The 144,179-nt window shown below is 40.1% G+C and overlaps 1 protein-coding gene and 1 pseudogene across 1 annotated transcript; one reads left to right on the forward strand and one right to left on the reverse strand.

Moving 5' to 3' along the window:
• Positions 1–12,469: 12,469 nt before the first annotated feature.
• On the reverse strand, positions 12,470–96,271 carry SCN11A (sodium voltage-gated channel alpha subunit 11). The gene is made up of 26 exons (XM_055321283.1): positions 96,005–96,271; positions 92,767–92,885; positions 91,398–91,499; positions 81,815–81,943; positions 80,419–80,525; positions 75,400–75,573; positions 74,581–74,644; positions 69,711–69,852; positions 68,936–69,133; positions 67,947–68,120; positions 65,364–65,493; positions 64,092–64,330; positions 60,488–60,670; positions 59,263–59,631; positions 56,952–57,341; positions 46,354–46,467; positions 45,504–45,618; positions 43,118–43,272; positions 40,012–40,185; positions 35,246–35,347; positions 34,499–34,768; positions 33,773–33,826; positions 30,619–30,760; positions 23,825–23,925; positions 16,686–16,956; positions 12,470–13,745 (listed from the first exon to the last, which is right to left on the reverse strand). Exons 1-26 carry the CDS (start codon positions 96,269–96,271, stop codon positions 12,715–12,717), a joined length of 5,316 nt encoding a protein of 1,771 aa, XP_055177258.1. The 3' UTR covers positions 12,470–12,714.
• Positions 96,272–115,319: 19,048 nt separating this feature from the next.
• LOC129507228 (plasminogen activator inhibitor 1 RNA-binding protein-like) lies at positions 115,320–116,711 on the forward strand (annotated as a pseudogene).
• The last annotated feature ends 27,468 nt before the right edge of the window (positions 116,712–144,179 follow it).

Below are 144,179 nucleotides of genomic sequence, written 5' to 3' on the forward strand. Positions count from 1 at the left end.
AATGGAGTGACTATTTACAGAAGTCTGGATGTAGTTATATTAGTTATCTACTGCTGTGTAACAAATTACCCCAATATTTTGCAGCTTAAGCCAATCCACATTTATGATCTCACAGGGTTTCTGAAGGATGAGAACCTGGGAGTGGCTTAGCTGGGTGGTTCTGGCTCAGGGCATCTCACGAGGCGGCAGCCAAGCTGTTCACAAGGCCTGCAAGCATCTCAACATTGCCTGAGGCTGCAGGGTCCATGGCTGGGCTCACTAAGGGGATTGTCTGTCAGCAAGCCACAGTTCCTTGCTGGCTATTAGACCATGTGGCCACTCCCTAGGGTTGCTGACCTGGTGGACTGCCCCTACCCCCAGAATAAACAACCAAGAGAGTGAAAGCTAGAGGACACCCTAGACAAAAGTCTGCAATCTTCTATAGCCTATTCCCACAAGTGGCATACCATCCCTTCGGCTTATTCCATTGCCCATACAACACAAACCTGGCACAGTGTGGGTGGGGACCACTCAAGGCAAAGAATACCAGAAGTCATAGATCAGTGGGACCACCATGGAGGATGGCTCCCATGGGCATTAAGGATATTGAAGCACTCAGAGCCCAGCAATGGCAAGATGCTTTTTCTATCCCTAGACCTGAAGGGGTAAGAGGGAGCTAGACCTGTGGATGAGGAGCACGTAGCAGGATACAGCCACTGCTGGAAACACAGCCTGGAGCAAGCAGGAAACAGGGGAGATATCCTGACTGCTTCCTATTCCTTCCCCTCAGTCTCCTGCTACTGCCTCCCATGAAGTGAACCCAACTGGAAATCAGGCAGCAAGTGAGTCCAACTGATGCAGCCTGAAAGGATCAAGGAAGCATGACAGAGAATGATCTCAGGTGAGGATATGGATAAATCAATTCTAACCAGCACCCCCAAATGTTCTCTGGCCACCCCAGCTGCCCTGGCTTTTTCCCTGTGACCCTCAATCCTAATTATGTCCTGTGATCCAACAGTTCAAGGGCTACACTAGCCATACCTCTAATCCTCACACTTACTACTTCTACACTGGCCACTCTCAAGGACCCTCCACTACTTAGTGACACCCATTCTGTTTGGTCGGTGCCCAAGTCTTATCATTCTAAATATTTTGAATACCACCTCTGGTCAGAACAGGCAACAAAGGAAATAATTTGAACCAAAGCAGAGAATGATGGACAAGGAGGGTTAAATGAGAGAGTTCTGTCTAGGAAAGGAGGAGCCCCCAGTTCACACATTGTCCCACATTTTTGAAGCAGCCTGAACCCAGAGCAGAATTGGGCTCTTGGGTGCTCCCTGGCTCAAAAGAGCTGCCTTTTAGAACACGGAATGAATCTCTTAGGGCCACCAGCATTTTACCCGTGGTTTGTCATGCAGTGGGAGGCCCCAGTGGTAGGATGGGAGAGCAGACAAAGCCTTTTCTAGACAGAGCCTCTTCCACATCATGTCCGAGCTGTTCCCTGTGTAATGATGGCATATGCAGAATTTAAGGATAGGAATCTTCTAAGGTATCTTGAAGTCAGGCAGAGAAGTTTCCTAAAGTGGAACTCAGAGCTGCTTTGGAAGGGAACAAGAAGGGGAGAGCATTCTAGTGGAGGGGATTAGGGGGAAGGAGATGTGGAGGCAGGAACCACCAGTATCACTCAAAGACCAGCTGAGGGATGGCAGGGCACAAACAGGAAGTAATGAGTGGGCAGATCAGAGGTAAATTTATCATCATGGTCTGCGTAAGAAGACCCAGACCCTGGAGCCGGCCTGAGACATGTAGCCCATGACTGAAGCCAGCTGTGGCACATCTGGGGCCAGCTGATGAGATGTTTGGAATGGCACAGGGAGTTGAATGCCATACAGAAAAGGTGGCCAGGTCACTGTAACCTGGACTGTGCTTTGCATAAATCTCTGCATGTTAATTATAATATATTTACCCTCTAAAAGAACAGAAACCCATCCAGAATCTCTTCCTCTTTTCCAACACTTCTGTTTTTTGGCATTTCTGCTGCTGGCTATTTCCTTCCAGATCTCTAACCTGATGTGTCCTCCTATTCTTGCTCTGCTCATCCAGTGATGGATGACTGTGATGGGGGACTGTGAGAATGACCAGGTGAGCACACACCTCAGAGAACAACCGAGACAGTCCTTCCTTTTAACTCATGTCAAATTAAGCCAACGGAGGGGATGGGCCTTGCTCAAGGTCACATAGCAAGTTGGTGGCAAAGCAGAGGTCAGGACCCTGCTGCACTGTGAGGAAGGGCAGGGAGGTTTTCTCAGCATTGTGTAGATGGAGCGGGAAAGCAGCTGCAGGCCCCAGCGGCTCTGAGAAAAGGCTGCTGTGGGGCTCATCAGAGCATTCTTAAGTATAATTGACTTTTAGGCATTAAATTTTTACCAGAATGAGCTCACAAGGTCTGTAGGGAGAAGGAAAGTGCCTGGCATTTCCTGCCTCTTGGGGCAGTGTCTGGGGTGCAGAAAGCTCATCCTCAGGATGAACTCCATCCTGCAGTATGGAGCCCTCCCCTGAGAGGGAGAAGAGTGAGGCTCTAGGAGAGAATGCAGACCAGGATACAGAGTTCAGTGGCCAACCGATTCTCAACTCTAGGGGAGGAAGAGAGGATGAGAGCTAAGTACCCACCCAACAGCCCTCAAGCAGACATGCTTATGCAAAGGGTGCCTACTACAGAAGTCTCGGAGAAAAGACAGGTAACTCAGTACTGCTCATAGGGAGCATCCCACCCTCCCGTGACCATGCTCACCCACCATTTTCATCCCTAAACCTGTCCCACCATCAATCATGGACCTTAGGTTGGATCACTACCAATCTCAGGGCCACAGTTTTCTTATCCATACACAGTATGGTCAAGATGATATCTGGAAGTTTTTTGAGCATTGTCATTTCTTAATAAGGGAGTTAAGGTTTCCACATATTGATGCAGCCACTCCTTCCCCCCGCCAGGCAGGGTGTCACCTTTGATTGCAGGTGCCAAGGCTTAACAGCCATCCCTGGAACAGCAGCAGCCACTCCCTTTAGGCTTTAGTGCTAAAATAAAGATCCAGAGGCTTATGGAGATTTATTTCCATTTAGATCTGAAAAATTCAAGAGCTGTGTTTTTTTTTTAAAGCAGACTTATTGACGTGTAATTGACATACCATGAATTGCACATTTTTAAAGTGTACAAGTTGATAAACTTTGATATGTATTATTTGCTTATAAAACCATCACCACAATCAAGATTGTGAACATATCTATTATTCCCAAAAGTTTCCTCATGCACCTTTGTCCACCCTTTTACCAACCCTTCCTTCTCCTATCCCCAGGTCACCATTGATTTACTTTCTGTCACCATCGTTCTGTTTACATTTCTTAGAGTTTCATATAAATGGAAACATACAGTGCCTATCTGTTTTTATCCAGTTTATTTCACTTAGAATAATTCTTTCAAGCAAGCATCATTTATGTCCTCACTTGTATAAATAGTTCACTCCTTTGTACCAGGTAATGTAGCCATGGATGGATATGCCCTGATTTATTTATCCATTCACCTGTTAATGGACTTGTTTGCAGTTGTTTGGGGCTATTAAGAATAAAGCAACTATTAATATATGTAAACAAATCTTTGTATGGATATATGCCTTAATTTCTATTGGGTAAATTTCCAAGACTGGAATACCTGGTTGTGTTACAGGCTAATGTTTAACTTCCTGAGAAATAACCAAGCTATTTTTCAAATGCAAAGTGTGTGCACTACTCTCCTCCACTCCTACCAGCAATGTATGACAGTTCCAGTTGCTCTACATCCTCACCAAAACTTGGTGCAGACTTTTCCCCTTCTTTTCTCTCTTTTTTTTCACCATTTCAATAAATGTGAGGTGGTGTCTCACTGAGATTTTATTTTTTTAACTTTATTTATTCATGAGAGACACAGAGAGAGAGAGAGAGAGAGAGAGAGAGAGAGACTAAGAGGCAGAGACACAGGCAGAGGGAGAAGCAGGCTCCATGCAGGAAGCCTGATGTGGGAGTCGGTCCCAGGACTCCAGGATCACACCCTGGACAGAATGGCTGAGCCACCCAGGGATCCCTCACTGAGATTTAAATTTGCATTTGCCTGATGACTGATGATGTTGAGCATCTTTTCATGTACTTTCTTATCAGCTGTCTAAAATAGTTTACCCATTTTTTATTAGATTGTTTTTCTTCTTATTGAATTGTAAGAACCCTTTGTGTATTCTAGATATAAGTCCTTTATATCTTTGGTATATGTTTTTCAAATGCTTTCTCCCAGGCAATGTCTTTTAAGAACAAATGTCTTTAATTCTGAAGTCCAGGAATACTAAATCCAGCAAAACTATTCTTCAGAAATGAAGGAGAGATAAAGGCATTCCCAAATAAAATACAAATCAAAACCACAATGAGATACCACCATGAGATATCTCACACCAGTGAGAATGGGGAAAATTAACAAGACCGGAAACAACAAATGTTGGAAAAGATGTGGAGAAAGGAGAACCTTCTTGCACTGTTGGTGGGAATGTGAACTACTGCAGCCACTCTGGAAAACTGTGTGGAGGTTCCGCAAAGAGTTAAAAATAGATCTGCCCTACGACCCAGCAATTGCACTGTTAGGGATTTACCCCAAAGATACAGATGCAGTGAAACGCCAGGACACCTGCACCCCGATGTTTCTAGCAGCAATGTCCACAATAGCCAAACTGTGGAAGGAGCCTCGGTGTCCATCGAAATATGAATGGATAAAGAAGATGTGGTCTATGTATATAATGGAATATTACTCAGCCATTAGAAACGACAAATACCTACCATTTGCTTTGACGTGGATGGAACTGGAGGGTATTATGCTGAGTGAAATAAGTCAATTGGAGAAAGACAAAGATTATATGGTCTCATTCATTTGGGGAATATAAAAATTAGTGAAAGGGAAAATAGGGAAAGGAGAAAAAATGAGTGAAAATATCAGTGAGGGTGACAAAACATGAGAGACACCCAACTCTGGGAAATGAACAAGGGGTAGTGGAAGGGGAGATGGGAGGGGGTCGGGGTGACTGGGTGATGGGCACTGAGGGGGGCACTTGGCGGGATGAGCACTGGGTTTTATGCTATATGTTGGCAAATTGAACTCCAATAAAATTTTTTTAAAAAAAGGCATTCCCAAACAACCAAAAGCTAGAGGAGTTTATCACTAGACCTGCTATAAGAAATGCTAAATAGAGTTCTCAGGTTGAAATGAAAGGATGCTAAGGGCTAACAGGGAAACATGAAAATATATAACTCACTGGTAAAGGTAAATATATAGTCAAACTCAAAATACTCTAACACTATAATGGTGGTGCATACATCAATTTTATCTCCGGTATAAAAGTTAAAAGTAAGTAGTATTAAAAATAATGTGGCTACAATAATTTGTTAATGGATGCACGACATTAAAAGATGTGAAGTATGACATCAAGATCATGAAATGTGGAGAGAGGGGAACTAAAGGTATAGTTTTTGTACATGATTGAATGTAAGTTTTTTGTTAGTTTTAAACAGACTATTAGAGCTATAAGACGTTTTATGTAAAACTCACGATAATAACCACACACACACACACACACACACACACACAATATCTCCAGTAGATATACAAAAGATAAAAAGAAAGGAATTAAAGCATACCACTATGAAAAATAAATAATTAAGGAAAAAAACAAGAGAGCAGGAAAGGAACTACAAGCAGTTAGAAAACAATGAACAAAATTCTAATGGTAAATCCTTACCTATCAATAATTACTTTAAGTGCAAATGGATTAAATTTTCCAATCCAAAGATGTAAGACCCAACACCATAAAACTCTTAGAAGAAAATCTCTCTGACATTGGCCTTGACAATGATTTTTTGGGTATGACACCAAAAGCACAACAAAGCAAAAATAAACAGGTGGGACTATATCAAACTAAAAACCTTCTGCACATCAAAGAAAACCATCAACAGAAGGAAAAAGCAACGCACGGAATGGAAGAAAATATATGCATAGCATATATCAGATATGGGGTTACTATCCAAAATGTATAATGGACTCATACTACTCAAAGCAATAAATAAATAAATAAATAAATAAATAAATAAATAAATAACCCAATTTAAAAATGCACAAAGGACTGAGTAGATATTTTTCTAAAGAAGATATACGAATAGCCAACAGGTACATTAAAAGGAACTCAATATCACTGATAATCAGGGAACTGCAAATCAAAACTGTAAATATCCCCTCACAACAGTTAGAATGGCTATTATCAAAAAGATAAAACATAATAAGTGTCAATAAAGGTGTGGCATTAAGGGAACCCTTATATACTGTCAGTAAGAATTATAAATTGGTATGGCTATTATGGAAAACAATATGGAAGTTCCTCAAAAAATTAAAAATAGAACTAATCATACAATCCAGCAAACTCATTTCTGGATACATATCCAAAGGAAATGAAATTACTATCTCAAGGAGGTGTCTGCACTTCAATGATCATTGCAGCATTATTCACAACCACCGAGATGTGAAAACAACCTGTGTCCATCAACAGATAAACAGGTCTTAAAAATGTGAGTGGAATATCATTTGGAATAGTAATGGAATATCATGCAGCCATGAAAAAAGAAGTCTTGCCATTTGTGACAACATAGAAGAAACTGGAGGGCATTATGCTAACTGTAATGAGCCAGACACATACTGCATGATCACATTTATATATGAAATCTAAAAAAATGTCGAACTCATAGAACCAGAAAGTAGAAAGGTGATTACCAGGAGGGGTGGGAGTGGGGAGTAAGGGAAACAGATATACTGGTTAAAGGGCACAAACATTCAGTTGTAAGATGAATAAGTTCTGGGAATTGAATGTACAGCAAGGTGATTATAGTTGGGGCACCTGGGTGACTCAGTGGTTGGGCATCTGCCTTTGGCTCGATCCCGGGGTCCTAGGATTGAGTGCCACACTGGGTTCCCCACAAGGATCCTGCTTCTCCCTCTGCCTATGTCTCTGCCTCTCTCTCTCTCTCTCTCTCTCTCTCTCTCCCTGTATCTCATAAATAAATGAATAAAATCTTACTATAGTTAATAATACTATATTGTATACTAGAAATTTGCTAAGAGAGTAGATCTTACATTTTCTCAGCATGCCAAAAAAAAGGAAACGGAGGTGATGGACGTGTGAATTAGCTTGATTGTGGTAATCATTTCACAATGTATACATATATCAAACCATTGTGTTGTACACCTTAAATATATACAATTTTTATACCTCAGTAAAGCTGGGAAAAAATAGAGTATGAGCCATCAGTGTGATTTGGATCTGGAAGTGATTTTAAAATATAAGAAAGAGCTTAAAGGAGGTAAAGGCACTTGAAGGTGCAACAGCTCAGCAGACACAGTGATTTTAGTTTGACTGTACGCTCGTTCTGGGTGGCTGGGGTTGGGAGGCTGGTGGACAGTAAGGAGAACTAAATCGGCAAGGCCACCATACCTCTCCTACCGCTACTATCACATTAGCGCACTTGAAGCCTTCATTAATAACCTTATATAGATCGTCCAAAAAGAGAGGAGAGTCCACTCCTGCCACCTCGGGCACCAGCTGCTAGAAAAGGTAGATTACTGAGTCTGCCTGGAGAAGGAGGAAAAGAATGAGAAAAAGATGGAAACTAGGTCAGAAACTTTAGGGAATCGGGTACATTGACAGAACTTGAGGATGTAGAATTTGCAGAGGGGCACAGCATCTCCATCTCCTCATGTACAGGATGCTTCTACAATGTAAGAACTTCAAAACTATGTTTCATCTCCAGAGGAGAGGAGATGGATGGTGAAAGGTTCACAGACTAACGTGAACAGGGAAACTGCATCTTCTCTTTCAATTGCAGCCGCACTATCCCTTGGTGTCTGGCCAGTGTGGTGCGGTGGTTGGTAGCTTGAGCTCTGCGGCCAGGCTGCTTGGGTTTTGAACTAGTCTCTTACTTCCTCTACATGCCTCAATCTTCTCATCAGAACAATGAAGATTAAAAGTAGTTTATGTCTAATAAAGCTGTGGTGCAGATTAAGCGGGGTATTCTTGGTAAAGTGGCAGCTCAGTCCAGAGTAAGTGCTCAATAAATGTTAGCACCTGTTTTCTCACCGCCTCTATGATTACTCCTTGTGCAGCAAAGGACAGGATTGCCCAGCGAATGACCCCGGAGCTTCTCTCTTGGGTTGCCAGGCAACAAGCTATCTGGGACTGGCAGCTCCCCCTCCTTGAGCAGGAAGAGCCATACAGGATTTCAACTTTCCCAAGGGCACTGAGCACTAGTAGCTGACATTCCAAGACAGCTCCCCAGAACAGCTGGCTTCTGAGCCTGGATTGTTTATAAGGCAAGCTCTCATGCTGGTTCAGTAAAAAGGTAGAAGAGTAGGGAGTGGGGGGTCCTTTCCTGGAACACAACCACACTGTGTCCTGGCTCCTTGCTTGCTTCTTGGTGGAAGGGATGAATAGGTGGAACCATGTAATTCATCTTGTTAGCCGTGGATTTCTCGGGAAGCCTGCTCCATGCCCAAACTGCATGTTGTGATGTTTACCTTCACCTGCCTCCCCACACCCTTCCCTGAATGGTCTCTGCTCCTTATCTTTACTCCCTGAAAGCATGCCCCTAGGACAAGTCTTCTGCCTCCTTCTAGATCTAGGTAGGCTCCATTTCCCCAGGATTTCATCTGCTTCTGGGGTTTCAGATGCCATTCCTGCGCTGAGGACCCCTGCTCCTGTCGTATCTTCAAGTTCCTGGCTGGATACTGTCACTTGGAGCTGGGATCTTAAACCTTTAAAATGTTCCAAACTGAATAAATTTAAAAATTTTCCTCTGTAATAGCCATGAAACTAAATAAACCTTTTCTCTCCTATATTCATTAACTTCATAACTTGTACTACCATCTACCTTCTCACCATGACAAAAATCCTAAGGTTCTCTCTAAACCCTTCCGCCATGGCCAGTTAGTTGACACAAGCATCCCTAGGTCTCACTGCATTGCCCCTGCCTCTCTCCTCACTCAGTGCCTCTTCCGCTCCAGGACCAGTATTCTGCTCTCTTTCCACTGTATTGCATCCTGCACACTCTGTCTGATTAATTTTTCTCCCCCTTTCAAATACCTTTAATCCCTCCCTATTACCTACATATGTTCTAACTCCTCACTGGCACCTAAGGCTCTCCACAAAACAGCCCATTTCTAAAATTCTGTTGGAGCTGCTCCACTAACTACACTCTTGAGTCCCAATTGGTCAGTTGGATAGCCTGTACTTCCTTACGCTTTCTCCACACACTCCTTACACTCTGCTGTCCCGTCCACTTCAAGCACCCTCCTGAACAAGTTCCCCCTGTCATAATCCTGTACGTCTATCAATCTCATCTCGGGTGCCCCATTGTCTCTCATGAAGCCTTCCCAGCCTGCCTACAGTCACACTCTCAGAGCAGAGCGGGTGTCCCTGGTTTACCAAACCTGTTATGTTGCATTGTATTATTCTCACATGAATGCTTGCCTAATACTTTTCCCAATCAATATATATGCTCTTGAGATTAAGGGCCATTGGTTGTAAGCAGTTTATACAAGGTGGTACGGCACCAGCCCTCAGGAACACGTCTGTTGATTGAATTAAGTAGGGGCTGATTTGCCTAGAAATAAGGCTCAGAAGACAAGACGGCTGACTTCTTATGCCGGGTAGGGCTGTTTGCCCTGGACATTCAGCGTGACCCCAGGAGGATGGAGTTCAGACTATCATCTCTGTGTTTTGGGGTATCTTAGATACCCTCAGGGGAGAGGGCTTTCGAGCACCCATCTATGATTTAAATAATTCACCACTCCCTGCCTTGACTTTCCTTCCTTAGCCCTCTGGCTCTTTGAGTGCCAGGCTCACACACAGTTGCTGGGCAGCACCCAGAAAAGAGCATGTTGGGCATTTGCTGCCATCTAGTGAAGCAAATGTGGCTCAGTCTCTTGCTAAAACTAAACAGATCCTGTGCTGTCCCAGAGAGCTGGCTTTAGGAACCCAGCCTTGGTGAAAAGGGACCACCTGGGGATGGACAGACATGTAGGGGAAAGGTAAAGCTTCTGCACAGAACAGATCACACCCAGGCCCCTAAACTGTAATCTAGGATGGGCAAGGCCATATCCTTCTAGAGCCTCCCCTACTTCCAGGCAAAGGGTATCCCTACTGGAATGATGGCCAGCCACCTTATTCAGAAAACTTGGTAAGCATCGAGTGTTTGTAAAACATCCAGTGTTTGTAATCAGAGGCATCTTTTAGGGAAATCATCAGTCATCCACAGTGCCTCAGGTGGAACTGGCCATGACTTTGGAGCTTGTGATTTCTACAAGGCCCTTGCAGCCCAGCAGGGTAGCCCTTGTGGCCCTGTCTCAAGGTTTCCCGGCTCTGGGAGCATCTACTCCCCTTCCCCAGCATGGTACAGAAGCTCTGGCTTCACTAGATGAGTGACCACACACTCATAGAGTTATGGTCATGAGATTATTCATGATAAATGCTCAGCCAGTGCTGAATGCACAGCAACCACTAAGGAAAAATTAGATATTGATAACAATTAGATAATGATAGTATTGCTATTTTACCAATGCTCCAGAGCATAAGGCTGCCTACAAAACCTATACAATTCAAGCCCTGAACATGAATACACACTGAAAATAATCACTGCTTCATTGCACCAGAGCATCCAGTAATGGCCCCTTTCCCTTGGGCAAGGAGGAACAGATCAGAGGCTCAGACCTCAGACCTTTTGCTGCTGATTGCACACGTCAGCCCCTCCTGCTTGTCTGTGGGATAGGTTTGTGGAGGGTTTTCCTCCAGACTCAGTTATCATGATGTAGGTTCTCTACCTTCTAGGGCAACTTGTTACCAAGCCTGATGTCATATTTGGTCTCTGGGCATCTCAAGTTTTTAGGAAGGTCCTGGGCCTTTTGATAGGCCTGAGTTGTTCTCTGGACTGCATTTCACACAGACATTCAAGCAGAACTGACTACAGGGATCATCAAGCTAAGATCGCTGGCTAACCAATATCTTCTCTGGATTCCCTAACCTGGGGTCCAGGTGTGGCTTATAAGGTGCTCTCTCAAGCCAAGGTGGCCACTATATATATATATATATATATTATATATAATATATAATTATTATATATTATAATTATAATTATATTATAATAATATTATATATATATTATATTATATTATTATATATAATAATATTATATATTATAATTATTATAATATTATATATTATTATTAATATATATAATTAATATATATATTAAGACTTTATTTATTTATTTATTTATTTATTTATTTATTTAAGAGAGAGTGAGTGAGTGACAGTAACAAGCCAGGGGAGAGGCAGAGGGAGAGGAGGAAGCAGGCTGTCTGCTGAGCAGGGAGCCCAGTGTAGGGCTTGATCCCAGGACCCCAGAATCATGACATGAGTGGAAGGCAGATGCTTAACTGACTGAGCCACCCAGGTGCCCCAGCCACCGCAGATATTATTTTGTTTATTTATTTTTATTTTTTATGATAGTCACACACAAAGAGAGAGAGAGAGAGAGAGAGAGAGAGGCAGAGACATAGGCAGAGGGAGAAGCAGGCTCCATGCATCGGGAGCCCGACGTGGGATTCGATCCCGGGTCTCCAGGATTGTGCACTGGGCCAAAGGCAGGCGCTAAACTGCTGTGCCACCCAGGGATCCCCACCACAGATATTTTAAGTGAGGCTTTCTTATTGGCTTCAGCCAGTGGTGTGCTGGAGCCAGGTAGAGTCAGCTCACAAGAATTGATTGGGCATCTCTTCCCAACTCCACATTCAGGAGTATCAGGTTGGTAGCCTAAATTCAGTCCTGATGGGAGTATTCACCACAGAAATCAGTACATGTTACAAATCGGGGTGCTTTTTTTTATTTCCTAAAGATCCAATTGTTATACACTTATCAGCATATGACTGGCTCCCATCTTAATTCCAAGCAAAGCACCACTTTTGAGCAGCTACTTAGCCACCAAATGAGATTTTTTTAGTGTACCACCTGAATGAAATGCAAATTGAAAGTCTCATTTATTTATTTTTTTCCAAATGTGCAGAACAGAGATTGTGAAAGACAGGGTGGTAATTGACAGGTCAAGATCATGCTTTTTCATTAGAAATAAACCCCAAATACTAATGTTGGTAAAAAATATCTGCAATAAGCTATTTGTTTATTAGCAGTTTTTGAATTTTTACTCAGCATGCAAAAGAGTTTTATGTGTTTAAGCAACATATTTGCATTGGGGAAAACATGGAACAAAAGTATTGAACAGTGTGCCTAGAAACAATATAGAAAAACATCATCTAAATTTTTAACATGTTTTTGTTTCTTTTTTTTTTTTTTACATGATTTGATTTGTGTTTCAGTCCTAACTTCGATGTGTCCTCTAGTGTTCTCTTTCTTGCTAAAACAGTACCAGTGGTTCATAGTCAGGCAGACTTATCTTCTATCCCTGAAGAATCATTTGAAATAAACATTGAAATATCACTTCTTTTAGGCAGAAAAATATAATGGCTAGTTCAGGGAGTCAACAGCCTGTTCACAAACTGAGCTATGGACCCCTGGAGCTCAGACACCAGAGGCCAGATTGTGAGGCTCTGAGGTAAAAAGTGGAAGTAGGGTCTCAGTCGTAGTGGACCTTGCCCTCGGCCACCCCAGAGCCAGAAAGGTCTCCATTGCAGAGTGTGTGGAGTGGTGAACCAGGCCTATCTTCCAAGGCATACGTGGACATCTTCACCTTATATTTTCGAAAGGCCTTTTGAATAATAGCAGCACACCTTTCCTCTTCCTTCCTCTTGGTGGTGGTGACTATGGGTTCATATAACTTCTTGGAAGGGTTGGCTTCCATGAACTTCTCCTCCATCATGACCTTCATGTTGTCCAGGCCACTGGAGTCACCGAGTACCCTAGTGGTGAATGCGAAGAGAATATCCAAGCAGTGAAGACGATCTCCACTCACCATGGGCAAGTCCATCATGAGAAATTGAAATTTATTTGGCTTTGCCACACGCAAAGGTTCAGGAAGGGCATCAGCAAAGTCAGAAAGGGCAGAATATTTGATGAACTGTGTTGCTTCTGGGTCAAACTTTTCCCAGACTTCATAGAATATCTCAAAGTCATCTTCACCCAAAGGGTCCTCACTTTCTTCTGTGGCTGTGTTGAAGTTCTCTAAAATCACAGCAATGTACATGTTGACAACAATAAGAAAGGAGATGATGATGTAACTGACGAAGTAGGTGATGGCTATGGCAGGGAGGTGGCGGCTGTCTAAATTGGGGTTGCATGAATCCTTTGATTGCAGCATGGGCCTAAGGAGGGCATCCCAGCCTGCTGAGGTGGTGATCTGGAAGAGACAGAGTATGCTGCCAACAAAAGTTTTGAAGTTGAATATGTCATCAATTCCAAACTCCTCATTCACTTTGCAAAAACAGCTCATACCAAAAATGGCATAAATAAACATAACCAGAAAAAGTAGAAGACCGATGTTGAATAGAGAGGGAAGGGACATCATCAGAGCAAAAAGGAGAGTCCTTATTCCTCGTGCTGCCCGAACGAGTCTCAGGATTCGACCAATGCGAGCCAACCGGACAATCCTGAAGAGTGTTGGAGGGAAAGGAATATGCTCCTGGTTCTCCAAGGCAGAAACCATTGTACCTTAGGAGAAGGAGATAGGGTGATTAATTTCCAGCAGGTACCCTGCTTCCAGAGGCAGCTTGTCTCTCCTGCCTTGGAATCTACTAGGACCAACTTTTATCAGTACTTTTTGTAATTCATATACTGCATGAACTAAGAACCTCCTTTACCAATATCAGGAAAAATATCTATCTGTACCTTAACCTGGAAAATAATTTTCAAGCACTGTACAACTTTAATGGGACTTTAGATGAAATAAGATGTCTATAATATTGAAGACACCCAAGGAAAGGGAAGAGAATACAGTTTATGAAAAGCTATTTTATGACTTATCTCATACATTTGAAATACATTATCTATGTTGGGTATTGAAAGTCACTCATGGAGTAACAAATATAATAGTTTTCCATATTTATTGGATATATAGAACAGAAAACAGATAAATTAAGGATGGAGTCCTACAGATTAGAGTAAGGAGAAATTTCTGATACTGATGGTTGGCTTGAGCCTGAGCTGTCAGTGGAAACTGTAGAACTTCTAACCTCAAAGCACCTTAAAAAGGCAGGTTCTTATTTGTATAGAGAATTTGAACACAGCCTACTATAAGGGACAACAGGATAGGGCTGGAGGAAGATGGCAGTGTTGTGACTCTGGGGTGGAGCTGCCATGGAGCTGTCATATTTGACCATATGCTCATCCCAAGGAAGGACTCTTGAGGTCCACTCAAAAAGCTTAAGGGACTAAACTGGAGATACTTTCTATTGTTGTAGACACTCCCCAAAATAGCATCTTGAGCAGAGGTTTTTGCAAACAGTTGAATATTTGACCTAAATGTTATCCTGTTCTATTATTGGCTGTTCGGCAAGGAAGTGATACAAGATTTGAAACAACTCACATTTTGACCTGAATATTATAGAATGGCTGGAACATGCTTGTCTTGTGTAGACATGGCCTTGCTCTTGTTCTGGGGGTTCCTCAAAGAAATTAGGGGTAATGGTCAGCCAAAATTATCTGCTATCCCCTAATGACTAAAGAGAACTTGTTCGTAATATATTTTACCAACTGCCCAATTGTGCCAACAAAGCTGAATGCATATGTTAATTATGCAACCAGTGCTAATGAGATGTGGAATTTATTAAGTTCCAACTTAGTAACAATTAGAGGAGGTCCACCCTTTATGGCCACCTGCTTTACAAATATTTCTTTGACTAATGGAGTTTACAGTAATCTGTCCTTTATCTGAACTCAGTTCTTCTGTATACCATGAGTTTTGGTGTGCAGTTAATTTCTCTATGTTTTTTTTTTTTTGACCCTTTAAGGTAGAGTGAGTCTTAATACTTAAACTGCATGGCTAACTCCTACAGAGAGATTCACTTCAACTCACACTCATTTTGTATTTCTCTGAAAGCTTAAGAAAGAGCTTGGGAAAGTGTAGGGGTTTAGTGTTGGGTGGCAGATCTACTGGCAAAGCCATATAAAATGCTATCCAGATTGGTGAGTAGAATTTGGCTCAAAGTGTGGATGTTCTCATCCACTGGAGCAAAATGTTACGTAGTGCTCTGCTATGTAACTGCAATTGCCTAGCAGTTGTTCAAATGACAGAAGTAAGAGATATTTCCACAATCTGCATGATGGCTGGCACTGCCTAGAAGGAGTTCAGTAAGTAGTGGAATAAATGAGCTGCTCTCTGCATATTGGAGGAAGGGTCCCCTCAAGTTCTCAAAGGGCTGTGTTAGAGTCATTCTACCATCATTTTCTGACCTTATTGTTGCTCTCAGTTTCATCAGGACTTGGGATTGGAATTAAGTGATAAAGATTACTGGTCTATTTCCCTGGAGGCGTGTGGAAGGATCTATTGCTAAACTTTATCTACATAAACTTCATATCTTAGAAACCAGAACAGACTATGAACTGTACCGTTTTCTTGTTCTTGGAAATATCTGCATTGCTGCTGTAGTGATAGGAACCAAAATATTTTGATCTCACATATCTGTTTAACACATTCTTTCTGAAATAGTATAAAAGCTTCCACTGTGAAACCAGTTTTCATTGTCTTCCTTGCTTTTTGAACTATGAGAATAGCCCCTGGGTGGTTGCACACAATTATAAAAAGTCAAATTATCAGTGTAGTTAAAAGCAAACTGCAAAAACCCAGAGAGTAAACTCTTATGGGTAGCTATAAAGAATCTAATTTTAAAGTTGATGTGTATGTGTATTATAAAAAGATATATGTCAACAACCCTTTTTTCCTTTATTCTTTTTTCATAAATCTTATAGTTAATCCTGCCTATGTTAAGAAAAATATACTGATTATAGAATAAGACTGGTTGGTGAATGGGATCCAACAGTTGAGACAAGCATAGTTCATGCTGTGGTTTAAGTTAACATGGGATACAGCATAAAGAGAAAGCACTTCTTGTCTTCATGACATATTCTTGGAAGCCCAATCTAGCCTGGGCCATGGAAATCCTGTATAGGAGGTGAGAGAAGGCCTAGCAATGTCACAGGGGCACACTAATTGTGATATGATATCCACATGGATTTTGAACTAAGGAAAATCGTGGGAACAAAGTACCAAATCCTTAAAACTAAAAGATGCTCATGAGAGCTTATGGTTGCACATGAAAGGTAGAATTTTGACTCAGTTGCCTGGATATACCCAAGAATCTCCACAAATACTTTAAGGTCATCTTAATTTTGTCTATCTCCACTGAATAAATGGATCCACACAATTCTCTAACTCTCTGCTTCAGTCATGTAAACAGTCAAGGGAATGAAAATTGCTCTGTATCTCCTAGCAACTTCCCAGTACAGAATGGCATCAGTATACCTGTCTATTTTTTTTAGAAACCACAGTAAGCCTAATTTGTTCCTTTTTGGATAGTTTGGACATACTTCCAAATGATAAGATTTACTTCTAGCTCTCAGATTAAAGCTTCCCTGGCTTCTGGTATTACTTACTAACAATAGAAAGAACCACGATCACACAATCAAATAAATTCCAGCCAATGGTGAAGTAATATTGCCTCAAAGCAAAGATTTTGATGAGACACTCAATTGTAAAGATGACCACAAAGGCCAGGTTGAGACGATCAAGGATGAATTTTGTGGTATCAAGCTGGTTTTCTGATTCAGCCATCATGCTAAGCATGTTGAGGAAAATGAGGATGATGATAATGACGTCAAAGACTTGGTTTGTGACTAGGTCATACATGAGACCCTGGCATTTATTCTGTGAGGGGAAAAAAAAAGGAACCTTAGACCATTTTGCATTGGAAGAATGAAATCACATAAATTAAAAAAGGCACATACAACAGAATTTGTCCTTTTTTACAATTGAAGAGTTTTCTTGAAAAATGTACACCCTTTTTAAACAAATTCTTGCACTTACATTTTCATTTAAATGTAATTACATGACTCTTTTTAAGTTGCAGGCTTATAGCTTTAATTCCATTTTAAAACAAAAAATGTTTGGAAATGACATAACTTTGATGTGACGTATGATGTTGTTTTGCTGAAATAAAACAGCTCATGTTGGATTTAATAATAAAAAGACCTTTGGTTTCTATATTTCATGTTTCTTTATTTAGGCTTCAGTAATATTAATGCAAAGAATACCTACTCACATAATTATGTTGGAGAAAATGGAATTAACATCCTTAAGCCTCCATTTGTTAATTCAGAATAATCAGACCTTATACGTAACCAAATCTCTGTATTCAAGCAGTTCTTGAATGCCAATTTTCTAAATCTTGTTCACTTGAAACTAAGGCTAGATAAATGGGATTGTAATGCAATAATTACTAAAAACAAAAATAGAAAAGTTGATTATTTCATTTTATTACTGATGGTGAGCTTGCATATTGATTGGTACACAGATGGCCCTACTGCTCACAAAGTAAGTACATGCTAATTGTTCTGGTACAGGTTCTAGCTCAAGTTTGCACACTTAATCTACAAAGTGCATCTAAATTACTCAATTGTCTCACTATATTTTCTGTAATCTAACAGCTGTGTAACCTAGGATTTCTCTTTACTTAGTGGAAAACTATTCTCAAACACAGACTCAGACACTAATATTGTAGGTATTAGGTTTGGATTCTATCAGTGACTAAGCCAGTGATTCTATCACTGATCTAAGCCAGGTTCCTGGGTTCCTATTTTGACTTACATCATTATCAACAGGGCTCACCTAATTTACAAACCTTACAATTTTACCCCAGCAACCAAAATGACTCAGTACTTCTCTTTTGCTTCTATAATAAAGTTCACGTTTATCAACTTGGCAAAAATCCTTCTCTGAATGTGGCCTCAACCTGCATCTCCTGCCCATTCTCACTTTGCACTTTGAGTTCTATTCTCCCACTAAACACACTACCTTGTGCCCTGTACCACTGCTGAAACAGATTTCTCTGCTTGGAATATCTTACTTCCCCAAGGAGCTAATTCCCACTCATTCTTTAGTATTCAACTTGTGCTTTGTCTTTTTTAGGTTAGTAAATTCCCCACTCAGAGATCTCTCACCATTCTGAACACACCCCGCTCATAGCAAGTACAACTTAATTAGGAATTATTCCTTTATAGATGTGTCTCCTCTAACCAACAGTTTATTCATAGTCACATTCCCAATGCTTGGCATATAAAAAATATTCTAAAAATGGTTGTTGAAATTTTAGTGAAGACCAGGTATTCAACATGAACAGCATTTCTCTGATCTATATACTCAACACCAACATTTGTTGGACTGCTGAAAATAGCCTTTGCCATCATTGCCAGTAAGGTTGTAGGACAAAGATATTCTCATGTGGGGTTAAGGAACATATAAACATTGATTCACAAAGAGAGTCACTGAGGATGAAGTGTAGCTTGTGACTACCATCATGCAGAATCCAAGCCAATACAAGATTACAGACTGCTTCTGGAACAGACAGAGTGACATGAAATATGGAAATTACATGCAGGTTCTGGCTAATGGTCTGGAAAACAAACTCTATAAAGACCTGGAGCAACTGAAAAAGATTCAGGTGCCACTCCTGGGGCCTTCATGCTCAAGGTCAACATACTAAGACCACTCTGGCAGTGGCTGCATCACGGGTATGACCCAAAAGTCCACAAAAAAAGTCTATGGGCCTCGTATATTAGAAAATAGTTTATACACCTTTTAAAAATCCAACATCGAGTCACTGGTATTGATTATGAAAAATTCCTCTTCCACTTTTTAAAAACAGGGACAGGACTTATGCATCTCCAGTAAACTGGCATTTCTACCATTCTTTATAGTTCTTCTTTTCAGATTGGATTGGCGATGTAATTTGCACATTTTTCACAAAACACTGGGATACAGTTTATTAGAATTAAGAGACTAATTTAAAGTAACTAAGTTCTTCCACCTTGGCCTTCCCTTTCTTTTGCTAACATGTCTCTCCTCTCCCCAGTAAGAAAGAAGTAAAAGCTTAAATAGCATGGTTTTTTTTCTAAGTAATCTTTCAACAGTAGATCACTGCTGCCTTGATGCCACCCCAGGGACCTCCAAACAAGAAGAGGTTAGTGTCTGGGGCACCTGGGTGGCTCAGTGGTTGAGCATCTGCCTTTGGCTCAGGTCATGATCCCCGGGGTCCTGGGCTCAAGTCCTGCATCAGGCTCCCTGTGGGGAACTTGCTTCTCCTTCTGACTGTGTCTCTGCCTCTCTCTGAGTGTCTCTCATGAATAAATAAATACAATCTTAAAAAAGAATTCCCCAGCTGTTTATTATGTGCTGCAATGTTTGAGAACCATTGTTCTAGACACTATTCTCTTATTTGGGCCCAAAATGAAGAAGTGGGACTACTGGTTAGAAGCCACTGGGAGACAGATCTGAACTCCACATCCCAACTAATTTTCTAATAAGCAGAACTGTCTGAAGAGGAAATGATGCCTTTAGAGATAGTGAGTTTTCAGTCGTGGAGATGTGTTGGGTAAATTTCTGACACCTCTGTTGGGGGATAAGGCAGCTTTGGATGAGCTTTGGGGTAGAAACTGCAGCAGGGCTTAGAGTTGGGTGTGGGATCCGATGCCAAACAAACTATAAATTGTTTTACAATATATGTACATAATAGGTATTTTATATTATATTATCATGTGATCCAAATATACATCCACTAACTTATTTAGAAAACTCATAAACTCCTGAGAATCATTTTTAGAACTCTGGGTATTTGTTATGGTAATCAGGCAAAAGATGATGTTGGTTTGTGATGGTAACAGTGGAGAGAGATGTTAGCATTTAGGTTTAAGAGCTAATATGGAAGTAGATGCAGGAGTCAGAAGGTGTTTGAATGGAGGTGGCTATGGGAAAATGATAGGCTGAGGCTATCATTTCTGATTGGTAGACACATTCAATCAGCCAGAGAACAGAGAATAAGGCATTTTGGAGGGAAAGGATAAGATCGGTCCTGAGTTTAAGGGCATAGTGGGGCATCTGAGGGCCCTGGGCAGGTAAAAGTATGGATTTGGAGCTCAGGTACAGAGCTAGAATCCAGATGTGGAATTCAATGGCATCATTACTGATATGAATTAAAACTATGAGAGTGGACGATATCAGTCAGGGAGAGCAAGAGTGATGAGAACTGAGAGGGTAGGGACAGCACTAGAGAGATACTACATTCAAGTTGGTGTCTTTCAAATTTTATCCGAGAATCATTCAAGCTTTTATCAAAGAATCTGGAGAAGAAACTTGAAAGTCCATTGCATTTGCTGTGTGAGAAATCATCTGGGAAGTCAGAAAGGACTTGGTGAAAAGGTGCTCTCCAGGGAATCACGGTGAATGGTAAGAATAACAGCGAGGATGAGGTGCCTGGGTGGCTTAGTGGTTGAGCGTCTGCCTCTGGCTCAATTCATGATCTGGGGGTCCTGGGATCAAGTCCTGCATCCGGCTCCCCACAGTGAGTCTGCTTCTCCTTCTGCCTATGTCTCTGCCTCTCTCTCTCTGTCTCTCATGAAAAAATAAATAAAATCTTAAAAAAAAAAAAGAATAACAGTGAGGCAGGGTAGGTCTAGGCCTAATGTTTAACTCTAATATTTAGACAAGAGATCAAGAATATAAGTTACCTAATGATATAAAAAAGCATTTGATATCACTTTGGAATGATTCTACATCTCAGTATCATTTTTAAACCAGTAATAACGCCACTCTGTGTGGATGGTTCAGAAAGAATCAAAAATTATTCCAAATCCCTTCTTCTACTGTTGAATTAAAATGCATCACTGCTTAGATTAAAACAGCCAGATTCCCCCTCCCCTGTACAACTGCTATTCATTTGTTCCAAAGGTCAAAAATGGTATTTAGATTTTAGAGATTAAAAAAAGTCTGTGGGGAGATAAAGTTGTAAGTTAAGGGCTAACAGCTGATTTAAAAGTCTTAACTGAAACTCAGGGACATCTGGAAATATGTATTTATCTCATGCAACACCACTTTCTGGAATACAGAAGTTAAGGTAAGTGTGATATATTAACTGAGGAGATGGTACCTGGTTGTTGGAATTGCTCCTTGTGAAGCCCTGACTGGTAAGCTGTAGCTACACAGGGATGTCTATGGCATGACACCTATTCCCAAATGAACCATGTGATGAACATGCCATAAGACATAGTTAAAGCATGGAGGTGGAAGCTTGCCTTGGGTAAAGTAGACCATGCCTATCTGAAGCTCATCACTTGTTAAACTTAGCATGCCCAGTGCAATGGAGAGGCCTCAAAACTGCAGCTTTGTCATTGCAACTCTCTTTGGCTATGTGCTGCCTTGCTCGATTCACATTCTTTTTGAAAGAAATGGGTAAATATGTGGGAAGCTATTGTGTCTCATGATTCTTTTAGTTAATCTCAAATCTAGGACCAACTGGTATTGACAGTGGGTGCACAGCATGCACATGTAAATAAAAATTCTTTTTGTCTTTTTTGTTGGCTCAAGTTCAAATAAGAACCTCTCCAGATATAATTGTATCATTAACCTCTCAGTAAAAAATTCTTCATTGTATAAATTCTAAACACTTTGCCTTAACATTCCCAGGTATTTTTAGTGCAATACAAATATTTAATCCTAATGGAATAGACTCTGCGTGTACCCTAAATCATAGTCTTTCATTCAACTAATAATTACTGAGGATATACTTTAAGCCAGGCTCTATTCTTAGTCATGGGAATAGCAGTAAACTAAACATACCTTTGATAATTTTGGGTCTCATGTTCAAATGAAAATCTCTAAATCCTCTACATGCTTTGGATATCAAGCCCCTCTTCCATACCGCTTTCCTGAATTGAAAACCTTCCAACTCACATGTGAGAGCTATCAATTATTCTTAGCATATTAGCTTATAATCTGATGTGCTCAAATTCCAGCTCCTCAATTAGACTGCAAGCACAAAGCAGCCCTGGAGAACCTGAAAAAGCAAGATTCATTGAGAGCAAGGGTCAGCAAACTATAACCTTTAGGCCAGATCTGGCCCACTACTAGTTTTTGTATAGCCTGTGAACTCAGGATGGGTTTTATGTTTTTTAATGTTTGGGGAAAAAAACTCAAAAGAAAAATAAAATTTTGACATGTGAAAATTAAAGAAATCCAAGTTTTAGTGTTTATAAATCAAGTTGCACTAGAACATAGCCATGCACATTTGTTTTATACTATCTATGGCTGCTTTTTTGTTACATGGCAGAGCTGAATACTGTGGCAGAGATCATGTGGACTGCAAAGCCTGAAATATTTATTATCTGACTCTTTATTTTGTCAACTCCCAATATAGAAATTTTATCATAAGTACTGGTGAAGTGGAAGCCAGTATGCATGACCTAGACGTCACACCAGGAAAGGCTGCAAAAATATATTATAAATACATTTTTAAATGGTCAAGTTTTAGTCAAAACTATAATGAGCTATCACCTCACACCTGTCAGAATGGCTAAAAGCAACAACATAAGAAACAAGAGGTATTGGATGTGGAGAAAAAGGAACCCTAATGCATTGTTGGTGGGAATATAAACTGGTGGGAAACAGTATGGAGTTTCCTCAAAAACTCAAAAATAGAACTACCCTAAGATCCAGCAATCATACTACTATTCACTCAAATAATATAAAAATACTAATTCAAAGGGATTCACCCCAATATTTATAGCAGCATTTTCTATAATAGCCAAATTATATAAACAGTCCAGGTGTCCATTAACTGATGAATTGGGTAAAGAAGATGTGGTATATATACAATGGAATATTACTCAGCTATAAAAAAGAATGAAGCCTTGCCATTTGCAATGACATGGGCGGTGCTAGAGAGAATAATGCTAGGTGACATAAGTCAGAGAAGGACAAATGCCATATGATTTCACTCATATGTGGAATTTAAGAAACAAAACAAATGAACAAAGGGGGATAAAAGAAAGAGAGGCAAACCAAGAGACAGACTCAACTATAGAGAACTGATGGTTCAGAGGGGAGTTGAGCAGAGGGATTAAGGAATGCGCTTGTGATGAGCACTGAGTTATGTATGGAAGTGTTGAGTCACTGTATTATATATATACCTGAAACTAATATAATTCTGTATGTAACTATATTGGAACTTAAATTTTTAAAAAAGATTTAAACTATTAAGTTTACATCATTGCAATGAGTTACACTAAGCACCTATTGTGTGCTCACTAAAAATCAAATGAAAGTTGTTGCTCAAGTTCCTTTTTTTTAAGATTTTATTTATTTATTTATTTATTTATTTATTTATTTATTCATGAGAGACACACACAGAGAGAGAGAGAGAGGCAGAGACACAGGCAGAGGGAGAAACAGGCTCCAGCAGGGACCCTAACGTGGGACTCAATCCTGTGTCTCTAGGATCACGCCCTGGGCTGAAGGCAGCACTAAACCTCTGAGCCACGCAGGCTGTCCTCAAGTTCTTATTATTGAATTTGAATGTCCAATTTTCCTAAGGACTTGAGCTGTACACCACTGTATCTGAGTCTTTGTTGAATTTTTAGATAATGCCTATAAACTTAAAAAAGATAAAGGAGAACAGCACTGCAGACATCTGAGCTCAAGACCACTTAATGGATCTATGTATTTAGAATGAATCAATTGCTCTCACCAGAGGCCTTGGAATGGGCTTTTGAGGTTTTTTGGATCCTAATTTTTTCATTGCATTATAGTATTTCTTCTGTTCTTCAGTCATAAAAATGTCTTCACCACCTAAGTATACAGAGAAAATGAGAGCTAATTATCTTTAACAGTTTTTTTAGAAACAAGTTCTGAGTTTTCAGAAGTAGTTTCAAAGTTATATTACATTCTATCACAATCCCTAAAATTCCAATGGGAAATAAAAGAGGCTGGACTCTGTGGGAGGGCTGAAACAACATTTAAATTAAGGACTAGGAAAAAATGTTACTTTTATCAGGTGTATCTTTATAGAATATGAACAAAATTACATACTTTTTCCCAACATCCACCAAATCTTTACAAAAATTGAGTATATTTCAGGTTGCTTACCTCAAATCACAATGCAAGCAAAATAGATACTAGTAACAAAAATTTAAACAAACAAAATCTCATCAAGTGGCAATTAAAATTCTCCTAAATAAATGAATAAGTGCATAATCACTAATTAAATATCATAAAATTTTCCAGACCCATTCTCAGGAAAACAAAACAAAACTAGAGAGCTTTAAATGTTTTCACCATTGAGCAAGAATGAATAGAAATATGAACCAGAATTTTCATTTCTGGAAATTAAAATATCAAGAAATGCTGAGTAAATTAGAACAGAATTCTTTTAAAATGTATAGGTAACTTGCAAAAGTAAGGAACATTTCTGGGGTCTGAAAATCAATAGTCATCAAAAAGAGTAGTAAACTAGCCTGAAGCCACTGTGGACCTAAGAGCATTCTTCAATCTCTGTAAAAACTAGAATCTTGGGCTTTAATAACTACAAGAGAGTAATGGGAAAAAGACTGTGGGCTTATGCCAAGGTCCCTGCATGAATCTGAGACTTGTCAAGTGCTGCCGATAAAAGGGTGAAGAAGCAAACAGAATCTGTCAGTAGGCAATGCAAGACAAGTAGGAAATTATCTTAGTCTGGACTATGGGTAAAAACCCAGTCTTCCCTGACAGTTTGTGAATCCAGGCCTGCCTTGATACAGTGTGGGAATATACAGTCCTATGACAGTCTTTTTGACAATGATGCTGGGGAAACTGGATACCCACATGCAAAAGAATAAAGTTAAGTTCTTACTTAACACCATACACAAAAATAGCTCAAAATAAATTAAAGACATAAATTTAAGATCTAAAACAACAAAATCCTTAGAAGAAAACATAGGGCAAAAGCTTTACAACATTATATCTGGCAATGATTTCTTGCATATGACACCAAAGGCACAGATAACAACAACAACAACAAAAAACAAACAAACTGGACTTCATGAAAATATTAAAATGGGTCTCACATAAATGTAAGGGTCTTTAATCCATTTTGAGTTTATTTTCACATGTGTTGTTAGAAAGTAGTTCAGTTTCATTCTTTTACATGTAGTTTTCCAGTTTTCCTAGCATTTATTGAAGAGACCCATTGTAGATTCTTGCTTCATCAATGTTTTATGGTTTTCAGAGTATAGGTCTTTTGCCGCTTTGGTTAAATTTATCCCTAGGTATTTTCTTCTTTTAAGTGCAATTGTAAATTGAGCTAATTTTTTAGTTTCTCTTTCTGCTATTTCATTATTGGTGTATAGGAATGCTACCAATTTCTGGGTATTAATTTTGTTTCCTGTACCTTTGCTCATTTATTACTTCTAGTAGTTTTTTGGTGGAGTCTTTAGGATTTTATATATGTAGTATCATGTCATCTGCAATTAGTGACAGTGTAACTTCTTCAACAATATGGGTGATTCATTTCTTTTCTTGTCTGATTGCTGTGGCTAGGACCTCCAATACTGTGTTGAATAAAAGTGCAGAGTGGATATCCTTGACTTGTTCTTTAAAATCTTTTTTTTAAATTTTTATTTATTTATGATAGTCACACAGAGAGAGAGAGAGAGAGGCAGAGACACAGGCAGAGGGAGAATCAGGCTCCATGCACCGGGAGCCCGATGTGGGATTCGATCCCGGGTCTCCAGAATCGCGCCCTGGGCCAAAGGCAGGCGCCAAACCGCTGCACCACCCAGGGATCCCCTCCTTGACTTGTTCTTGATCTTAGAGGAAAAGCTCTCAATTTTTTCCCACTGAATATAATGTTAGCTTTGACTTTTTCAAACATGGCCTTATTATGTTGAGGTATGTTCCCTCTAAACCCACTTTGTTAATAGTTTTATCATGAATGAGTGTTGAATTTGTCAACATTTTTCCAGATATGTCTCCTGAGGCAAGGGAAATAAAAGCAAAAAAAAAAATTATCAGGACTACATCAGAATAAAAGGCTTATGCACAGTGAAGGAAATGATCAACAAAACAAAAAAGACAACCTACTAAATGGGAGAAGATATATGCAAACGATATATCCAATAAGGGATAAATATCCAAAATATATAAAGAACTTATACAACTCAACAATCCAGTTAAAAATGAGAAGAGAACCTGAATAAACATTTTTCCAAAGTAGACATACAGATGAGCAATAGACACATGAAAAAGTGCTCAACATCATTAAACATCAGGGAAATGCAAATCAAAACTGAAATGAGATATCACCTCACACCTGTCAGAATGGCTAAAATAAAAAACACAAGAGAGAACCAAAGAAACCCTCATGTACTGTTGATGAGAATGCAAAATGATTCAGTCACTGTGGAAAACAGTATGGAGGTTCCTCAAAAAATGAAAAATAGAAATCATATGATCCAATAATTCTACTACTGGGTACATATCCAAAGAAAATGAAAACACTAATTTGAAAAAATATATACACCCCTATGTTTATTGTTAGCATTATTTATCATAGCCAAGACATGAAAGAAACCTAAGGGTCCATTGATGGATGAATGAATAAAGAAGATATGGTACACACACAGAGGAACATTATGCAACCATAAAAAAGAATGGGTTTGTGACATGGATGGACCTAGATGGTATTATGCTAAGTGAAATAAGAAAAACAAATGCCATATGATTTCACTCATATGTGGAATCTAAAAAACAAATGAATAAACAAACAAAAAGCGGAACCAGATCTTTAAATACAGAGAACAACAGATGATTTCCAGAGAGGAGGGAGGTGGGGGATGTTAAATGGTTGCGGGGGAGTGGGAGGTACAGTCTTCCAGTTATGGAATGAACAAGTCAAGGGAACAAAAGGCACAGTATAAGGAATATAGTCAGTGATATTATAATAGTGTTGTATAGTGACAGATGGTAGCTACACTGGTGCTGAGCATAGCATAACACATAAACTTGCCAAATCACTATGTGTATATCTGAAAGTAATATAATATGTGTCAGTTATATTCAAATTAAATAAATAAGTAAATAAACAATCTGATTGGCAAAGGACTTCAGACATCTCTCTAAAGAAGATATACAAATAGCCAACAAGCACATGAAAAAACGCTCAACATCAATAGTCATTAGGGAAATACCAATAAAAACCACAGTGATATACCACCATACTCATTAGGATGGCTACTATCAAAAAAAGAGAATGCAAGCATTGGTCAACATAAAGAGAAATTAGAATTACACTGTTGGTAGAATGTAAAATGGCAGCTTCTGTGGAAAAGAGTACAGTGATTCCTCAAAAAAATTAAAATATATTATTACCATATGATCCAGCAATTCCACCTCTGGATATCAGGGTTTCAAAGAGATATTTGCATACTTATGTTCATAGCAGCTTTTCAAAATAGCTAAAATGTGGAATCAACCCAAATGTCCATCAACAGATAAATGTATGAGCAAAGTGTGGTATATTACATATAATGGAATATTATTCAGCCTTAAAAAGGAAGGAAATTCTGAAATATGCTACAACATGGATGAGCCTTGAGGACGTTATGCTAAGTGAAATAACTCAATCACAAAAGAAAAATACTGTACGATTCCACTTATATGAGGTACTTAGAACAGTCAAATTCATAGCAAAAGAAATAGAATGGTGGCTGCTGAGGGCTAGCGAAAGGAGAATGGGAAATTATTGCCTAATAGGTGTAGAGTTTCAGTTTTACAAGATGAAAAGAGTTATGAGGATGGATGTTGGTAATGGTTGCACAACATTATGAATGTATTTAATATCACAGAACTGTACACAAAAAATGGCTAAGGTGGTAAATTTTGTTATGTATATTGTACCACAGTAAAAAATTTTGTGAAAAAAAAAAAAGCAACCCAAGAAGTTAAGATTGTTTCAGGATGCCTGGCAGATAGAAGTGTCTTCAGTAATTATACTCATCATGATAGTTTGTATTAATACTATTATTCTGAGACTGTCCTATGTGTGTGCTGGGGGATAAAACAAAAATGATTAATTACAGAAAATTTTTATACTATTATTTCCTATGCCCGCGAGAATCAGTTTTCTCAATGTGGAAGAGAAGAGATACAGATTATTATTAGAGAAGAAGTTAAGTGAAAACCTTGTAGTTCTGAACTTGAATGACCAGTATTCATATTTCCACATACATTTCCTTGAAGTCCTAAATTTGACATAGCTATGTCCACTGAAAAAGCCTTGAAGCAATGACAATGAGCATTCTGGGTTGTGATCCTGAAATACCACCTCCCCACCCCATCCCCAGAAAAACAAAACTCCTTAGAGAAATGACTGATTCTTGATCTGGCATAAGAGTGGTATCACTTAGCCCTGGAATATCTTGTCACTTCAGAGAACAAGGAATCTGTCAAATGGGAGGACCTGATTTTAACCCTGACTTAAAAAGAATATCAGTTGATCAAAGAATGAATAAATATTTTAAGAAAATGAAAGACTCAAGGAAATTTGAACATTGACTGGGATTTGACATATTTAGAAAATTCATGTTAAACTTTTTAGATGTGATAATGGAATTGTGATTATCTTTAAAAACAGATATGTTTTGAAATATCTGCGAGTAAAACAATGTTAGATTATTTGCCCTATTAAAAAATCTGGTGGCATGATTGGATAAGGGTGTAGATGCCATAAAGATGTTCTTAAGTCAATAAACGTGATGGGTGATTTGTCTTTTAGGTTCATTTTAGTATACTCTTATGCATGGTGGAAATTTTCTGCAATAAAAAGTAAAGCAAAACAAAACAAAATGCCATGGCCTGATCAAAACAATGATTTCAAATATAAGCTTCCATCTAAAATCAAAGGCCTGACATCCAAATTGCAGAGATTGATTGCAATCAAGCTGCATATTACAGAGGTGGCTCTACAAAGTGCACTTCCAAATAATAGCAGCAATGTAGTTACAGAAGGACAATGAGTGAGTCTCTCAGCAGACAGTTAAGAAGGCTGATCGGCACCAGGATACATTTTGGATAGACTGCAAGAGTTCAAAAAAGATTAAAAAGAGCCATAAAGACAATTAGGAAAACCAAAGGTGAATATTTAGTTACCCCATTTTAGAATTTTGGGATTCAGTTCCTACATGAAAGAGAAGACATCAAAAAGGACAAGATTAGGAATCTGACGCAATAAAACCACTAAAGGTCTATAAATAAAAAATGTCATTATAGACATATAAGAAGCAAATCACAAATTAGACTTAATATATAAAAACATAAGAAAAAGATGACAATCTCAATTTTAAAAAAGAGACAAAGGGAGAAATACAGCCATCGATCTGTGAAAAAGTATAACCTCACAAATGATCAAATAAATGAATATAAAACAATGAGATGACACTTTACCTCAAGCTAGAAAAAATAATAAAAATTATAAAAATAAGAATGGTGAGAACATAGTGTATAAGCATAGTTATATCTTGCAAAAGCAGAGTACCCAGTACAGCATTTCTGAAATGTTACCGTAATGCTTTAAATTCTAGAAATGTATCCTGAGGAAATAATCACAGATATAAAGAGAATTTTAAGAATGTTCATGATTGTTTTAGAAGAGCAAGAAATTTAAAAATTATCTAAATGTTCAAAAAAGAAGGGAATGATTAAGACAGTTTATTATTTATCCATCATATAGGAAGCAATTTAGTCCTGAAAATTCTTATAACAAAGATGATTTCATCACATGGGCTCATAACTAATAGGGAGGAGGGGAAGCTACAAAATCATTATCAGGTAATCTCAACCATGTACAAGGAATACATACATATTTAGTGAGAAAGTAACTAGAAGAGATTACGTCAAAATGATGAGTTTTAATCTAAAATTGTTATAATTTGGTGGTCACCTTATGGGTGATTAAAATTTTTTTAAATCTTTCTTTGTTTTCCACATTTACTACGGATCCCTTATGAATTACAGAATCAGAAAAAAATAAACATCTGTTTATTACAATGCATGAAGAAAAAAATCTCCCCCCCGAAAGCCTGCCTTCTCCTCAAACATCTTTCCAAGTTGAATAAATCTACTGAGACTGGTGTGCTATAAGCCAGGACACAAACTTTCTGGGAAAGGAGAGTTTTTCTTTTTATCCTGAATAACAAGGTACCCTTGAAAGGTTACTAAAATTTGACTATAGTGTCATAAATACTAATCCTGGTACTTGTTTTTCTGTTAGGGTTTAACAATGCCTTCTGTTTGAGGATAGAATGGAAAGTAAAAACGATGATTTAATAAAACCCAGATGTCCTCAGTCTCTTTTCAGCCAAATCTTCAAGAATCTTTCCCAGGTGGCCTTGTTCCCATGCAGATGATAAAGGTTTGCACCCTTGCACAGTAATTCAGATCAGAACTGTGTTCCATTAAAGCCCTTTGGAAAAGAAAGTTGAAAATACCAAACCAGGACAACCCCCATACTTATCTTTTTCTGCTGTTGGTTGAAGTTGTCAATTATAACACCAATAAAGAGATTCAGAGTAAAGAATGAACCAAAGATGATAAAAGCCACAAAGAAAAGGTAGTTGTATGGGCTTTCCTCAAACCCTGGCTGTTGTTCTTTCTGTTAGGGATTTTAAAACAAGAAAAGAAAACAATTACTGGAGAAAATTATAAACCTTCTTAATAATTTATCTAGAAGACCAAAGTATTTCTCAGCAGTAGTGTTAACTACTCAGGCTCGTGAAAACAGCCCTGGCCCCTGCAGGGAGACCCTCTTTCAGTTTCCCCTAGAGGAGCTTGACGTTACCATGTAATGGGGAGGACATGTGACAAGAGGGGTAGGCCTTTTCTTCTAAGCAATGGGGAATCATGAAAGAGTTGTAAGAAAGGAGAATGGCATAATCACAGATGTCCTTTGAGACGGTTTCTAGGATGTCTATATGGACATAACTTGAGGGAGCCAGACCTCTGGAGATGGGTCACAGTCTCTTCAGGCACAAGTGACTGACTACCAGCTCTTGATGAATGACAACATCCTTCATACAGAGCCCGCTGTTGTATTTAGTCTGTGCTTGTGTCCCGTCACTCTTGAATTCCTAGAGTCTAGCATACTTTGTGACATGTAGATTCTCAATATATATTGAATGAATGTTTGGATGGATGGACGGGCAGATGGATGGATGGACAGATGGATGGATGGGTGGGTGGATGGATGGATGGATGGATGGAAGGAAGGATGGATGGATGAGTAAATGAATGAATAATCAAGCTATAGAACAGACACAAAAATGGACTTTAACCAAGTTCCCCCAACTCAAAGTATGGCCAAAAGCATCCAAAATCCCTTTTATCCAAGTTCTTCACATTGTTATTGGCTTTATGCAGTTTGGGCATAGCTGGCAGGAGAATTTTTCTTTTCTTTCTCCAGATCACATTCAAAGATATAGCTATGAGTGTTGCTAGCTCTGTCACCTGTTGAATGTTTTTATATTTGTTTTTCAAAACCTACTGTATAGACTAATGTAATAAAGGTAATATTTGAAAATATTTTTGTCTTTGCCTTGAAGAGTACATGACCTTAGTCCCAGTTGGTTTTATATGCTAAGGGTAGGCATTAGTACAGAAACGATACAATGGAAAGAAAAAATCACTATCAGCATCTGACATTTCAAATAAGACTATGTAGGCTAACAGTCCTACAAAGTGAGGTTCAGATAGGAAGAGGAAATGACAAAAGCTCACCCTTCTTGTACCTAGGGAATTGTCAGAAAAATAAAGAGAGAATATCAGAGCCGTGAGATGTGTGTCCTGATTCTCTCTCTTTGGGTTTATAGAAGGGACTTGGGATTCAGTAAACTGAAGGGAACATGGGAGTACAAAAGAGGGTATTCTAGCTCAAATTCTTCACAGGCAGGATTACTCCACAGGCAGGATTACTCCACAGGCAGGATTACTTAAGAGGCTAGATGGAGTAGCATAATTGGACAGAGAGTCTCAAATTTTTCAGTTTTCATGAGGCTTGGACATGGAGTTGATAGCCTAGGCCTGCCATGATGGGCTTTTGGCAAGAGTTAGGAGTAGACTGCTGGGTCAGGGGACCATGTAGAGGATATCACAGAGTCAGTGTTTGAGGCCAGGATGAACTGAAGGGGGAGAAAGGCCCATGGTTTTACCAATATTTGAGACCAGCAAGATTCTCTGTGACTACACAGACAAGGGCATCATTATGCTAGAAGCCAGTACATACACACCAACTATAATGTCCCAGGACCAGCATCAAGATGGGCATCCCTCCACATACCTCCACCGACCTGTCATTCACTCAGGGAACATGTAAGCCACATATCTCTTCGTGCATACAACTGCATAAAATTTCCTCCCCATCTCCTATCTCCACCTCAAGGCACATGGATGCCTTAGGTAAACTAGGGTGAAGGTCATATATTCAGAAGACAAAAAAAAGCACATTAATATTTTAAAATACTGTCTTTGTTATAAATTGGCTCTACTACTGCTACTATAACACTTCTTGGTGTGCATGGGTGGCTTGGTCAGTTAAACATCCAACTCTTGACCTCAGCTCAGGTCTCAATCTGAGTTCAAGCCCATGCTGGGCTCCACGCTGAGCATGGAACCTACATTTAAAAAGGGGGGGGGACACCTGGGTGGATCAGCAGTTGAGCATCTGCCTTCAGCTCTGGTTGTGGTCTTGGGGTCCCGGGATCGTGTCCTACATTGGGTTCCCCACACAGAGCCTGCTTCTCCCTCTGCCTATGTCTCTGCCTCTCTCTCTCTCTCTCTGTGTGTGTCTCTGTCACTCATGAATAAATAAATAAAATCTTTTAAATATATATATATTTTAAAACCCCACTTCTTATACCACTTCCACTGCCACTACTAGCTCACATAGCTACTATGGGCAGGCATCAACTCTGCAGACTCTCAGACAGAACAACAACATGTGTGTGCTGATAATAATAATAATAATAATAATAATAATAATAATAAACAATGCTGATTCTATTCTTGGTTCAGCCATTTGCTTACTCCATGGTTTTGGGCAACACTCTTCCTTTCCAATTCTCAATTTTCCCGACTGGGAAATAGAAATAGACTAGATGGCTGAGTACTCCTCTAACTCTCAGAATCCATGATAACATTTTACTTAACTAGAATTTTACAGTTGGCAATCACTAGAAACCCATTTAGTCTCTGAGCCTAGAGAGGTCTCTCTTATACCCTAGTCCAGGTATAAGGTTTTCCCAGAGTTCAGGGCTGTACCCTTTGAAATTTGGTTTTTGCCTGGATACCCATTTGGAAAAGAAGTGAGAGAGGAAAATAAAAGGCATTCCACAATTCTATTGCTTCTGGCTCCATCTCCTGCAGAAGAGGTTTCTCCCTGGTCACTATGGAGAAACAGGACTGGATTTTGGAGCAAAATAGGATGTAATACTAATGAAAGGGTGAATAAGAACATCTTTTATCCCTATTTTATACTCATTGTCCCAAGGAAAAAAAGGCAAAGAATGCTGGCTGGTGAAACTATGATGTGGGATGTTCTAGACTATCTGTGCAGTCATGATATCCCTGATTTGACCATAGCGTTCTAGAACATGGCCCAACAAAAGCTCACCCCTCTGGAATCGACAGCTGCATACATAATATCCATCCAGCCCTTAAATGTTGCCTGTAACAAAAGTAGAGAAACATGAACACAATTATAGACTTGCTATCAACAGACAAGTGCAATACAACAGCAAGCAAGGCTCACTGGGTAGATATATATAAGATAGGACTGAATGTCCAGAACAGAATATCTAGATAAAAGAACACTAGAAGGGAATTCAAAAATGGGTGTCTTGGATTTTTTCTTCTTTGTTTGTACAAGATAAATTTTTTAAAGGATATTTCTACATTAAAATTTCTAGAGAAGTTGTGTAACAACTGCTGGAAAGAGCCTGTTGAGACTTTCCTGATGCCATATGTTTGCACCATATGCCTAAGACCTGGCAACTTTGTTTTGACCATGGAACTGACTTCCAACAGAGAACTGCTGCTAACGGTGTGGCTTAGCATCTGAGGGTCTAGTCCTCTTTGGATGGAGCTCTGGAGAGTAAGGCACCATACAGGACAGAGTGATATGTACAGGGGCATTGCTTGGGGTTGAGGATCAGTAGACAGTAAAGTTGGAGATGCTTAATGGGGAACAATTCCAGAGGGCATTGGCTTCCACATGAGGAATTGGGATTTGATTCTACTATCTCAGTGGAGTCACTGTGTTTTTATTAAACTGAGAAATGATTTATGCTTCTTTAAAGGTTTCTCTCCTCAGAGTGAAAAACATACCAACAGCACTTACCACTTGCAGCAGGGCAAGGTAAGCCATTCCCACATTGTCAAAGTTGACTGGAAGGTTGACCCAAGATAAATTTCCACCTTCACATTGACTTTGATTCGCAATAGTGCTGTAATTTATAACTGAGTTTATATCTGTTCTATTAATGCATCTTCCAAATTTTCCAGAAAAGAAGTTTACTCCCAGGATACAAAATATCAGCCAGAAAATGAGGCAGACAAGCAAAACATTCAGAATGGCAGGTATGGCACCTATGAGAGCATTGACTACCACCTTAAAAAAATAAAACAGAAGAAAAATATAACAGGTGCATGGGATTCACCAAGCTCTGGATCTCAGGATAGGCTTGATGTGTGAGACTGGACCTTTTAGAGCTCTGTCTTTACTTTCTACCTCCAACCCCCCAACCATGCATCCTATGACAAGCCCTGCTCTCAGCTTCACATACATAATGGATCCTTTCTATTGTCACTAAGGATCACTTGAGAAGTGTCCTCTGATGACAGTGTTAGAGACTTATGGGACACCTGCCCTAGTATGGAAGGGAAGCCAGAGCTCATCTTGGCTACCACAGAATGGGTGCTATATCTTAAATTTTTCTCCATCTCTCAGATTCTAAGCAGTGGACTAGATGAGAAGGAGCCCAGGAAGAGCCTGGCAATTTAAAGGAAGCCCAGCCAAAGAAGAGCAATTGGCTTTTCCACCTCTCCCTGACAGCTGACCTTCCTCCCATCTGCCTGAAGAATGTACCTTCATTCCTTGGAACTGGGACAATGCTCGCAAGGGCCTCAGTGCTCGTAGGGTCCGAAAGGACTTCAAGCTCTTTAAGTCAATGAGACTGGTCACAGAGACCTGGTGGGAAGAGAAGCCACAGATAGTGTACCTGACTTGGTTTCCAGAGAAGCCAGTCGGGGGCTGGTAGCCCTCATTCTGAGAGGCAGACACAGGGTGACTTCAGTGGATTATTCAGAAACAGAAAGCAACCAGCCCCTGCTGGAAGTGGGAGGGCCAATGAAGAAGCTATTTTTCTCCGAGATTGCCAAAGCTACAGCCCATAAAGGTGAGGACAACGTATTTACATTATCTGTTTAATGAAAGACAAAGAAAAGCTGAGAAATTGTTGTAAGTTAAAGGAAACCAAAGGGATATGACAAAGATATGTCACTTGGGGTTCTGAACTGAATCCTGGATTAAGGGGAGGTGAGGGAAGACCAGTGTGGATGGATACAAAGAATTAATCATAAAGGACCTTGTTGAAACAATTGACAAAATTTGAAAATGGATATTTTTACTATTGAGTCATGTTAAATTTCCTAACTTTGATCATTGTGCTGTGACTGTGTGAGACAATATCTTTTTTCTTAGAAAATACACACTAGAATGTTTAGGGATAAAGGGATGTAGTGCCTGCAACCTAAGAAGTTCTCTCCGATGAAAAACAGAGAGAAAATGACAAAGCAGATGGGGTGAAATGTTATTAATTGGTGAATCTGTGGAAAGAGTATAGGGGGTTCTTTACACTATTTCTTGCAACTTTTCTGTGAGTTTTAAATGATATAATAAGTTACAACGAAATAATAAATTGTTTGCTAATATTTCCCTTCCCTCATATGACTCCTTTTTGGGGAATACGCTGAATTGAAACTCAACAAATACAGTGAGTTTGAGTTGAAGACCACTATTTGCAGATTCCAGTCATTCGTACTGATCATGCAGAGCCTTCAGAGATTCAACTTGGAAGAGGGGCAGCTCAGCAGGATAGGAAGTGAATTATATGACTGACTATGCTGGTATCAGAGTCCACTATTGTCTAGCATCATTCCCCTACCAATTCATTGTAGTAGTAAAATACTACCAAATTGAGAGAAATTAAGTGAGTCAATATGGCAGGATAACAAAATTTTAAAATTAAAAAAAATCACCATCAACTCAAAATGCTTTTAATTATAAAGGTCTCCTAAAATAGGCTTTCTGTTTGTTCTCTTGTTTGTAATCACATTGACTGTTGGGAGAGTTAGATCTGCAGCTTTTCCACAAATACTCCCACCTTGTTCCTAGCCAGAGGGAAAAGGATGGCGCGATTTAGCAGTTCCTCTCGCTTTACCAAATAACTGTTATCCTGGGTGGGGAAGAAGCATCCCTAGGACACTGTACACCTTTTCACCTGGAACCTTATCCCCAATCTGTGTTCCACCAAACTGGGAAGCATTGATGAGGCTTGCAGACATAAAAATAGCCACATTCTTACCCACGCTACATACAGTATTCTAAAGGTGGGAAGTTTTCTGCTGGTTTTATTTTTTTTTTTCTAACTTGCATTTATTACTCTCTACTCTTTTGACATTCACCATTCTGATATACACATTCTTGTGGCTAGTTCCTTTTAACTGTTATAAAATATTACAGCATAGAAATATTCATATTTTATGGATCCATTCCCCCTTGGTGAATATCTGGGTTATTTCCATTTCTTTGCTGTCCAACAAACTGGACAGATGTATGCATTTTTCCTGCATACATACACAAAAGTTTTCCAAAAATGTATAATTAGAAGTGGTATTTCTGGATAACAAATTGGGTTCACTTTTAATTTTACTTAATAATGCAAGATTTTCCCTAAAATAACTGTACCTATTAAGGTGTTGGCAGTGATTAGAAATTCCATTTTCTTACATCTTTCTCAATATTGGAGATTACTCAACTTAAAAATTTTTGACATTCTGATGAATAACACAAAGTCTCTCATTTTAATATGCACTTCTATGCTAACTGGTAATAAGGCTAGTGTGTATTTCTTCATATATTTATTAGTAACTTAGCATTCCTTATGTGAATTACCTGTTTACATCCTTCTCCCATTCTTACACTGAGTTGTCTTTTTCTTATTGATCTGTAGAGAGTTTTTATATACTATAGAAAATAATTTTCTGTTATGCTTATGGCAAATACTGTCTCCAGGCTCTAGCCTGTCTTTGTAATTACAATCCTATGAAATAAAACACCAAAAGTTTTACATTTTGATATAGTTGAATTTAGGTATATTTTTTGTGGCTGCGTTTATATTTTTCTACTTCAAAACAATAAAGATCATTTTATATAATGTTGATTAACAAGTAACATAAAAGGACTATTCATGGGGTGCTGGGTAGCTCAGTTGGTTGATCATTTGACTCTTGACTTTGGCTCAGGTCATGATCTCAGGGTTGTGAGATCAGGACCCATGACGGGTTCTGCACTAAGTGTAGAGTATGCTTAGGATTTTCTCTCTCTCTCCCTCTCCTTCTGCCCCACCTCCTGTCCCCACTCACATTCTCTCTGAAATTTTTTTTAAATGTTTTAAAGTATTATTCACATATATTCTCTTATTTAATCTGCACAATAATGTTCTGATTTAAGTATTATTATAGATCATGTACCATGTAATAGAAAAGGAAAGCTGAAGCTCAGAGGATTAGCAACTTGTTCCAGGTGGAATTGGGATTTACACTTTGGTCTATATGATACTAATGCTAACAGTAATAGTGAACCATACTTATCAAGTGCTTTCTCTGGGATTTATAAAGATAAATAATTATAAGATTATTTCTTTTCTTATTCTACTCATTTTTATTCCATTCATTTTGTTATCAAAATTATACTTGTCTCATCAAATAAAGCTTGCAAGCTTCCTTTTTAAAATTTTTTGTAACAATTCGAATAAGGTTGGGGTTAACTGATTATTTCCGGCTGCTATAACAGAATATCATAGCCTGGGTTGCTTATAAACAACAGAAATTCATTTCTCACAGTCTAGAGGCTGTGAAGTCCAAGATCAAGGTGCTAGGAGAATCAATGTCTGATGAGAGATCACATCCTGGCTCATAGCCAGTTTTCTTCTCCTTATGTCTTCACATGGCAGAAGGGGTGAGGAAGCTCTGTGGGGTCTTTTTTATAACAGTGCTAGTCCCATTCGCGAGGGCTCTGCCTTCATAACCTAATCACCTCCCAAAGGTACCACCTCAAAATATGAACACATTGGGGGTTAGGTTTCAACATATGAATTTTAGGGGATGCAAACATTCAGTATATAGCACTACTCCTTGAAGGTTTTGTAAAACTTGCCTGTAAAACCATCTGGGCCTGGTGCCCTTTTTTGACAGTATGGTGTTGAACTACTGTTTTGATATTTTAAATGGCTATTGTTAGATTTATGTCTTCCATTTGTCTCTGTTCTAATTTGGGCAATTTGTAGCCAACACTCTAATTTTTTATTAAGGTGGACTTGTCAAAAGAAGGAAGTACTTTACCTAAGGATACCCAGAAAGATAGCAGACAAGATAACTTTAGAATCAGTTTCCTGAGTCTAGGTCAGTGGACCACAGGTCCCTAGAATGGAGATACCTATCATCTGTCCACTGTGTTATGGGTTCTTCACTATACTATAAGATAACAGGTGCAAAGTGATTTCCACCCTGGAAAATGATAGAGTTGACAGACATGTGGATATTTTTATTCTTTTTTATTATTCCTGTTGGAGCTCCCATGGCACTGATACCTTTCTAAAATGCCTGAACCACGTGCCTCCTCGTGTCCAACAACAACATCAACATTATGGTTCTCCAGTCAGTATGTTGACCACATGGCTTATGCTTATGCATTTGTCATGTCTACTTCTTTAAATAGCAGGGACAAAGTCTAACTAATTAGCACTTGGTACAAAGGATATAGATGTTAAAATCCAGGGCTTCACAGTGAGGCTTACTGAGTTTGAGTTTTATGTCCACCACTTCTAGCTAGCCAATCTTTACATGTTTCTTAACCAATCTGTGACTTAGTTCCTCCCTGTATATATGAGAAAAAATAATAGTACCTATCATATGGAGTGGTTGTGATAACTAAAAGAAAGAATGCTTATGAAGCCTATGGCAAAATTCCTGGCACAGAGAGAGCACTCGATAAACGTGATGTACTCTTATTAGCCTTAGCATCACACAGGCCAAGGTGTGTATCTCAGCTTTATTTGAAACAAGTTGCTGACCATCTGAGCTTCAAGTTTCCTTATTTGTAATGTGGTATGTGACGTGTAATTCTGCTTAACTCAGAATACTGTTGTGTGGATTAAATGAAAGAATGTATGTGAATATTCCTCTTATGTTGCTTGACAATCAAGATAGAGTCCAGCCTAGTCTGTTGGCTGCTGACCTGCATTGAGAAATCTCAAGAGAAAATAGAAAGTTGGAAGGAGAAGAGTGGGATGCTCAAAGTTATTCTAGGTATACATCAGATATAAGTGGTGGATGAATGCAATCATGGAAAGCATTAGGGTAGTGAGAATATGACGTGCAGTGTGAGGAATGAGGTGCAGAACAAGCAGGGATACTGATGGATAAATGACAACTACTTACAAGTACTGTGAAGAAAAAAAATTTTGGAGAGGTACTCAAACAAGGCACACAGGAAAAGCAGCTCCCTTATGATATTTTCCCCTCCCCTACCTCAACCCCTGCCTGCGTGGAACACAGAGATGGTAAACTTACAATCACAATGATGAAATCGAGCCAGCACCAGACACTGGTGAAATACTTCCTAAATCCAAAGGCCACCCATTTTAGACCCATCTCCAGGATAAAAATGTATGTGAAAATATGGTCAGTACAATTAAGTAAATCTCGGATATTGGGTCGTTCCTCAAGGTAAATATCTTCAAATACCTGAAATGATAAAGCATAGCCATAGGCCAGGTTGAACATTTGCTTAGAATTACTTGCTGCCTTACTTTTCAGTTTTTCTTCCTTATTTGAATAGACTAACATCTCTTTTGGTGATAAGGTTTTGCTCAAAAGGTATTAAGAATGAAATTTCCCAGTGGAATCAATTCCTTGAGTAAGTAAAACTGGAAGAAAGAATATTCTATTTCTAGACTTCTATTGCCACAATAGCTCCCTAGGCTCTCATCATTGACCTCTGAAATACGAAGATATCTTCCTACTAACAGATCACACAATTTCCTTGTCTTCCTGATCCTTTCAACTCTTGCCAACAATATCTTGCCAACTTTTCCAGAACCACCTAGTGGCACATTCCATCTCTTTTATCCTCCTAGTTACCTTATTGGCTCTATTCAGTGGCTCTCCATTGCTCACCACACCTTAATGCTAAACACCTTAGCCCACACTCCAGATTCTGCCAACCCTGAGGCCAATGATCTACAATAAACAGCCTTACCACAATGCTCCTGCCCATTTTTTGTGTACCAGGACATGCAAAAGTTGAGGAAGCTCTGGGCTAGAGCTTCCAGTGTAGATTACTTTGAATATTAAATATATGTTGAATGTGATCATGAAAGTGAGACATCCTATCTTCTGGAGAGTCCCTTTTTCATTGTACATACAAATATTCCCCTCATCTTAAGTGTGTATGTGGTTCTTTAGGGTCCTTTGGCCTTTACAGAGTTACAGAGTTACTGAAAATGAAAAAAGAAGAATATAAGGGTCCCTGGTACTGAACCTGTCAAGACATTTGGGCAAACACTGAAGGCAAGAAAGAAATTGGTCCTGCTGTTGGGTACTGAGGCAATCCTATAGCCTCATGGCCCTAGGGAAAATAAATGCAAAAGAATAAAACAGTCTAACTTCTAACTCCCAAGTGGGCTCTTGATTGGAGAAAACACTCCACCTCCTCAGTTTGGTTGATATTTTCTTTGGAAATTTCCTTCCTCCACCAAGACAATTAGGTGCCTGTTCTGCATGGCCCCTATGTCATCCACTGCTTCTTTGACAGTATCATATGGCCCTGGTCTATAATTGCTTGAACCGCATCTGTCTTTCCTACTAGACTCCACACTCCTGGAAGTTAGGGACTTGTCTGTGTGCCTTGAAGAGAGACAAATCTGAATTGTATTGAAAGCTCATTTCCTCTCTCATCTTGGAGGCTGAGCAACAAGCTGTCTCAGCAGGTCTGAGTTTGCTCAACTGAAGAGTAGGCTAATATTGGCAACTGAACTTTGGAGTCTCCCACATTATAATGAGACCATTTCCTCGTCCAGAAAGCTCCCGTTATTACCCAGTTGCCTGGACCAGAGCTTCCCAAACTCTAATTAGAGTCCCAAAGCACTTAAGTTCTGTGGGTCTAGGGCAGGTCCAAGATTGCATTTCTAACAAGCATTTAGACTGATGATCCATATACCACATACAGTGGCAAGGGACTAGATCTTTCTTGTCTCTATTTGTCTACAAATAAGTTAAGTGAAACAGGACCTGAGTCCTTCTCCTAGAACCCTCTACATTGTGTGTTCAGTCTTGCTCTGCTCAACCTACACTTGCCTCATCAGAAGCCATATGAGACCAAGGAGGATGGTACCACGTGTCCCTGACCATCTGACAACACCATGCTTTCCCACTGACTAGCCCATGGTTTGGTAGACACCTATTATCATTTGTGGAATAAGTTAAAGAATCCTATTACTTGAATAAGAGTAAATAGCCAGTGAAAATGTAAGTACTAGAAGACTACAGGGACTCCTAGACCAAGGATTAGCAATAAAAATTAATTAAGAGAGTTCTCTGCAATGGTTTAGAGAAATTTACTTTTTTTTTGCTTGAGAAATAATTTACAGTGCATTAAGTATATAAATGGAGATGTGTGCTGATCATAGGCTCTGGTGGGCCCCAGTGTGTGCTCATCTCCTTTCACCTAGAGATCACACAGGTGTAAAGCACTAACCAGGAAGGTAATGGTGAAGAAGCAAGACATTTCCTTGTACCTTCTAATTGTTAGCAACTTACTATGAAATGTTCTGACTCTAAATCAAAGAGGGGAACCTAAGTGCCATTTACTTATGCAACAAATAGAGAGTTTAGTTCTATATTATGGCCATTTTAAGGGAAAATATAAGATACAAGAGGAGGGAGGAAGAGAATGAGAGAGAAACATGTAGATGATAAGAGCTACTAATAGCTAGTTATAGTTATAGCTATAGCTAAAGCTATAACTCAAGTAGGGGACGCTAAGAGAGGGAAAGGACCAAAAGGTGAGGAGAGAGAAGGAAGGAGTTTAGGACTATAGACTATGGAGGCATGGATTTGGAGTTATTTCCAAACCTCACTGGGACACACTACACCTTGACCTGGAAGGATCTGCTACATGCATAAAGCAGTATCTATTTGAGTTTTCTCTCAAGGGACCATGACTGATGGAAAATGGAAAATGCCGACAACTTATTACATCCTAATCCAATCTCCCTGTAGCCTTCTCCCTCTAATGTTCTACCTTTAGGAAAGCAGCATTATGGTTTTCCAGAAAAGAGAGGTAGGAACATTGCTGTCTAGAGTAAGAAACACTTAAGATACAGTGAAAATGTCTAGAAATTCTTCAGGAATGAGAGACAGGCATGGGATTAAGGGCTAGACTCCAGGAGTCATTTTAAAGTGCTGATTTGAGTCATGATTCCCTATAAGTAAATTTTCTTTGGGTTGGGACTTCCTAGTTGGAGCAGGACTCCAGAAGTTGTGCAAAATCCTGCCTCAAGGGGGACCAGTAGCAGAAATCCCACTTCCACCTGGTCTCCCCGCATTAACAGCCCCATGTCAGAATGTAGCCCAGCCACCTGGCCCACAATGTCCCCACAAGACTGTGACAATTTACCAGTGCCCCACTGCTCAGCAGAATCACAAAGATAATAAAGCTCTCAAACCAGCTGTGTTTCACTATTTGGTAGCAGGTTTTCCGCAGGTTCCACCAAATGATCCAGGGGGACTTTCTCTTGTTCATGGAACAGCATGGGAAGCAGTGACCCAGGCCTGCAAGGAATGGGCAGTAGCACTATCATTAGTGTCTGTAATGAGCTGCATTAATAACCCTAACTCTTCACCCCTCCCCTGTGCATGTCCATTAGCTTTGCAATTCTTCCCACTGAAGAGGTAGAGTTGTATTCCAACCCCTTGAATCTGGGCTCAGCCATGTGACTTGATTTGGCCAATCAAGTAGAGTTGGAATCACACATACCAGTTCTGAGCTTTAGCCTCGAGAGGACTTGCATGTTTCCACTTGCTCTCTGGCACCATCTCCATAAGAAAGGAATATTTGGGCCAGCCCATTGGTTTCAGGAGAAGGGGGATGGACATGTGGTACAGAAGATGGGGCCCAGTTATGCCCAGGGGCCCAGTTAAGCCCAGGCCAGACTGGTGGACTCCCAGTCATTACCATTCATATGAATAAAGCCAGCCAAAATAAGCAGAAATAACCAGCTTAGATGAGTGGAGTCATGTAGAGGCATGTTTATTATTGTGTGCCACTGAGGCTTCATGGCTGTTTGTTGTGCAGCAATCTCTTTTGCAACAGTAAGCAGTGTCCTAAGGACTGAAGGGAAGAGGTAAGGATGGGAACAGGCTCTGTGAACTACTCAAACCACACATGGAAGAATCTGATCAATTGTCAAGGTGTTTACACATAGCTGAGCATTTGACCTCAACACACACCAGCCTTCAGCATGAATCACATCACCCTTCTCAACTTGTCTCCTCCACCCATCCTCCAAGTTCCATGGATGTTAATTTCATGGTGATTATAACATTCCATTCCTTTCCTCATCATCTTCCTAAACTACTATGAGGTCTCCTTAGTCTGACCCTGCCCTCCTCCATCGTTCAGAACATCAATAGGTTAATCTTCCTAAAAGGCTTTTATTCTTTTATGCCATTCCTCCCTTCTTCTAGAAACCAACTTTTCTTCTCTAACTTCACTGTTGACATCCTGTACACACCTCAAGCACAGTCCAAATGTAAGTCAGGATAACTAACTGTCATCTATCTCTAACCTGACCTCTGCCCCTATGGGCAATTTGGGGACTGCTAAACAATCTGGAATAAGTTTGAAACTCATTCTTAGTGTCTGTTCTGAGACAAGTCTAATGTCAAACTTATGGAGAAATTTTTAATTTTAGATTCCTTCATTCATTTAAGTATCTATCTATCTATCAATCAATCAATCTATCTATCTATCATCTATCTACCTATATTTGTTGAGCCCATAATCTGGGCAAGATTCCATTCTTACACTAGAGGTATGTTATTGATTAAGTCACTGCCTTTATTTTTAAGGACCTTACAAGAGAAACAGACACAAATAAATTTCCCACAATGAATATAGGAAATAATAAAGGCAGATAGGAAGGAACCACTATATACACTTTATTGATTGCTTATTGTGTGCCAGATATTCTTCTAGGTGATTTACATTCACTCATTTATTTTTTTTAATTTTTTTTAATTTATGATAGTCACACAGAGATAGAGAGAGAGAGAGAGAGGCAGAGACATAGGCAGAGGGAGAAGCAGGCTCCATGCACCGGGAGCCCGATGTGGGATTCGATCCTGGGTCTCCAGGATCGCGCCCTGGGCCAAAGGCAGGCGCCAAACCACTGCGCCACCCAGGGATCCCCTACATTCACTCATTTGATAGCAAAAATAATCCTTTACAGTAGATACTATCATAGCCATTTTATAAATGAGGCACAGAGAGGCTAAGTAAATTGAACAAGTCATACAGCTAGTAAATGAAGAGGCCAGAATTGAAATCAGGCAGTCTGGCTCCAGAGCCAAAGCTCCTAACTACAGTATTGTCCTTCTTCCAGAGAAAAATCTTGGGGGATGTGTTGAGGGTCTGGCAGGTCTCCATTCAACCCTGGACTTATGGTCATGTTCCTTTGGTCTATCACCTCAACTATATCCTGACAATGGATATACTGGGGGCAAACATATTGGCCCAGTGGGATTTCCAGGAAAGTTTTCTAGAGTTTCTACCCTGGTTGTTAGACTATGTTAGTTGAACCCACCTAAAATCAAGAATTTCCTGAAATCTCCTTTGCCTGGGTCTGATAATAGCCTTAAGAAACTACGGATGCCCTCTCCTTACTTCTGCCTCCAACAGAAGTAGAAAGAAGGAATCTATCAAATTACAGAGCTTCAAAGAATAACAGAATCTCATCCAAATATTCTGTAAACTGAATGCAGAAATAAATACTTCCACTTACCTTTGGGAAAACATCGCTCTGGTTCTTTTTTGAGAACCATTTCAGTTACCCGCCCAAAGGGATCCTGTGGATCAATGGTGCTACATTCTGAGAACACACTGGCAGTATCAGACTTCTGCACATCAGAACAAAGGAAAAGGGGAAATATTTACCAAGACGGTCTCTCACCATGGTAGCACCTAATACCTTATTGTATGACTTTTTAGGAATGAAGCTAGCGAGGCAAAGGATTCTAGGTATAGGTGTATCTAGAAAGTGTCCCTCTCATTTGGTGATTTTTAAAATTCTCTGACTAGCCTGACTTTAGGAGAGAATTCTCTAACTGTTCTCCCCTGGCTGAGAAAAGGTGAGATATATAAAGACATGGTATCTCAACCTTTTCCTCCCTACAAATCATACCTCTGATATACTACCTAACTCCAAATAAGGAGGCTGCATGATGAAATGAAGGCTAATTTACTGAGACTAGTTTTTAGCTCTCTCAATTCCTGGAATTATAGGTCTAGACTAGTGGTTCTTGTTGATTTTGCCCTCAGGAGACATGTTGACAATGTCTAAGGACACTTTTTATTTCACAATTGTGGGATACTATCAACATCTAGTGGATAGATGCCATGGATGCTGCTAAATATCCTACAACAGACAGAATAGCCAAGCACAAGATGGAATTATCATGTCCCAAATGTGATAGTGGAGAGGTTAAGAAAACTTGGCCTTTGCTTAAGATCTGATTCTGGCACTTTGCTCTGCATTTATCCTGATACTTTAATCTTGATAGCCATAGTGGCTATCTTGGAGAATGTGTATGAATAAGCTATATGTTCCTTCTGGAACACCCTGGGAAAATTACCTTTTGGGGATCTTGTTTTGACAAACATATGTCATCCTCAGAGAACACGTCAATTTCCACACTTTGAGCTCCTGGGCTGGTGGACTTCTTGGTCTCCTGATGGAATTCAAAGGCCTGACACTGAAAAGCCCAGAGTAGAATTAATATGCTTCTTGGGCTTCTCACTTGAGATAAAACAAGTTTGAATTGTGACATTATTACTCTTTTTCTTTTTACTTTTTAAAACTGCTCCTGGAGAATCTCAACATAAAATAATTCTGGGAAAACTACTAAAGGAAACAGATAACCAAACTTACTCAAAAGTCATATAATCAAACAATATGGTTTTGGTACAAAATTTACCTAATAATTCAGAGGTGAAACTGTATCCTTTCACTTCAATGACTAAATGATAAATTACTTAATAAATGGTACTAGTATAATTAGTTATCCCTGAAAATATAACATAATGCCAGAATATAGTAAAAATAAAAACCATAATGATTTTATATACTGATATAAAAATAGATGAACAAAAATGATAGAAGACTAATTTGGAAATGTTTTTTATTCTTTGGGGTACAGAAAGTTGGCTTAGTGAAATAGAAAAAGATATAAGAGAAAAATGAAAATATATTACTTTTTAAAAATAAAAAATAAATTTTGTCTGATGACCTGCAGGTATATTCAAGACAGACATGAGAAGTCATGCCTTAGGTGAGGGTTTCATCCTAAAATCTGTGTGAGTATTCCTGTAACTATGACACAGTAAAGTCATGATTTAAGAACAATTCTCCCATTTGAATACATGCATTGATATATTACAAACACACACACACACACACGAAAAACAAGTAAATATGGCTACGGACCAGACACAGAACAGAAATATGAAATGGTGACAATTTAAAGCATGTAGCAGGTAATGGTGACTAAAAGTGTCCCATGTGAGGAAGAGAATCACAGCTATGTCCAAGGCTTGAAACTGTGGAATGGGCTGAGTTCTTGCACTTAAGAAAGAAAGCCAAAATGAGTTATGGCTAATGCTTGGAAGTATAATTATACACAGCTGCATATCTAGGAAGCAGACAGAGGTACAGCCTCAGAAATAGGATCTGGGTAAAAGTCCCCACTGGATCTGAAATATACTTTGTGTCACTGTTAGACAAGAATCCCAAATTGTCAGTGTAAGATTTGGTTCTGCAATGGTTGCCCTAAGAAGGTTGATTAAAGATATCATAGAACCTAGACTGCAAAGACAGTGACAGATCCTCTCACTAAAGTTGAAATTTAAACTAACCCTCCAAAATATAGGAGGAAACAAACAAAATCAGTAGCCATAAAAATTAACTACTAGGTGAATTTACCTGAGGAAAAAATGAAATTAATATAATAATCTAAAGTGTCATTAAAATAAGTAAGTTTAGAATTTAATGAAAAAGATATGCAGATTTTCACTTCCTAGATGGCAGTATAAGGAGCTCCATGGACATGATCTCCAGAGAAATAAGAATAAGTGCTGAAAAATATTTTTAAAACATCATTTAAAGTCTCTAGAAATTGTCCTAAGGCATACAGCAAATAAAGAAACATTTATTCAAAAAATCTTCAGAATTCAGTAATAGTATCAGGAGTCCATGGCAATTGAGCCATGATCTTCCCTCTCTCTCCCCACCTTCCAGCTCAGTTTGATGAAGTCCTACTCTAGGAAGCTATGATCAGGAAGATGGGGCTCCCTCTACCCTCAGCCCCCAATCAAGGGATATGTTTCTTAACAGGAGGTGTAGATCACCAGTTTTTCTTATCATCTCCAACTCTAAGTTGAAGAAGCTACATTCCTAGTGAATATGGCCAAGAAATTGGGCTCTCTTTTTCAATCCAGCCTCTATTATTAGGATAGAGACTCTATTCCAGATTCAGCAGCTTAAGAATCCTGGGGTTCTGATCATCCTCAATCCAGTTTGTTTAAGGGGAAGAGATTCCATGCAGAAAGAAGGAAGCTGAGAAGATGAGAGGCTACTGTCCTTCCAAGTACTTGGATCAGTACTAAGAGATTTTCTGTTTGGTAGGAGGCATTCCATAAGAAACAAGAACTCTAAAAAATTAAAAAAAAAAAAAAGAAACAAGAACTCTGAAAGCTCTCCTCAAAGAACTGACTTTATTCGGAATAATGTGGGGGAGTTGAAGCTTAACGATATTCTTGAAAACAATGGAGATTTTGATGGTAAGCAAATAAGAAGAGACTGGTCACTCTTCTTCATTAAAAGTAACAAATTAAACCACAGGTCAGCAAGTTTACCACAGAGAACCATGGAAAGAGACAGCTAAGAAGAATCTCCCTGGGGTCAAAACAAATCTCAAAGACTGGCTTTATAAGTATCCCTCCTTGAAATTAATTAGATCAGACTGTGGAGGAATTAATGCCCTGTGGTATTGTCAAAAACAATAGAGCAATTAGCCAGCAATTAGTTCAGCCTAAAATCTGGGTGTGATACCAAATAAGGCAGACAGATTAACAGAGAGATCATGGAAAGAGATAGTCAAAGAGAGCCCTGCTAAAATAACTGTCATCCTGCTGTGACTGTCTACAAATCCAAGGGTTGCCCTCTGAGTAGTAACACCAAAGATTTCACATTTGTGTGTGTGTGGCAAGGAGGGATATGGGGGAGGAGGGAATAGACTTCACTAGAATTGTCTAGTCAAGTCACCAAATAAGCCCCAGAGAGTAGAAAAGGGAATCCATTCCAGATCTGCTACAATACATTAGGTAAAATGTCCAATTTTAAACAAAAATGATTAAACATGGGACAAACCCAGGAAGTACGACCCACACATAGGAAGAAGGCAGGCAAGATAAATTGTGAAAGGGCCTGGATGCCAGAGTTAAAAAACAAAGAGTGCAAATCAGCCATTTTAAATATGTTCAAAGAATTTTAAAAATATATTTAATAAATAAAGGATGCTATGATGACAATGTATAATCAAATACAGAGTATCAATGAAGAGCTAAGTTATTTAAAAAAACAAGGGATCCCTGAGTGGCGCAGCGGTTTAGCGCCTGCCTTTGGCCCAGGGCGCGATCCTGGAGACCTGGGATCTAATCCCACGTCGGGCTCCCGGTGCATGGAGCCTGCTTCTCCCTCTGCCTATGTCTCTGCCTCTCTCTCTCTCTCTCTCTCTCTCTCTCTCTCATAAATAAAAATTTTAAAAAAAATTCTGGAATTGAAATGTGTAATAACTGAAATGAAAAATTCACTAAGTGAAGAAAGAATCAGTGAACTTGAAGAGGGATCAGTAGAGATTATGCAATCCAAAGAGGACAAGAGAGAAGAAAGACAGAAAACTTAAAGAAACACAAAGGAATGTAAAACACCATTAAGCATACCAACCAGAAAGAAAGGAGAGAGAAAGAAAACCAGAATAATGGCTGAAATTTGACTGGAATTATTCATTTACACCTCTAAGGAGCTCATAAAACTCACAGTAAGATAAACACAAAAGGATCCAAACCTAGATATAATCATAGCAAAAATGCTGAAAGCCAAAGACAGAGGAAATATTGAAAATAGCAAGAACAAAGTTGCTCATCACATACAGGGGATTCCCAACAAATTTAACAGCTGACTTTTTCTTCCTTTCTAAGTAGGCTCCATGCTCAACATGGATCTTGAACTCATGACCCTGAGGTTACAGGTCATGTGCTCTACCAACTGAATCAGCCAGGTACCCCAACAACTGACTTCTTATTAGAAATAATGGAGACTAGAAAGCAGTGGAATGATATACCATGAGTGTTGAAATTAAAAAACAAATGTGAACCAAGATTTTATTACCCAAAAAAACTCTTTCAAAAATGAAGGTGAAATAAAATAGCACATAAACAAAAACAGAAAATTCTTTGCTAGCTGACCCACCTTACAAAAAATACCCAAGAAGATCCCTCAAGCTGAAAGTAAGTGATCCTAAATGGTAATAAAGTCCACACAAAAAAGCAAAGGGCCCAGATAAAGGTAAATCTGTAAAGATGAGAAAAACTCATATTTCTTTTCCTTTCTTCTCTATACTTGATTTCAAAAGAAGTTGTCTAAAACAGCTTAAAATTAATGTATTGTTGGACATGTAACATATAAAAATAAAATAAATGTGGTAATAACAGCACCAAAAAGATGAATGGGAGCAAAGTTGTACTGTAGTAAGGAAATGACACCTGAAGGTAACTCAGATTCACAGAAACAAATGGAGAGCTGGAAATGGTAAATAAGAAGATTAATAAAATAAACTCTATCAATATATACTTGCTTTCTTTTCTCAGCTTCACTAGTAAACATATATGAAGCAATGATAAAAATGTATTGTTAGGTTTTTAACATATATGGAAGTAATGTGTGTAATAAAAAATAGTACAAAAACATGGGAGAGGAAATAGAACTATACATGAGTAATGTTTCTGTATCTCACTAGAATTAAGTTAACTTACCAGACACCAATTCTGATAAGTTAAATGTATGTGACAGCCTCTAGAGCAATCAATAAGAAAATAATCCAAGAAATATTGTGAAAAATCATTAAAGGAATTAAGATGTTACATTAGAAAATATTCAAATAATGCAAAGTAAGGCAATAAAGAACAAAAAGAGGAATAAAAACAAATGAAACACATAAAAACAAAAAGTAAAATACTAGAAGTAGATAAACTAGACCAAAAATTAGATTAAATGTGAATGGGTTAAGCAATCTAACAAAAAGGCAGAAACTGTCAGACTAGATAAGAAAACAAGGTCCAATTATGTACTGACTACAAGAGACACATTTTAGATTTAAAGATACAAACAGTTTGAAAGTAAAAGAGTGGAAGAAGCTATCATACAAGCAGAAATCATAATAAAACTGTAGTGACTATATTAATGTCAGAAAAAATTAGACTTTGTAGTTTTTTGCTTGTTTTTTTACCCTTTTGAGAGAGCTCATTAGCATGGGAGGGGGGAGGGGTGGAGAGAGAGAGAGAGAGAATCTTAAGCAGGCTCCATACCCACCACGGAGCCTGAGACAAGACTCAATCTCATGACCCTGAGATAATGACCTGAGCTGAAATCAAGAGTTGGACTGACTGAGCCACCTAGGTGCCCTAGATAAAATAGACCTTGAAACAAAAAAATTTACTAGAGATAAAGAGGGACATTGACAAAAACATAAATATATCAGAAAGATAAAACATTTATAAACATATATGCACCTAACACAAGAGCCACAAAATATACGGAAAGAAAAACTGACAGAATTGAAGGGAGAAATAGATAACAATAATAGTTGGGGGCTTCAATAACCCATTTTTAAAAATGAACACAACTAAGTAGAAGATAGAAATAGAAGGCTTGAACAACATTGTCTGTCAATTATACCTAACAGACACCTGCAGAACCTTCAACTTCAAAGAGCAGAATACACATACGTGTATTGAAACTGTACAGAATGTGTTCTCTGATCATAATGAAATAAAAATAAAAATAAAGATATTTTAAAAACTCACAAACAGGAGGAAATTAAGTAAAACATTCTTAAATGACCAACAAGTCAAAGAATAAATCACAAAAGAAATTAGAAAAGACTTTGAGATAAAAAACAAAAATATAATATGCCAAAATTTGTTGGATGCATGCAGATAAAGTAGCACTTAGAGGGAAATTTATAGCTATAAATACCTACAATTGAAAAAAGTCTCAAATCAATAACCTAAACTTCCATGTGAAGGCACGGGGAGAGAAAGAGAACATGAAATTCAAAAAAAGAAATAAGGATACAGTAAGTATACGAGCAGAGATTAATAAAATAATAGGATCAACAAAATCAAAAGCTGATTATTTTAAATGATCAAGAAAATTGACAAAACTTTAACAAGATTTACCAAGAGAAAGTGAAAAGATCAAATTACTAAAATCAGGAATAAAAGAGGAAACATTGCTATCAACCTTACAGAAACCAAAATGATTCCAAAGAAATATTACAAATAACTGTACGTCAACAGTTATTTAGAAGCTTCAATAAATAAACCTATTCCTAGAAATACAAAAACTACCAAAATAGGCTCAAGAAGAAAGAGAAAATCTGAATAGCCCTGTAATCTCTGTAACAAGAAAACAGACTGAATTTATAATTTAAAACTTCCCACAGAGAATTCCAGTTTCTGATCTGACATGTTAAGAAGCCTGGAGGTCTCCACTCCAGCCCAACATGTGCAAAGCTAAACAAACTTGAAAAACAATAACTCTTCTTATAACCGTAAGAGAAGTGAGGTCCAGGGAAAACTGCTGCCCCCCAAATTGAAGGGAAAGACAGCCTAATACAGAGAATCACAACTTAGCAAAGCAGAAACCTAGAAGAACAAACCTTTGTGGGAATCAGTCCCAGAGTAAGAAAACCTGAACTATTATCGACAAACTAGGGGAGGCTCAGTGAGAACAAGTGTAAGAGATAAAACTTGAGGGTCCCAGGCAACAGGAGTCCCCATAATTTTGTGCGTTTTACCTCTTCGAGCTTTACCAGGTTCTCACAGTGAGTTTGGGAGAAAAAAAAAAAAAAAAAAAAAACGTTTGCTTCCATCAGGGGGAGAGTAAAAAGAATCATTCTGAAACATGCACTCACGTCCTGTTCTTCACAAGGCCTTCCCTCAAGAGAAACTAGTTAACCAGAGTCTAAACTGCTGGGGTTTTATTAGGACCTGACAGACCTGGGGTGTGGGAAATACTCAATTCTAGCCAGCTCTAGATTTCCACCTGGAGGGAGGCAGATACCCAACTCCAGCTCTCACTAGCCATACTGACATGCACTGTTCACAGTTCAGAAGCACAAGCTCTCTAAAAGCCTGAGATCTGCTCATAGGACCACAGAGCTTCTTCATTCCCCTCACACCTCACCAACACATTAATAAAGACCTATTTAGAATATTTCCATTTACCCAGTACATCATGCCTGACTCTAAAGAAAAAATTAGAAGGTATATTAAAAGGCAAAAAATAAAGTTTGAAGAGACAGAGCAAGCATTGGAACCACATTCAATGTGGTAAAATTGTTGAAATTGTCAGACCAGGAATTTAAAATAACTATGATTAAAATACTCAGGGCTCGAATGGGTGATGTAGACAGCATGCAAGAACACAATATAAGCAGAGATGGAAATTCTAAGAAAGGACAAAAAAATGCTAGAGATCTAACACATTGTAACAGAAATGAAGAATGCCATTGATGGGCTTATTAGCAGACAGAACACAGCTGAGGAAAGAATCTCTGCTTGAGAGGTTTCAGTAGAAACCTCCAAAACTGAAGAACAAAAAGAAAAAAAGTATGGAGGAAAAAAGAAACAGAACAGAATACTCAAGACCTGTGGAGCGACAGGTGTCAAACATAAATATAATAGGAATACCAGAAGGAGAGGAGAAAAAAGAATAGAACAAATATTTGAAACAACAATGACTGAGAATTTCCACACAATGTTATGGGTCAATTATAATTGATAATATTTGGATGGACCCTGAAGACATTACACTCAAATGAAACTAGTCAGACAAAGACAAGTACAATGTGATATCATTTATGTGTGAAATCTGAAAAACCCAAATCTGCAGAGTCAGAGAGTAGAATGGTAGTTGACGGAAGCTGGGGGCAGGGGGAGAGTAGGGAGATGTTGATCAAAAAGTACAAACTTTCGATAAGAAGATGAGTAAGTTCATAGGATATAATGCACAGCATTGTGATTATAGTTAATAATACTGTGTTATATAGTTGAAAGTTGCTAAGAGAGTAAATCTTAAATATTCTTACCATAATAAGAATTATGGGACATGATGGAGGTGTTAGCTAATGCTGTGATGGTAATCATATTATAATATATAAATATATCAAGTCAACATGTTATATACCTTAAACTTACACAATGTTACATGCCAATTATATATCATAAAGCTAGGGGGGGAAGAAAAGAAACAGAAGAGAAAGAAGACCTCTTGACCCATTTAATGAGGCCCATATTAACCCGATACCAAAACAAGGCAGACACATTTTAAGGGAAAAAGCTAGGGATGCAAAATCTTTAATGAAATATTAGCAAGTTGAATCCAAATATATATAAAAGGCTAATATACCATGACTGAATAGGGATAATCCAAGGAATATGTAAGTGATTTAATATTCAAAATAAATGTTATTTATGGCTAGGATAATATGATTAGGAAATGTATTTTAGAGAAATCAATATACATTCATGATTTAAAAGAAAAATAAAACCTCCTAGCAAACTGGGAATAAAGGGAACTTCCTCAACTAAAATCTTACTTAATGGGGAAAGACTTAATGTTTCTACCTAAGATTAGGTGCAAGGCAAGGAATATACTCCTATGATTCCTATTCAACATTATACCAAAGGTCCTAACTAATGTAATAAGGCAAGAAAAAAAAAAACATACAAATTTATTTAAAAAGCTATTTTTATTTACAAATGAAATAATTACTTGTGTAGAAAATGCTAAATAATCTTTTAAAAGCTATTGGAATTAATAAGTCAGTTTACCAACATTGCAGGATACAAAGTCAAAATACAAAAGCCCAGGACACCTGGGTGGCTCAGTGGTTGAGCATCTGCCTTCTGCTCAGGGCATGATCCCAGAGTTCTGGGATCAAGTCCCACATCATGCTCTCTGTAGGGAACCTGCTTCTCCTTCTGCCTGTGTCTCTGCCTCTCTCTGTGTCTCTCATTAATAAATAAATACAATTTTAAAAAATTCAGAAGCCCGTTCATTTCTATGTACTTATAAAGAAAATTTGGAAAGTGAAATTTTAAAAAATACATTTATAATAGTATAAAAATATTAACTTCTTAAGGAATAAATGTAACCAAATATGTCAAGACTTATACACACTGAAAACTACAAAACATTACTAAAAAAAAATAAAGAAGATTAAATAGGTGGAGAAAAATACATGTTCATGAATCAGATGACTCAATGTTGTGAAGATACCAATTATTTACAGAATATTCAGTGCAATGCCAAACAAAATCCTAACAATCCTTTTTATGGTAAGTTAACACACTGATTCTAAAATGCATAAGGAGGGGATCCCTGGGTGGCTCAGTAGTTTAGTGCCTGCCTTTGGCCCAGGGCATGATCCAGAGACCTGGGATCGAGTCCCACATTGGGCTCCCTGCATGGAGCCTACATCTCCCTCTGCCTGTGTCTCTGCCTCTCTCTCTGTGTCTCTCATGAATAAATAAATAAAATCTTTTAAAAAATAAAATAAAATGCATAAGGAAATATAAAGGACCTACAATAGCCAAAACAAATTTGATAAACAATAAAATTATACAACTTGCTTTCAAAACTTATTATAAATCTACAGTAATCAAGACAGCCTGGTCTTGATATAAAATAGACCTATAGATCAATGAAACAGAATTAAGAATCCAGAAAAAGTCCTGATAGACAGAAGATGATAGATAGATAGATAGATAGATAGATAGATGATAGCCAATTTGATTTTGACAAAGATACCAAATTGATTCAGTGGCATAAAAAGTCTTTTCAACATATGGTACTAGAATCACTTAGATATATGGGGGAAAAGATGACACAAATCATTGATTTGTAATGATTAAAGTCATTAAATTGAATTGGATCATGGACTTGAACCTGAGAGGTAAACTTATCAAAGAAAACATATGAGAAAACTTCGGCAGTTTTGGATTATACAAAAATTTCTTAGAATGGAAGCAAAACACATGAGCCATAGGAATAATACTGATAAATTATACTTCACCAAAATTAAAAATTTCTGCTCATTAAGATACCATTAAGAAAGTGAAAGATGAGGCACGGTTAGAAAATATGTGCAGTGCACATATCAAAGGACTTGTATCAAAATATGTTATAAACACACCTCAATCATAAGAAATCCCTCAATAAAAATGGGCAATAGACAATTTACCAAGGAAGATATATTATGCAACATCATTATTTAACAGTGAAATAAAACTTGAAACCTCAACAAGGCACCACCTCAAACCCATTAGAATTATTCAAATTATTGCTGGGGGATTGCAATATGTTACAACCATTGTGGAAAATTCAGGAATATACAGACTGCCATGCTGCATACAGAATGAAGTCTGTAGTAGTTTATTTGGGGTGTCCACCACCCTGCCACTCCCTGACAGCCCTCATCTCCCACCATTCCTCGTCCTTTGGTCCCTTTAGAGGCTAAGTTTGTTCCCACTACTGTCTCCTTTTCTGTGCTGTTCAGGTCACTTTCCTCACCTTTCAGCTAATCCAAACTTTATACTTCTATTAGGGCACAAAGTCACTTGATTCCCTTATTGCCTCAACCTACTGTGATCTCACTCCCCTCTCGACTCCTCTGCCATCTCCCACTTCCACATGTGCAGGACCATGATTAGAACCAGCACTGAGGTATACACATGAGTCCTGAAGGGCAGCCTCCACATGCTATAACCTTATTATCCCAGCCTGGTGCTTAGGGTAGGGTACATGGTGCTCAGAACAGGGCAGGCAACCAGTGTCTCATGGCAGCTCTAGTTTTGTATGACTTCTGCATTTATGTATACACTTTCTTACCTGTTTTCCAGCCTCAGGTTGTGTGATATGCTGTGCATTGTTTTCTCCAGAAGATTCAAAACCATCCTCTTCCTCTGCAAGTGGGGCCAACCACGTCTGATCATGCTCCTCCCTAGTCTCTGGGCCCCTTTTCATCTCTGTGACCAACGGAATGATATCTTTGCTTTGGGCAGCAGGGCCTCCTGTCACCTTTGTTCTCTTTGGTGAGTTTTGAGTCCTGCACCACTTGTGACAAAAATGCTCAAGAGTATTTATAACAATGCAAAAAACCCGGTGGAACCGATCCAGGGCTAACTGGACTTTGGTTTTTTTGGACTCTCCATCCAAGTTTCCATCTCTCTCCTCATTACTGAAGGAATTGAGCAGCAAGGCAATGAAGAGGTTGAGTACCTAGGGTGGGGTGGGATGGGGGGTGACACACAAGGGGAATGGAAAGTTTAGAAGAGGGAAAAATAGAAGAAGATTCCAGAACAACTTTTCCCCAAGACCCCAAGCTAACTCAAATTAGATTCTATGTCCTCCTTTTTTTTTAAGGATTTTATTTATTTATTCATGAGAGACATACAGAGAGAGGCAGAGACATAGGCAGAGAGAGAGAAACAGGATCTCTGTGGGGAGCCTGATGTGGGACTTGATCCCAGGATCCCGGGATCATGATCTGAGCCAAAGGCAGACGCTCAACCACTGAGTCACCCAGGCATCCCATTCTATGTCCTCTGTCTCTTGAGAAAGTTCATCTATAAAAGGAGTAAAAGGAGACAAGATTGAGAAAGTCAGCAAGAAAAGACAAGATAAAAATTGAAGTGAAAGGGTGCAAACAGCCAAGACCAATGTGTCCACATACAAGCAACACGTGCTGTAAACCCTGGCCAGGGTAAAGCACAACTGTGTGACCATTGGCAAAAAAATTAATTAATTAATTAATTAAAATAAAAAAGTATTTCCTTGAGGATCAGTCAAATTGTGAGCTTGGTTTTGCTAGGATGGATATGGGTCTGATGTCTAATACTGCCATGGAGTCCTCCCCTGTTGGCACAGTTTGAGACATAATGTGCTTTGTCTTAGGGTCTTTAGGTCCTGTTGCCTGAACCACAGAAAAGTACTGGGGCTGAACTGGAGGGGTTTGAATTGAATGTGTAACTCTTCTGTTGATGTTGAAGCATGGATTGCTTTAAATTTAGAACATCTCATCAGCGTCCTACTTGGTTGTTTTTTTTTTTTTCTTACATTTACACACCCTCCAATTCATCATCTTCACCTCCTCAAACTCCTTTGTTTGTGGCTGTCACCAGCTCAAAAATATACAGCCTTTGAGGGCAGGGTCTTGTGAGTGGTCTAGTTACTCTCCCGCAGCTTCACCACAAACTCCATCTGTGGAGCTTTGCTCAAGCTTTCCTCTGTTCGCCCAGTCCTCCTTGCCTCTGTCATGCCCTTCTCAGGTACTATATCTTCCACACATCCTTTGCTAACTCTCCCTTCCCACTCCCGTTGGTTATATTCTGTTCTTCTGAACCTTTGTATCACTTACTGTCTACCTAACGTTGCTGATCAGGTACATAGGATAGAGTCAATGTGTGCGTGGATGGTTCAGTATATTTGCATGATAGCCCCAACTTGATTCTGAAGACCTTGTGCTCAGGTATCCTGCATGTCTCCAGTCTTTTCATACTCTTCATAGGTACCCAATTAGCTAATATCTATGTTTCCAGCTGCAAGTGACAGACTTAAGGTAACTTAAGCATAAGAAAATGTAACCTAAGAAGTTTGAAAATAAAATAGGAGGACCAATTATGACATGAAAGTAGGTTTGTTCCACCTTTTCCCTCTACCTTCCTCAGTACTGGCTTTGTCTTAGGCTAGCTCTTCTCATGCTTGCGTAATGTTTATAGTTCTACCAGGAATCATAGTCATAAAAAGCCCCAGAGAAAATAAAAGACCACTTTTTTTTAACTCATCCCTTCTTCTTTTATTTTAAGAACAAGAAACCTTTTTCACTAGATGTCCCTTTACAACTTATTGACCAAATTGACAAACCCCTGCCTCAGCCATTCACTGACAAAGTGAATACAATGAGAATAATCACCTGCAGTAAAATAGCTATTGAGGCATCAGTCAAGATGAGCACTATGTGACAAAGAGGTTTTGTTTCATGCTTTTTATAATTTCAAGTCAAATTGAAATGCAGATTTTTAATATAATATAACATTAAATGTATAATATTAGATTTAGAATAATTATTAGTGAAGTGTTGCAAAAGAAGCTAATACATTTGTTTTGTCCATATGTTAAAAAAAAAATCTAAGACACTCACCACGAGTTTCCCTATCACCATGATCAATAGAAAGACGACAATGCACAGTGTTTGATTTGTCTCTTGCATACATTCCCACATGTTTTCAATCCATTCCCCACAGAGGATGCGGAATACCACCAGAAAGGAATGGTAAAAGTCCCCCATGTGCCAGCGTCGTAAACATGGGACTGTAGGGTTGCAGGATCTTCTATTACTCTTTACAGAATTGAATTGAGAGCCAAAAAGCTGCATGCCAACCACTGAGAAAATAAAGACCACAATAGCCAGGACCACAGTCAGGTTTCCCAGAGCTCCAACGGAGTGGCCAATTATCTTAATCAGTGTGTTTAAAGTTGGCCAGGATTTGGCTAACTTGAAGACCCTCAGCTGTAAAAGCAGACAATAAACAAAGGTGGAAGAAAAACCAGTTAAAGACAAATTCCATTTGCTCAGCTATACAGTAAATGACACACTCCCAAACCACAGCATTTATGATTTTTAAAAATCTTTTCAAAGTTAAATCCATTCTAAACATAGTTATTAACTCCCTGTTCCATGATAATACCTGTATCTACTCTTTGTTTTAAAAACGGGAATGTTTTGTTCCAATTTTTGCTAAATGATAAAGACTTTGGAGTCATGATGGTGGAATTAAGCATCTATGTTTATTGCAGAAAATGAATGTTTTGGAATCCTATATTAATACACTAACGATAAAAAACTCTGGCCCAAGGGCCAAATCCAGCCCTTGCCTGTTTTTGTACGGCCTGAGGGATAAGAATGTTTTACATTTTTTTAATGGTTGGAAAATAATTGAAAGAAAGTTATTTCATCACACATGAAAATTGTATGAAGTTCAAATTTTTGTGTCCGTAAATAAAGTTCTATTGGAACACACCCATGCCACTTCTCATATGTCTATGGCTACTGCTGTGCTACAACAGCAGAGCTGAATGATCTCAACAGAGACTGTACAGCAGAATTTTGACACCAAAAGACACAATGTTGTATCAGGTTGCCTAAAGGATCATTTTAGCACAGGAGAGGTAAGTTCAAGGGGGAGAAGACCTCCTGAGACTCCCAAGAGTACGCAAAACCTGGGTGGGAGGAGGAGCGCAGTTTTGATTCTTGGGTTAAGGTAGAATGAGTTAAAGTTTAATGTAAAATAGCCACTGAACTCACTCAAGACTTGTCAATCCTGGTAGCTAAGGTATTCAGTAAAATAAAACAGTAAATGCCTTACCACTCTCAAGGAATGGAAAACCCTCGGACATTGTTTTCCTACAATTATATTGATCATCACATCTACAAAACTCAGAAGAGCAACGATGCTGTCAAAAATGTTCCAGCCTCGGCGAAAGTAGTTGTAGGGATCAAGTGCAATAATTTTTAGGCACATTTCTGCCATGAAAATGCCAGTGAAAACCTACAGTGAGACAGGGAAGAATGAGAAAAGGAAGCTACTTCTCCTTGAAGATACACTTCTAAGAATGGTCCAAGGGAATTGCAGAGTTTACAAAGAAATAAAATGCATTTTCATTTACTTTGTTCCTCTTCTCCCATCCCACCATAGTGCCCATTACAATAGTACCAAGCGCACAGACATCAGGGTAGAGAATAAATATTTCCCATTCTTTTGAAAATAGAAACAACTGGCCTTTTGATAGAGGGCAGAGCTATAGAAAGCATCAAGCAATTCCTCCTCTAAGTTCCCTTTAAAATGAGAATAAAAACTCCCAAGTGAGGGGAGGGGCAGGATACATGACAGCTCTGAAAACTGAAGATAAATACCCACCATAAAGTAGAATCCAGGAGGAGTTCTCCTAACCACTCAATCTCAACACCTTGATCAGAAAAGAACATTTAAAAGGGACCCAGAGCAAAGAATTGAAAGCACTACTAGGAACAGGAAAACATCTTTAAGCAACTCAATGTAGAGGCTTATCCTATGTGATGAATTTCTTGGGATAAACCCTAGATTGGTTATGGTTGAAAGATGGATTAACGAGTTGGAATAGAATCCTAAATCTTATAGTTCACTCAGAGAATGCAGAGGTCATTATTCCAAAACAAAATACCAAGGAATTAAAAGGAAGGGCAAGAGTTACAGAAAGTGCTAAACTACGTGATTTCTATGGACACAAATAAGTGTTTTTGTTTTTGTCTTTGAAAATTAGATAAATATAGGCTTAAAAACATTGCACAATGTTGAATAAGTTGTAGCCAAATTCAAAACTAAATCTATCATCTACATCTTGTATAAGATAAAACAAAGCATTTCTTTATAGCAAATAGCACATTCTCACACATAAACAATTAAAAAAATGAGAAAACAATAGTATGAAAATAATAAGGTAACATAAAAAGGTTGTCAGTAGTAAGACTCTCCTCTATAGTTCTGGAAAAGAAAAAAGAAACAACTCAGAAATGATATTTAAGTCTCCTAATTAAAAGTAACAGATGATCTATTTTCATGAATAATTCGATGACTTGCTATTTATTTAAAAAATCCCTAAAATAAAGTGACACGAGTTAATAAAGGATAGGCAAAGACAGATTCAAGATAGGCAAAGAGAAAACAAATCAAAGTGGCAAAGAAAACCCAAAGCTTTTCCCTTTAAATAATGCTATTTACCTCTACCCAAAACCATAACCAGTGCCTAAAAGCATGCAGTGTTACCTTTTGTGGTTGATTGTGCTGGACTGATCCCTGTCCCTTTTTGAGCTCCTCCTCCCCATCCTGTCTCCTTCAGGCTTTAGATATCTAGCACTACAGCATCCCTACATGCCTTGCGACCATTGGTTTTGCAATCCAATTCAACTGCTATTAGCTTCTTGGGAGCTCAATGTACTCCCCTGATTCAAGCAATCCCAAAGCCTAGGGAGTCCATTTCCAAGTCCAGTCCCACAGAACTCCACAGGCCAGTTGAATCCTGGTCTACCTGTCAGAGGAAGGAGGTTTGCATGTGTTCTTTGGAACTCAAGGCTCCAAGACCTCCCTCTACCACTGCTATGGGGGCACAGTAAATGAGGTGGTGGCCACCTTTGTAGTGAATGTTTAGGGAATGGGGCACATAGAATGGAAGCACAGGCTACAAGCCAGCTCTGCATGTTTCTTATCAGTTTGCAGGGGCCAGGACACAGAAGCTGCCTGTGAACTTACACACCAACAATGTCCCTGTGCTTCCTTCTGTACCACTTCTGGGGAGAGTGAAGAAGAATGTCACTTAATTACTCAGTTTCTAACTGTAAAATGTAGCTTCACCTCAACACCCAGAACATCTACTCAGTGGGAGTTCTGAGAGGGTGGCTTCAGTCATTTCCTATAGTTGGATCAGCAAATGAAGGGATGGACAGACCACCTTTGCAAACTGGGAAGCTCTGCCTAGGGGCATGACTCTGGGTTCTTTGGGTATTCTCTGGAACTTATCTAATAACTCCATCTACTAGAAGGTGCTGAAAGATGGGTCTGCTGACTCTGCTGAGGCAGGAACCATGGCCCTGCAGGCACAGCTTCTTGTCTCCAAGTGAAACAACCTTGTCAACCTGTTTCTGGGATACATCAACAGGAGAGAACTGAATACACTGGCCTGGAGCCCAAAAGATAACAGCTCATTAGAAGGTACCTACGTGTATTAGGTTCATCATGCAGCATGAAATCTAATCTGACCCAGGCACACCCACAGAGCACTCCTTCCCAAGGGTAGTTTGGGGGAAAGAAACTTACATGCAGACTCTCTGTAAGGAGAACCACCCTGGTCTTTCACTGCAGTCCCACTGTATCTCTGCTCCTCCTGAGAGGGGCATGGAACTGAGGGTGACCTCGACCTGATGCATAGAAGCAGCTTTGTGGATCAACTTCTGGTTCAATAGGTATAGTGGGTTCTGATCAATAAACTAATTAATTAAAAAACTAAATTAATTAGTAAACTAATTAAAAAATACATACACGTATATTGCCTAGAAATCCTCTGCAATGCTAAGAATGATCGCCTTTACTAATAGGACCATAAGAAATGAGTTTCCCCTTTGTATTTCCTTTATTTGTACTTTTCCTTATTTTTAGAATTGCAGAAAGCATGTCTTGCTTCTTAAATTGGAAAATAAAACTTTAAGAATAAATGGCTAGATATTCTCGTAAGATTTTTAGCCTATTAATTCATTAGCTAATTAGGGTAAAACATTCAGTGGGTAATTGTTATTTCTGATATTTGGGAAACTAATTAATCCTTAGGGGGAAAAATACCTTCTCCAAGAACAATAAATTGAATGTTTGTGGGAAATCTGCTCTCCTATCTTATTTTCCCAATTTAACTGGGACTAGATCCATCCGATAAGAAACATACTGAAGCAGGCTCAAGCCTGGAGGCCCCTCCCCACCACACCACTCCATAAGCTCTGTACAACTCCTCCTGGGAAAATATGCCTCCCACAGCTGCCAGCCCCTGACCCACATTTCCGGGGGGTATAACACCTTGTCATGGCAGTCACATTATTTTGTGACAAATGATGTCATCCATATCACTGGGGATCATGGGACACATTACCAGGGTCTCTGGATATGGTTAATGTCTGCTTGATCATGGCTGAACTTTTATGATGTCTACTGGCTTCTGGCTTCCCACTGGATGACTAAAGAGATGCCCTAGCATACCAGAGGGCCAACACAGGGCCCGGGGAAAATTACTGAACTGCACAAAAACGAAATCCTAATAGTCATCTTTTCCCTTTACCTAATGGGACAAAAGACCTAGGCTAGGTTAGGCCACTCACAAAATGTTTAGACTTAGGAAGAATTATAATTCACTATTTGAAATATTCTTATATTTTAAAAAGCCTAACGTTACCAAATTCCCTGTGTACAATATAGACTCAAAACTCTGGTCCATTTTGTAATGCTCCATGGCCAAGAAGACAGTGTTGATGATGATGCAGACGGTGATGGCCAGCTCAGTAAAGGGGTCAGTCATCACGGTTCTCAGGGCCTTCTTAATGCACAGCCAACGTGGACTACAGTTCCACACGAGGTATCTGGATGCCAGGTTTTCCCCACATGGGAGGCAAGGCTCCTGTGATTTTTCTTGTTCTGTAGAAGGAGAATGAAAAGAGCAGTTGAGTAGTAAGCTCTGAATCTATTTGGCTGCTGTTAGCCTGAGTGCATTCTTTCCTCTCTCTTCCCTAGGGTCTCTTATGAAAAACCTGATCAGCCAAGAAGGGCACTGATGGATGTAGCTGGAAAGGTTTCCCATATACAACTTCCATATGGTATAGCCATACATCTAGTCATTATACTTGTATTCAGCATCTGGATACTCGGCTGCACGGTTAGAGATACAGATGTGGAAGACAGCACTGACTGGCTGTGAACCCATGAAAGAGAAAGATCTAAGCTCAAGTTATATTCATTCAGAGCAGACCATGGTGACAGCTGTAACAGAGGCACACAGAACTACCAGGGTTCAGGGGAAGGAGGGGCATCTATATGCATTGAAAGAAAAGGTTTATTAGCCAGTTGAGTTCAGCCCATAAGGCTACTGGACCCCTGATTTCCCTGGCACCATTTCAGGGACTCATGCAAGTCAAACGAGATGATACAACAGGCTCAAAATTGCTAAGGATCAATCTGACCCCATCCTTGAAAGGACTTGAGTCCTACCTTTGAACACTAACCCCTTAGTTGGGTCCTGGTAACCTGCTGTTAATGAGGTCCATCAGATGGTTCCAGCCTATCTGGAAGACGTAGGTCTTCCATTGTCCATGTCAGATTCCTAATTCTAACTTCAATGACTACTGTCACCTACCGGAAACTTCTGTGTCTTCCCTTCTTTGGTCACTAGCTTTGTCACTGAGACCTCCTGTTACTGCCTGGCTTGATTGGGAGGTCCCAGCTGTACTCTTGGTCCCAAGTCCAATCCCAAAGGCTAGCCAGTTCCCACCACTAACCGAGGGCCAAGTCAGCATGGGCCCACTTCTTCCAAGCCATTTTTCTCACATGTACCAAAGAGGCAGAAGAAGTCACTCTGCAGGAAGTACAAGGGGCTTCAGAGGGCTCTGGGGGAGGAGAATGGAGGGATATCACAGCAGTTCAGATCTTCCTGGGGCGGGAAGGCAGAGCTTACCCTGCATGGTAATGGTGAGGATGCTGACAGCACTCAGGGCCCTCTGCCTTTGGAAGGGGTCCCTGTGATCATCACAATAATCCACTGATAGATTCTGGGAGAGTCGTTTGGTTTGCTCCAGGATGTGAGGCTGTAAGAGAAGGCAGGCATGATGAACCTTCAGGGAAGGGGCTGTCTCTCCTCAAAACTTTACCAGCTACTTTGTTTCAATGTCACATGCCTCAAAGATACTTAATATCTTATATAGATCTACTCACTTCCATTTCATGGCATGCTGAAGGTTCAGTTTTTGTGTTTCATATTTAATAGAGAAGTGAAATACAGTTTGACCATTCATATTTCTTATGCATGCACATTTCCAGGGTCCCAGCTACAGAAAGTTTTCTTTCTCTGTGATTTATTCATTGTTAACAAAGGACAAACAAAATTTTACAAAAACTAACAAACAATAGTTCAGAGTACAAAAGTAATAAAAAGTTGAACTTGGAAACAATGTTTTTGAGTGGCAGAAGAGGGAGATACATTGAGAAGGGTGGATTGGGGCCAGATAATGAAGTGCCTTGAATGGCTGCCTAAATTGATTTTGAAACAGTAACTAAAAAGAACCACCAAAATATACATGACCGAATCTATACACTAAACCTCAAGCACTCTTTCAGGCTCTGCCCCGGAGTTTGACTCTCACCTTACCTACAATTCTAAGATCTCTAGAGATGAAAGGATATAAACCTTCAGATACATAGAAAACTGTCCATTATGACTTATTTCCCTACACTTCTGACTAACCAGGGCCCCCAGGGAACTATCCCTTGTGATAAGCTATTTTAAAGACAACCTTTAAACTTTCTATAACTATTTTTGTTTTGATCTAGGGAAAAGACACTTTTTACTAGCTATCGGGTCTTGATCTTTTGTTTTGTTAAATAAGGAAAACCTTCAAAATATTAAAAAAATATTTACAGTCTCTTCAACATACTATAATCTGACATTAAAGAAGCCTCTTGGGATGCCTTGATGGCTCAGTGGTTGAGCGTCTGTCTGCCTTTGGCTCAGGGCGTGATCCCAGTCCCAGAATCGAGTCCCACATTGGGCTCCCTGTGAGGAGCCTGCTTCTCCCTCTGCCTATGTCTCTGCCTCTCTTTCTGTATCTCTCACGAATAAATAAATAAAGTCTTAGAAAAAAAAAAAGAAGCTTCTAAACCAAGAGATGGGCCCATGTCATTTCATTAGAGAACCGCTCACAGCAGTAGATGAGGTCTACCAATCAAGCATCTTCCCCACCCTGTATATCTAGTCAACTGCCAAATTTTATCGTCTGGAGATTACTATACCCTTCTATTCTCTCTTCATTCTCCTGCCCTAACCACAATTTAAGCCCTTGTTGCTTCTTGGATTACTGCCACAGCTTCTTAATTGGCTGCGTCCAGTTTTATCTTACTCCTCTCCAGTCTTTTCAACACATCTAGGATCTCAAAACTGTCAATTTGGTCAAGTCACTCTTTTGCTTAAAACCTTTCAATACTGCTTAGCTTTTGCTCTCTAAGGGAGAACCCTGAGCAAGGCCTTTTGTGATGATCCCATCCCATCAGCTATAGTCTGTCACTACCCACCCTCATTTCATTACATACACACATACATGTGTATATATATATACTCTCAAGTGTTCTATGGGGTCACATTCTCCTGCTCTCCTTTGTCTCAAGGCCTTTGTATATGCCATTCCCTCTACCTGTGGTGCTCCATTCACTTTTTTCCAAAGAATGAAACATTAATTCCCCCTTTCTGCACAGACACTGCTTCTTCTGGGAACTCTTCCTATCTACAGCTCTTCTCCCACCCCCACCAAGTCTGGGTTGGTTGTCTGAAGCAGATACTGCTGTTTGGTTGAATCTGTATGTTCCTGGGACCTACCTGGAGGCTTTCTCTGGAGACTTGACCACCCTTTGCCCTAATGCATATCAAGTCAGAAATTCAGAAAAATGATTATCTCCTGAACCCAGCAGTCAGGAGCCAGTGATGGACTAAAGTTGGTATATAAATACTCTAATGCCCTCATGCCATGGAGATTAAACTCTAACCACCTTCATTGGTAACTGGCTTGATAATTACCCTTAATTGGCCACCTTCTTTTCCATGTATCCCTTCTTCCCACTCCTCTTGATGCTTCCTGGGATCATTTCCTAAATAATCTACTTGCCCTCTAATGTCTCAGGGTTTGCTTTGGAGGGAACTTCCACTAAGAACTTGTTCCTCCTCCATAGCAATCATCATGGCAGCCATCACACTGGACAGTAACTGCCTCCTTATTAGTGTGCCTTCATCCTTAGTTGTCTATTTCACACATCTCATGTATCCCCAGTACCTACCCCAGGGCCAAGCAGATAGTAATCACTATCAACACTTCAAATAGATGCCTGTAAACAAATGAGTAGTTGAACAGACACATAGATGTGGGTAAATATGCACAAAGGGATGAATGGATAAATGAGTAAATGAATGAATGAATCCTTTCAAGTAGACTAACAACTTGACCTGTCCCCCTAACAGTGTTATGGTATCATTAATTACTGGGCCAAGACTTGCCTTTTTTGTGGAATCTTCATCAGAATCTGATCCTGGAGTCTGGTCTTTCCCAGAGTCTCTCAAAAAAAAGGACTTTCTTTTCCTATTACCAAATAGCTTTCTCTTCTTTGAGGAAAAAGATGATGCTTCCAGGGAATTAAGTGAACTTCTGTCAATTCCCATGGCAACTAGAGCCTTAGAAAGTGAACAAAAACAATTAATAAATGGATTACACCTCCCCATAAGATGCTGCAAATGATTCGACCTTCTTAAGTGTTTCCTCCTCTCTTCTGGAAGCATCACACCATTTAGATTGTTCATCACCTACTTGGAATATGCTAGATTTGTTATTATTTATCAGGAACATATCCTGTTTGTTTATTCACTGGGATTGCAGCCTCAAAGGCAAGGTTAACTCTTTCATATCTCTATCACTAACCCTTAGCACAGAGTACAGTATGTGCTATGCACTCTATAAGTGTTTGTACCTGATGACTCAGGTATTAAACATAATGGGCTTCCACCTGATGAATCTCTATGGAGGATGAGAAATAAATTTTAGAATTGGGAAAATGATACCAAGGAAACAATAAGAACGGGCTGTAAATATGACAGGAATTTCAAGAAGGGAAAGGTGATCACAGCTGTTGTCTCTAGAGCACCATTATTGCTTTCCCAAACCCTCCCAAAGGCCCTAAACACAAACATCTTCAGATTCCCATAAGAAAGCCTGGATCCCAGCCTTAGTTTACATATATGTACATTTTATCCTCTAGCCAGCAGTCTGGGATCTGTCCTAGAAGGCCCAGGTTTCAGAAGACCTAGTGTTCCCTGTTCTCAAGAGCTCTGTACTTGGACACCATAGTGAGAGATGGCAGCAGCACCAGTCTTTGAGGGGCTTAAATTCTCAGAGAAGCACCAGTAGAGAAAACTCTAAGAGCAGGCTTGACGGCCTCTGCAGTCCCCTCCACCCCAAGCAGACCCCACTGTCTGACACTGTGTGCCCCTACCTCCTTCTCCTCCTTCAGCAGCCTCTGGGCTTCCTGAAACATCTTTTCCTTGGCCTCTGTTTCAGCAGCTACGTTTCTGTTCTGTTCCTCATAAGCCATGGTGACAACAGCCAGGGTTAAGTTAATCAGGTAAAAAGAGCCCAGGAAGATGACTACCACAAAGAAGAAAACTGAGAAGAGCCCTGAGGCACGCAAGGTCTGCAAAGGACAAAATACACAATTGCATCTAAAGCCTTTTTCCACAGAGAGGTGACTGTCACCTCAAGCAGACACAACACAGTAGCAACCAGTCTTCCTCCAGCACTGCTTGGGTTAGCTGCCTGCAGCACCGTCTATAGCCTCCCATCACCCAGGGACTCCTGCTGCCTATCAGTGAGCAGATGCCATCCCGACATTCTCAGGTAAGACTTGATACTTTATTATGACTTTCTCGAGAGTATTTGCATTTTCCAATTTAAAAGGCAGGAGAGAAAGGAATGCTTCATGAAAACTGAAGTGCTGGTGGTGGAACTGCAGGCAGGAAGGAATCTGGAGAGGGGTAACATTTCTAGGAAGAGATGTTTTTTGATGTTTCTAACAGAATAAAGTAGAATTTAACAATATAATTATTGAGGATGAGGAACAGATGACAAAAGAGGAGGGTAGATGGTAAGTTATGAATAAATGACAGAAAGATAGATGAGTGATAGAGGGTAGGGAGTGGAGGGAGGAGGGTGAAAGGAGGGAGGGCGAAGGTGGAGGCAGGAAATGACAGAGAGAGAATAAATTAGATAACCTGTTGATAAAGCTTCTCCCAGGAATCTTGGGTCATAAGCCGAAACATGGCAAGAAAAGACCAACCAAAGTTGTCAAAATTGGTATAATTATAGTCAGGATTCCTTTTGGTGTGGTTGCATTGAAATCCTTCAGAACAGGCACTAGATGAAAACAAGGGAACAGAGGAGGAATTACATTCCCTGCAGGACATCTTCCCTCTCAACCCTCACCCATCGCAGCCGAGGCGCTGGCTCTTTTGAGGGCCACAGGCTCACGTGGGAAAGTCCTGGGTGCAGAGTATTTATAGAGTGGCCATGCCCCACCTGGCAAGCCTCCCGACCTATCCCTTACTGTGGACACTCACTGACTCTTTTCAAATGGATTGATTAGTAAGTTCATAATAGCAGTTTTTTCCATTAAAAGTTAAGTGCAGTGACACAGTGAACAATTAGAAGTAATAAAGGGCAAGAGAAGCACATACATACAAGTACACATCTTTTATAATACATATATGGGAGTGTTCTTTGACCACTCTCTTGCTCCTTGCTTTTCTCATGGAACAATACAGCTTGGAGGTCACACGAGCATACAAGGAAATATCTCATTTTCTTTCATGTCTTATAGTCTTATGATTTATTTAATTGCTCTGCTAATGGTGAAGCTTTAAGGTTTCAATTGTTAACAGTCTTTTGTTCTCACAAACTTTTGGGTTTTACTTTACAAACAGCGGATATCTTGCACATAGGTCTTTGTACACATCACCAAAGCATACATCATTAAGTGTATCTATCAGATAACACCAAGGGTATGTACTTTCTTCATTTTCGATAAATACAGTATTTTGATCAAAGTAATAAATGCATGTGGTTTAAAAATCATGTGGCATCAAGAGGCTTATAATGAAAACCATTCCATCGTTCCTTAGCCATCATTTATTTACACACTGCAAAGTCAACAACTTTCAATTCTTTTATGTCCATATCTCTAAAGATAACATTTATGCTAATATATACCAACTTTAGTCCTTGGTGATTACATTTCTGCTAAGGTAGATGAGGGTTAACTCCTCAACATCGCATCCCACTTCATCACGACTTACATTCCTCTTTCCGGAAAAATACTGTGGCCTAGGTCAATGGCTCTCTGGGGTGGATACATTCTTTTCTTGGCCTTTGTATGTTGCTTTTCCAAGTTTTACTTCTTCATTTTTCTGTAACAAATCTCAAATGGCTTCTTAAGAAAACTGGGTGATCTTTGCATATGTGAGTATATCTTTATTCTACCTTCACAGTTGATGATAGTTTGGCCAGATGTAGAATTCTGGTTTGAAAATAATTTTTCCTTAGAAATATGAAGGCACTTATTAACCTTGCAGTTATTAACCTGTGTTGCTGTTAAGCATTCTGATGCCATTTTGAGTTTTGCTTCCTTGTGGATGACCTTCCTCTCTCCTTTTTTTCTATTTTAAAGATTTTATTTACTTGACAGAGAAAAGAGGGCACAGGCAGGAAGAGCAGCAAGGGAGAGGGAGAAGCAGGGTCCCCACTGAGCAGGGAGCCTGACATGGGGCTCAATCCCAGAACCCCGAGATCATGAAGAGCCAAAGGCAAATGCTTTAAATGACTGAGCCATCCATTTTGGTTTCAGAATCCTTTCCCCCAAAGGCCATGATAATGTGCTTGGCATGATCCTTCTTCACTCATTGTGTTGGGCACCTTGTGGGACACTGAGGAATTTGTATCCTCAAGCATGGGAAAATTCTCTGTATTGTTGCACTGTAATTTTCTCCCTTTGATTTTCTTTGGTGCCCTATTTCAGGAATTTCTATTTAGTCAAAATTTGGAATTTCTGGATTGACATTTATTCTCATATTTTCTGTCTCTGTCTTTTGTTGCTACCTCCTGGACTATTTCCACTACTTGATCTTTTAATTCTATTATTGATTTTTTGTTATCATGTTACCAAAAAAAAATATTTCTTGTTCAGTGACTATCCCTTTTTCATAACGAGCCATTTTTGTTTTTATGTATACAATATCTCTCTTAACTTCAATGAGTACCCTATTTGAAGTTTTAAAAGTCGTTTTTGGTTCTCTTCAAACTGTTATTTTGTCCACAGTTCTTATGGCCTGAATGTTTGGGTCGTCTCTAACCTCCTGTGCTGCAATCCTAATCTCCAGTGTGATGTTGTTGGAAGGTGGGGACTGTGGGTGGTAATTAGGGCTGGAGGGTGGAGCCTTCAGGATGGGATTCATACCCTCATAAAAGAGATCCCACAGAGCTTCCTTTCTGAAGCTTCTCCTCAGCAGAGAAGACTGCTGCCTACAACTCAGAAGAGGGTCCTCACTAGAACCATACCAAGCTGGTTCCCTGATCTTGTACATCCAGCCTCCAGAACTGTAAGAAACAAATTTCTGTTGTTTAGAAGCCATCCAGTCTACAGTATTTTGTATAACTGTGTGAACTATGCCAATGATCATTTTTCCTGTTTCTTCATCTCGGCTTCCTTTATGCCAAGGGCTTTCTTCAGGTACCTGGGGAGCCTGGGTTGTTTAGTTGAATTTAATCAGAGTTCTTGACAAGTTGATTAGGAGTTTGCTTCGTGGGAAGAGAAGGACTCAATGAGTGGTAGGCTTTGTGTTGGGGTGACTCAGAAGGAAGATATCAATTGTACCCTCTTCCCCACCAGACCTCAGTGAAACCCTGTGAAGTCCCAATGTTCTTATCTCTCAGGAACCTATGGGGGGTGGGGAGGGACCTAGCATACTTGATTTCTCTTATTTCCTGGTCAGCATTCAAAACAGTAGCTTCTTTTGTTCAATATCCCCCTGCCTGGCTATGCCTTCCTGTCAATCTATATAGGTGATTAAGTCTCTCCTCCAGTGTTCCCATCTTGGCAAAGACATCACCAGTCACTCACCCTGGAAGCAAGAGAAACACCTCTAACAGTTTTCTCCCCCAACACTTCCCACCACCCTCCCACATATGTACTTATGCACAGTATACATGCCAACATCCCTCTTCAATTCACAATCTTGTTCTTTCTGTCTCCTAAATGTCTTTGGAATTCATACATCCACTTCTCATCATCTCCACTGCACTGCTTCCTGACTCTCATCTGTATCAACATAGTCTCCTAAGTGGCTGTCTCATCTACTCTATGCATCCATTCTCCATGTAACATCCATAGTGACCTTTGCAAACACCTTATCTGCTCAGGTCTTGTTTCCTTTGTGATTAATGCCAAAATCCTTAGCAATGATGGGCTACCAGGTCTTGCAAAGTTAGTTTCTGTCTCCTGTCTCTCTGCTTAACAAGCTGTTGGACTTATTCTTACTGCCTCTGACCTCATGTCCTCAGGCCCAAAACCTTCCCCCTTACTATTCTATGGACTGAAATTGTTCACTCCATCTCTTCATCTATCAGAACCTCCTACTTATGCTTCAGATCCACAATACGGTCATCAGTCAGTTGGGTCTCTGGGAGAAGGCAGTAAAGACTGAAAATGAAGTCTGGGTCCTGGACAGACAGAGCTGCCTATGACGATGACCTTAGATCTACCACCCCCTTGGAACTACTGCATTATGATCAATGGGGAAGGTCATGTACTATAAAACCCCTGAGCTTTGAGACATTACCTAGACTAAAGAGCTGTGATTGGCACACAACCTTAGAGAGATGAGGATACAATTAGGATCAGTTGGAAGCCGAGGACTCACACTGTGTCTGTGTGTCCAGGTGGCTGACCATACCTTGGGTATTGCCCTGTGGGGTCAAGGAAGCACTGTATGTGACAGTTGTTGGCCCCCTCATTAAATGAAAGCACTATAGATACAGTGTGTTCTGTTGAGGATCATTTTAGAGAACTCAGTAAACCTTGTATTACATTAAAGCCTATGATGTCTTGTGAGTTTGAATCTGAACCAATGACCATCCCAGGTGGTATTAGAGGACACTTCTCTCACTTTACAGATAGGGTTATACCCTCTGTTATTTGCCTCAGTATTTACATGTCTCTCTTAAAACCCTCATCACACTTTCAAGGTGTCAAACACATTTTCTCTCCTTCTTGTGAGATGCAAGATTCAAGAGGAAAGTGCTTCCTAGTTCATACTTACACTCTTTGGGCCTAGCGCAGTATTTAACATCCTATCAGTCTTTGACACATATTTGTTATTGAAGAACAAATTAAGCCTATTTTACCAGAGTGACTAGTATATTATCTTAATTTGAAATATACTCATTAAATCACCCTTAATTGAATTTTTCACCACAGAGAACACTGATACTCTGGAAGAAAGAAAAGTATCCCTAAAGAGCTACAGAGTTACAAGCTGGATGAGGTGAATGAGTGTGAACACACATACAACTGTATATGAAATTAGAGGCAGTGGTGAACAACATGAGCAAACAAGAAGACACTCAGTTTTATATCAGGGCCATGCTGCTGGACAGGAAATAAAAATTCCATGGGGCTCTCAGTCATAATGTTCTTTTTACCCTTTGAAAGTCTTGAAAATCCACTCCATAAAGTCAAAATATCATATTTTCAGTAGGTTTCTTCAGCTACAAATTCAACATGACTTGGGAGACAAAGCTGTTTTAAACACTTGGAAATACTTATTATAATATTAATTATAATTAAGTGTATCCTTTTATTATTAATTTTTAAATTACTTGATTAATTTTATTAATAATTATAATAATGAATTATTAATAATTTAATAACATATTCTAAATTTGCCTAGACGCTTGAAATAATCAGTCTTGTTTGTCTACAACCATCACTGCTTCCACAAGTCATTAGATGAAAACTGTTGGCCACATTACCCCATAAGGTCCATGATGAGTGCTCTGCTTGGGAGAAAAATGGAGACATGAACCTCTTACCTTTCACCCATCCAGATGCCACACATTCTGAATTCAGAGGAATTTTTCTTTTCAAAGCAACTATCTGAGAAGCAAAGAATCACAAGTTCAGATTAAAAAAAAAAAAAGAGGATAGCAAATATGCCAAATTTGCTTGAAACTAATGGTTTGGAATCCTCTAAAATGATCAAAGTGGATGGCCAGAGAGGAATAGAAACTAAACGCTCAGGAAGGAGCAAGAGAAAAGGAGAGAAAGGAAGATGCAAGAAGGAGAAGGAGGAGGAAGCAGTGATACCACCATGCCCCCACAGCCTCTCAGTTCATAAAACTGAACCAGGGGCCATGCCCTGGAGGAAGCTAGACACAGACTCAGCCCATGAGAAGTGCATAAACCAAGATAGACATGAATAAGGGGTAGCCACATGAGATCCAGAACACGTGAAATTTCTGTAGGGTTGACCTCAATGTAGAGAGAGTGCAGCAGAAAAAGAAGTGGTGTCATTAGAGAAAATACCAAGGAGGAGGGCTGGGAAGTTGCTGGCCAAATCCAGGCATTCTAAAGACTTCTGCAAAATGTGGCAAAGAAATGGACAGATCCACAGGGGAAGGGAAAGAGCTGACACCACTTGTGTGGATGTGGCTTCAGGCTTTACCTTCTCCATGGAAACCTGAAGAACAAGGAAGTTCTCTAAGAAACTCATCTGCCTGCATGAGAACCCTGGATGGATGAAGTCATCCTTACTCCTAAGAAACTCTGTAATACAGATCTATAGATAGTATGAGTGGTGACAGTAAAAGTTAACCATGCACAAACCAAGGTGTAAAAGGTGGGATATTTACCACTAAGTTTATTGATATCCGTACAGCTCGCCTTGACACATCTTTGGTTCAGACTTCCCATGAAGAGCTGCTGACCTACCAGGGCGAAGATGCTGAGGCAAAAGAGAGTCAGGATCATCACGTCGACAAGCTTCTTCACAGAGCGTAGCAAGGCACCAACAATGACTTTTAGACCTGGTGAGAAGAAGGACCGGTGTGGGGAGAAGCCCCCACTCACACACACAGGAGACACACGCCAAGGGAAGGGAGGGAACAGCCAAGGTCTCAAATGTCACCTGACTCTTTCTGGAATCAGAAACTGGCCTGGCCTATGATTCTGATGCCATGGATTCTGGTTCTAACTCTGCCTGAGAAGTTGTATGGCATTGAGCAGTCTACCAGTCTAGAGCTTAGCCTCTTCATCCTGCCTGTGTCTGCCACAGGGTTGTTCTAAAGAGTAAGTGAGAAGACTCTGACTAGAAACATCCCATACAGACAACTTAATTACATTGTGCAGACACCTCACAGCTAGGGAATACATGCAGCACCAAGGCCAAAGTGAAGCCACCCTAGAGGAGATAGAACTGTATTTAACATTCAACAGTCACTGGTTACTACAAGTATGCAAGGTGCTATGAGACAGTGTTAAATTGGAGGGCAGGGAACTAGAAGGAGGACCTTTGTCTGGATTCAGATAATGAGAATATTCTAGGAGGAAAAAACTCAGATTACTACTTATAATAGGTTTTTTTCTTTAAAATTCAAGAAATATTTACTAAGCACCTATTGTGTCCATGGCACACTGCTAGGCTGCCAAGTTGCAAAATAAGAAAGACATAATCTTGTGGTACAATGGTAAATGTTTAAAATCAGCTTTCTAGGGGTGCCAGAGTGGTGCAGTTGGTTAAGCATCCGACTCTTGATTTCTGCCCGGGTTGCGATCTTGGGGTCATGAGATAGAGCCCCATGTCAGGCACTGCACTCAGCACAGAATCTGCTTGGAATTCTCTCTCCCTCTCCCTCTGCCCTTCTCCTCTTCTAAAATTAAAAAAAAAAATCTTTTTAAAAAAATCAGCTTTCTGTATGAGGGAGGAGTGTACAGAGAAAGTCCCATCTATAGCATTTACGGTCCTCCTTGTTTGCTGAATTATGTAGTGTAGATCCCTTTTCTCTCTGCATACAGCCCTCTTACCCAGCTGGTTTCAAGCTAAACTACATGACATCCCTGGATGCAGAGCTGGAAAAGGACATGCACAATCTGCTGCCAAGGAGCCAAAACAAGTAGCTCCAGTACACCACTGAGTTAGGGACTCTGCTCTCAGCACAGCTGGAAAGATAGTCAGATATGACTTACAATGTGTGAGATTACGCAAAGTGACAAAGTTTCAACTAATCGGTGTAAACCATGACTGGTAGACTTGGGAACAGAAAGTGACACCTAATGGGAAGCCAGACCTGCAGCAAATGACCCTCCCACAAAGTGGGATACCACATAAGGAGGAGACTTCAGGCCAAACTGGGACATTCACTGTGTCCCCTGCTACAGCCAAACAAGTAGATGCTCCAATCTCATTGAAGTGTGACTCTCATCTATAACAATATGCTTGAGTCTTCTCCAAAGCAAGAGGACTTGGATGAAAGATGGATGAAAAAACTGCTCTGATTCCTCAATAATTTTTACAAAGTCCCTGAAGAGATCATAATACATCATTATTTCCAGAAAGTATCCAGAGATCTCATGTGTTTCATGGGTCAAAATGGAGACTATGTTCACCTCCTTAGAGGTGAAGAAGGAAACACTACAGCTGCTAAGTGACTGCTTGATACAATTTTACCCATTGGAAACACAAGGCACAAAGCCCCTAACCTTACCTGGGAAGCCAGGGTCCACCTTGCAAAAGAGGAAGAAAAGGAGGAGAGGGACAAATTCTACATAAAATGTCCTTTGCTGATCGTTTATCACTATGCAGTTTTTCTTATGAGGTTTCTTTTTTTTTTAAGATTTTATTTATTTATTCACGAGAGACACAGAAAGAGAAAGAGGCAGAGACATAGGCAGAGAGAGAAGCAGGCTCCATGTAGGGAGCCTGATGCGGGACTTCAATCCCAGTACTCCAGGATCACGTCCTGAGCCAGACAGGTGCTCAACTGCTGAGCCACCCAGACGTCTCATCTTCTGAGGTTTCAAAAAGTAACCCACTGCCTCTGTTTGAAAGGATTCAAATTGCCTAGAGTTTCAGTGGTACAGCTAAGCATTGATAGAAAATACTAGAAGGGAAGAAGGGGGGGGGTGAAGGACTCCAGAAAGAGAATATTTTTAGTAAAGTTTTTTTTTAATGTAAAGGAAAGAGGAAAGAGAGGAGAAAGGTATGCCACAGTAACCTCACTTTTTAAATAAACCGTAGCTCATATTCACAACCCATCCTTAGCTTCATCCTGACTCACAGAACACCTTCCTTACCTGGCTTCCAGGATCCACCTTTTCCCTCCTACTTTCTGGTGACTCCTTCTCATCCCCTTTCCTGGTCTCCCCCTTCCCTCTTCACCTTTAAGGTGATGGTGCCCTGGGACTCGGTCCTCTGCCCTTTCCTATTCTTCATCTAGGTTCACTCTCTGGGTGATCTCATCAGATTTCATGGCTCAAGTATCATCTATAGGCTCATGATTTCCAAAATGATATCTCCAGCCCAAGCTGCTGCCTGGAACTCCAGACTCATATACCTAATTACCTATTTGATATTTCTATTTGATGTCTCACAGCCATTTCAAACAGAACATGTCCAAAACTAACTCCCCATCTGACCCCTAGATCTGTTCCTGTGACAGCCTTCCCTATGTCAGTCCTCGATGATTCCGTCTTTCCAGTCATTCAGGCCAAAATCCTTGACTCATCCTTGACTCTTTTCTTTTGCTCACACCACACATACAATCAGTCTTTCAGTAAATTCTATTGTTTCTATCTTCAAATTTAGAATCAGACCGTTGTCTACCAACTCCTCTATCACCACCTGATCTGAGAGCACAATCATCTCCTTTCTTGGATTATGACAGTGGCATTTTGTGTCATTCTGGGTTCTCTGAGAATCAGATACTCTGGAACCAGAAATGCAAGAGATCCATTGGGTGATAACGTCTATGAAGAAGAAGGGAGTACAGCTGGCAGGGAGAGCCTCAGACTACGACACAGGGCTGATACCTGGGAAAGGAGAGTGGGAAGGAAGCAGGACTGGACAAGGAGAGTCTCAGACTATAGTGCCACTGTAAGAGTCTCAACCAGATTGCTGAGGAGCCCCTGAGCTAAAGTCCTTCAGGACTTTATCCTTCAGGAATGGCCTTGTACTTGTCCCTCTGACATGCAGGGCAAGTGTGATCTTGGGATGAACATGAATGCAGTGGTGAATCCAGAGATGTGGTATCTGGGATCATCAGTCAGCTATGCTCACTAAAGCAGGAGATCTGAGTGGCACATTTCCATGGCAACCACCACGCCTCCTATCTGATCTTTCTACTTCTACCTTTACTCCCCGACATTCTATCCTTCATGCAACAGCCAAAATAGTCCATTTAAAACCTTTCAGATTAGATGAATGGATAAATAAGATGAAATTTGGGGGCAGCCCGGGTATCTCAGTGGTTTTAGCACTGCCTTCAGCCCAGGGCGTGATCCTGGAGACCTGGGATCGAGTCCCACATCAGGGCTCCCTGCATGGAGCTTGCTTCTCCCTCTGCCTGGGTCTCTGCCTCTCTCTTTCTCCCTCTCTCTCTCTCTCTCTGCCTGTCTCTCATGAATAAATAAATAAAATCTTAAAAAAAAAAAGAAGATGAAATTTCTCAGCCATAAAAAAGAGCAAGTTTTTGCCACTTGCAACAACATGGATAGACCTAGAGGGTATTATGCTTAGTGAAATAAGTCAGAGAAAGACAAACACTGTATGATTTCATTTACATGTGGAATCTCAAAAACAAAGCAAATGAACAAACAAAACAAAATGGAAACTCATAAATACAGAGAATAAACTGGTAGTTGCCAGGGGGATGGGAGGAGGGTGGTGGGCTGGGAAAAAGGGTGAAGGGGAGTGAGAGGCACAGGCTTCCAGTTTTGGAATGAAGAAGTCATGGGGATGAAAGGCACAGCATAGGGAATATACTTATTGGTATTGTAATAGCATCATATGGTGACAGGTGGGAGCTACACTTGTGGTGAGCACAGTGTAATTTATAGAATTGTTGAATCACTCTGCTGCACATCTGAAGCTAATGTAACATGTGTCACCTCTACTTCCATAAAAACAAATCAAAACAAAACCCCTGCCAGATCATATGACTCCTCTGCCCAAAGCCCTCAGGTGGCCCCCATTTACCTCAGAGCAAAGCCCAAGTCCTCCTAGTGCATATGTGCCTGCCCTCCTCTATGTGGTCCCACTTCTACCATCTGGCCCCTCACTGTCTGCTCAGCCTGATCCATATCCTTTATATTCCTCAGTCTCTGCACCACTGGCTTGGCCCATGCTATGAACACTCTTTTCCATATATCTGCTTATGAAATGCCCTTGTTACCTTCAAACCCACTCCCATCTCCTCTCCCCAATGACACCTATCCTGACTATGCTATTGAAAACTGCACACCCTGTTTCCCTGAACCCCTGTGACTCCCAGTAGCCCTCGTGTTGCTAACTTTTCCCTTTTATTTTTCCATGGCACATACCATTTTCTAAACAGGATAGAGAATTACCTATTTATTATAGCTATTTTACCTATTTATTATAGCTATTGCTTAGTGTCTGTCTCCCCACCCTACCCAGAAGGTAAACTCCATGAGAGCAGAGACCTCTGTCTGTTCACTCACTTATAAGATATGCCCCCAGGCAGCTAACACAGTGTCTATACATATGCTGAAATACACACTGTTGATGAATGATCAAATAAATGAGTAAAGCAGAATTTTTTTGGTTTTGGTTTATATGACATCTTGAGAAATTTTAAATATAAAAGAACATTCCTCCTGCTTAAAAGGCGATGTTGAAGATCAGAGTGACTTACCTGAAACCACTGAAATTGCTTTCAAAGCTCTAAACACTCGGAAGGTACGCAGGGATGACATACTGATGCTGTTGTTGAGTATGGTATTTGGTGAGTATGATACAAACCTACAAGACAAAGCACAGGAAAAATTCTGGGCCTACTCAATTCTGCAGCCACACTGTACATCTGTACATCTTGCACAAAGGCCACAAATAACATGGCCTGGGCCCTCTGCCCCTGGGCCTTACCTTCTCAACGCCACTTTCATCTTAGGGTCTGGTAATATCATTCTCTATTGCTGTGGACTACAGATTGCACAGGAGGCTGTTCTCTACTAATATTTATATTTGGACACAGATGAGGATTTCTTGAAATAGCCCATGCAGTTGTGCTACATCCACTGATAATAAAAATCAATCGAAACACTTATTGACTACCAGGTTCCAGGCCCAGTGCACTTACCTAAAGTCTCACTATGTGGCCAAGCCAGAAGAAACCCAGGCAGTGTGACTCTGGAGCCCTCACAACTGCACTACACTATCTTTCAATAAGTAAGAGTACCCAATCGTTGAATTTCAAATATAAAACTCTCATATTAATAGCATCTACTTCAAAGGACTCTTGTGAATATTAAATAGGAAAACATATGCAAAGTGCTTGAAACAATGGCTGGCACAAATTAAGTAACATTAGGTTTATTATTATTGTGCTGGCAATGGGCCATTGTTCTTCTTGTTCGTTATTTTGCTAACCCTGTTTCATCATTCAAATGCCAAACTGATGTCCTTTCCTGCAGGAGGAACTTCAACTCTTGCCTCATATAAAATACAATATACATAATAATTAACTCAAAAAGGACCATGGACTTAAACATAAGAGCCAAATCTATAAAACTTCTAGAAGAAAATGAAAAAAAACTCCTTGAGAGCTTGCAGTAGCCAAAGATTTTTAAGACTCTGTAGTTCCTCCTACACATTCTGACAGCCCCATACATGCCCAACTCCTGTCCTAGCACTCACCCTACCAGATTGTGATGGTTGTTAATTTTCTCTCTTTCCATCTGGACTGTGAGCTTTAGGAGGGTGAGAACCATGTCTGTTTGTTTTGTTTTGTTTTCATTATCACAACCTCTGTATCTCGCACAGAAGTTGGCCCATAATAGGCCAGTGTTTGGGAAGTGAATGGCTGAAGGAATGAGAGCATGAATGTGGCCTAGAAATGGATTCGTGCGTGGAGGCCTCTGGCCAGTTGGCTGCCTGGTGCTGTTCACGGTCAACCAACACTGCATTCAGAATTCTAGACATTATCAGGACACACTTAGCTACTCACGTGGACCCACACAGAGCCCTGGTGGAAGCCAAAGAGCTTCTTTCCCACCCTGAATTTCCTCAATAAACATATTGGATATACTTACGCTGTTACAATGACAATGGAGTCCAGCCAGTTCCATGGATCTCGAAGAAAAGAAAACTCATCCAGAATAAAACCTCTTGCCAATATTTTTATTAAAGCTTCAAAAATATAAATCCCAGTGAAGACATACCTACAAAGCAAATCATTCACAACAAGAAGGAACATGATAAGTGATGTGAAAAGCAGAGAGCTCACCCATCTTATCTGGTCTTTATGCAGTTCTATTTCATTTCAATGTGACATTTAACATTCTGATTTTCAGCAAACCAGAGTTCAGAGTGGTAAGCTCCTTAAGCAAGTTCTAATAGTTGGAATTTCTGAGAAACAGGCCCACAGATAAAGTTGTAAAACTGCTGTTTGATGCTTCACTCCACAGCCATATTCTTGACAGTCACCTAACCAACATGAGACCTTAGGACTAGGGGCTGTCACTGCTCTTTTTTTACCACTATTCTAGAATTATCAGTTTGATATATAAAAAAGGATGATAGCAAAGGAACAAAGAGAATAAATGACAAGGCTAAAAAGTTAATCTTTCCATATCCCATGTTCACACATCAGAAGACTTAATACTGTTAAGATGTTCCTGCTACTCAAAGTCATCTACAGATTCAGTACAATCCCTACCAAAATCCCAATGACATTCTTTGCAGAAATAGAAACATCTGTCCTTAAATTCATATGGATATCCTGAATAGCCAAAACAATCTTGAAAAAGAAAAAGTTGGAGGTTTCATACTTTCTTATATCAAAATATATCACAAAGCTGAAGTAACCAAAACAGTGTGGTGCTGGTATAAAGACAGACATATAGGAGGAAGGGGAACCCTCTTGCACTGTTGGTGGGAATGTGAACTGGTACGGCCACTCTGGAAAACTGTGTGGAGGTTCCTCAAAGAATTAAAAATAGAGCTGCCCTACGACCCAGCAATTGCACTACTGGGTATTTACCACAAAGATACAGATGCAGTGAAATCCGGGACACCTGCACCCCAATGTTTATAGCAACAATGTTCACAATAGCCAAACTGTGGAAGGAGCTGTGATGTCCATCAACAGATGAATGGATCAAGAAGATGTGATATATATATTCAGCCATTAGAAAGGACGAATACCCACCATTTGCTTTGACATGGATGGAACTGGAGGGTATTATGCTGAGTGAAGTAAGTCAATCAGAGAAGGACAATCATTATATGGTTTCACTCATATGGGGAATATAAGAAATAGTGAAAGGGGAAAGGAGGGAAAATGAGTGGGAAAAATTAGAGAGGGAAACGAACAAGGGTTTGTGGAAGGCAAGGTAGATGGGGGGATAGGGTGACTGGGTGATGGGCACTGAAGAGGACATTTGATGGGATGAGCACTGGGTGCTATACTATATGTTGGCAAATTGAACTTCAATAAGATATTATATATATATATATATTTGACCATATATATTAGGGCTTATTTCTGGGCTCTCTATTCTAGTGGTTTATATGTCTGTCTTTATATATATATTATATATACTAGAACCACCAGCTACTCACGTGGACCCACACAGAGCCCTGGTGGAAGTGGTTTCTAGTGGTTTATATGTGGTTCTAGTGGTTTATATATATTATATGTTATATATATTATATATATTATATATATTTATATGTGGTTCTAGTGGTTTATATATTATGTATATTATATATTATATATCATATATCATATATATCATATATATATTATATATATATAAAGACAGACATATAAACCACTAGAATAGAGAGCCCAGAAATAAGCCCTAATATATATGGTCAAATGATTTTCAACAAAGATGCCAAGACCGGGACGCCTGGGGGGCTCAGCGGTTAAGCATCTGCCTTCATCTCAGGGAGTTATCCTGGAGTTCTGGGATCGAGTCCCACATCGGGCTCCCTGCATGGAGCCTGCTTCTCCCTCTGCCTATGTCTCTGCCTCTCTCTGTGTCTCTCATGAATAAATAAAATCTTAAAAAAAAAAAAAGATGCCAAGACCATTCAGTGGGAGGACAATCCTTTCAATAAATGGTGTTGGGAAAGGTCAATATTCACATGCAAAAAAAATGAAATGAAGTTGGACCCCTACCTTACACTGATGTACAAAAATTGACTCAAACCAGATTAAATAGCAAAGTACGAGAACAGAAACTATAAAACTTCTAGAAGAAAATATTTGCAAATCATGTATCTGATGAGAGGTTAATATCCACAATATACAAAGAACTCCTACAACCTAACAACAAAAAAACAAAAAAAAAAATCACACCATATACAAAAATAAGCTTAAAATGGATTAAAGACTCAAATGTAAGACCTGAAACCAAAAAATTCCTAGATGAAACCTTAGGCAGTAAGCTCTTTGACATTGGTCTTAGCAATATTTGCTTGGATATGTCTCCCCAGACAAGGACAACAAAAGCAAAAATAAATAAATGGAAGTATATCGAAGTGAAAAGCTTTTGCACAACAAAGGAAATCATCAACAAAATGAAAAAGCAATCTACTGAATGAGAGAAGATATAGCATTTGCAAATGCTATATCCCATAGCCCCCTATGGGATAACATCCAAAATATATATTAAAAAACTCATACAACTCAATATCAAGCAAAAAATCTTATTAAAAATGAGCACCCAAAAAAGGGCTTAAAGAGACATTTTTCCAGAGAAGATATACAGATGGACAGCAAGCACCTGAAAAGACACCTAAGGTTACTAATAATGAAGAAAATGCAAATCAAGACCACAGTGAGCTCTCATCTCACACTTACCACAATGAATATTATCAAAAAGACAAGAAGCAAGTGTTGGCAAGGATGCCAAGAAAAGGGAACCCTGTGCACTGTTAATGGGAATGTAAACCGATGTAAACACAATGGAAAATGGTTCCTCTAAAAAGTTAAAAATAGAAGTACCATATGATCCAGCAATTTTATTTCTGGATATTTATCCAAAGAAAACAAAAGTGCTATTTAAAAAGACATACATACTTCTGTGTTCACTGCAGTATTATTTACAGTAGCCAACATATGGAAGCAATCTAACTGTCCATCAGCAGATAAGTGGATAAAGAATATGTGGTATATATACACAATGGAATATTACTCCACATAAAAAAAGAATGAAATCTTGCCATTTGTGACAACAGAGATAGACTAGAGGGTATTATACAAAGTAAAATTAGTCAGAGAAAGACAAATACTGTATGATTTCACTTATATGTGGAATCTAAAAAGCAAATTAAACAAAACAAAACAGACTCCTAGAAACAGAACAAACTGATGGTTGCTGGTGGGAAAGGGTTGGGGATGGATGAGATAGGTGAAGGGGATTAAGAGGCACAATCTTTCAGTTGTAAAATAAATAAGACATAGGGATATAATGAATAGCATAGGGAGTACAGTCAATAATATTGTAAAACTTTTGTATGGTAACTAGACTCATAGTGATCACTATACACCTGAAACTAATATAATATTGTATGCCATTATAAAAAGATTGTAAATAAAAAAAACTAATAAAAAACAGCAGCAAAAATCAAGTAATCTAATTTAAAATGGCTAAATGAGTTGAATTAGATATTTCTCCAAAGATGACATACAAATGGCCATCAAGCATATGAAAAGATGCTCAATATCACAAATCATCAGGGAAATGTAAATGAAAGCCACAATGAAATACCACCTCACATCCATTAAGATGGCGACTTTCCAAAAAACCTCAGAAAATAATAAGTATTGGTAAGGATGCAGAAAAGTTGAAACTCTTGTGCAGTCCTAGTAAGACTGTAAAATGGTACAACCAACCATGAAAAAATACTATGAAGGTTCTTCAAAAAAATAAAAATAGAATTACCATATGATCCAGCAATCCCACTTCTGGATATACATACAGAAGAATTGAAGACAAGGTTTTAGAGAGGTATTTGCACACCTATGTTCACAGCAGCATTATTTAGGTACTCATATTTGTCTTGAGCAAGAGATGGAAACAACCTAAATGTCCATCGATGGAAAATAAATTAATAAAATGTCGTACATACCAAGAAATAGTATTCTGCCTTAAAAATGAAGAAAATCCTAAAACATGCTACAACATAGATGAACCTTGAAGTCATTGTGCTAAGGGAAATGAATCAGTTACAAAAAGACAAATACTGTGTGATTCTACTTAATAAGCGAGGCACTTAGAGCAGCAGTCAAATACCTAGTGACTGTAGAATGTAGAATGGTGGTTGCCAGGGACTGGAGGGGAGTTAGTGTTTAGTAGGCACAGAATTTCAGTTTTGCAAAACAAAAAGAGTTCTGGAGATGGATGGTGGTAACTGGTTGCACAACTCTGTGAATGTACTTAGTAACCCTTAAGAATGTTAAGATGGTAAATTTTATGTAACATGTATTTTATAGTAATTAAAAAGAAAAACCTATTTACATTCTCTTCCCAGAGTCCTTCGTCATGTTCTATCTTCTAATTTATTTCCTTTCCTCTCTCTCCTCCTTCAAAAACAAACCAAAAAAAAAAAAAAAAGCAAATAAAAAACAACAACAAAACCCCACAATATTCCATCTCTCTTGTTGTAATCCCAAGCTGTCAAAAATGCTGGGTCTGCATACACACACACACACACACACACTCACATACACACATGCACAGTTTCCTTTCTGGGACTATCAATTTAAACAATCTGTCATTTCACAATAAAAGAAGTGGACCTTTCCTGGTAAAATATCCAGCCCACAAGTCTAAAGAACCAGTCTCAGGAACTTAAGAAATTCAAAGTAGCCAAATCCAAGAAGAGAAATGGCTATGAGCAGCTCTCTACTTTAACCTTTTTTAAAGTTGATCATCTTTTAGGTGACAAATGAACATAGCAGATTAATTCATGTCTACCCTGAAACACCATTTTTAAAACTTAGGTATAATTTACAAAGTTAAGGGTATTTTGGAAGAAGGCTGTAATTGCAGACTTGTGGGATTTTGCAAGTCTCCATCCAGTTCTCACACAATTGAGACAACATCCTCTGACTGCAATTTCTGGCTAAACACCTGGCCTTCCACTCCCACCCCTTCCCATTCTCTCTTTTCCAGCAGAAGCCTGGCCAATAGAGAGACAGGCAGACCACATGACATCTGATAATTGAGTAGAGCCATGCCTACCACCATAGGGCTTGGGAACTCCTTTATCCAACCCACCAGACAAATAAGGCCCTCTGGAGTGTATCACTATCATTTCAAGCATGGTTAGGGCATCCAGTCAGGGCCATGGGTGGCGTCCAGGTAGGTTGATAGAATACCATGACCTGATCCTAGGGCACTTTGGCATTCATTCTCTGAGAGCTATCAACCTGAAACGAATTTCCTATTTAAAATTTTCCTAACCAAAGGACAATGACAAAGCTAAAGAAACTCTCCCCCCATGCCTAACAATTCAGTTGCATGCTCTCTTTCATAAAATCATTTTCAATAGCCTCCTCTCACCCCCACTTTCATGCACACATTGTCAGTCCAAATGCCACCAGGAGACAGTAGCAGCTTCCCTACAGCCTAAACAAAGGTTCTTTCATATCTCTGCTTTATGGGTCTTTTAGTAGTGAAAATGGCCTGGAAGAAAATTAGCATCCAATTGGGCCACTGCTTTCCATTAATAGGAAAAGAAGACTCATTTTATCTCACCAGAAATGCTGGCAAAGCAGACCGCTGCTATGGGAGCAATCCCCACTCCTGGAACTGCCTCCTCCACAGATCTCACTTTGTTAATTACAAAGGCTTTCAGAGACACTGCAGTAAACAATGAGCAGCAGCCCTGCACTATCAGTTAGCTCCTCACATGGAATAGCTAACTCTCTAGAAGGGGGACCATTTTCCCCAGTGATATTGCCAGGATGGTTCTATTCCAGGGGTGTCCAAGGCACAGCCCTGAGCTCACTGGCCTTAACTATATCCTAAGACCCACTTAGCAACAGAGAAGCAGCAATCCCTAAAAAGTAATGCAAAGAAGCAAAGCTAAAAAAACAGCAGAGAATTAAAATGAAATACTAAACATACCTGATTAACAAAAAAGAAGGCAGCAGTAGAACAACAGAAGAGCAAAAGAACAAAAAACAGATGAGATAAAAAAAAAAAACACAGATGAGATCAACAGAAAACTGATAAACAGCAGACCTGAATTCAAGCACATTCATAATTACATTAAATGTAAATGAAATAAATATTCCATCAAAAGACAGATATTGGCAAATAGATTGCATAAAAGACAAGAACCAACTATGTGCTCTTTACAAGAGATACACTAATCATACAAATACAAAAGGGTTGATAGTAAAGGATGGAAAAAGATATGCTGTGTAAACAATAAGCATAAGAAAGTTGGAGTAGCTATAGTAATCTCAGACAAAACAATTACTAAAAGGCATGCCACTGGACATAAAGAAAGACATTTCATAATGATAAAAGAATGCATGCATTAGGAAGATATAATAACCATAAATATGTACATGCCTAGTAATAGTGCTACAAAAATACATGAATCAAAACTTGCCAAAAATAAAGGGATAATAGACAAATTCACAGTCATAGATGGAGACTTCAAGCCTCTCCTCAGTAATTCACAGAAGTACTAATAGAAATGCTGAGTGAAGTAAGTCAATTGGAGAAGGACAAACATATGGTCTCATTCATTTGGGGAATATAAATAATAGTGAAAGGGAATATAAGGGAAGGGAGAAAAAATGTGTGGGAAATATCAGAAAGGGAGACAGAACATAAAGACTCCTAACTCTGGGAAATGAACTAGGGGTGGTGGAAGGGGAGGAGGGCGGGGGGTGGGGGTGAATGGGTGACGGGCATGGGGGGGGCACTTGACAGGATGAGCACTGGGTGTTATTCTGTATGTTGGTAAATTGAACACCAATAAAAAAATAAATTTATTTTAAAAAAGATATGCAATTATATATTTTATTTACATTAGCAAACCTTATATTTAACATAGCATTTTTTATATTGTTAGACATTTACCAATGTTGAATATTTTTGTATCTTTTGGCCAATTATTGAATGGGTTAAACAATATGAAATTGCCATTTTTGTTCTGTATCAAGGATTTAATTTGTGCAAAATATAAATGCTCTTTAATACTTACCCTTTCAAAAAAAAAAGAAATAGTAAAAGGACAAGATATCTAAATGACACAATCAACCACCTTAACTTAACTGACCATTTACAGAATATCATACCAAACAACTGCAGAACCTGTGTTCTTTCAAGTGCGTGTGAAACATTCCCCATGGTAGAACCATAAAATAAATTTCTCCTTATTTTAAAAGATTGAGATCTTACAGAGTATATTCTCTACAACTGAATTAAATTAGAAATCATTAACAATAAGACAACTAGAAAAATATAAAATATTTGGAAACTAAAAAACACACTTCTAAATAACACATGGGACAAACAAGAAATCACAAGAAGTAAGGAATATGTTTAACCAACAGGGAGCAAAAATACAACCTATCAACATCTGTAGTATGAAGCTTTAGCAATGCATGGTGGAAATTTATAGCTTTATACAATTGCACAAGAAAAGAAAAAAATCTAAAACAACTATTTAAGTTTCTACCTTAAGAACCTAGAAATAGAAGAGCAAATTAAACTCAAAGTAAATTGAAGGATGAAATTAATAAAGACTTTGAAACCTTTACATATTGCTGGCAAGAATGTAATAAAGTGCAGTCATTTTGGAAAAGTTTGGCAATTTCTTACAAAACTCATTCAAATTCACCAGGATAAAAGCAAAAATGACACATGGGCAAAGATGGAAACACACAATTCACAAACTAAAACAAAAAAGCCCAACTAATCCAGAAATTAAGGAAATGTAAATATTTTTAACTCTATAAATTACAAAGTTACTCATATGCTTAGCAAATGACACAGCAATTCCACTCCTAGGTATTTATCCAAGGGAAAGCAAACATATATCCACAAAAAAGACTTTTATACAGAAATTTTCATAACAACTTTATTCATAATATCAAAAATTAGAAACAGGTGATGGGAAAACAAATTGTGGTATACTCATACAAAGGAATAAAACTCAACAACAAAAAAGGGAAAAACAAGAGCATAGATGTATCTCAAAACATGCTAAGAGGAAGAAGCCAGACATGAAAGTATGGTATCATACCTACCATATGAGTCCATTATATGAAATCCTAGAAAAGGCAAGACTAGCCTAGAGTGACAGAAAGCAAATCAATATTTGAGAGTGGGACTTGCCCACTCTAATGCCAAGAGGCACTGGGAAAACTTTAGGGTGTCTGGAATGTTCTGAAATGTTGACTTTGGTGGTTTCTAACACATAGTTATATATGTGATCAAAATAAGAGATCTCTTATTATTCTGCCAATTAATTATTCAACATATTTCTAAAGGACTAAAGCAGTAAATATGTTAAGCTAGAAACTCTAGGACAACATATAAGAGAATGCTTATCAAAATATGGAACTTTCTTTTTAATTTATTTATGATAGTCACACAGAGAGAGAGAGAGAGGCAGAGACACAGGCAGAGGGAGAAGCAGGCTCCATGCACCGGGAGCCCGACGTGGGATTGGATCCCGGGTCTCCAGGACCGCGCCCTGGGACAAAGGCAGGCGCTAAACCGCTGCGCCACCCAGGGATCACCAATATGGAACTTTCTAAGTTGAAAAATAAAATTGGGGATCCCTGGGTGGCGCAGCGGTTTGGCGCCTGCCTTTGGCCCAGGGCGCGATCCTGGAGACCCGGGATCGGATCCCACGTCGGGCTCCCGGTGCGTGGAGCCTGCTTCTCCCTCTGCCTGTGTCTCTGCCCCCCTCTCTCTCACTGTGTGCCTATCATAAATAAATTAAAAAAAAAATTTAAAAATAAAAAAAAAAGAAAAAGAAAATTGTATGTCTGAATAGTCAACTAAAAATTACAAAAAGTTAATATTTTCATTATACAAAGAAGGGACGCCTGGGTAGCTCAGCGGTTGAGCGTCTGTCTTCAGCTCAGGGTGTGATCCCAGAGTTCTGGGATAGAGTCCCACATCAGGCTCCCTGCATGGAGCCTGCTTCTCCCTCTGCCTATGTCTCTGCCTCTCTCTCTCTCACTGTGTGCCTATCATAAATAAATAAAAAATAAATAAATAAAAAATAAAAACAGTTGTAAAGACTATGTATACACAACTAAAATGGACTCTGCCAGCAATTGTGTTGGGGAATTGGGACTATGGATGAGTCTGTCTTTCTCTACATATTTGAACTCTGATGTAATCATAAGTCTTTTAGGAGTAGTTGTTAAAACCTTGGGATAGGGGACCCCTGGGTGGTGCAGCGGTTTGGCGCCTGCCTTTGGCCCAGGGCGCGATCCTGGAGACCTGGGATCGAATCCCACGTCGGGCTCTCGGTGCATGGAGCCTGCTTCTCCCTCTGCCTGTGTCTCTGCCTCTCTCTCTCTCTCTCTCTCTCTCTCTCTCTCTCTCTCTGTGACTATCATAAATAAATAAAAGAAAAAAAAACAACCTTGGGATAGATGAGTGCAGGGCAAACACTTACTCAGCATTGTCGGTATCTGTATTATTTTTGTCCTTCCCATGAGCGGTGGCCATGAACACGCAGTTGATGATGACGGTGCAGATGATGAACATGCTGAACAATGTGATCGCTGTCCGTTAAGGCTGGTACGCTACAGGGCGGCACATGTCATCAGTCATAGTGAAGGCTGTGGGCATACCTCCAGGTCTCCTTTTCTGTAGGTGCACCTGTCTGCTAACTGTGAGTGTTGGCAAAGAACAAATCATAGCTGTGCCCTCCCCTGAAGAACAGTCCTCAGCTGAATAGCAGCCTCCTCACATGGAGGGCTACAACCCTCTTCCTCATGTCTGACTGCCTGAGACTTAGAAAAAGTTGCCCCCTTGGTTCTGGGTTGGGAGTAGGGGTAGCTCTGTGACATAATTAATGCTCCAGAGTTCCCAGTGGGCTCGAGCTGACATAGGATTAGCTGAGACACTGCCCTTACTAGCCTCTTCTTTCTGCTCCATCCTGCTTCCCTCTTTCCTTCTTCAGAGAGCATTCAACTAAATCATTTAAATAAGAATCCCTATCTCAGGCTCTCCTAAGGAATCCGAACTGAATGGTTATTCCTCCCATGCACCCAGTACTTCAATATGTCTAGCAGTCTATGTCTTCCTCACCTTCCCCAGTCTAAAAATGCCCAGTGTCTCCACTACCTGCTGGATACATCAGGAATGCTCATTGTCTTTATTCTTTAAGACTGACGTTGCAAACTCAAAGTCTTAAGAGTTTGAGGAGTCATTTAAATAGGTGAAATGGGCATATGCTGGGACAAAGGGAGGTTGAGATGTGTTGAAGCAGAGCTTGCATGGCCCCTCTAAAAGAGGCGGTGTCCTCACTACATTGACGTTTGCCAGGTAGGAATGCAAATCTAGTCTTGATAGAGGTTCCACCTTCAAAAGATGCTGGAAATCTAGACTTTTAACATTATACAGTGTTTCCATAAAGTTTTAAACACTGTATAGGTCCAACACAACACATTTAGCAGCTAAATACAGAGCACAGATTAACAGTCTGCAACCTTTGTTTGGGTCTCAACTTAAGTGTTCCTTTCTCCAAGAAGTCATCCTTGATGTCTCCAAAGCACAACTACCATTCCCAAACTGCCCACTTAACTAAAGAAATCACCTGCCTTTTGGGCCAATCTCCTTCTAAGGCCACAGGATCCTAGAGCAGGGCCAAGTCTTATTCACACACAGCACTACCATAGCTCCTGCCATGCAGCAGTAGGCATTCAACAAGTATTTGTTCCAAGAATGAGCTACTTCCACTCAACAAGTATGTGAACAATCTAGGGCTCTTGCACTTTCCACATGACATGGACTTAGGAAAAGATGCAATGAAAAGATATGAATGGACTGAGATTTTGATGGCTAAACTTCGGATTGGATTGAAAGGCCCAAGAATGAACAAGGCACGCTTGGCACTGAAGCGGTAGATTGTTCTCTTTTTATTCAACACCATAAATGTCTGCAAAAACAAACAAACACAACAAGAATTACATTCAGTGACAAAACAATATTTATGAGTTCATTTAGAGAAAATTCAGAAGAACCGCAGATTGAGGTGTGGCTTAGTTTTTTATGATAATGACAGTTTATAATCAAGTGCTGTCATTCTGAAGCCCAAGGTACTTTTTAGCCAGCCTACACTTTGACTCTGGACATCATCAGATCTACCATGTGGCCTGGGTCTTACTCAGAGTCCCAAGATAGGTACTGGGCTGTGGACTGTTCACCCAGTGGGATACTTTGGAGGTCCAGAAATGGAACATCCAGGCCCAGCAGATAAGCAAGAATAGAGACTAGTAACTGGGGCAAACAAAATCCTTCATAATATACTCCATGGTATGTATTTCTGAAGTAGACTAGAAGGGAACTTGAAAAGATGGAAGTAGTATTGAACATTGACATTCAGCAAATTATTTTAAATTATCTTGATTACAAATGAAAACTTCCTAACAAATCATAGCATAGTCAGGGACTTAGAGAGTTCACATTGTTGTTCACGTTGTATCTATCTCAATTCTACATGAGATAGTCTAACGATAAGTTCTAACCTTGAGGATCATCAACATAAAAGTCATCAAGTTTCCCATGAAACTTGATCTCCCATTCTCCTCACAGACATACAGGCAAGTATGCCTGTGGTTCCCAACTGGTAGAAGAGGCCCTAAAAAAGACATCTGGAAATGCATGTGAGTATTTTTGATTGTCACAATTTTGATTGCCTGTCACAAGGCCCTACTGATTAGATAGGTTTAGTGATGCCAAACATAGGACAGACCTGCTAAATGTTACACTGCCCCATCCAAAATGCCCACTGGGCTCCGTTGAAGAATACCATACCTGTGCTCATTTCTTCCTAGTATGTCTCCCTGGGCTTTGGGAATGAAACAGCCCCTGGACAACAATCCATCACCCACAGGCTTTTAACATCAACTCCCAGATCTCCTTCCTTCCATTCAACTGTAATCTGGCTATCCCTTTACATGTCCCTAACGCTATTAATTACAAAAGCCTTCACAGAATGAGGGTCATTCCTGTTTCCCCATGTCTCTGCTCCTTTAAGATTTGCAAAAGTACTACTTGACATGTAATCCAGTATGTTCTTATACAGAAAAGACAGGCCTTGTCATCCAGGCCCAATACAGCAGAATGAATGCTGCCTTGGCTGGGGTACGAGAACTTCAGCCACTGCCAGCCATCAAACATCCTTTGTTGAGTTGCTGGAACTTACTTGTCTGCTGGCCATCTGGCTGCAGGAAAAAATGGAGTAGGATATTTTCTGTTGCCTCTATAACAAAAGGAAATGGGCCACAGAGTTCTTTGAAAGCTATGAGCTCAGGAGCCAGAGACTCATTTTAGGGATTCCAGGCACTTCCTTTGGATATAAAGACAATTTTAGAGCAGAGAGCAAACCTCTCCTTGAGGTGGGTCACCCTAGATTAATAGGTGGCATGATAGGGCTCTGCCTCTGTACCCCTTGATGTTTTATTAATGCTATCTCTGACTGCTTTAAATATTTCATCTAATGGTGTATTTAACTATACTCACCAGGGTTTTAATTATTAAAATGAGAGGCACCAACTCCTTTTGTCTGCTGAGATATCTCTACCCTGTTTTTTGTAGCTCTTCAAAATGGAAATTTCTGAAGATAGAAAGTGGCCTTAGATGAAGAAAGAGCCCTTGGGCATGAGTCCCAACTCCATCCCTTATTAGTTGTTTGGCCTGGCATAATCCACCTCCCCATCTAGTCTTTGGATTCCTTATCTGCGAGGTGGAGAGCTAACTACCACATATACCTCACATGACTACTGCGAGTACCAGGCACATGGAAGTCATTGGTGTGAAGAACTCTAAAATCATATCTTCTGACATAAAAGGGGAGCCCAAGATGAGAAGAGATGATTCTAGAACAGAACCTATCTTCCCAGGACTATCTGCACCACAACAAGCTGCTGTCTGCTCCAGCCTTGAGGCAGAAGACCTCCAGCAGTCAACTCACACTTAACAACTCTGCCTCCAAGAAGGCCCTGGGATTCTGGGGCATAAGGAGAAGAAGAAATATTGGAGTGTTTTTGTTCCTTCATCTCTCATCCCCTTTCTTGAATTTCCCCCTCACATCTCTCTTTCCTCTATACACAGAGGTCCCATTTGGTCTGGTAATTCTAGGTCTGGTCTGTCCCAGGTGCAAGGACATACCAGGCAACATTTTTCTGGAGAGATCAATTTCATATAGTTGCCAGCAGAAAATGGTCTCAGTATCTCATATTTCTAGGACTTCTCCCCAAACTTCCTTCTTCTCTGAACTCAGACAGGTGAGGTTGGTTTTCTATTCTCTGGGGTATCACACAGTGAGATGATGATGGCAAGGTCTTCTGAGCTTCTCTTGAAAGGGGAGGACTGTCCTCACTGCCCCAGTCTTTCAAATAGCCATCAGAGGAGCCCTTTTAAGGAACTTTTACTAGAATTTCCCTGTAAGAACTACATTCAGGTTTAACACCAAGCCTATCACATATTGGCATGGGATTTACATAAAATCTCCATATGCCCAGTTGATTACCATATTCTTAGCTTCATTTATTGAATTTCTATTATGTATCATGTTGGCGTATGGCTCAGGCCTCCAAAAATCTCATTTAATAGCCCAACAAGCCTATAGTTACTTGAGAGGTTTTCCAAGGAAAACTCTTATAAAACTCTTATAAAGTGCTTCCATATCATGTCCATTTTACAGATCAGAAAAATGAGGATTGGTGAAGTAACTTATCCAAAGTCAAAAAGCCAGTCACTTAAATGACCTACACCCAATTTTTCTATTGGTCCAGTCCTCTTTCTTGACATCATTTGTTTTCTCTGTTTCCCTTCCTGCTGCTCCTAGTCCTCCTCTTTTTTTGCCAAGACATACATTACAGAGAGAAAATGAGGACAGAAAGAGGTTTTTAGTACTATGAAGGCAATGACAAGTGGTGATAGCAAAGGAGAAGAACAGACATCTCTACAAACCCCCCAGATCCGTGTTTGGAAATTCTTGTAATAGTTATTGTAACTGCATGGCTAGAACACCCCAGTCCCCCCTTCAACTACCTTATGATTTCTGTAGAATGGGTCCAAGTCTTCCAGGGGCCTTGCTATCAGCTCATGGGGAATATCACCATAGAGCTTGGGCAACTTCCTGGAGACCTTTAGGTCAAGCTGAGGCCGAGGCTGGGGTTCTGCTGTTGTCTTGTCTTTGCACCTCTTTTTCTCCTTTTGGATGGCAATCCTCTTCTCAATTGTAGCCAGAGTATCAGAAGTGAAGGGACGGAAATTCCGTTCATCTGGAAAGATCACTGGGTAGCATCTGTCATCCATTGTCATCCTCAAGACAGAGATAAACAGCAGATCCTCAGAGATCCCTGGAAGGCAAAAATCACACAGCCTGCCCTGGAATACCACTCTCCAAGGATAATGTCATGAGAGGCTATAAGAATTAAGTGAAGTGAGGTGGCTTGGGAGCTCATTGGCTGTGGAGCAGTTCCAATGGACCTGTGGAGAAGGATACAGTAGGATTTGGGGCATTGGGAAGACCAAAGCAGACCATCATTTCTGGAGGACCTGGGTGTAAGTGGTAAGTTCAGAACAATGGGCAGAAAAAGCCCAGTCTCTAAAACTGAGACCCAAGCATTGACCAAGACAGTAAGACTGAACCTACCTAACTACTGAAATGGAGCCTGCAAATGGTGGGCAAATGGCTACAGTGTGAACAGAAGCAGAAAGAATAGGGTATTGAGTGGGACATAGCTATGGGTTGCAAAATCAAAACCATAAGTGCATGCATCTTATCACTGTTTGGTCAGCAAATATCTTAAAAGGTGATGGAATGGAAACAAAAAGGTCATCAACATAGGCACAAACTCTTACACTAACACCCATGATTCTATGCCAACTCTTTTACTTCTGAGATCCCTCACTTCTGGTAGAAGTGAGACCCCAAGAAAGCAGAAAGGTTTTGCCAAAGCTAACAGGGTCACTCTGCTGCAGGATAATAGTTGTACTGGCCCCTATCCCTGACAGCCCTTTCTATAAGGACTTTTTTCTATAGCCTCAAGTCTAAAAGTAGGTTCTGAGAAAATGCAGTAATGCTCAGGTTAAATGCCCTTACTCCCCATGCCAATGCCAAGCATCTTCTTCCTTTCCTATTTACCTGAATGTCAATCTAATATAGATTTCCAAGGCACTCCAGAGAATTACAATGGGTAATCCAACATAGCATTGGTTTATTCATTCAGCAACCAGTGTCTGCTAGGTGTCTGTTTGGAACAGTGCTAGGCACTAACAGAGAAGAAACACTGGTCCCTCCTCCTGGTCCTACAAGTTATGCTGCCCTGAGGTAGTAGAGTGGAGAAGACAAATAAAAGATAGTATATTACAACAAGAGTAAGACAGATGCTAATGTAGGGATAAGTAGATGGTGCTATGTCTGTGCATGGGATGGGTGTCTAACCGATCTTTGGGAATCAAGGATGATCTGCCAATGCTTTAATGTCTCAGTTAAGACCTGAAGGGGATGTAAGACATAGATAAAAAAAAGGAGGGCATTAGAATGTGTAGAAGAAACAAACAGCATGTACGGGAACCCATCGGTGAAATAGAACATGGTGTCCATCTGCCAGGGATGGAAATTTTGTGGGATGGAAAGGCCAGATAAGGCTCCAGTCAGCATTGAGTGAGCATGTGGGACCCTATAATCCTTAGTAAATATCATGGATTTCATCCTGAGGGTAATGGGGAAATTGCTAAAGAGTGAGTTGTTGTTGTTGTTGTTGTTACAGAGGAGTAACACTATCAGGTTTTAAAATATATATATATCCCTCTTATTGATAAGAATGGATAGGACTTAGGATGAGGGGCTGATGGAAGTGAGGAGTTGGACCTACAGAGATTGTTGCAACAATCACAACCACTGAGGATAACCCAATGGAGTGGTGGATCTGATAGTCACTTAAGAAATAACCTTGACAAGTGATTTATGGGGAGGGAGAGATTTGAGGGACAAGAAGGAGCTGAGGTTCCTGGTGTGGGCAGCTGGGTCAACATGGTGCTGCTCACTCAGAGAGCATTGTGTTTAGTGGCCATGATCAAGGCAACATATGTGTCTTTAAACACACTAAGGGTAATGTGATGCCCATAATGTGAATCATATGTCAACTGAAATGAAATAGGGAACCCAGATTCACTGCATTCTGTTCCATGCATTCAGGGTCAAGCTCTTTATGGATGTGCCTGGATGATGGAGTTGGCCACGCTACTTAAATTACTCTCTCTCTCTTCCCACTCACTCATCCACTTCTCTTCCCCTCCATTTAAATATATATGATTGAATTGGTATAAATTAAGTGGGAATATAATTATACTCTATTATATTTGGTTCTAGAACTCATGAAAGACATGTGAGACAGGGATGAAGTTCTCTGCAGTCAACAGCATATGGATATTAGTTGATCCTAGAAAATAGATGAGCCTAGAAAGACCCTGGATGGCAAAAACTAGACCTGATGCTAAGGTACAGCAAGGAATCCAGTGCAGGACTGCTATCATAATAAGGAGACTCTTAAGGAAGAAACTGGACACTCTGCCCCTATTGTTCTGACCCTGGGGATATTTTGCTCAGTCTCTAGAAAAAAGAGACTTGATGGAAATAAGTAACACAAAATAATGTGCCCAGAAACTGTGCACATTAAAATTTGTTATAGATGCTGAAATAAGAACCACGTGTTAAAGTTAACACTGAAAACTACAAAAATTGACCCAGGAATAAGAGGACTTAATTATCAACCCAAATAAATCTAACAAAATAAAATTGCATGCAGTAAAATTTTCTTAATAACTGAAAAAAATTGACAAAAGAATCAAATATTTTTAATAAAAGCAGACTCAAGAAGATTGGACTGTAGGAATACAGGCTGTGCACGCAAAATTCATTAAATTAATAAAAATCAATATGGTATAATTGGTAAAATTTGAAATGATTCAAATCTTCATTATGAAATTTATACTCCAAATACTTAATTCTGAAAATTTTCCTGTACAGAAAATAGATCGCATTATATGGAAAATTGGTTGAAGAATTAAACTGGCTAAAGTGCAATTCTTTCCCAAGCTTCACTAATAATCAAGTGTGATGGCCAATTTTTCAGACTCTGAATGACTCTTTACAAAAAAAAAGTATTTGAATATATGCTTCCGAACAATGAAAAGAGAATGCCAAAATGGAATCCAAAAAAAATCCAAAACATAAGTGTACCTAATCCAAGAGTCCAATAAAAAAAAAATTCCAGGGTAACTGCACTACAATCAGCTTAAAAAGCAATTGATCCAACTAGAATTAGAAGTCAGACAGCCCTAAGAAAAACCTTTCGAAGGGAGAAGAAATGTGTGGGAAATATCAGAAAGGGAGACAGAACATAAAGACTCCTAACTCTGGGAAAGGAACTAGGGGTGGTGGAAGGGGAGGAGGGCGGGGGGTGGGGGTGAATGGGTGACGGGCACTGAGGGGGGCACTTGATGGGATGAGCACTGGGTGTTATTCTGTATGTTGGTAAATTGAACACCAATAAAAAATAAATTTATTATAAAAAAAAACCCTTTCGAGATTGAAGTAAATTCTCTGTAACAAATAACATGATTAAACAACTGATTTCTTAATAGATAAAAAAGAAAGGCATTGAAACAATAGCTCTTTGGAAGTCAGGTTTTACATATGATGCCAACTAAATGGCTTGAGCAGCTGATAGAAATAAAAAAGAAAGTCCGAAAAAAAAATTAAATAAATAAAAAATAAAAATTAAAAAAAAAAAAAAAAAGAAAGTCCGGAGGTGCCTGGGTGACTCAGTAGTTAATGCATCTGCCTTTGGCTCAGGTCATGGTCCCAGGGTCCTAGGATCCAGTCTGGCTCCCTGCTCAGCAGGGAGTCTGCTTCTTCCTCTCCCTCTGCCCCTCTCCGTGCTTTCTCATGTTCATGTGCACACTCTATCTCTCTCAAATAAATGAAATCTTAAAAAAAAAAAAAGTCCACTTGACCTTGACATTTAGAACATTCTTCTTCATGCAGTCAGAGTTCATCCCCTTCTCTATGGGTCCAAATGTAGTACTTGGTTTTAGAGACTAGAAGCTACAAAATCATTGCATCATAAAAGTTATATACCAGTTTTTAATTTTAATAATCATCCTATAGATAAAGCATAATTTATTACAATTACAGAATAGAATTCAAAAGATATAAATGTTATAAGATGTTTTTGCATGCTAGAGTTGGAAAGCAAAGATGAAGGGAGGCTCTGAGCCACCAATTTCCTCATCTTAAACACCTGGAGAATCAAGATATTCTATCAAAGGCCGACAGATCAAGCAATCGACTCTAAGTCTAACCCTTAAAATTATGCAAGTAACCAAGCGCAATACCAAATGAAAAATATACTAAGTAGCAGAAAGTGGAGGAATCACGAGGACAGCAGAAGGATTACTGTCGCGCTAAATTCCTCATCTTGCACAGGGACAATTCGATAACTGCTACTTAACCTTGACAAATCAAGAAACAGAAGCATAAGAGAATCAATGAGAGTTAACTAGACAATGGCCAGCACACTAAAAAACTAAAAGGGTTAAAAGTGGAAATGAGGATACAGGCAGAGGTGGGGACATTTTATTTTTCATGTGATACCCTCCGCAGCATTTCTTCCTTCTCAGTTATTTGAATTATGTGCATATAAGTGTTACTTTTGCAGATTTGCAAAAGGACCATAAAAATCCTTCCAGGGCTCCAAATATCCTCGGATTTAACCTGGAGAGTCAAAATATCGGTTACAGTGACAGGTTCTAAATCTGAGTCATAAAGAAAGGAAGCATAATCTCAATTTGCAGTCCGAACCAAGAGGCCTGCACAATATGGATCGTGATTTCACATGGGAAACCGCAGTGACAGGAAGGCCCATGCAGAGGCTCTGAGGTGAGAGACCTCCCTGAGGTGAGGCGCTAGATTGCAAGGGAGGTGGGAGTTACCCATCAGAAGCTCTGCTTCTGTTCCTCTGAGGACTGGCCCCCAGCAGGCTCACAGGCTCACTCCCCCTGAATAGCCAGAAGACAAGCACTCATCCTGGAAAGAGGGCTGAGGCGTCAGTCACCTCCCTAAGCAGAGACTCTAAACTCCTCAAGAATTCACTTGCAGTGAAGATTAGGTAGCTCCAGGCTTTACTTCCAATCTTCAGCCCTGATAGAGCTCCAATTGCTCACTCATTCATGCACTGGGTGCTGGAAATACAAAATGATTTAAAACTCTATCTCAGCCCTCGAGGCTCTTACAATGGCGTGGGGAATTAGGTGAGTCAAGGATGAAGGACAAAACCATACAGTGAGTGTGACTGCACTAGGGGGAACTTTAGGAGCCCAGAAAACAATGTGGTAATGAAGAATCACGTGGACCCCTCAGTGGGATCCCCTGAACTCTGGCTTCTGGTTGGGTTTGGCCAATGGGAGGCCCCAGCAAGAGATCCAGAGGATGGTGAAGAGTGAAGTCAGGGTCTTCCTCTCCACCTCTCTCCCCAGTGGCAGCCATGCCCCACAGCTGCTGCCAGGTGATCCATCCACAGGGCTCTCTCTGGTTCTACAACACCCTCCTCCCCCGACCCTTTCAGATGTGGGTGCCATTACACCCACATTCTCACCACACCTGAAAACTGTACCCTCACTGTATCCTCTTACTGAACTCTGCTTGCATTTAAAAAGTGTTCCTTTAATAAAATATCCTCAAAATGCCCGGTTTGAATGTACCATCTGTTTCCTGCCAGAGCCCTGGCTGATAGAATCATCCATTAAATAAAATTGAGAAAACAAGAAAAGGAAATGATCACCCACAAATCAAAGCCACCCAGCACATGCAAGTATTAACATTTTGATATATTTCTTTTCAGCAATCTTTGGGTCCATATATGTACATAGCTGGCATTGTCATGCATACACAACTTTACATTATGAACTTTCCAATTAATGTGATATTACAAACATTTTTACAATGATAGGTATAATTTAATAGCATCTACCTTGTTCCAGGCAAAAACTTAAGTGTGTTAACATTACATTATCTCATTTAATTCTAAGAACAATCTCATGAGATAAATATTATCCTTGGGGATTTCTGAAAGGAAATATTCATCTGCAATGAAGCTGAATTATTTGTGGCTTTCTCTTAGGAGGCAGAGGTTTTAAACTTATACCTTCTTAGAACAGTGTTTCTCTCTAGTTTTCTCTGTCAGTAAGAAGCCAAACCAGACAATCTGATCCTCACGCTTTACCTTAACCAGTAGGGGAAGTCACTGGGCAAGTCGCCAGAGGTTTGCAACAACACACTCAAAACATTTCAATGTGGATCTGGTCCACAAAACTTGAAACACCACACTGACGCTAATAAGAGCTATAAACTATGGGTTAAGCACAGGGCCAAATGTTTTAAATAGATTATCTCTCATAATCTCTCCTAACTTCCCAGGAAATCTATATTCTACAGAAGAAAACATGAGGATTTAGAGAAATTGAGATACTTGTCTATAATCACATAAGGAAGTGCTAGACAATCTCAATCCCAAGTAATCACCACCATGCAATCCACCTACCTGCCTAATTCTTCATACTCCAAGCTAAGACATCTCAAGAAGGTGAGAGAAGAGAGTCAGGAGGTGAGCCACACCGATTCCAGCTGGACTGGGCGGGGCCTCTGATACCCTCACTGTGTGACGTGTTTCCCAGGACGTCAGCCTCACTGCCACCTCCTCATTCACCTGTCAATCCCACAGGCATTCCACCTCCCCCACCATGATACCCTCCCATCCACCCAACACAGAAGCCCAGTGGTAATGTGCCCTATAAGATGCCCCTTTGTCCATTTTGGTGGTCTAAATGGCAATATCTTAGTTTTGTTGACACAGAAGCCATGTCCATTAATACGGGTTACAAAAAAAATAATACCTCATAAGAAAATTAGAAAACAAATGAACATGAACAGACTTTAACACAATAGATCCCAATCCAAAATCAATCCCAGATTGATTAGCTTGTCAGCTCTTCAGAAAAAAAATTTAAGTGTACATTAATTTCTGATTAAGTTAATTGGCCATAGGGAACTCAGAAACTGTTCGGAGGATTTGCACCATAGTTTCAGAATATAGGATTTGAGCATATCTTTTCTAGAAAACCCCATTTAAACAAAGTCCACTGTTGTGAGTACCTAGCAAGCCAGGCAGCCATCTCCCATTCCCATGGCCCCAGGTCTTCACAGAGCACTTGAAAGGAGAACCACTCCCATGGACCCCATCATTGGAGCCATGTATCTTGTACCTGGTCCTTGACTCCGATTTGAGCAGGACATGACTACAAAAGGCCTATACTGCATCCTGATGGTAAGTAAAAAAAAAAAAAAAAAAAAAAAAAAAAAAAAAAAAACAGAGCAAGTTCCATAACAACAGGTCTAGCCTTGAAAGCACAGAAGAATAGGGCTGCCACCAGCCCAGAGGACTTACCTGCCTTGGTAAGGTGGCTCCAAACAGCAACTCCAGTGGCACCTCTCAAAGCTCTCCACAGAACAAGTCCCTCAGAGTCAGAGCTCCTGCTCCTGGCAGTTGGAGGCCTTCTGGGAGGGGCGGCTCGGAAGCTGGGTGGAGAGCGTGAGGAAGGCAAATGGGAACACGGCCAAAGTGATTTTAAAGAATCGTGTAGGAAACCCTGTAACTGGAGAAGTGACTGAGATGGTACTTACATTTATACTTTGGAAGCATCTGCCTTTAATCAGTGCTTAATCTAACTCTGCAGAAAGCATCATTAATAAAGAAACAGGTTGTTTTTTTCTTTGGCTAATCCAAGTGGGTGAGAGAACAGCGAAGAGTCTATCTGAAAAGCCATGCTGGGCTTCTGTAAGCAGTTTAGCAGCTTAGCCTGTAGGCCAACTAACCTAGGCACTCTAGGGTTTCACCCCCCAAGACCCCAAGGCCCACAATGTGAAATTGTTCATAAGGTACCCAGTCAGCTGCTCCTCCTTTCTTTTCTCTTGTGCCATCAACACTGGGGGTTCAGACCTATGAAAATACATGCTTGCCTATGTGGCTGTCATAAGGGACACCAAGAAAATCCCTTGGCCACCAAAGCAATTCCACAATGGATTTGTCATCAAACCCCAAATTCCTCCAAGTTAGCTTTTGTTTTGTTAATTCTTGGAGACAACTTAGATCTCTTTGGGAAGTGTCACACGATAAGCTATTTTCAGTTGTTGTCACCTTCCAGAGGCTAACTGACAGCCAACAGGGATAAACAATGCAAGATGGGTGTTTACATGGAGGCAGGAGATAGGAAGTAGGTGTTTAAAGGAGTATTGGATTAGAATTACAAGCAGATTTTGGTCCTGCCAGAAGTGGCACTGAACACTAGTCAAAAGAACTGGGCATAAATCCCAGCTCTACCACTAAAGCTGCATGATATTGGATGAAGCACTCAATTTCTCTGAGCCTTAATTTTCTTTGCATAAAATGGGATAATTCTTTCAAACTTCCTCAGTCTTAAGAAGCAAATGTGGTAATAGCTATAAAAATACTCTGCAAACACTGGATATAAGTATCTTCATTTTCAAGAAGGAAAAGGCCTGGTTGCTTTTTTCCCCCAACTAACTCAACACCTAGATCCCACGCAGAGAAAATGAAATCACAGACATAGGATTAGTACCAGGCTTGGCACAATGTATAGGCCCCGACTTTTTTTAAGCAGTGATCAGAAATTCTAAATCCCTGTCTGATTTCAGTATGATTCTCGGAATAAGAGAAGACCAAAGAATAGGAGAAGTACCTAGAGTTAATAAATAAGTATTTTTTTATATGGATAAAAACGTGTGTATCCGAAGAGGTAAAGGAAGCCTCCAAATCCATTATCTTAAAAGGTCCTAGCCTTTTTAAATATAAACTCTTTGCAAATATTATTTTCCTAAGCCATTAAGTCATTTTCTGACTTCCCACTCTGAAGTTTCAGAGAGCATCCTGGCTTCATCTTCAAGGTAAATACAAATAATTCCAAACATAAGGACTTTCAAAGAGTTATACACCATCACCTGCCACCCAAGCAGTATGGGGTTTGCATTCAGGACTTTTCCCAGACTCATCTCTCCAGTGGAGAATTTGGGGAAGGAAATTTGCATTTGAAAGCTGGAGCAGAGTCTCTTTGTTGAGTCCTCATAATAAGAGGATGCTAACATCAGCAAAGGGTCAGGATGCCCCTACATTTGCATTCCTGGAGCCCTTACACATTGTCACCTAACTCTTGGGTGCTAGCAAGCAGCAAGACCCTGCCAGTCTGTCTTGTCATCTGATAAGCTGACCAGCATCAACATCAGTGCCCAAGTCAGGATCATCAGCTTTAGCAGCAGCCACATGTCTATCTGTTTATCTAGCAAAAGTGACATTGAACCTCCACTATTGCAGAACATCTGGAAATACCAAAATAAGACCTAAGTCCTTAAGGAGCATGAGAAAGAAAGATGTACAAAGAACAACAGCAAGAAAGAGGGCATCACTCTCTCCCACAGAGTTACAAAATCTGGATTACACTTCAATGTCAGAAAGCCAATTCAGAAGCACTATTCTACAGCTACTGGTGGCTCTAGAAAAAAGCATTAAGGACTCACGAGACTTCATGACTGCAGAATTTAGATCCAATCAGGCAGAAATTAAAAATCAATTGAATGAGATGCAATCCAAACTAGAAGTCCTAACGACGAGGGTTAACGAGGTGGAAGAACGAGTGAGTGACATAGAAGACAAGTTAATGGCAAAGAGGGAAACTGAGGAAAAAAGAGACAATCAATTAAGGGACCATGAAGACAGATTAAGGCAAATAAATGACAGTCTAAGGAAGAAAAACCTACGTTTAATTGGGGTTCCCGAGGGCGCCGAAAGGGCCAGAGGGCCAGAATATGTATTTGAACAAATCCTAGCTGAAAACTTTCCCAATCTGGGAAGGGAAACAGGCATTCAGATCCAGGAAATAGAGAGATCCCCCCCTAAAATCAATAAAAACCGTTCAACACCTCGACATCTAATAGTGAAGCTTGCAAATTCCAAAGATAAAGAGAAGATCCTTAAAGCAACAAGAGACAAGAAGTCCCTGACTTTCATGGGGAGGTATATTAGGGTAACAGCAGACCTCTCCACAGAGACCTGGCAGGCCAGAAAGGGCTGGCAGGATATATTCAGGGTCCTAAATGAGAAGAACATGCAACCAAGAATACTTTATCCAGCAAGGCTCTCATTCAAAATGGAAGGAGAGATAAAGAGCTTCCAAGACAGGCAGGAACTGAAAGAATATGTGACCTCCAAACCAGCTCTGCAAGAAATTTTAAGGGGAACTCTTAAAACTCCCCTTTAAGAAGAAGTTCAGTGGAACAATCCACAAAAACAAGGACTAAATAGATATCATGATGACACTAAACTCATATCTGTCAATAGTAACTCTGAACGTGAATGGGCTTAATGACCCCATCAAAAGGCGCAGGGTTTCAGACTGGATAAAAAAGCAGGACCCATCTATTTGCTGTCTACAAGAGACTCATTTTAGACAGAAGGACACCTACAACCTGAAAATAAAAGGTTGGAGAACCATTTACCATTCAAATGGTTCTCAAAATATACCCTAAAAACTACAGAACACTTCTGAAAGAAATTGAGGAAGACACAAAGAGATGGAAAAATATTCCATGCTCATGGATTGGCAGAATTAATATTGTGAAAATGTCAATGTTACCCAGGGCAATTTACACGTATAATGCAATCCCTATCAAAATACCATGGACTTTCTTCAGAGACTTAGAACAAATTATTTTAAGATCTGTGTGGAATCAGAAAAGACCCCAAACAGCCAGGGGAATTTTAAAAAAGAAAACCATATCTGGGGGCATCACAATGCCAGATCTCAGGTTGTACTACAAAGCTGTGTTCATCAAGACAGTGTGGTACTGGCACAAAAACAGACATATAGATCAATGGAACAGAACAGAGAACCCAGAAGTGGACCCTGAACTTTATGCTCAACTAATATACGATAAAGGAGGAAAGACGATCCACTGGAAGAAAGACACTCTCTTCAATAAATGGTGCTGGGAAAATTGGACATCCACATGCAGAAGAATGAAACTGGACCACTCTCTTGCACCATACACAAAGATAAACTCAAAATAGATGAAAGATCTAAATGTGAGACAAGATTCCATCAAAATCCCAGAGGAGAACTCAGGCAACACCCTTTTTGAACTTGGCCACAGTAACCGGAGAAGGACAAACAGTGTATGTTCTCATTCATTTGGGGAATATGAATAATAGTGAAAGGGAATATAAGGGAAGGGAGAAGAAATGTGTGAGAAATATCAGAAAGGGAGACAGAACATAAAGACTTCTAACTCTGGGAAATGAACTAGGGGTGGTGGAGGGGGAGGAGGGCGGGGGGTGGGGGTGAATGGGTGACGGGCACTGAGGGGTACACTTGACGGGATGAGCACTGGGTGTTATTCTGTATGTTGGTAAATTGAACACCAATAAACATTAATTTATAAAATTAAAAAAAAAAAAGAAAGAGGGCATCAAGGAGCTGCAAGCAAGATGCAAACAGAGGTCTTCACAGAAGAGAGTAAGGAGCAACTCATTTTGGGAAGGCTTCCAAGAGGAGATAGGATTTGAGGTGAGGCTGAGATGATGAATGAGAACTCAATATGCAGAGCAAGTAGGGATGGGCTTTCCAGGAAAAGCCTGAGCAAGGACACACAGGCCCAGAAGGACAAGACATGTGTAGAGAATCTCAAGTGGTTCCATGAGGTTGGAGTAGTGACAAGGAAAGGGGACAAAAGAAGAGGAGAATTTGCATGGCCTTGCATACCACTCGAACACCACTAACGAGTTTGAACTTGAACTTGTATTGAGTCACAGGTATGACACTGGCACAGTCTTAAGCTGCTGATAATGTATAACCACTAACTCTTCTGTTTCCCTGATAGGTGCCACCACTGGTATCTCACTGACAATAAGACATCCATGCAAATAAACAATGTTCATGGATAATGCTGAGGGTGTGACATATACCACAGCAGGTTCGGCAGCCAGAGTGAATGGAACATTTGTGGGAAAACTTGGAGAGAGCAAACCAACCAAGGGGAGCCAACTGGCTCTGATTGATTTAGCTGAAATCAGAGGTGGTCTAAGGAAACATAGCAGTGGAACCAAAAGCAGCTGCTCTACTCAGAAACCTCCTAAAAGCTGGTTCCTGTATATTTTGCCCTCTCCAATGCTCCAGGGTCAGCCAACAGCTTTCACATACATGTAGAGACTGAGCAAAGGTTTCAATGTCCAGTTCCCAAGATCTCCTGCAACACAAGAGTAAAGACTGCTCCATCCTCTAACTTCCACAGTTCATTCCTGGCACCTGAATTTAGCATTTAGTACACTGTGCTTCCACTTTCTGATATGTATGCTGATATGATGTGTTCTTCTGACATGTAATATTGAGGAGTCTTTTAGTTGCAAGTAACAAAATCCTAGTATATAGTATAAGCAGAAAAGAGACTTTATTGGCAAGGATCACAGGTGTCACATAGAATCCAAGGGAAGAAATGTTGTGGACCCTCACAGAATAGAACCAAAAACTGAAGAATGGTTCCTGCAGGAAACTCAAGAAATTCTGCCTCTCTTTGTCTCCTGTTTCTGTTGCTATTCCCCAGCCTCTATGCTCCCTTTTTCTATTCTATACTAGCTTTCTGTGGTCCAAGTTGACCTGACAGAAAATGACCATTCTCAACCACTGTGTTTAAATGCAGAGCCCTTTCATTCTGGGATGAGAAATCCCTGGGAAGCACCTGAATGATCTCATTTGGCCCCAGGACCTGACTCTGAACCAATCAACAGAGATCAGGAAGATGGAGGTAGGGCAGCTCCCACTGGCAACCTGAGGATGAACCCAGGAGGAGCAGCTCCAAGAGAACGCCCAAATGGGAACAGCACCAACATCACAATGTTTTAAGTATTAAATGAGGCAATGCGTATGAACTTCTCTTTGTAAAGTCTTAAATGTTGTACAAAGATAAAATTTTATGATTTTTGGGGAACCAAAAGACCTGGCCTTGAATCCTACCGTGTTGTGCCACCTAAAAGCCATGTGATCTCTTTTTAAAATTTCTCTAAATCTTGGTTTCTTCATCCAGAAATGGCACTGATAACAGCTACTATCCACAGCATTCATGAGACTTAAATGATCAGGGGATACCACTTTGTGAACTGTAAAGTGCAAGCTAAAATAAATGTAAGTGAGTGTGGTAAGAGTCAGTGTTCACATATGTGATCGCCCACTAGCAACAGTGTCCTTACCACCCCACCCTCACAGATGCAAATATACACACAATGCAAATTCTTTGTACCTACCACAGCCCCTACCACATTTAAGCAGCAGCAAGTAGTAGCTACAGTGGATTGCTTATTTGTGTAGGAGGGAGAGAGAAATAGGTGGAGGAAGGCAGGGAGGGAGGGAGAGAACAAGGCAGGCAGACAGGCATGCCGCCAGCCTGAGGCTGGGATAGGTGGCCAAGTCTATATGGAAGCCCAGTGAAGGGACTGGCTGGAAGTCAAAAAGGATATAATTAACTTAAGAATCACAATAAACTTGTACCCACACTTAATAGGTTTCAAATATTTTCTCAATTTACCCTGGCTTCATCCTTCTCGGTTTGTCCTTATTGAGGAGGCAGGGAATGGAAAAAGGCAAGGAAAATTCTTAAAGAGACAGCACTCCTACACCTATAAACAAGAGGAGCTGGTGGCCTGCAAGACATCAGACCTCTGCAGCCACTCCTCAGAGAACACATAGCGGAGGGGAGTTGAGCTGTAGCGACAGGGAGAAATACATCTGACCTTGACTAACCTCCCTCCCCACCACCCCTCCTGGCTGCTCCCCCTCCTCAACTCTCCTCTTCAGCAGCCCTTAAACCCTTAGAGGCTGAAGGTGGTCTCAGAGCTGCAGATGAGTGTCCCTTGAAGAATTCAGGCAGGTTTGCCTCATGATGCCCTAGTTTGTTTTGTCATTTCAGCTTTTTCTGTGCTTTTCCCTGACTGGGCAGAAAATGGATGTTGGTATTTCTGGAGCAAATTTAAAGCCATCTGGAAATGAATTCACAATGTGCACAGAAGAGAAACAAGGTCTTCTGAGGTTCAAGTTCAGAAACAGAATGACTGGGTGTCGCAGGAGGAGTTGGAAGACCCTCCTGGCCTCAGGTTAAGTGCTTCACACCAAAACCTCAACTTGATGATACTCAGTTCTCTTTAAAATCCTGAGCATAGTAGCTCCCCTGGCTATCTCCATAAAAGGTGGCCTGACCAAAACCTCTGGGAGTACTGGAGCCTGTGGCCATCAGTGGCCATCTAAAGAATGTATCCTTTTATCTGTAGCACAGATGCTAGCTGTCTGTCCCTCTTCTGTCTCCTGGACCCCTACTGCTGTGCCTTGCTTCTGGCCCTGGGGGAATCTTTCTTGGCCTTCCCCAGCCCCATTGGGCTTTCAATTCTTTTTATTCCCTTCAGTTTCCTACCATCTTTCCTCTCAAGAATGAGGCAAATTTCTTTCCATGCCTTGAGCATAACAGTTTGAAAGATGCTCCCCATTTTTTATATGCATGCCCTTGGGTCTCATCTGCCATCTCAAGCAATTTATCTGAGTTTTTCTTTCAAATAAGTAATATGTTCTCTGCAAAAGAAATTTTAGTAAAGAATATGTCTCCACCTGATGGGATTGCCATAATTTGGAATTAGAGGTTATACTGTCTTATTCTGTGTGCTGTCAATTTTACATTTAATTTTAGAAATTAAAATGGATAAAAGAAATCTTAATTAATTTTTGAGGCCTTATTTGAGACAGGTTAGTCTTAAAAGACACCATGAAGTGAGTATGTATATATAGATTCCCAGATGACTAGAAAGTCAAACCACTGGGGTCCTTCTGCAGTTTCTCCCCTTCTGTTCCTCTCCACTTTCTAGAATTATCTATGTCCTGACCAGTCCAACCTGTCAGCATCTTTGCCCCTTAAGGACAGTAAGACCACTCCCCCACAAGACTGAGCATGAATTTCTTTCTCAGAAGAGGTCAGGTCAATGGGCAGTAGGGGCACCCTGACCATGGGGACTTCAATGTACTCCTAGAGCCCTGGGACCTTGCTCAAGAGAAAGAGCCTGTATGGGTCTCTCTTTGCCCCTGTGAAGGCCCAAGCTCTACTACCTCTACATCCTTTGGCATATGTTCCAGCATCTGGGAGCCCAACACACCTCAAAGTGAGGACAGAGCTGCTACCAGGGTCCCTGTGGGGGACTGAGGGTCTCATAGCCTCAGTAATTCAAAGCCATAGTCCCTGTTGCCCTAATTCTATTATTATCACCCCAGGCCCAAATCCAGAACACAAGTGTCTGATGAAGATCCCTGAAAGCCCAGGTATGCATTCACACTCACTCATACATATACACAGAGAAAGAGGGAGAGAACCCAGCAGAACAGAGATGTGAAAGTAAGTAAGATGCAGAAAACCTAAGGTTTCATTGGGACCACTACTTGATTTATTCTGTAAGGTTGGGCTTCGCACACCCCAAACACCATGGGGCTAAGAAAGGAAGGCTCACAGACCAGGTGATCCCAAGGGGAGACAAACCAGCAAGTAGGCAGACAAATGGCCACCCTGAGTGGCACTGGCCTGGCTGAGACTCACCTCCCTGACCTTACTTACCTACTCTTTTGTCATTTAGAGGCTCATGCCCAAATCCATACCGGTGCTCCTGCTGGGCCCCTGCATGGATGGACTGTCCTCTCCCCTACCTACTCCCTGAATCCATGCCAACATTCAGAACTTAGCTGAAGCTCTCTTCTCTAGGGAGTTTTTCTCATAGTGAGGTTTTACTTTGGTGACATTGATTGTCCCCCACTTCCTCCTCAGACCATTTCATGTTGGATGAGCCTCATCAACCCAGTTAGGTTTAAGCCTGCTCCAGGGCAAAATTTGTGTCCTCTTTCCTTGCATCAATCAGCACCCAGCCTGGAGTTCATGTTCATAAATTAACATTCAAGTCCCCTATTAAATGAAATGAAGGAAGCTAGATAAGAGATGGCTCAGCTGCTTCCAGAAAGACACTTGCGCTTCAGAGCTCGAGGAAAACAGGAGGAGGGCGGGAGAGAGGGAGAGAGAGGGAGGAAAAGGCTCACTAAAAGCTTATGGAATACACAGAAGAGCTGAGCACCAGAACAAAGACTCATTTAAAAGGGCAAAGGAAACACTAGATGGCTGTTAATGGTGAACTGAATATGATAAATTATTGCTTAAATCACTTGGTTTCACTCCTTGTTGTTATGCACAGTTAATTGGAGAGAACAAAATGCTGAGGCTGGCTGTACCGGTTGGGAGATGGCAGCAGTCTCCGGCTTGTAGCTTCTCCAGGACCACAAAGCCATCATGCAGGGATGACAAACGTGGGGCCAATCTCACTCCCTAGCCCCCTGCAGTCACCCGGTCCCATTACCCTCACTCTGCAGGCTTTAGATTTTTGCAGCGAAGTGTCCTAATGGAGAGTAAATCAGAGGGATGATCTGAGTGGCAGGATGTCACCTTATGATCACCAAACTTGCCCCCTCAGGGCCCCAGTCAGATGTCTCTCACCCCAAAGAAAGCCAGGTAGCTTCAATTACAGCTTTAATCTCTATTCAAAAACTTGGATTTTGACAGTTTTTTCTTATGTTTCTAATATATATATATATTCCTAAGTTCCTACTAAATTATAAAGCACTTAGTGGAGAAAAGAGTAGGACATAGAAATGAGTAGGACATAGCTTCTGCCTTTACTCAGTTGAGAGAACAGACATTGAACTCATTGTGGGCTCCATAGGAAAAAATCTTTCTACCACTTAATTTAGAACAAAGAATCTGTTAAAGTCTGGGATTTTATTAATAATCCTGTGGCAAAGGGAGAATAAGCAGGCAAAGTGAGCCTGATAACAACATCAGCAAAATAAAAAACAGAAACATACAGAACTGTTAAAGATTAGAATTTCACAAATAATGTTTATATGACAATTAATTAGGCTTGGAGAGTTATAGTTACATGATATGGAAGACAACATTCAAATGTTGCAGTCTTACATGTCTACGAGATAGTTTAACAAATACTATCAAGAGACATTATGGTTACAGAAATAGAAAAAGAATTATAAGATACAATTCAAGTATAAGTTTGAAGACATGGTCATGTTTTCCTAAACATGAATTTAAATTTATATTTAATCTTATGTTTAAAGATTCTTCTCAACCTTCAGTTTTATCACAAGAAAAAGTTTTTAATTGCTATACTCCTTTCATTAAGTTTTTGTGTAAATAAATGTTATCTCAAGAGAAAAAGCTTTTTCACAAGACTGTTAATTAGAGGCTTGCAGGCTCTTCTTAGAGTCAGGAGTCAGTACAGGAAAATAAAACAACAACAACAACAAAAAAAAAAATATATATATATATATATATACACTACACACACGCACATCTCAGAATTAAAATGCTAACAAAGAATAAAATATGGAATAATGGTTTCTCTATTAGAAAATATGAGCTTAAGGAGGGCTCTGGAACAACATTTCTGTCATTATGGGGAGCTGAATATCTTCAAAAATTCTTGCATTTGAAAGAACTAGTATACTGGATAACACAGTAAAAGGTGAAAACTTAAGGGCATTAAGTGCCTAGGTCAGTTAAGCAGCCAAATCTTGAGGTCAGCTCAAGTAATGATTTCAGGGTTGTAAGATCGGGCCCCATGTTGGGCTCCACACTGAGCATGGAGTCTGCTTAAGATTCTCTCTCTCTCTCTCTGCCCCTACCCCACTCTCTTTCTCAAAAAATAAAATAAAGTAAATAAATAAAAATAAATAAAAGATGAAAAATTAAAACATTTAAAAAGCTCTGAGGACTCTACAGATAAAGACAAAGAAGAAACCCTTGGATGGAAAAGTATTGGAACCAGCTTTTACCTAAAGGATCTCTGCCAAGCCTTGGAGACCTCACATTTCCAATAGATTGTTGCAGAGGGTGTGGGACATGCCAAAAGCCTAGGGGTCATCTAAAGTGGGATATGCAAGAGCAGTTCACTGTGTAAGGTGGGAGCATCAAAGGGCTTACACCCATAATGCAAAGTGAACAAGAAATAAAATCTGCCTCTAGAAGGAGACTAGCAGAAGCAAACACAAATCCTTTCTGGTGAAATCCCACTGTGATCAAAGACCTCAAGCAATCCTCACAATAATGTTTTAATAAAACTTAACATTTCACAATGAAAATCACAAAGCACACAAGGAAATAAGTCACCATGAATGAGAAGTAATCAAAGCAATGGATAACACAAAGATTTTAGTTTCCAGAGTTATCTGACAGAAAATTTAGGAATTAATAAAAAAGCTTAAAAATATGAAAGGACAAGAGACTATAAATAATGACCCTTGCAAATTTTTGAATAAATCAAAAAATATCTAGAAAGTAAAATATAGGAACTGCAATTAGAAATGCAATACACAAATAAAACAGCAGATTAGACATATATGAAGAGAAAAATTTAAAACTGAAAGCTAAATATAAGTAAATTAGACCAAAGTGCAGCACAGGATGCAAAATTAGTAAGAGGGGTTAAAAAACATGGAAGGTAGATTGAACCTAATATAAGTTCAAACTCAAGTTTCAAAAGGAGATAATAGAATGAAGAAAAGAACATTCAAAGAATGGAGAAATTCCCAGAGTTGTTAGGAAAGATCAATCTTCAAGTCCAAGAATCACAATAAATCCAAAGAAGGGAAAAAAATTTTAATAAAAAAAATTCAGAACATCAAAAGTGACTAGATTCTAAAACCTTCCATGGAGAAAAGACAAATTATGTACCAATGGATAGTAATTTAATTGATGGCTGACACCTCAACAGCAATAAAATAATCCAGAAAGGAGCAGAATAAAATGTCCAATGGAATGAGAGAGGGAAAAAAAGGCAAACCTAAAATTCCATGTTGATAAAACTATCTTTCAAGGACAACAGTGAAATATAGACAATTTTGGACAAAAACTAAGAAAAGTTTATCAACAAAAGATCCTCATTAAAAATATGAGGTATATATTAAAAATATACCTCAAGCTGAAAAAAATTTTCCCAGGTGGAAAATCTGAGACACATGAAAGTATGCTGAGTAAAAACATGGTAATATGGAGCCCTGCCATCTTATGGGAAAAGCTCAATGAGCAGGTACTCTTGGCTCAGGGTAGCCTGCTACAATCCATGAAGGAACGTACCGCTGAGCCATCATCATGCCTGAGCACTTACAGGAAGGCTTTTGCTGTGTGGTCACCAACTAATTCAACCAGTTATTTGATGATGAATTGGACCCCTCTGAGGTATTGAAGGCAGCAAAGAACAAGAAAAAAGAAGCCAGCAGGGGCAGCTTGGCCCTGGAGCCAAGAGGGCATCTCAGGCCACAGCTCAGACCAACCCCAACACAGCAGGCAAACAGCTGCCTGAAGAGTCCCAGAAAGACTGCAAGAACCCACTGCCCCCACAACGTTAGTATGGTTGAGAAGGAGGAGACACAGCCAACCGTGGCACTTAAGAAAGAAGGAATAAGACATGTTAGAAGAAGACTTGGTCAACAGTTGCAGTGTGAAGGGAGAATAATTGACAGGAGACCAGAAAGGTGACCATCTTGTAAACTACAATTTGAAAAGCCACTTAAAGAAAAGGATGGGGACACCAGGGTGGCTCAGCAGTTGAGCATCTGCCTTTGACTCAGGGCATGATCCCAGGATCTGGGATCAAATCCCACATTGGGCTCCTTTCATGGAGCCTGCGTCTCCTTCTGTCTGTGTCTCTGCCTCTCTTTCTGTGTCTCTCATGAATAAATAAATTAATTAAAATTAAAAAAGAAGAAAAGGATGAAGGAGGAGACTTTTCAGTTGATAGACAGATTATTGACTGGCCTATCAGAGGCTGTGGTGGTCTTGGAAGAAGTTGAGGAGGCCGGGGCATGGAATGGACAGAGGATATGGACTTGATTCTGGGAGCAAATGTCAATTTGATAGGTATTGTGGTAGTGACATTACAGTGGCTTGAAGCATAGGGACAAATGTGGAGGTCGTGGATCTCAAAACTGGGAAACTTTCAAGATGAATTAACAGAGTCCCCAAAATACATTGGAAAAACTGTTATAATTGCAGTAATTTGGATCAATCAAATGTGACTGAGGAAACACCAGAAGGTGAAGAACATCCAGTTGCACACACTGAAAATGAGAACAAAGTTGAAGTAAAAGAAGACAGTCCCCCCAAAAATGACTTTGGATGTGTGAAAAGCTATTCAAAATAATAACCGGGCAAAAGTAGATTTTAAATTTGAAAACTAAAAGAAGGTGCTCATGGGCAGTAGAAGAGGGGATCTGTCCTTCCTAAGTCAGAGAGTGAAAAGGCTCATGCGGAATATATAATTATGGATCATCATTTCCAAAAGCCATCGATTGATACAATGTCTTAGCTGGAGATCAGTTTTATCAAATCAGTCCATCCAGAACTTGGTGGCAGGGGAGGATGATGTGGCCTTGGGCATGATGGACGTCCAAATCCCAAACCATGGCAGCAGAACTGACAAGTCAAGTGCTTCTGCTCCTGCTGTAGATGACCCTGAGGCATTCCCAGCTCTGCCTTAACTGGTTGCCACAAGACGACCCTGATTCCTTTATAGACTCTCACCTCTCTGGTTTTGCATGCTTAAGGATCCCAAACAGCTTAAGAATTGAAAAAAAAAAAAAAAAAAGACTATCGTTCATACCATTCACATCTAAAGACTGAATTATATCTGCTTTAGAAATTGAACTTCTTTTGTTACACAGAAGTGAGAATATGGTAGTCAGTTTTGTATTTAGAAACGTATTGATAGCAGGGATGTTTTCATAATTTTCAGAGATTATAGATTCTTCACAAATACTTTTGTATTGCTGCTTGCAAATATGCATTTCCAAACTTGAAATATATGTGTGAACAGTGTGTACCAGTTTAAAGCTTTCATTTCATTTATTTTTTTAATTAAGGATTTAAATGTTCTCCCAATTACAATGTGGTCTCTTTTTTTAAAAGATTATTTATTTATTTATTTATTTGAAACAGAGAGAGTGAATGAGAGAGAAAGAGAGAGATTAGAAAGAGAGCATGAGTGGGGGGAAGGGCAGAAGGAGAGGGAGTAGCAGGCTGTCCCACAAGCAGGAATCCAGACTTGGCTCTGTCCTGGGACACCTGGATCATCACCTGATTCATAGCCAGAGGCATAACTGACTGAGTCACCCCGGCACCCCTACAAGCTGGTTTTAAACATTGGACGTAATAACAGCTTTAATACTTCCTTTGCATTTTCACACATGATCTGTTGAGTCATGTAAACTTTGATTTGTCCAATTTTATCTTGTGTGGAACACTAATACTACTTTATGTATTTTAACTTAGTTTTAATATTTTCATTTCTGGAGACACCTACATGGCTCAGCAGTTGAGCTTCTGCCTTCAGCTCAGGGTATGATCCCAGGTCCGGGGATCCAGTCCCACATCAGGCTCCCTGTGAGAAGCCTGCTTCTCTCTCTGTTTATGTCTCTGTGTCTTCCTCTGTGTCTCTCATGAATAAATTAATAAATAAATCTTTTAAAAAAATTTTTCATTTTTGAGGAAAATCTGTTTTGTTTCCCATAATAGCTATTATATATGCTAAATATTTATATACAGAAATATCAGTATTTGAGCAAATTCAAAGCACATTGGTTTATTAATCCTTGCTCCTTCATGATTCATTAAGTTCAAAATTATAATTGATTCACAATTTCAACTATTTACTTCTAAAATGTGTGACTTTTCCATTTTAAAAACCAAACTAGACATTTTGTTGGTGAAAGTTTAAGCTACTTATTGTTGATACACATCCTATCAAGTGAAGTAGTTTTATGGGTGTTGAGGGTTTTTTTTCCACTCCAAAAGTAGATGGAACAAGATAATTTGGCCACTGCATAATATTTAAATTGTTCTGTAAAATAAGTGTCTGTCCACTCAGCATGATTTGTGTGTGTGGAAGGTCCCAAATAAAACTTGTTCTTCCAAAGACAGTCTCTTCAATAAATGGTTCTGGGAAAATTGGACATCCACACGCAGAAGAATGAAACTAGACCACTCTCTTGCACCATACACAAAGATAAACTCAAAATGGATGAAAGATCTAAATGTGAGACGAGATTCCATCAAAATCCTAGAGGAGAACACAGGCAACACCCTTTTTGAACTCAGCCACAGTAACTTCTTGCAAGATACATCCACGAAGGCAAAAGAAACAAAAGCAAAAATGAACTATTGGGACTTCATCAAGATAAGAAGCTTTTGCACAGCAAAGGGTACAGTCAACAAAACTCAAAGACAACCTACAGAATGGGAGAAGGTATTTGCAAATGACGTATCAGATAAAGGGCTAGTTTCCAAGATCTATAAAGAACTTATTAAACTCAACACCAAAGAAACAAACAATCCAATCATGAAATGGGCAAAAGACATGAACAGAAATCTCACAGAGGAAGACATAGACATGGCCAACATGCACATGAGAAAATGCTCTGCATCACTTGCCATCAGGGAAATAGAAACCAAAACCACAATGAGATCCCACCTCACCCCAGTGAGAATGGGGAAAATTAACAAGATAAGAAACCACAAATGTTGGAGAGGATGCGGAGAAAAGGGAACCCTCTTGCACTGTTGGTGGGGATGTGAAATGGTGCAGCCACTCTGGAAAACTCTGTGGAGGTTCCTCAAAGAGCTAAAAATAGACCTGCCCTATGACCCAGCAATTGCACTGCTGGGGATCTACCCCAAAGATACAGATGCAATGAAACGCCGGGACACCTGCACCCCGATGTTTCTAGCAGCAATGTCCACAATAGCCAAACTGTGGAAGGAGCCTCGGTGTCCATCGAAAGATGAATGGATAAAGAAGATGTGGTCTATGTATACAATGGAATATTCCTCAGCCATTAGAAACGACACATACCCACCATTTGCTCCAACATGGATGGACCTGGAGGGTATTATGCTGAGTGAAGTAAGTCAATCGGAGAAGGACAAACATTATATGGTCTCATTCATTTGGGGAATGTAAATAATAGTGAAAGAAGGGAAGGGAGAAGAAATGGGTAGGAAATATCAGAAAGGGAGACAAAACATGAAAGACTCCTAACTCTGGGAAATGAACTAGGGGTGGTGGAAGGGGAGGAGGGCGGGGGCGGGGTGGGGTGACTGGGTGACGGGCACTGAGGGGGGCACTTAACGGGATGAGCACTGGGTGTTATTCTGCATGTTGGCAAATTGAACACCAATAAAAAATAAATTTATTATTAAAAAAAAAAAAACGTGTTCTTTCATGATCAACAGCCCTTTAACCCTTCCTTTTTCTAAAGAAATCAAAGGGCACGGATTCAAAAAAACAAAAACAAAAACAAACAAAAAAAAAAACAAAGGGCACTGATTCATATGATAAGATGGGAGAGTATGTTAATTTTTGGAATTTGGAAAGCAGGTAACTACTTTATAAGGTTGGAACAGCAGCACCATCCATGAAATATAAACCTAAAATCTTATTGTTTCTTAATTTCCTACATTGTTATTAATTTTGGTTTTGATTCAGATGACCGTTCCACAGAAAGTGGTATCTTTTACCTCTTCCATTGGAAAATTAAGCTAATGGGTGCCTTGAATGGGAGCATCACCACTTACTAAAATATACATGGAGAGAATTATCAACAAACAGATTTTCCAGGATCTTTTTTATAGTCTAATGCCACATTTATTGGTAAACAGGAGAGGAATCTAGTGTACAGTTTTAAAGATCTTTTGTCACTCAGTATTTTCTACCTGTGTACAGTAACCCGTTTTTAAAATATTGAAGATCTTAAATCATAAAATGTCTGCTATTTAGCTCATTCATTCTCCTGTATACTTCTAAAAGATAGATTGTACAGTAAAGAGTTATTCATTTGGATTAGATTTACTAATCTAGTTACTTGTTAGTTTGACATCTTAGGAAGGATGCAATTGGTTTTTAATGATGGATAAACGTTTGTGCTGATGTTTTGGAACTTTGATGCTGAGCATGTTCCACACTGGTGCTAATATCTAATATAATTTTATATTTACAAACATGAAAAAGTATGTCAATATGTGGGTAAAGCTAAACAAACATTGACTTAGTAATAATTAGTATAATAAAAATAGTAAAACAATTAGTAATAAAAATTAATAATAACAATAACAATACAGTAATAATAATAATGCTTAATTTGAGGGGTGAAAGGTAGGCTAGAAATAAAATACTGGATATCAAGAAGAGGGGATTAAAGCATTCTTAGGGTCTTTGTCTAATTCAGTAGGATTAAAATGTTGATTAACTTTAATGTAGGCATGTTAAAATAACTTGCTAAGAAATAGACATACAGTGTATAGCTTGCAAGCAGGTTGATAAGAAAATTTTAATAAGAAAAAGAAAAAAAAGGCAAGGATGGAGATTGTTGGACATTTTCTAAGTGGAATAAACCAATCAGAAAAGATTCCACATACACGAGGTAGCTGGAGCAGTGAATTCGCAGAGATTGTAGAATGATGATTTCCAGGGGCTGGAGGGAGAGGAGAGTAGGGGACTGTTGTTTAATGGATATAGAGTTTCAGTTATGCAAGATAAAAAGAGTTCTGGAGGTTGGTCTCATGACAATGTGAATGTATTTGATACTCAAACTGTGCACTTAAAGTAGTTGATGGTAAAACTTTATGTTATGTATATTTTACCACATTTTTTTAAAAAAAGAAAAAAGAACAGAGACTATTTGAATAAACCAGAAAAGAGTACATTATAAAAAGAAAACCATGAGGTAATAGAAATATCTTAGATATAGGTTTTTTTTTAATTTATTCATGAGACACAGAGAGAGAGAGAGAGAAAAGCAGGCTCCATGCAGGGATTCTCATGTGGGGACTCGATCTCGGGTCTCAAGGATGACGCCCTGGGCTGAAGGCGGCGCTAAACCGCTGAGCCACCCGGGCTGCCCGATAGCAGTAATTACTATAAAGGTTAATAGAACTCTCTAGTTTCAAACAATGTTGTCTTATTAGATTTCTATTTTTTTTAATTTTTATTTATTTATGATAGGAACACAGTGAGAGAGAGAGAGAGAGAGAGAGAGGCAGAGACACAGGCAGAGGGAGAAGCAGGCTCCATGCACCGGGAGCCTGACGTGGGATTCGATACCGGGTCTCCAGGATCGCGCCCTGGGCCAAAGGCAGGCGCCAAACCACTGCGCCACCCAGGGATCCCAAACAATGTTGTCTTATTAGACTTAAAATTAAAAATCCAGTTGTAGGTTCGTTATGAGACATAATTAAAACATAAGGAAATAGAAATACTTTGTCAAAGAAAAAATACACATACTGTCACAAACCAAGCTTCCATATTTATGAGAATTGTTTCTCAGTTTTTACACAAGCAAAGCATCCATTCACACCTCACATAAGACATTTTTGCATGTAGGGGACATTATTGAAGGCCTCGGGAGACAGTGGCAGGGCACGTACATTACTGAAATATAAACCTTTTCAAATCAAAGGTTGTACACTTCAGACCTGAATGGTTCTTTGGTCACCCCTCAAAGCCCCATGTCTCACTTGACCTCACTGGCTTAATCCTTCTCCCCTCCATCTCACCCCTGTTTTTGGCAACCAGGGTCTTCAATTCTTTTTGCTCTTGATTGAGAGGAATTCAGCTTTCTCCAGTCCCTCTGTCCAAATCCAGAGGAACCTTCCTCCTCAGAAGGTAGTGATTTATGATTACATGTGGAACTAGAAGTAGCGGGACGCCTGGGGGGCTCAGTGGTTGAGCGCCTGCCTTCGGCTCAGGGTGTGATCCCGGAGTTCTGAGATCGCGTCCCACATCGGGCTCCCTGCAGGGAGCCTGCTTCTCCCTCTGCCTGTGTCTCTGGCTCTCTCTGTGTCTCTCATGAGTAAATAGATAAAATCTTAAAAAAAAAAAAGAACTAGAAGTAGCTGAGGAAATAATTTAATAACCAATACTGCTCAGAGTGTGGATCCTTTGAGAGCAGTGGTTTCTAAACAGCGTTGAGAAACAAAGTCTCTGAAAGCTTCCCTCAGACCCTCTTAATCAGATGTCCTATGGTGGATTTGGATCCATGGTGCATCTCTGCTAAAAAAAAAAAAAAAAAAATGAAAGAAATAAAGAGAAAACAATATGGGTAAGATTATTATTGATGAATACATAGTGATTACTCAAAACAAACAAACACAAAAAGAATGGGTTTCTGGTTCATAATGAATTTCTCCAGGCTAGTCCAGCTCTCAGAGTTTGTCTGAAATGTTGCCATGGTTTCTTCCCTAGCCAGCCAGGCTCCATTCCTCTTCCCCTCCCTCTGCCCTACACATGCCACTTCTGAGACCAGAGCTACTCAGATGGCTTGGAGAACTACCCAGTAGCTATTGAATAAGAGTTACACAACCTTGAACATGTCACTTAATCTCTCTGTGCCTCAGTTTCTTCATCTGTAAGTTATAGAAAACAATAACTCTCATGAGGAGTGAGGTTGATATGAGAATGAAGAATTAGTGTTAATAAAGAATTTCAAACATTGCCTGACACATCATAAGCATTCAAATGTCAGCCATTACTACTGTTTATGTTATTTTTTTCATTCTGCCTTGTTCTGGTCACAACTGTCCACACTGCAGATAGAGCTGTACACTATGGCCCTACCTTCACCTACCTTTCTAGACTCATTTCCCACTGTGACTCATATTGGATCATCTCCACCACCACCCCAAATATGCCTATGAGTTTCATTTCTGAACTTTTGCTCACTCTGTAATTTCTACTAGGATGCACATTTTTTGTCTTTCTATATTGGTTAATAGGCAGATCAGTCATTTTTTAAATGTATAACTCAAGTGTTACCTTATCTCCAGACTTCCTCTTCCTGTTACCATCCAATATCAAATCTGTATCACTTCCAGCCAGGAACATTTGAATAGTCAAACCACCCTCAGCTTCTCCCCACCAATATCATCATCCTTGATGCTTCCAGAAAATTCTTTTCTCCTTAGAAGAACATTCTCTGATTACCTGTGATGTGCCGAGCACTGCCAGAACCTTCCACAATATTTCATTACTTACCACAAGCACCCACATAATGCAGGTATTACCATTACTATTTTACAGGCAAGAAAACTGATACTCATTGCCAAGGTCACTGAGCTAGTGGTGCGAGGGCCAGGATTTCAAATCAGGTCTATTTCCTCCAGTACCTATACTCATTCCACAAGAATTGTCTCTGAGTCATGTTTGTAATTTTTGCAACTTCTGTACTATTATTATTTTTATTTAAATCAAGTCAATTTTTTTGCTTTTATTTTTTTCATTTATTTGGAAATTTATTTGAAGTTCGATTTGCCAACATATAGTATAACACCCAGCACTCATTCCATCAAGTGCCCTCCTCAGTGCCTGTCACCCAGTCACCCCATCCCCTACCCACTTCCTCATCTGCAACCCTTTGCTTCCCAGAGTTAGGAGTTTCTCATGGTTTGTCTCCCTCTCTAATTTTTCCCACTCAGTTCCCCTCTTTTTCCTTATAATCCCTTTCACTATTTCTAATATTCCCCATGTGACTGAAATCATATGATTATTGTCCTTCTGATTGTAAATCAAGTCAATTTTTAATCTTTAATATGTTCTTAAAAATCTGAATGTTACTACTATCCATTAAAAATAACACTTGCGGGATCCCTGGGTGGTGCAGTGGTTTAGCGCCTGCCTTTGGCCCAGGGCGCGATCCTGGAGACTCAGGATCGACTCCCACGTCAGGCTCCCGGTGCATGGAGCCTGCTTCTCCCTCTGCCTGTGTCTCTGCCTCTCTCTCTCATTCTGTGTGACTATCATAAATAAATTTAAAAATTTAAAAAAAATTAAAAATTAAAAAAAAAATAACACTTGGGGATCCCTGGGTGGCGCAGGGGTTTGGCGCCTGCCTTTGGCCCAGGGCGCGATCCTGGAGACCCGGGATCGAATCCCACGTCGGGCTCCCGGTGCATGGAGCCTGCTTCTCCCTCTGCCTGTGTCTCTGCCTCTCTCTCTCTCTCTCTCTTTCTGTGTGACTATCATAAATAAATAAAAATAAAAAAAATAACACTTGCCATAAATAGAAAGTAATCCTGAATAATAATACCATGAAAGTAACATTAGGTCTGGTCTGTGCCTTCAGCCTTGGGTCCCTTCATTCTTCCCATGCCCTTTCTACTTTGGCCATCGCAGTTTGCTTTCTGTCCTTAGTGTTTACCATGCCTCCTAAAGCCACAGGGCATTTGCACATGCTGTTAACAGGCTCAGAACATTCTTCCCCACCCTCTTAGCTTACTTAAACTCCTTCTAACCTTTCCAATACCAGTGTAAGATATTTCCCTGGGAAAACCTTCACAGACCTCTCTGAGTGGACCAAACCCCCCCACTCCTGGGTAGCACTACAGGTCTCTCCTCAGCATTTCTCCCACTTTTCAATTTTTTATGGGATCATTAACATCTGTCTTTCCCTCTGGATTATGTAACTTCCACCAGAGCTATGAACACTATTGGTTCTGCTTACCACTGAATTTCTAGAATCAAGCATTGTTACTTAACAGTATTTGCTGAATGAGCAAATGAATGAATGATTCCTAGATTTTTGAAATATCAAGTAGTAAAGTCCTGCAATTCCTTGTAGGTGTAAGTCTTCTCTTCCCTACTCTCAGCTTATGTGTTTCCGACTTGACGCTAAGGCATGGAAGATACTGCAAGCTGTCTATAGTGAGGCTGCAACTGCTTTCTGGTATCATGGGGGCAGAGCGTAGCATGTTGCTCACAGGTTTTGAGAGTCAGAGCTTTCTGAATGTTCTGAGTCCTCCAGTTATTGCCATTTCCATGTTCATTCTCTGCAGACCTGCTCCATGTCATTCAGATGAACCTATGACAGGCAGGGATTTCAATACGTGATATAAACACATAACTAACAAAGCTTAAAATGGACTTCCCTGAATCTTTAAACTTCACACTTCCTAAAACTCTTCTCTGCCAAGTCTACATGGTGCTCCTCCAAAACCTCTTCTGACTTGGATTTCCCGTCTCCACTGCCAATCTCTAACACATGACCTTGTCTTCTGGCATCTGGACCATTATAACACATCCCTCTAGCCTCTGTCTTCTTTAACCTATTCCCTAAACAGTCAAAAATTCAAGTATAAGCAGGCTGTCTCTCAGCTGCAAAACCTTGTCTCCAGTTCCCTCCCAAATCTCAAAACTTCCCCAGCAAACAGTTAAGGCCTTCTTCAGCATGGCCCCAACCTCCCATTCAGTGTCTTTACTCCACAAGGGAGAATGCTGTTCTGTGGTCACACTGAGATTGAGCCTAGGCCTGCAGCCTGCCCCCAGCACATATCACAGGCACTGCAGTGCCCCACACTGGGGACCAGACAGAAGGGGATTGTGCATGAGTCAAAGCCACACCTGAGGAGACACTCAGAAAAACAGGCAATGCTGGCTGCTCAGGGTATCTAATGCTGGGGACAGGCATCCTTTTCAGCACAACTCTGGACGTGAATGAAAGAATCTCTTTCTGCTTTCTTTAAGGGGAAAAAATTACCAATTTACCTTGAAAGAATAGAACCATTTACTTCATATGGAAAAACTATGGAGCACTGCACTCAGAAGACTGGAAGAAAGAAGGGATTCACTTCTAGAGGCAAAGTGGTTTTTAAAACATCTTTCTGGGAAGGGAAGTTAATGGGTGAGCAGCACAACATAAGACCTGGAACCACTGCAGACAAGTATGGCATGGTGATCCCAGTCATTAATGGGAGTTAGGGGTCACAGCTAACTCCCATTAATGACTGGGATCACCATGCCAGGCTCACTGCAAGAGCACAGACAGGTCACTATCCTCTCCAAGTCTGTACCATGCAAACTGTAAACTGAATGCCATTGGAAAGGGAGGAGGACCAGGAGAGATGTGTGAGAAGGTGCTGTAACTGTAACCAGGCTTCCGAGCCCAGGAGAGATTTGGGGGCTTTTCGATTTTCCAGTAGGTGATGATGTCTAGCAGGGAGCAGCTCACAGTTGGATCCGGTCAGACCCAGAATTTGGTCCTGAGCATTGATGCATCAGAAATATTTCATTTATTTAATAAAACAGTTGTGATTGTTCTCCTGGGCAGCCTCTTCCCAGCATCAGAATTCTGGGAAGCCAAATTAGTAACCAGAAGTTTATTCACTGGGGGTGGAAGTGAGGCAAAGGCAACCAGACAGTTGTAGGCACATTTTTTGTTTTTGCTTTATACTCAAAACTTATACACAGCCTGAAATTTTTGATGCAGTGGAGAGCTGGTGTGCCTAAAACCCAGGGTGAGATATACCAGAACACCAGACACAGTACCTCATTCCTTGGGCTGCAGCTGAATAAATCTGGACATTGGTTTTCTCTGGTCTTCCTTTGTCTGCCCCTCTGTAGACTTCCACCCTTCTGCCTGCGTCTGTCATTACCATGTCACTGTTTCCAAGGTAACAATTTATTTGATGTGACTCCTTATCTTCCTCGTTCAGAAAAACCCTAATCTCAAATTAACCATGTGTTTACAAGCCATCTCTAGAGTTGGGCTTCCCATCTATTAGGGAAATTCTTATTACCCAGAGGAGTCACTTCCTGACCTGATGGACAAGCACAAAGGGTACAACTGTCTGTCTCCCCTTACACCTTAATTACATGTCCAAGAAGCAGTTCAGAAATGCAGACCTGGAAAATGGCATCAAGTCGGCTCCAGTATAAATCAGATCTCTGTCAGCTGAGAACTAAAAACCAAGGCAACCAGTGCTTCCCAGGCCCAGATTTATGGGATTGGTCTTGAGTCTTTCTGCACACTCACCCATGGTACTGGGAAAGAGCAGCAGGCCATTGACACAGCAGATTTTTGAGGTCATGTGCCATAGTGGGTGGCCATCCTAAGGCAAAGGATGAGGCTAGCAACAGAGCAATCAAGGGGGAAATCGCAGTTCAAAAACCATGAAGGACAGGGAGTGACCCCACTTGGCCTCAGATTTTCCAATGTGTGGGATGAATCTGACACAGAGTGCAAAGTGAGACAGCATTGACTCAGAACTATGGGACTGAGTATAAGGCAAAAGTAGGGACTAGGGTCAATACTAGAGCTGGCAGGGAGGGCCAAAAAGCTGAGTACTCAGGAGGTAATGCTAGCCTGCTGCCTGCTTTGTTGGGACCACACCTGAACCAGCTCAGGATGCAGAATTCCTGGAACTTTTAATGAGTGTAAAGGGCATTTTCCACAGAGCAAGAGGAAATGAGCTTTACTCCCAACAAAGTGCACAAATCATCCTAGCCTGCTAAGCATCACTTTTCTTAATGGTTTAATGGGCCCTGGGTAAACAGTAGGTGAGCCCCTGATTTAAATGGAAAAGTCTGAGTTTATAGAATGCAGCCCCACAGAGTTAATAAAGCAGGGTGGGGAGCTACTTTGAAGCAGGTACTCTTATATGAACCTAAAGGAACATAAAAGAACACTTATGGACTGTTCTATTGAAATAAGCTTAAAGAACCATTTCATTTATTAAGGGAAAGAGATTTCTGTGAAAGTAGGGAATCAACAAATACTGCATGGTGTCATGCTACATAATAAAGATGGTTGATGGCTCAGGAAAGGGGTGAGAGCAGAAGAGGGAAGCCAGGAAGGAGGACCCCGGCCCAGTCTCAGGAGCCTGGGCTGTCATGTAACACCTACCACTAACTGCAGTCTTGGGAGAGCCCATTCTGGCCCTTGGTTTCCATATCTGTGAAGTTGCTATAATAATAATAGCAACTGACACTTATTGAGAATTTCCTCCAAATGCCCGATACACATTCCAAGCATCTTATATAAGTATTTCACTTAATTGTCACAATGATCTAATGAGGTAGAAGAAAATTTCTGACTTCTCTGAGAAAAATCAGGAGCCCTGACAATGTTGGGCACCAGTCCACATGGCAGAAAAAGTAAGAGCTGAGTAAAAGCCATACTGTTTAAGATGAGACCATTAAGCGTCCCATCACACTCCTATCATACTGTTTATTTTGTTTATGGTATCTAATGGTTCTTATAGCAAGTGGGCTTGTGGCCCCTGGATTCAATGGTCTTAGTGATCCCTCCTCTACTCCTAAGAGTTGATGTTCTTTGCTCCATGCTACCCTGCCCAGAGTGGTCAGGCCATTCCTCAATAGTCAGGCCTTAGATAGTGGGTACCGGATATTGGGCTCCCCATTTCGAGGACCCTTAGGAAGCAGGAATGCTGGGGACTGAGGGCAGGCACTACTGTGCCCTCTAAAATGGAGTTTCAATGGACACTGAGTCCTTTACTGCTTGCCCTCCCCTGAGCCAGGAGCTTGAGTCTCATTTGAATGGGGAAAGGAAGTAATGGAAAAATGAAGAAGGACATTCTGAAATCGCCAGGGACTGTGCCAAGATGAATGAGGACCTTTCTATCCTAGAGGCAAGACAAGGTGTTACCCTAAGGCAAGTTACTCAACTTGGTTTCCTCACTTACAAGTTAATAATTGTCCCTACCTCATAGGGAGGCTGTAAGAAGCAGAGTAAGAATCCATGGGTTGCTAAAAACTGTGAAGTTTCTGGTCCCACTCCTATGGCCATCATGAGAGACTTGTGGGTTCATAAAAAAATGATCTACCTCTAATAAAAAAAAAAAAAACCCTTTCTACTTAAGCTAGCTTGTATTGGGTTTCACCCACCAGGAAGTTAGAAACAGAAACTGCTTAGAGATGAATTTACACATTACAAATTCTTCAGGTCTGTGCGCTTTTTCCATTGCTCTCTTTCTAAATGGGCCTCTGGTACACATAACGAGCAGTTCAACTTATTTGTTCCCAGGAGAATGGGGTAAAATGAAGTTCTATTCATCACATTCCTAATTCTTTTCAGTCCAATTGCTTTGGAAAGGTTTCTACAGAAGTCAACCTTATTCAAGCTCTCTTTTTCTTCTCTGCTCCCCCTCCTCAACCACCAGGCCATAGGAGGAATCCTGGAGAAGTTTTACTCTATGACCAATGGGTCCTTCTCACTAGCAGCTGTCTCAAACCACATTTTTCCAGTTGGGTTTACTCATTCTTCAACTGAGGCCCCTGTTCTGTGGCAGGTGTTCTATTCAGAAATTGCCTGTTCAGAGCTGCCTGATTCCTGTTTAGTCCTGGCTCTTTTTTTTTTTTTTTCATTTGTCTTTTGATATTTTTTATAAATTTATTTTTTATTGGTGTTTAATTTGCCAACATACAGAATAACACCCAGTGCTCATCCCATCAAGTGCCCCCCTTAGTGCCCCTCACCCAGTCACCCCCACCCTCCACCCACCTCCCCTTCCACCACCCCTAGTTCATTTCCCAGAGTTAGGAGTCTTTCATGTTCTAACTCCCTTTCTGATATTTCCCACTCACTTTTCCTCCTTTCCCCTTCTATTCCCTTTCACTATTATTTATATTCCCCAAATGAATGAGACCATATAATGTTTGTCCTTCTCCGATTGACTTACTTCACTCAGCATAATACCCTCCAGGTCCATTCACGTCGAAGCAAATGGTGGATATTTGTCGTTTCTAATGGCTGAGTAATATTCCATTGTAATATTCCATTGTGGTCTATGTAGACCACATCTTTATCCATTCATCTTTTGATGGACACCGAGGCCCCTTCCACCGTTTGGCTATTGTGGACATTGCTGCTAGGAACATCGGGGTGCAGGTGTCCCGGAGTTTCATTGCATCTGTATCTTTGGGGTAAATCCCCAACAGTGCAATTGCTGGGTCGTAGGGCAGGTCTATTTTTAACTCTTTGAGGAACCTCCACACAGTTTTCCAGAGTGGCTGCACCAGTTCACATTCCCACCAAAAGTGCAGGAGGGTTCCCCTTTCTCCACATCCTCTCCAACATTTGTGGTTTCCTGCCTTGTTAATTTTCCTCATTCTCACTGGTGTGAGGTGGGATCTCTTGTGGTTTTGATTTCTATTTCCCTGATGGCCAGTGATGCGGAGCATTTTCTCATGTGCTTGTTGGCCATGTCTATGTCTTCCTCTGTGAGATTTCTCTTCATGTCTTTTGTATTCCTGGCTCTTTAACACCACCTTCAATCAAATGTGCTCCCTCTAGCTTCTCATAATTGCTATTTTAGTTTAAATAGGAAAGAGTTGGGGAACCTGGATGGCTCAGTCAGTTAAGTATCCGACTCTTGATTTTGGCTCAAGTAATGATGTCAAGGTTGTGATATCAAGCCCTGTGTTGGGCTCCATGCAGGGCATGGACCCTGCTTAAGATTCTCTGTCTCTCACTCTCCCTCTGCCCCTCCCACCCCCCCCAAAAAAATAAATAAAATAAAATAAAATAAAATAAAATAGTTGGTTTTGTTGCTTGCAACCCAAGAACCCTAACTTCAATATAGTACCTCACTGGTGAGGGCAAGAGAGTAGATGATGAAAGGAAGTTGGTTATATTGAATTGTCAAGAAAGGCCTTTCTAAGGAGGTAAAATTTCTGCTGAGCTTTCAATAAAGTATGCAAACAAGGTGAGCAAAGGATTGGGAAGGAGCATTCTAGGAAGTCAACAGTAAATGCAAAGACCTTGAGGGGGGAATATCATCAAGGAGCAGCAAGGAAGTGAGCAAGAGAGTGGAAGGAAGTAAGGGCAGAGAGCTAGGCAGGACTTGTATCCTGAAGTGTCCCTAGGCTGCAGTGAGGCATTTGGGTTTTATGATGTGGCAAAAGCCACTGGAGGGCTTGAACAGAGTGACATATTCTGATTAAAAAGAAAAAAATCTTTCTGGTTGGCTGTCTTGAGAACTTTCTATGGAAGACAAATATAGAAACAGAAAGACCTGTAAGGATGCTTTCAGGCATCCATGAAGATGTGACCATGGCTTGGGTACAAATCAGGGTAGTAGAGATGAAGAAGAATGAATAGATTTGTGATATAGTTTTAAGGAAAAGTGCCTTAAAAAAAACTTGTTGACTGAGGGCTCCTGCTGGCTCAGTCTAAGTGTACAACTCTTGGTTTCTGCTTAGATTATGATCTCAGGGTCATGAGATGGACCTCCACTTTGGGCTCCACACTAGGCATGGCACATGCTTAAGATTCTCTCTCTCTCCCTCTCTTTTTGCCCCTCTGCACTTGTGCTCTCTATCTTTCTCTCTCTCTCTCTCTCTCTTTCTCTCTCTCTCTCTCATTCTCTCTCTCTCATTCTCTCTCTCTCATTCTCTCTCTCTTTCTCTCTCTCTCTCATTCTCTCTCTCTTTCTCTCTCTCTCTCATTCTCTCTCTATTTCTCTCTCTCTCTCTCTCTTTAAAAAGAAGGAAAAAAACTTGATGTTGGGTGTGAGGGGAAGAGAAGAATCAAGGTTTCTCTTAGATTTTGAACTGAACGGACTCCACAGTTGCCATTGCTGGGATGGTGAAAACCATGGGAGAAAGAGACTTATCATTGTATTAGCCATCTACGGCTACATAACAAATGACCCAAAATTTAGTGGCATAAATAAACTATCATTATCTCACTCTTTCTGTGGGTCAAGAATCCAGGAGTGACCAGCTGGGTGCTTCTGACTCATGCTCTCTCATGAGGCTACAGTCAAGCTGTTGGCTGGGGCCACATCACCTGAAGTCTTAGTTGGGCCTGGTGGATGTGCTTTGCAGGTGGCTCATTCACTGGCCAGCAGGTTGTGCTGGCCATTGGTAGGAAACTTCCATTACTCACTACCTGGAACTTTTCACAATCTATTTGAGTGTCCTTACAACAGGGCAGCTGCCTTACTCCAGGCAAGTGAGGTTAAGATCTCTTATTACCTAACCTCAGTAGTAATACTCTGTTACTCCCACAATACCCTGTTGCTTACACAGATCAGTCCTATTCAGTGTGAGAGGGTCATGATCCCAGGAGGCAAGACTCACAAGGGCTGTCTTTGTGGCTGGTTCCCACACTTTCCACACAGATGCCAGAACACAGTGCAGACAGAGCCAGTCAGGGTGTCAGAGGAGCCTGGATGGAAGAAGGGACCTAGATAATGGGCAGGGTTGGAGCAAAATGGTTTAGATTCTAGAGATATAAATGAGTTAAAGGGAGTGATTCCAGATGTGTGTGATGGGCTTCAAAGGGGCCAGATGTTCCCCCATAAAAGGGGGAGCTGGGCTGGAGAGATGCAAAGCCCTATTTGCCAAAAACTTTGTGGATTCCTGTTTGGGGTTCATAATGTCTGGAGGGGCCCCCAAGAGTTAATGAATCATGGTAAGGGGAGGCGACCATATCTGTTGAAAGAAGAGAAAACCTGGATCTGAAGATATAAAAGAAATCAACCAAGGCAACTAGTCGGTTTTGAGGTGCAAGCATCCCCCCTACACACACACACACACACACACACACACACACACACACACACACACACTTCTCTTGTTTTATAAGAGTCATTGTGACCTTATAGGGCTAGCCAAAAGCACAGACATGCCTAGGACCCATATTCCTAGTTAATACCTTCTGTCACAGGTGACAGAATCTCTCCCAGTGCCTGAAACTTCTCAAGGACTCCCCAAGGAGTGTGGGTTGAGTATTGAGGAAAGTATTAATCTCACCAAGACCCTCTGAGACCCAAGAGTTAGCTACTATGGGCAAGCTGCACAGGAAGGAGAAAAGTATCCACCCCTGTGACCTGAAGGGCTATAACTTGAGTCTTGATATGGTCAACCTATGAAAACCTATCAAACTCAGTCTGGGAACTGACACTTCTGTGAATGTTAACTGATCAGATTTACTGAAATTTTACCTTAAAAATGCAAAGACCAGGATCTGTGAAGACCCAGGTCTGCTGTCTCAGGGAGGCCAGGTGTTCTCTTGTTCCAGGCCTGGACTTACGGAAGAGTTCTCTTAACAAAGGACCATGCCTCATGCCCTTCTGGCTTCACCAGTGGCAGGACATTTCCCTACCTGTCTCCATCTCGAGCCTCCATCCACAGAAGTGCATACCTTGACTTTGCTATCCCCCTGAAGGATTTGAGCACAAATTCTGCAGCTAAGCCTCAAGATTAAGCCTGAAGGCAATAGTCAAACTGCCATGCCTGCAGGACCAGGTACATAATTTGCAGTTCCCAGTGCAAATGGAACTGTGAGGCTCCTTGTTCATAAATTATTAAGAATATCAAAATGGTGACAGCAGAGCATTAAATCAAGTGCAAGTCTTTTCTAAGTGCAAGGCTCTGTGCGGCTGTACAAGGTTGTACACACACCAAACAAGCTCTGCCTGTTACTTCCCCTAAGTCCCACAGCTTTGATGCCTGCCATTGACATTCATCCAGCCAGTTTCTCTATGTGCCCCCCTCCAGCCCTAGGCTGAGCCACACAAGACCCTGAAAGAGAAACACACTTTGAAGGAAACTCTATTTATTGTCCATCTCTTATTGTCTGTGCTGCAGCAATTTCATCTTTCCATGTCTCTGACCAGGTACATATCCTGTGGTCTCCATCATCAAAGTTTCTGGACTATCACAACCCTCCTTCTTACAATGCTCCTCCTGTCTTGCAGCAGTGGTAGCCCTGCCGCCCACAGCTGCCTTCTTGGATCACCTTCCAGTTTCTTCCTGTCTCAAGTAATTTCACACAAGCTTTTTACCTGTGTCCAGGTGCACTCCATTTCTCCACCATTGCTCTCAAGGCCCTCTCCCCATTTTTCCACTGTTACCAAGCTTCTGCCCAACAAACAAATTCTGCCCACAGTTTGAGAATATTCCATTCCTTTCCAATAATACTGTTCAGAATTTTTTAGGACAGCTACATTTTAAAGATATTTTATAAGTGACAAAATATATCTGAAAGTTTATTTATTTTATAATAAATGATTTTATAAATGAGAAAACAGAAATTTGGGTGGGTTAGGGTAATTTGTCCAAGGTCACACAGCTAGTTAGTGGCAAAGCCAAGGTATGATTTCAGCACCTGCTAACTCCAAATACAATTTCTAAATTAGTTAGGCATTAGTGGGGTCATAAAAAATAAAGGAAGGACATAAAGGAACAAGACAATATGGTGGTTTTTAAAAACAATGGCTGCATGTTCTTTGGCACTATTGAGAAATGGGAGTCTGTGTCCCTTCCTTTGAGTCTGAGCAGGCTTGTGACTGCTTTGATCAATAGAATGGAGTAGAAGTGATGCTAGATCAAAAATGGTCTGCCTGGTTCTCCTGAGATGCTTCCTCTGGGGAAAGCCAGCCCCCATATAAGAGCACCAAATATCTTGAGACTGCCATACTACAGGGGCTATATATGGTGTGGTGCTTTAATCAACAGCCCTAGCTGAGCTCCCAAATAACAGCCAACATCAACTTCCAGCCATGTGATGAGCAACCCTGAACATCCAGCCCATTGGACCTTCAGAAGATTTTAATCCCAGCTGTCAAGTGACCCCCACCGATAAGTCTTCCCAGTTGGTGCCACAGACATAATGGAGTAGACACACTCCACACAACATCCTCATTGTTGCCCTGCCTGAATTCCCAAGCCACACAACCTATGAATATAATAAAATGGTTGTTGGAAGACCATCAGCTTTGGGGTGACTTGTTATGCAGCAGTAACTAGAACAAACACGGGCAAGCCATGCATCTGTCCACTAATGTTTAAGTTATAAATTTTAAGACTTCTAATAGCTTTCTAGAATTCACTTAACAAGCAACAAAAAGGCGCCTCTTGTGGAGGACATGCTTAGAGAAAGCAGGGATTCCTCCCTTTTCATTCATACTCCTCACTACAGCCAGATCTGCTTTCTAGAAAGAAGCAGACAAACTAGGGAAATCAAGTCAAGTGCCATATTAACCTCTCTGGACCTCAGTTCCTCCTCTATAAAATGAGAGATGGAGCATGATTCTCATTTGGTGGATCTTGCAGGGGGTCCAGGAAAGCAAGGGCATAAACCTGCTCTAAGAACTCATCAGTACACTCTAAGGATAATCATAGAGGCCACCTACCAACTGTTTCCTGCCCTGCCCACTCCACAGGCCCCCTCCTTGATGCCTGGGAGATACAGCCTGACTCAGTGGAAACAACATTCCCAGCCCAAGCCATTAGCTCGAGAGCCTCATGCAGCTGCCATCCTTCCCCTCTAGTTTGCACCTTTCCAATAAAAGCATTGCCTCTTTTGATTACAGGAGAAATCTCCACTCTAATTGACTTCCAGGCATTAAAGTTTTACTGAAATGATCTCAGAAGCTCCCTGGGGACCGGAGAAGTGCCGAGCACTGCCGCCCTTAGGGCCCTGGTGCTAGGGAAGAGTTTCTAAAACTGTTTGCTCTAAATTTTGGCAGGGTACCTTCTGGGGAATATAAAGAGCAGCTCAAAACAAGAGAAGCACTCAATTTCCCTCTCACCCCAGGCTCTGGAGAAGAGGGACAGGTGGGCCAGGCTCCTTGTTGTAGTTAGTTCAATAATCTCTACAATAGACAGCAGAGGAAGGACACAGACATGGAGGCCCTGATACCTGCGTTCCCACCCTAACTCTGTTCATTCAGTGCCTCTACAGAGACACAAAAAAGAGGTGTGGTGCCTGCCTTGACAGGTCAGCAGTACATGTGCACATATGACAGATGGTAAGTACAGTATGAGGCAATATAATTGGGTGCCAAATTAGGTGGCATTATTATCATTAAAAGAGGTAACCTGGGGGCAGCCTGGGTAGCTCAGTGGTTTAGCGCTGCCTTCAACCCAGGGTGTGATCCTGGAGACCCGGGATCGAGTCCTGGTTGGGCTCCCTGCATGGAGCCTGCTTCTCCCTCTGCCTATGTCTCTGCCTCTCTCTCTCTGTGTGTCTCCCTCATTAATAAATAAATAAAATCTTAAAAAAAAAAAGAGGTAACCTGGAAGAGGGCAGAGAAGCAGGTATTAGGGATAATTGAGGGAGATTTCCTAGTAGAGAGGAAATAAGTGCTAGACTTTTGAGAACAATAATAATAGTAAACACTTAAATACTGCTTGCTTTTTGCCAAATCCTACCCCAAGCCCTTTATACACTTTATCATATTTATTCCTCATAATAACCCTTTGAGATAGATTCTGCTTTTAACCTTTTACAGATTAGAAAATCATAGAATGAAACAGTTGAGTAACAGCTAGAATCAGAGGTGGCAAATGGTAGAGTTGATATGGAGCCAGAAAGTCTGACTCAGGATCTGTGTTCTTTACTAGTACACAGTGCTGCCTTTCAAGGTACCTAATGCACCAGGTGAGGGGAAAGGAAAGGAGGAGACTCTACAAGTTCAGAGGTGCAGAGGTGGGACTGCACTCTTTGTTCAATGACCAATGGTACTTTTTCTCTGACTCTTAGGGAGTAAAGGAATGATGTATATGACCGTATATGCTTAGCAAATATCTGGAATGATACACACACAAAAGTGCCATCAGTGATTACCTCTTATAAATGGGAATGAAAAAAACAACAACAACAAAAGAAATGGAAATGGAAGGGAGTGGAGTAAAGGGAAAGGAGCTCTTTTTATTTTATACTCTACAAATGTGAGAAAATTTTGCCTTGAATCACTTTTATGATTCAATATTGTTTGGTAAAAAATAAGCAAAGGAAAGACTCTCCTCTCCCTGACCCACCATTCCCTTAAGGGATGCAGCTTTCAAGAGGGCAAAGCAGACCAAATCAGAGCCAGTGCTTGGGCTACAAAGTATGCAAGGAAGATGAGCCTCTGCATCCTGTCCTCTGTCCAGAGTAAGCTGGGGACCCACCATCCTGCCAATCAGAAGGCCTTCAGTTCCAGAATGCCGGGCTCACCCCCACCCTCTCTTCTCTAAGAGCCCCTCACCTTTCTACTCACCACCACATGTTTGCAAAGATCACAAAGAGAGCCCCAGACTCATGTTTGGCAATTTTTTAAATTAATTGAGAACTTACAAAAACAGAAATTCCACACAAACATCTGGACTTCTTACTTCTTTTGATCAAACCAGAAGACATTCTTATCGGGCAACTTGAAGCAGAGCTGAGGTTCTTGGCCCTTTCAACAGCCACACATGTTCAGTTTGCCTCTGTCTTTACCACTCCCTATATTTTCATATTAAGGCCAAATGCCATTGATATTGCAGCTATAACTTGTTTTTCTTATAACTGGCCTGCATCCTCAGCTACATCACCTGCCAGGTCCTGGTAAGCAGCTGAGTTTTCAGTTTGTGGTTTAGACTGCAAATAGTTTCCAGTTGTTTCACAAATCTGTTCTCCCCAAGATCCTAGAGCACAGGAACAAAGTTCAACACATCCTTTGCATTCCGCACATCCTCTATCAGTGAAACTTTTCATTGAAGGCCTGATGAATTGATCCATCAAGGTTAATTACAGAGTAAAAATCTGGATTTCAATCTATCTGGGATTGGCTATGGCCAAATCATCCATGCAACTCAATGTTCAATCCTCCTCAAGAATGCTGTGTGCTTTTATGCCTCAAAACATTAAAAGACAATACACAGCTCTCCCCTAGGCCTATAGTTTTACTAAAATATAACTGCTGACTCCTGTTATCTTCCTACATCCCTTTGGTTGATCTTTTTCCCATCGATAGTCTACTTCCCATTACCTCTCTCTCGTGCTCATGCATAAATGACTCATGTATCAACAAAAAGAGGAATCCCCTTACCTTCTATTTGACTCATTTTAAATAGTAAAAATGCCTTACAGTTATTATGTTCTGCTAATATTCTTTCACACCTTTACTCTCACTTAACTCTTACAGCAACCCCATCAGAGTCGCAGGGACACTATTTAAGAGATTAGGAAACCAATGCACAGACAGGTTAAGTGACTTGCCAAGCATCACACTGCCCAGATGGGATATGACTCTAATCTGGTGCTTTTTCTCGATTTTCAAGGATAGGTAGAGTTGCTTGATTCTCAGGAACAGTGGTTAATGCTACACTTGGCCCATTCAGCCCCAAAGAATGAGTTGCAATGAAAAGAGGAAAGGAAAATTTGATTCTTCTAATGTACTTCTCTGTCACAGGTCAGCTATGACTGTTTGGGAATCTATCTGGACTTCTCTGGGGTACCCATAAGAGTAGAAGGGCCTCAAGAGGGGCAATAGACCTCAGACCTGGGGCACTCCTGAGAGTCTTACTCATTGAAGAACGTAAGATCAAGGTTACACGAATCAGCAAAAAGAAAGCTCTACCAAAAATGAATCTCCAGTGCCACTCAGAGACACTGAACCAAAGCCAGGTCACCCATATTTAGGTGTCTCAAAATTATACTGTCTTAGTCATCGCAGGCTGCTATAGCAAATATCATAACTGGATAGCTCAAACAACAAATATTTCTCACAGTTCTGGAAGTTAGGAAGCCCAAGATTAAGGTGCTGACAAATCCAGTGTCTAGTGAGAGCCCATTTTCTGGCTTACAGATGGCCTCCTTATTGCTATCCTCACATGATGAAGAGAGAGAGAGAGTGGAACATGAGCTCTGGTCTCATAAGAGCACTAATCCCATCATGAGGGTCCCACCTCATGACTTCACCTAAACCTAATTACCTCCCAAAGTCCCCACCTCCTAATATCATCATATTGAGGGTTAGGGCTTCAATATACTAAAGGGAGGGAGGGAGTGGGGATGTTAACATTCAATCCATAAAACTGACCCTGGCTTATTTTCCTCCCTCTAAAGTTATTAGTTTCCAATCAAATACAGTTATACTAAATAACTAAATAAGAGAGGGATTAAATTTGCTACAAAAAACAGGCAGCCCCAGTGGCTTAGCGGTTTAGCGCCATGCCATCTTTGGCCCAGGGCGCCATCCTGGAGTCCCGGGATTGAGTCCCACGTCGGGCTCCCTGCGTGGAGCCTGCTTCTCCCTCTGCCTGTGTCTCTGCCTCTCTCTCTCTCTGTGTGTGTGTGTGTCTCTCTCATGAATAAATAAATAAAATCTTTTAAAAAATTGCTACAAAAAATAGATTATGCATTGATCATAAAACCAGGCCAAAAGAAGCTTTTAGTCACTGAATGAGATTTCATAAAATTACAGGGAAACATTAAAAATCCAGAAGAAATAGAGGTCTGAAAAAAATCTATACAAAGAAAGAAAACTCCGAGTTAAATACCTCTCAGAACACCAGTAATTAAACTAATAGATTTAACAGGTAATGTCTGAGATGAAATATATTTGAAAAGTCAAAATGTCTCTCAGGATCACAAGCAGCAAAAGCAGAGTCCACTGCAGCCTCATTGTTAACATATGCAGCAGAAAATAGGTAGATAAAGGGGCTGGTCCACAGAGAAAATATAGTCAAAAAGCATTATCCAAAGTGGGGTTTGCCTACAGATGGGATATTTCAATTGGCTTGAGAAGTCTGTCCTTTTTGAGGATGGGTGCATCTTGCTGTCAAGCTCCATGACATCAGTCATCGATTATCCAATTAGCTCCTTTTGCAGAAATCCCAGGCTTCATGTTTAGGTGGCTTCCATGAAACATTTCCCTAAAGGAGGACTCTAGGAAAGTGCCATAAAGACCTAGTTCTCTAAACAGCTTTGTTGTTCATTGTAAAAGAATAAATCAGCATCAGCCTGGTATGCACTTTGAACCTGACACTTCACCTGTGTCAGAAGAGAATTCCCCTGAATCCTACAATTATATCTGCTCACCTATTGGTATCTACATTCATATTCACTGCCTTCTCTTCTGTAGCAAATTGCAAAAATGGCCACAAATTCTTCCCCTCCCTGAAACCATGTCATTGCAATATAATAATGCAGCTTCTTCTATCAGGAAGTGGAATCTATTTTTGTAACTTTTCAATCTGGGCTTGGCCAAATGACTGTGTTAGCTAGAAGGACATTAGTCAATGTGATGCAAATAGAGGCTCAAGAAATATTTGCACATTGGAGCTTGCCTTCTTTTGCTGAACTTGGAAATCTGAGACTACCTACCATATGAACAAATACAAGTGAGCCTTCCAGCACAGTGGTGGCCATGTGGAAAACCGACGCACCACGGTTGACAGCCAACTGCCAGATGTATGAGCAGCACATGAGTGCCAAATGATCCAAACCACCCAACTTTTAGCCAACCCACCAGTTGATACATAGCAAGCCCAGGTAAGATTAGTCAAGCCAACCCAGACAAAAAGAACACCCCACTGATTTGCTAATCCACTAAGCTTTGTAGTAGTTTATTATACCACAAAAACTAACCAATACACTGCCTATTACTTTAGAAGGACTCTCTGTGATTCTTCTAAAGCCAGCCCCTTTACTTGTACATCTGTTTCATCCCCTCTTGTTTAGAGACATATTTTCATCATTTCTCCTTTCTCTTTTTTGCATCAAAAATGTTTCCCATTTAAAGGAATCATTCCTACCAGCTTACAAACATGCTGATATTTCCCCCATACTAAAAAATAACTCAAAACCTCTCTTGACTCCATTTCCCCTACCAGTTTCTGCCCCAGTTCCCTACTTCCTTTTGCTCAAAACCTCCTCAAAATGGTTATCTATTCTTGCTTCTCCAGTCCTTTTCTTCCTGTCCTCTCTGAATCCTATTCTAATCAGGCTTTTGCCTCTATCCTGCAACAAAAAACTTCACATTTCAAGGTCACCACTGAAGCCCAAGTGATTAAACCCAATGACTAGTTTTCAGCCATTTAGCAACATATGACACAGTTGGCCATTCTCTCCTTTTATATATACTTTCTTGCCTTGGTTTCCAGGCCACTGTATTCCCCTGATTCTCCTCTGGCAGCTCCTTCTCAGCCTTCAGTTTGGGATCTTCCTATCCTCTGCAACACCTTTACATGTTTGTGCCCTGGGAATCCATCCTGAGCCCCTTTTCTTCTTTACTACCCTGGTGACCTCATCTATCATTGTGGCTTTAACTATCATCTATCTATTGTAAGCAATAGATTATATTTCCAGTTTATATCTCCAGCCTATACCACTCTCCTAATCTCTAAACTTGTTTTCAACTGCCTATTTAATATTTCCACTGGGATGGCTAGTAGACATGTCAAATTCAACATATCCAAAGCTAAACTGTTAAAATTTTCTCATGCCTGAACCACAGTCTTCCCTGGAAGCTGATAAAAACTCAATCCTTCCAGTAGCTAAGAAATTTAGAATCATCTTTCGCTTCTCTCACATCACATATCCAATGTATCAGGATAAATGTTGGGTCTACCTTCAAAGCTAGCCAGTTCTGAACACTTTTTTTGCCTCTATGTTGGTTTAAGTGATGATCAGTTCCTGCTTTGGTTATTACAAGGGCCTCCTAACTGACCTCCCCACTTTCACCCTTGTCACGCAATCTAAAAAGGAAATACACTAAATATATATAAATTAGGGATGGAGGGAAGATTTTTCATAAAATCTCTTTCTGAAAAGGAGGGATTCTTTGCTCTAACAACCTCCTACTATAACAGGGGGATTTTCTGTTTTTAAAATATGGACTCTCCCTCCCATAGAATTGATTTACTTGATAAATATTTTATTTCCAGGTATCACTTTTTAAGAAATGTGGCTTCAGCACTAAAGGAAGGAAGAACAGCCAATTATATCAGCAGCTGAATTTTTCACAAAGTCCAGAGAAAAGCTTCTGTGAGCCAGATCATAATCTTCATGAGTCAAGTCTGAAGCAAGTGGACACATCTATTGCAGGGAAACCTCACTCCTCTTAGGGGAAGGAGCTGGGCCAGTGATCTGGAACCAGGTCTGCAATTTCCATTAACCAAACATACAGCACATCTAAAATACTCTTATGCTTAGTGGGCCTTCCAGGCTCTTGCAGGGCAAAATTAAGAAGTTCCTCAGGAAATAACGTTTTTGAGGATAATTGGTCATGGATGGCAAAAGGCCACTGTAAGTGAATTCACTTAAATGGAAGGGCATTTTACAGCAAATAGTAGGAGTGAGAGAAAATGTAAATTAGAGGTTTATTTCAAAAGGAACCAAAAATTATGATAGTAAATTGATTTTATATTTAACCACATTTTGATTACAACTGCAACTATGGACTAATTCTTGGAACAGAAGAATGAATTAAGACTTGTTTGGAAAAAAAAAGACTTGTTTGGGACATAATTTTTTCTGAGAAAAGAAATTATAAGATAGCAAAATATGATATCCATCACTTCTCATTTGATCTTCACAGCAAGGGTTTAAAGAAAGTAAATTCTGCAAAATATTCAGTGGCTTTATCACTTTTCTCCAGAATTACTCCAAATTTTCAAATTTCTATTCATCCCATTAAGAAGCCTCCATTATGCCATCATCACTGTTGATTTTCTCTTTTTTAATTTAACCAGATAAATTTTGCCAGACCCTCATTTCTTGGAGGGTTTATGGTAATTACTGAACCAGTCCTCCACCAACACTTCCATTATCTTAGTGAAATCCTACGTCTTTTGCAAGACTGGCAATTTCACTTTGCAGTTGTTTGACATAGTAATCATCTGAATGGTGTCAGATATGAAAACAGCTGACATTAATGTTGGGTGGGAGTAGATGTCAGAGTTAAGCCAGAGGGAGATGTGAAGGGTACTGGCTTTATAAGGATTTGTTAGTGAACATTTCATGTTGGGAAGACTTTGCTTCCCAATGTATAATTATGGGTACTCCAATAATAAACACTCTGATGATGCAGTTCCTTTGCACTCAAAACCAAGAATCTGTACTGCAGTTTCTAGGTGAAAAGACTCCACTGGGAGAAATGTGAGGAGCCACCATGGGTAAAGGTGGTCAGTTAGAACCTAAGTGATGCTGGCTGAGAGTCTGCCTAAGGTCTCTCCAGGCTCTGGCTTCCAGACCTTGTATATTTTAAGACCTATGGCTGTAGTAAACTCCTACAGCTAAAATCCTTGGGGGGGGGGGGGGGGGGGAGACACAAATATCTGCTTTGTGAACACCGCCACCTATTGAAAGTAAGCTTCACTTCCAATTTTACTGTTGTAGACTCTACAAAGGACTCTAGGGGGCAATGCATTGCAGTCTATGCCTTACATAGATTAGTTTAGGTCTGGCAAGGCTTAAAACCCCTTCTCCTATCTGCTGAGAGATTCTGGGTTTGTGTCTGGCTTGGTCTGGACTGGGTTGAGTCTGGCTATACAAGTCTTCAAGGCTTGCATAGTAATAGGGAAATTCACTCTTAGAATATGGCTCATTCTTTCATATCTGACTTTGCACGTGTTCTTTATACCAGTGGCCCGCTCAGCAAACTGTTCTCCTTCAATATCAAGTTCAAATGTCCCCTCTGCAAAGACTTCTCAACTCTTCCAAAGTTGTTCTCCCTTTCCTCTGTTCTTCAAATAAGTTTTACTTAATTCTGTTACAACACTTCCACATGGAACCTGATTAAATAACCCATCTCCTCCTCTAGACTCAAGTTTTTGAGTATAGCTGTCATGATTTAATTTTATTAGCATGCATTCTGTTATCTAGCACATTGAAGACATTCACTTAACATTTATTAAATGAATGAATTTATACTGTGATCATGCCAAACAGTTCAAGGTTACATCAGCCTCCTGAACTCAGTATTTTTAAATGAGGTAAAATTCATACAACATAAAATTCAATATTTAAGTCATTTTAAAATGCACAATCAATGGCTTTTAGTATATTCATAATGTTGCACACTAGGTATAGCCATCCTACTGGGTATGAAGTGGCTTCATACTGTGATTTTGATTTCCATTTCTTTGACTAATGTTAAAGCATTTTTTCATGTCCTTGTTGGCTATTTGTATGTTGAGGCTCCGAATATATCACCCTAAATTTTGTCATTTGGCATATTGATTATTTTGAAATTAAACTTGAGAAACAGACAATGCAAAACAGACACTCTGGCCTGCTTTTGTCCCTCTGAAAGCAGGAGATAAATCTCCCATATGATAGGTACCCTCTCTGGACCAGGAGGGTAAGAAGCATTATCACTAGAGACAGGGAATTTAGGATCAAAAAGGATGTATAAACAAACCTTGTTTTTTTCTCACCATTTTACTACCCTTGGTCCAAACCTCTT

This window comes from Nyctereutes procyonoides, unplaced genomic scaffold (genome assembly GCF_905146905.1).
Source record: "Nyctereutes procyonoides isolate TBG_1078 unplaced genomic scaffold, NYPRO_anot_genome, whole genome shotgun sequence".
NCBI classification, from domain to species: Eukaryota; Metazoa; Chordata; class Mammalia; order Carnivora; family Canidae; genus Nyctereutes; species Nyctereutes procyonoides.

Bases quoted from the DNA above. Each gene is read 5' to 3' on its own strand.
- SCN11A (XM_055321283.1), bottom strand. From the start codon at position 96,271: ATGGATGACAGATGCTACCCAGTGATCTTTCCAGATGAACGGAATTTC. The intron at 80,526-81,814 runs GTAAGTATATCC...TTTGTCTTGTAG, and splicing joins TCCATTGTCATTGTAACAGC to GTTTGTATCATACTCACCAA. The intron at 13,746-16,685 runs GTAAGTAATACC...CCTTCTCCTAAG, and splicing joins CGTGGTTCTTTCTATTGTTA to GTACAATGGTTTCTGCCTTG.